Below are 143,503 nucleotides of genomic sequence, written 5' to 3'. Positions count from 1 at the left end.
TTTGTCCTTTTTTTTTGCATGCTACTTCTCACAGTGTAGATGTAATTCCTGTTTACCTCTTTCAGAGATACAGCAGTTCAAAAAAATTAAGTAAAAATAGCTTGTGCTAAATAGGAACTGAGTTGCACAAATATGCATTCAAAAGCAGAGGAAAGACAAGGAGGTGATTCTGTGATTCTGTGAGGTGTAGTGCTTTCAGAATGCCATAATACTGCATACTCTGCACACTACTGTATCTTATTTAATGCACAGGTTTTGAAGAAAATATCTGACATTTTTGGCTATAAGAATATAGAAGATTTCATGACATCACACTTGGACTATCTGGTGGTGGAGTGGCTGAAAATAAAGGACAGTGGATATAGCCTGTCTGCCTTTCCTTATGTTCTTCTGAACTGTACTGGTCTTGAGGAATTTTACAGGTAAATTTTCTGTACAAAAACGATTTATCTAGATTACAACAGAGGTCTTTGTATATCTAAATGTATTTACATTTATTGTTGGAAAAGGTACTGGCAGCTTGTATTCCAAGTATGCTGGATACCAAAGTTACGCTGCAAAGATTTTTTTTTATAGCAATAGCAAGACATTTATTGCAGGTTTAATTATAGAAGGATCAAGTAGAGCAATTATAGCTGCTATATTGTGCTTGAGATGTTTTCAGAAGTTTTATTGAAGGAGATTTTAAAAATGTATTTGCTGCTTGTAGGTCTTGTTATAAAGTTTTGGTTCCACACCTGGTGATTAGAAGTCAGTTTGAAGATGTGAAATCACTTGGTAGCAAGATTGGAAAAGACTGGAGGCAAGTTCTGGCAGACTGTTTTCCCAGGATACTTGTGAATATCCTCCCACATTTTGCCAATCAAAGCCATGGTCAGAGGGAAGTTGCAGAGCAAAGAGAGACAGCTTCTAAAGTCTATGATGTGCTCAAGGATGAAAACTGCTTAGGGAAACAGGTATCTGTTTTGAATGTGTAAATTGAGTTGCATGACTTTGAACAGGCCTGAAATATAACAGATGAATTCAGGGTGGTTTAGTATTTAATTACATATATGTATATATACATATATATAATCTAATAATCTAATATATATATTATATATATATAGTAATTATACATACATACATATATATATATATATATATATATATATATATATATATAATAAAAGCTGACTGTTGTGCTTGACTGTCATAAAACAGACCTGAGCAATAGTTGTTTCTGAATAAATTGTATGTCTTTGATGTTTTAGTAAATTGAGAATCCAGACAAAAAGATATTTCCTCTGATGGTAAAGAAAATTTAAATTACTTTGACTGCATTTTTTTTCATACTAAAACACTGTTTTTCCCCTCTAGCAAATCGACAATTTATCTCATAATAATTTATCAGAGATTGTGGTTGAACTGCTCATGACCTTACATGATCCACCAAACACTAAGGCAGAAGAGGGGTCTCATCTAAGTAAATACATAAGGTATGTATTTGTTGATTTTCAAAATGCTGTACATTTGTATAGCATCATGCATTAAAATCTGCCCTTCAGGCATTTTGAGTTCAGGAAACATTTAGTTGTTGTATTGAGAGACATGAGTTAGTGAGGGATTATCTATAGATCATAGCGGATGGTTGGATTGGATGATCTTGGATGATCTTTTCCAACCTCAGTGATTCTATGATTCTCTGGTAACTTTGAATTTGAGAATTAAAGGACTTTATTTTCAGTTGTAATGATATGCTGTGTGCATAATTTCCAAATAGTTATTCCCCAACAGCAGTAAGGAGAATTTCTGTGTAATAGTTCAGTTAATTGAAAGAATGAATAAGCAGGCAAGAGAAGTTCATTGTATGTTAGATCAGTTTAATCTTGGACCCTGTGGAATTTTACTGTCTGTAAAATCAGTCAGGTTTTAATGTCCTTCCTGTAAAGGTCTAAATGTTTAGTAGCCAGTGAAAAGTGAAAGCAGATTTTGTCTTAGGAGCTCCCTCAAAGGCTGCGGCTGCTCTTGCCTTTGGTAAAGAAATTGCTTAAGCTATGCCAAATAAATTCATTCCTAGCTAATAGCAATAATCAAATGTCAAAAATGTCTTAATTTTTATGAGCCTTTAATGGTTTGGTTTTTGTGGTTGTTTTTTTTTTTGTTTGTTTCAGGCAAATTGTTCCCAGAACTAGAAATGCAGAAGCTTCACCACATGACTTGCAATTAGATTTTCCTACAAAGTACCATAGATAAGAATAATGATTGGTTTCTTAGCAGTATAATCTTTAATAATAAGGGAGCATTGAAAAAAAAAAAAAAAAAAAAAAAAAAAGAAGAAGAAGAGATCTAGAATGCTGCCATACAGGAGCAACGGGCAGTTCGAAATAAGATGTTTTTGGAGCTTCTGACTTACTGAAAGCAGAGCAAGTCTTCTAGGAGTTACGCATCTATTCCATGAGATTTATTTAACAAATGAGGTTTGATTCTTGGTAAAAAACCAAACACCTCTTGTTTATTCACTCAGGGAACTGGATCCTGCTCCTAATCCTCCTCATTTTCCTTCTTACGTAATTAAGGCAACCCTGGACCACATTAGCAACTGTCATAAAAGCAAACTAAAAAGTCTCGTTGCAGTTCTTTCTAAAAGCCCTGTAAGTATGTCACAATGTCTAATTTTTCCTTTACAATATAAAGTTCTTCTTCTGGAAACTTTTTAGTTTAGCTAGACACTTTCACTGTGTATAGTTGAGGAAAAATCCAATCTTAGGAACTTCTCTGTTCATCTACTGCAAAGGAACCAGTTCTGAGTACAGGGATGTGATAACCATACTGAAATTCCAGGGTTGAAGTATAGGTGTACTGTATAGTACATATACAGTAGTGAATAACTGGAGTTATTTTGGAGGTTGGGGAAATTCATGCCTATCAGACACTATTTAGATGCAAATTATTTCTTTGACACATGTCTGAAGAACATTCTAAAGTAATTATTTTTAGAGAGTTGTATCTAATTGTTATCTACAATTGAAATATTAAAATTATCTTCCCTTAATGGTAATGAAATAATCGTATTTTTAGACATTTTATTTAATTATGAACAGTGCATAGGAAGGTATATAAAATTACATATCCCTTGTAATAAATCTTAAAAATCTTCCTGTCTTCTAGCACAGTTCCTCAGAAATGTATCTTTTCGGAGACTGTGCTGTTTTACTGCACATGTTGTAAAAGCTCAACTTACTTTGCCAGTCCATAAACAATCTAAAGATAAGATAAAGAAAACAACTTTCTGAAGTGTGTTTGTCTAAGTATGAGCAGAGAAATTAGTATTGCCAACCAGTGGAATTTGTTGTGTATATATATTTATATCCCTATCACTTAGATTTTTTTCTTGCTATGAAGTATGATTCTATTGACATTATGAAAAATGATTCATAATAGTTCTATTTATTTCTAGGATTCATTCCAGAAAATTCTGCTAGCCCTTTGTAAGCATGCGTCGGATACAAACAATATATACAAGAAGCACAGAGTTCTTGTAATTTATCACTTCTTTGTTAGTCTGTTACTCAAAGAAATAAAAGATGGTTTAGGAGGAGCGTGGGCTTTTGTCCTCCGAGATGTGATTTATACCCTGATTCACCACATCAGCAGCAGGTAAGTGTGGTAATCACACCTTTGTTGTCTGTGCTCCCTTGTTCTTGTAACCTTTCATATCTATATTGCTCTTAGTTGTTAATTCATTTATAGAAAGAAATGAAATCTGAACTTACACTGCTTATTTTTGACAATTTGGGATTTTAAGACTAAAACTCTTAATAAAATGTGGACTAAGTTGTGCTATCCTTGTATTTAAACGTTCACTATACTGCAGAATTTCTGAACTATAATTGGCTGTCAAACTGTAGAAATCAAAGCTGTTAAGAGATTCTGGTGGTGAAAAGAGTGTTTGGGAATTTAAAGGATGTAGGAGAAAAATTCAAATTCTGGAGTGAAATGCAAAGAAAACACATTTCAAATGTCTTTTCTGGATTTCTAAAGAATATTAACATTTATATTCTCACTTATAAGTGAGTGAATGTCAGCATATGTTGTTTTAGCTTGTCTTCAGATAGAGAGAACCTATTCTTCGTCAGCCTTAGGGTTTGAACAAGGATTCTTGTTTTTCAAGAGAGAGATTTTATAGATAATATCAGTGTTCTGCTTCTGTCAGAATGGTTCGGGCAAATAATTGAAAGCCTTTTTGATTATTTATTTTTTTTCCTATTGATTGTGTATTTTCCTTCATGCACTGTACTCCATTTACTACAGTGAGTCGGTCAATTTCTGACTTGGTTAGAGCTGGTTGAATTGTTAAGTTTTAAGTTTAGAATCGGTTGCTCTCCTAAAGATTATTTGTATTGCTCCTTTTCCTCTCTTCCTCCCTATTGCATAATGGATCAATACTTGAGACAGTGACTATTTTGTTTCTTTGATTTCACTTTTTGTTTCCTGTGGCAGACCCCTTATCTTCAGAGATGTATCCATGCGCAGCTTTTCACTCTGTTGTGATCTTCTTCAGCGTGTTTGCCACACTGCAGTTACATGTTGCAATGACGCTCTGGAGAGCCACCTTCATGCTATTGTAGGAACGCTAATACCTCTTGCTGTGGACCAGCCTAAGATTCAGCCGCAGGTAAGTTCGAGTTGCTGTTGTTTGTATTTATCCCTTGTCCATTATCATTTCGGCTGGTAGTGAGTATTTAGTGAGTAAAGCAGAAAATAGCATTTTCGCAAAGGATTATATGGTCCATCATACAAGTATTTATTTAAATTATCAACCTATTATGAAACATTCTGCCAGAATTCAATGGTTTGGGGATTAAATCATTATTTTAGGTGTTTCTCAAGATTTCAGGTTACCGATTCTGTGACCCAGTAAGATCAGAATGACTGGATGCAGCGTGTTGCTGAATCACAACCAATATTGTGATGATTGTGCTGAACAATAGTTGAAATCAGCATCATCAAAAGGCAGGATAAAACTGCAGGCTGTGGTAATAAGTTCTTTAGTGTCAGTTAGGCAGTAGCAAAAGCTCCTTTTCAGAATATGTGTGATTTCCTCATGCCTCTGAAAATTTTACAGATTTTAATAATGTAAATAGATGATCTTAGCAGTTTTTTGTACAGTTTGCAGTTTATTGGATCTGCAGGAAATGCAGACTTTGTAACGTAGGTAAGAAATATGGCTCAAATTTGTTTATCTTTTTTTTGTTTTGCTTTTCATTTGCTTTTTATGTTCAGGTCTTAGGCTTGTTGAAGTACCTGGTGATAGACAATAAGGATAATGAATATCTCTACCAAGCAATCAAACGCTTAGATCCTTTTCCTGAACATCCTGCTTTTGAAGAGTTGCGAACAACTCAACTGAAGATAAAATACAGTAAAGGACCATATTCTCTTTTGGAGGTAACTACATTTTAAATTATATCTCATCACATAGTGGCTTTTCAATACAAACTTTTCTTCTTAAAGTGGTTTTTGACCTGTATGTACAGTTGAGACAGATGTAAAGTAGATGAGTAATTTTTCTATTGCCTGTTTCAGAAACTGTAAGAGACTGTGGGTCTCCATTCTTATCTTGCATGCATTAATTAATATATTGTGCACTGCTGAGAAACATTCCTTTACTTAAAGCTTTTATTTCTGTGTTTAATGAACTTAAACAAAATGTTGTTTTTCAGGAAATTAATCGGTTTCTCTCAGTTAGTGTTTGTGATTCACTGCCCCTAACACGACTTGAAGGACTGTATGATTTACGCAAACAATTGGAGCAATATAAGGATCAGATGAAGGACCTCCTGAAGATTTTTCAGGGTACAGATATTTGGTTATGGGTTTTATTTCTTTTTTGTCAGGTTTTAGATGTGTAGTAACAGAACTATTCTAATTTGACAGTGAATTATTTGTCCTAGTTTTTGTATGTTCAACAATGTAACTTCATTATCATTTCACATGTAAAATAGAATATAATTGATCATTGATACAGGATCTGAAACACCTCTTGCAGAGTGTATTATTAAATTAAGTATTATGAAACTAACAGGGTAGAATGCCCATCCAGCTTTTGGGGTGGGATCACATATGATTGTGAATGACTGGGGTAGTGTATAGCGTAGATACATTGTTTTATGGCTGCTCAACTTAGTTATATATAAATCTCCCTGCTCCTTTAAATGTAATGAAGCTAGATTTTGGAAAGACACAGTGTGTTAGATAGTAAATCTCACAGAAGTTTAAAAATGATTGGATTTAGTTTAGTTGAACCTTGCTGTATCCCAGTGTTCTGTTTCAGCTCTTAGTCCATTCCCGATTCTTTTCTGTTTTGGATTTCACATGTTTGTAACAAAGTCATTTTGTTTTTCTTCTCTACATCAAATCTGCATCTGCTAGTTTTATTTACTCACTGGAAAACAAACCAAAAAAAAGCAGATGTAATTCACTGTAGATAAAGGCAGAGTAAAATTTGAGGAAGAACAGTATTCTGACCTAATGTTGTTATGTATCTACATCTTGAATATCGTTTACTGTTTCAGTCTCAAAATTCTGCTTGAAAAGGCAGTAACAGGACAACAACCTTTCATGGAACTACTTGCATGAGAGCAGAGCCTGAGTAATCTAGGATCTAGGCCTTGTAAGCTTGGAAAGTGATTGAGTAGTAACAGGTCTTTGAAATTCTGAATAGGGAGCAGCCATTAACACTCCAGTACAAGACCAGTTTAAGTTACATGTCAGCAGTTAAAGAACTAGAAAAATGACATTTTGATGTTTTTGTTGTCTTATTTTTCCGTATGAATGATAGAAAAACCAGAAGATTCTGTAATGGTGAAGCTTGTGGTGAGCTTACTGCAGCTGTCCAAGATGGCAGTTAATCATGCAGGTGAAAAAGCAGTTCTGGGTAAGTTCATTAGTCCCACAGATCTCCTAGTGCTGTCATTGCAAGCCTATTTGAAACAGTAGTAGTTCTCAACATTTCTTCCCACTGCTGTTTTGCCTTAGCTGTTAGAAGTCACCCTTGTTAGAATGGTGTGTCTTATTTTCGGTCACTGTATGTAACAGCTTTGACAAATAATGTAAACTGTCATCAGTTTTGATCTTAGTTTGATCTATATTCAGTAGAGACTTCTGCATGGATATGGGTTAATTAATAGACTGAAAAACAGCAAGAAGGATGGAAGAGAACTGAAAATATGGAAGGCATATTTTAGAGAAAATTAAAATAGTTGTCCTTTTAAAGCCTCTTGTGAATCACTAAAATGATCCTCGCCATTTACATTGAGCACCAAAAGTGTTTTGACTGCAGCTAAAATCCAAATCCCCTCTTCTTCCAGTGGGACTTACCTCCATGAAAGGGGTGTTTTGATGCATAGAACATCTGTGTACACACATAATGAGAACTTTTGTCTTGAGGTATATTTTAGCCCAAAAGACTAACAAGTGACGAATGCTGAGTAATTTCAGCTCACATTTACTTCAGTATCATACAGCATTCTTCTAGCTGTATATATACAGCATTCTTCTAGCCTCTGCTAGCTGTATCTTTCAGTCTTTCCTGTGCCATCTTTCCGTAGATGATTTGTTAAATGCAACCCTATACCTTCAGTTTTTTCTTTATGTGTTCTGGTTGTTAAAAGCAGGGTTGTAGAAGATGGAAGTGTTTTCAGGAAGCATGATGAGTATGAAAGAAAGAGCAGGAAATACATTTTTGTTCCCTTCTGATGGAAATTAGTATCCATTTTTATTTTGTCAAAGATTTTAGGGTCATTTTTTTTCCTTGTATGCAGTCATGTGTTTCTATAAATTGACAAACACATTGAGGCATCATTTTAAAGTACAATACAGGTAGTAATTCTTATTGTGATTGCAGGCGATTGTTTATCATCCTCTTTGTGGATGAAAATTGGGTTCTCCTGGTGGCTGCGATTGTGACCTTTTGCTTTTAGTAATTTGGGCACAAGCAAAAATAAAGTCTGTGCCTTATTTAAACCAAATCCAGAATTATGGAAAATTCAGAGTCATATGTAGTATCCAAAAACTGACTTAGAAAAGACAGCTGTGTTACTGATGAGTCTTAAGCTGTGAAACTTGTATACGTGTGATTTTAATAATACAGCTCCTCAAGTGTCTATTTATAAATGTAGCTTTTATCCCATGGTAATCTCAGTTGTGGAAATGGTTTATACTGATTGAGTTGTCTCAACTTTTTAGGACAAATCTTTGTGTTAGTGTTATGTAAGAATGCAAAATTGCCTTCATTGCAGAGGCTGTTGGAGGTTGCTTGGGAGAAATAGGTCCCATGGATTTCTCCACCATAGCTCTCCAGCATGCTGAAAGTGCACTGGATTCTAAAGTGGTGGACTTGCTTGAAGACAGAAAGCTTCAGTGGGTCTTCGTAATGTTAACGCAAATAAATACTGCTTTAACAGATAATTGGTGAGTGTATTTATTTCTTTAGTTTCTTTAGTTCAAAGTTTAGTAGGGGCTGTTAAGTTACATATTATTTGCATCTGCAAACGTGTTTGGATCATGCCTGTTAATACCCAATCACGTGCTTCCCCAAGGCTTACATTACATACTCAGTTAAGTCAGAAATTCTCTACTTAGGATTCTTTAGTTAGATTTTCTTCTGTGCAGAAGAGGTTAGTTATGTTGTAGTGTTTATCCTGAGGCTTTTCTTTAAAGCAAAATATGGGATGGCATATCACATTCACAAACATTGTCTCATTAGACACACGTTGTTAGATTATGGAATTCTTTGACTTGCACATTTACAAAGGTGACTTTGAAAGTAAAACAGCTAAAAGAAGTTATTAATCATAATACTCTCTGCTATTCTTTCAGTATTGGTGTTAGAGCTGCTGCTGTTTCCTGTTTGAAAAACATATTAGCTACCAATTCTGGCATTGACTTTTGGGAAGTTTACAAAAATAAAGGTGATCCCATGCTAATCTATCTACAGCCTTTCAGAATGCCTAAGAAGAAGGTACTTTATTTGATAAACCTTATTTATATGTCATAAGGGTAGAGAAAGCATAGAAATAAATATAAAAAAGAGCAAATGTGAAAATATTTTTTGAAATTGACTTTACTGAATCCAAGGCCTGGTCTTTTCATCTGCTGATTGCAAATGCTGTTGCTTTTGGGCATCTCCTATTTTTCATTTCTATTTTAGCATTTGGGGTTTCTTTATGTAGGAAATTACCAATATGATATTAGAAAGCTGTATGCTTTCGTTACTAGACAAACATTTTCTGATTACCTACTTTGTAATCTAATACATTCTTTCTCAGGATTCCACTGCTGAACACAGAAACTTGGTGGAAAGTAGGTCAGAAAAAAGGTTGTGTAATTGTAGCTGTGTAAATGTAGCATCTAGCATGGCCTTGTTGGTGATATCGTTTTATTTTTAGTACTTTCAGATTTCCTTGTGTAATTTTACACTTGCATGCGCAAACTTGATCAAAGTAATTCATGCACAGTCCATATTTAATATGTTTTAACCTCTGCAGATTGCAGAATATATATGTATATATGTAGTTTTAATGGTGCATTTATTTATATTTGCAGTATATATTTTTCCTTACAGGTTTTAGCAATGCCAGCTAATGATTCAGAAGCTTCTTCAGAAGCTTTGGATGACACAAACCTGTGGATTCCTCTGGGGGAAAGTCATGAAACCTGGATCAAGAATTTAACTCGTTCAATACTGGACAGTGGAGGTGTACAAAATGAAGTTCTCCAGTTAATGAAGCCACTGTGTGAGGTGAGCTGAATGATACACAGACCTTTGTGGGTGGTGATGCACAAAATCATGTGATTACTCAACTAGATATCAAATAGTAATGTCTACTATTGTGTTGCTACTTTTCCTTAACGGTAAACTGGATATTAGATGGTGAGATACTGCACATACTCATTAAATACATTCTTAAAATATGAGATTTGGGTGAGAATCGTAATCAGATCGTCTCTACATGATTATATTAACAGAAGGGTAGTGTAGCCCTATTGAGGGTTACACATTTTTTGTGTACTTCCTATTCTTTCTTAAGCATTTTGTGTTTGTTTTGAATAGTTTTCAGTCTTGTGTCTGAGTCAGTACATTTCAGTTTTCAGTAAGAAAGTAGAATGGCCATTAGGCTCTTGAGTTTGGTTATAACCTGAGAAAAAAAGGGCTTATGGTTCCTTCTCTTAGCAACTGCTGTGCATAATTCTATTCTAGGTGAAAACAGACTTGAGCCAAACTTTGCTTCCATACCTGATTCACGATATCCTTCTTCATGATTCAAATGAATCTTGGCGAAATATTTTGTCAGTTCATGTACGGAAGTTTTTTACTGCCTGTTGCAGATTTGCCTCATCTAGTAGGTCTGCTACACCACCAAGTTCTGACTCAGGTAATGTCACAATGTTTTTCTTTCATCTGAGAGAGGCATTCTAGTCTTGAAAAAGTTACTGTCTTCTGACTTCAAATATGTGATGCACACTTGTAGGCAGACAGAATTCTAAGTTATTTCCAGTTATTTGATCAGTAGAGATATCTGTGATTTTGAATCTTTTTCATTGGCAGGACTCAAGTTTTTTTTCTCTATAGCTTCTTCCCTTATTCTCAGTTGAGTAATGTTTGTTACTTGCTGAATCCAGATGGGATGAGCTGCTAGACTGAAACTTGAACTGTCTTAAAATCACTGGGTGGCAGTTCATTTTCTGCCTTCCTCAAAAAAAAAAAAAAAAAAAAAGAATAAAGGCAATTTTCTCACAGATTTTCCCCTTAAAAAAAAATTAACTCTTGCTTGAACATCTGCCTGATCTTGCTGTTGGCCTCCCTATACTTTAAAGGGGCCTTTTCCATTCCAGCAGATAGAAAGGAAGCTGTAATCCAAAAGAACTGTAGCTGAGTTTGAGTAAGGCAGTAAGTTTTAATTGAAAGAAAGTACGATTCTGAGATTTATTGGTCTTTCTTTTAGCCTGAGGATATAACTTTGAATTGCTTTGTCTCACTGTGATGTACCTTCTAATCAAGCCAGCGACTGTCCTTTCAAATTAGATTGTTATTGCATTGAGAAGAAATCTGTCTAAAGAGATCTCCATTTTTGGACTGTGGGAATGGTCTAATATGACTGAACTGATTTTCAGGATCTGAAGTCATGTGTTTCTTTTAGCTAAGCCTAGCCCTTACTTGACACAAACACAGTAATTTCATGTTAATGTTCTTTTTTTTTTGTTCAGTAGCTACTCTGCCATATCTTTCAACTTCCTCCTTCATTAAAGAAATGAGTCTGTACAATATCTTTACAGGCAAGTCATACAAGCTTCAGGTTGCTGGAGAGGTGAAGGGAAGGCTTCAGTTTACACTAAGATTTCTGTAAATGAGCTTAATGGTAGTATATATATTTAAGGTTCTTTTTAAAGATTCTGCCTAGCGTGGCCATAAAGACTAGATCAGTATCCTTACTTGTTTTTGAAGACAGGCAATAAGTTTTTATAAACTTCCAGTTAGTTCAGGGACAGGAGTGAAAAAATGGTAGAGGTCTTTTTAAATGTGATTCTGTGCAAATGATCTTAGACAACAAATGCAATGTGAAGGATACTTAAGAAACAAGTTAATTATTTTCTCTCTTTTGGAATATATATCCTAGAGCAAGAAACCCATGTTCCTAGAAGTTTGGATAAAGTATCTCGACGAACCATGCTTGCTGTTGTTGATTACTTAAGGAGGCAAAAAAGGTGACTTATGGCTTTCCAAAATGTTGCTTGGCTTTAATTATGTGTTGAGATCTGTTGATGGTCTAGATTAAGAAAGAAACACATTGACTCTTGCAATAGTGCTGAAGTCTTTTCTTAAAATCAGGTACAGTTTTTGATGACAGCTTCTGGCTAGATCTGAATTATCTTGAGGTTGCTGTAGCAGCACAGTCTTGTGCTGCTCACTTCACAGCCCTGCTCTATGCAGAAATCTACGCAGACAAGATAAATATAGACAAACAGCAAGAAAGGTAAGCCCTGAGAAAAGCAGTTTCTTGAAATGTCCGTAAGATTGATCATGCTTTGTGTGTTCCAGTATTGTTTTATTACATGAAAAGTCACTGAAGCTTTAAAATAAATGTTCAGTCTTTTGTACTGACTTTTAAAATATCTCTGCCAGTGCTTTGAAGTGATCCCAACCTTGCAAGTTTGTTACATGTGGCACACTCAAAATCACTGTGATTGTAATTACTAAGCAGGAAGTGTTTATGTGTGTTCTGGAGGAAGCTGGCTAAAGCTAGTACTTGATTTAGTCTTGCTTTTTAAATAGAGCACTATTCAGGTTTTCTTTCTAGTAATGAATAGTGTCCCAGTGGTTAAATTATGTTCAAAATTGAAGCAAGAGAAAAAAGAAACTACAGTATTCTGACCAGAATTATGTAGTTTTAACTTCGTTCATAATTTCTAGTGTAGAACTGATCCTTTACTGATCTCCATAGAGGGAACTTTCTTACATAATGCACAATTATCTTTGACTTCTGCTATAGCAAGATCAAATACGGAACTAATTTGCTAGCTTGATTCTGCCCACAGATAACTCTTAAGTCAGAGAACATATAACGAGAGTATGGTATTAAGATGTTCTATGGTTGTTTTTCACAGAAGAGAGCGTTCTTGCTTCAGGCAGTCACAAAAGCAAATTAGCAGTTTGATTTAATAAAAATTAGACATTACGTGCTTCTGAAAAACAAAAACAAACCAGCCAACTAAGCAAAAAAAAACACCCTTGATGCTGATATTCACAATTCAGTTGATTTGTTTTCTATTCTGGTAAGAGCTGTTTTGAATAACCTAGAAAGATAACAGAAGTGGTCTTGCATTTGGTATATGTACCTTAATTCTGACATGTTTTTTTAATCATTTCTTTAATTCTTTGTGTGAAAATTCATTTGTCTTCACCAGTTCAAACATTTCTTCTAGGTCTTCTTGTAAAGCAGCTAAAAGTTTGACATTTGAAGACGAAAGTGAAAAATCAACTATTGCTATTTTGAATGAAAAGAGTAAAGAAACTGGCATAAGTTTACAGGTATTTGTCTGTGCTTAAATAATCTTTGAGCCTTTTTGTATAAATATTAAGTCTCATCCGAGCTAAAAACTAGTCCAGTTGAACTTGAAAAACTATGTTTGAAAGTTCTACCTGTGCTCAGAGTGAACTCAATGGCCTCGGCCTGTCTTTATGAAAGTACATGGTATGTATAAAGTTCACCTGAACTAGTTCCAAAAAAAGTACCTCTTTATTTTATGGTGTACTTTTTAGGACCTTCTCATGGACATATATAAAAGTATTGGAGAGCCTGACAGTCTCTATGGTTGTGGTGGAGGAAGAATGTTACAGCCCTTAGCACGGTATTATTTTTAATAATCTTTTATTCCTTAAAGTAATTGGTTTCATTTCTCAGTAAGGAACTTAAATTTAAATCTTTAACTTACAATAGGATAAGAACATATGAGCATGAAGCAGTATGGGATAAAGCTCTTCTGACATATGACCTCGAGGCCACCCTCTCTCCATCTGTTCGCCAAGCAGGGATAATAGAGGTAATATTATTTTTTAATGGGAAATGAATGTAGGAATTGATATCTACTGTACTCAGCCATTCATACTAAAAATAAGGTTTTTTTAGGACTTAAAGAGGCCTCCTTGGTTATCAAGATCCTCTGTTGTTGTAGGTAGCCAAACTATATAAAGTAAGACAAATTAACTTTGTTAATTGCAGGCTTTGCAGAATTTTGGGCTTTGCCACACTCTTTCCATGTATTTAAAAGGACTGGAACATGAAAACACTGAGTGGTGTGCAGAGCTACAGGAAATACGCTACCAGGCAGCATGGAGGAATATGCAGTGGGACAACATCTCATCTGTCAAGTAAATCAACTTACTTTTTCAGTTTCTTGACTGGAAGACAGTAGTTTCATTTCCAAGCAAACAGAAGATTTTAGAATATAATTAGCCTAATTAGGCTAATTGCATCCTGGCTTGTATCAGAAATAGTGTGGCCAGTAAAACTGGGGAAGTGATTGTCCTTTTCATAGAATCATAGAATGGCCTGGGTTGAAAAGGATCATCTAGTTTCAACCCCCCTGCTATGTGCAGGGTCACCAACCACCAGACCAGGCTGCCCAGTCAATCAGGCATTCCCAGTTTTGTATAGTGCTGTGAATATAATATGAACTCCGCTGTTTTTGAGAATTGAGAAGGTTACATTATAATTTTTTGTAATGTGAAACAGCAGTTCACCCAGCCACAGATAATGTTCTCACAGAATATTCATCCTAAAGACAAAGTTGACTCCTTTGCAGAGTTTTCCCTTAATTTTATGTTATTTTTGTTTTGTATTTTTAAAGGAATGAGACAGGCGGATCAGGGTACCATGAATCATTGTACGATGCTCTTCAGTCTTTACGAGATAAAGAATTTTCTACCTTTTATGACACTCTTAAGGTTGCCAGGTAAAAACAAAAGAAAAAAAAAAAGATGGAGAGAATATATGTGCGTGTGTCTGTGTTTGTAGCCACAGGTTCTTTGTAAAAACTATCACAGGGTTCTGTGGCTTTAAATTAATACTCATTCATAGAATAGAATTAGTTCTTCTGGACTGTAAATTTCTGTGTTTTTAACTTGTGCGTATGTAATTTGAGTGTTAATTAGAGATATTTTTCCTGTAGCATGCATCCTTTATTTAGCAGTCCTCTGAAATAGATTTAGATTCTGACTGTTTTTTTGGGGTCATCTATTTCATATGCTTTGTTTATATTTTTCATATTTTATTTATTGTCAAACTTCTTTGTTTTTTTCTTAACTTAGATGGTACTGCAAAATTATACTTGCTGTTTAATTTCTGTTCACTGCATTGAAATGTCATGGGTTATTTGGAATTCTTTGTAGATATTTAAAACTGTTACAAAAAATATATATTTATATATGTATATTGGTATTTCTCTGTTACATCCACAGGGTGAATGAAGTAGAAGAGCTGTGCAAAGGCAGTCTCGAGTCTGTGTATACATTATATCCAAGTCTTTGCAGATTGCAGCTCATTGGAGAGCTGGAAAATATAGGTCTTCTATTTTCCAGGTACCTTTAAAGCTTTGTTTTGTTCTGCTTTTTCAATTTTCTGAAATTTGATAATCAGGTTTGGTACACAAATAAAATGACCTCACCAAATTTTATTCCTTAACTTTTCACATTCCACCTTAATAAGTTATGGATGTTAGCTTTAGAATGGGAACACAAATGCAGATACTTTCTGTTTCCAGTTTTCTGGTCTAGTTTTAACTATTTGGTACTGTGCCCATATTGTATTTTAATGTAACTATTTTCTTTCCTCTGTTTTGCGTTCCGTGGTGCACCTCAGGGCAGCAGCAGTGCCTCCCAGCTTCTGGTCTGCTGAAATAACCGAGTATTCTCTCCCTGTGATTCTATTGAAATTTGCTTCAATTCGAACCACTTTTGTCATGGTCCAGTATTGCCATCAGCATTCCAGATAAATTGTTAAAATTGCTTTTTAATAGTGCCATTAATATCACACTTTTTTCTGCCGTAGTTGTATCAGTTTGGTTGTTTACAGACATTCTACTGTGACTTGGTGTGCTGGGATTACTAAGAACCTTTGTATTCACACTTAATGAACTTAGAAAATCATACATGCAGTGAAAACCTATACTGCTGCAATGTCACAGAATTTGAATTTATTCTTATTTTAATCTGTGTGTGACCTGTGGAGCAAAATGGGAGTTCTTCAAGTAGTCCAGTGACTGTGTGCATGTGATTGCCTTTGCTGATAGTTTTCAAAACAACTTAATCAACAGTATTTACAGTGGGGTTTTATGGGCCGTTTCTTGGTTTTGAACTGTAGATTGTGAACTTTGCAGTTGTTACTCATTTTGCATTTCAGAAGTATTTAGAACAAGAATTAACAACAGGTCTTTTCCATTTTGGTAATGACTGCAGACCTGCTACAACTCAACAACTGAATGATATTTATTTGAAATGGCAGAGACAGTCCCAGCTTCTTGAGGACAGTGACTTCCATTTCCAGGAACCCATCATGGCTCTGCGCACTGTAATTTTGGAGATCTTGCTTGAAAAGGAGAATGAAAGTACCAAAAGAGAATGTATTAAAGACATTCTCACCAGACATCTCGTGGAGCTCTCTAAATTGGCGAGAACTGCTAATAATACCCAGGTAAAGTTAGTGATGAGTGGGTTGTTTTTCAGTTTGTAAAATAAGCTGATTTTTCAACAGCTCTAAACTGTATTCTAAGTTCATTCAATGAGTTGATTTTTTGGTGGCTTAAAATTTGTATAACTTACTCAGTGTATTTATTGGCATATTTTCTAATTTTTGCTCACAGCCATAAGCCACTTCCTGAAGAAGATAATACTAAAATGATTTTTTTATTAAGGAATTCTCTTCTGTCTCCTTTTCTTTTGTAGAGTTTTATATATCCATTTTCACTTGCACAATATTGTTCTGGTTTTCCAGATTAAGGCCGCTGAAAGAACACTATTGCATCTGTTTATTTAGTGCTATCTTTGAGGATTTATATCCTGGCAGCACCATTGTACTGTGTGAAATATCTCTGTGAATGGTTTAATGGGATTTGCAGTAATGGTGGTTTCTGTAGCTGCTCATGCTGAAAACATTTAAGATCCAGAGTCAACTGTGGCTCATTGTAGCCACCGCATCTGGAATAGTAACTCAGCCATAATTTATAGAGCATCTGTATCCTTGAATGTAGGACATTTCTGTAGGAAGTAGTTCCTGCTAAATACGTAACCTGTGAAAGTGACTAACTGGTATGGGGAAGTACATTAAAATTTGCCTTCAGAATGTTTCTAACTCTGTCAGTGAATAGTGTTTAACTAGTAGAAGTCTTCGACTTCATAAAATAGAGCTGTTTACTCGGAGCCTCTAGAACTGTTTGAGAAATTATCTTCTTAATGTTTTTTTTTTTAAATCTTTTACCTACCCAGCTTCTTACACTTTGCTGAGGAGTGTCCTGTATGAGCCTAAATAGAAGTGCCTGTTTTTTACTTCCATTTTGAGTTATAGGGAAAAAAAAGATTAAAATTGAGATGTTATGCCTGGGAGGGTTTAAAAGCTCCTGACATACCGAGCCAATGTGTTCCTGAAAACACTGTCATTCCAGTCTTTTCAGTGTTGTAGGTCATGTACAACTTTGGGGCCTTTCAGACTGTGTGACACGTAAAACATTCATGTTGTTTTTTAATTTGGGAGTTTGTGAAGTTCAATTCTGTATTTGTTTTTGTTGCAAGTTGGGATTTTGTTCAAGTTTGTGGAAAGATTGCTTTGTTGCTTTGTCTCTTCCCTCAATATATATATATACTTAGCATTAGATAGAATATGCTGCACATTGAGAACAAATTAAGATGAAGCATAGAAACAAAACTTGCTATAAGATCCATGTATTTGGCCTAAAGAATTGATGATTAACTCTTTTTTTTTTTCCCCAGCTTCCAGAAAGAGCTATGTTTCAGATCAAACAACACAACCCAACACAATATGGGGTTTCTGAATGGCAACTAGAAGAAGCTCAGGTTTTCTGGGCAAAAAAGGAAGAGAGCCTTGCACTGAACATTCTGAAAGAGTTGATAAAAAAATTAGATGCAAATTGGTTTCAGGTACGTGCTATATAATGTGAGATCTAATGGAAATTAACTTATTTAAAATCAGATCTGTGCTTTTCTCTCAGAATAAAAAAAAAGAAGGCTGTCTGCAATATTACAAAATCGACTTTTCAGTTTCTAGATGTGGGAAGGAAGAAAAAGATCTGTACTAGCAAATTGTAACGAGGGATTTCAAAGGGAATCCACAGGAGTGGCAAGTGTCAGAATTCATTATTCAGCTTCCAGTGCCACCACTGTGCGATTTATAGCTATTTAAATTCAGGCATCAATTAATATAAATTTCCCATCATTAAAGGAAGCGAACGTTTTGTACAATGTAGTCTGATAGAAGTATATCTTCTTGTTCTGCGCCAGTTATTAAATGGAATAATATGCAAGCAGAACTATTTAAGTATATTATGTTGGGAATACTGTACATCTTTTGTTACAAGATAAAGATTTTATCCTTTGTTTTATCCTTTGTTTTATCCTTTGTCCTTATTGTGTAGTGATATACACAGTCTGTGATACTCATCAGCTTGTTACAGTCAGTGTTGTCATCTCAGTCAGGTGGTCCTTAATATGTATCCTATACTATTGTGGAAACTTGTCCTGCCACATATAGTTATCACAACACCTGATCTTCCCTACATTGTGCACAGTGGTCATTCAAATTAAATGGGTATATTAGAAGAATTATATATTATCACAATCTGAATTCATTTCATTTTTATTCATTTTTGTTATTATTTTATTGTGCTTTGCATTGTTCGATCAGTCAGATACTTTAAAGTATGTACTGTTCTGATGTGATTTAAGTCATTGACTGCTATATATATGGAGAGTAAATGACAGTGTAGATGCATTGCATGTAATAGGCTTAAGTGACTGAATTATGTTTAGAGGAGTTAAAAACTTTTTAAATTGTCTACCTAATATGTCTGTGTTTTTTTTCATTCAATGCCTTCTTTTTTTCTTCTTTTTTCTCCCCAAATTTGCTTTCATAAAGGTAGAGAATGATCCTCGCCTAAAATTGATGTATACAGAGTGTCTGAGGCTATGCGGAACCTGGTTAGCAGAAACATGTTTGGAAAACCCTACGGTCATCATGCAGAAATACTTAGAGAAGGTGCGTTCAGTCTTTGCAATGCTCAGTCTTTGAGATAATGCTGTTGTAAAGTATTTTGTAACTTCATGCATAGTTACACTAAAAATAGATTGTGTTGCAGAAGTATCCTGATAGATTTTATTTTGTATGTATATATATTCAATCAGAGGCATCCTTAACTAACACCGTTAGTTCAGACAGGCACATGGCCCTGCTTGAACCCTGATTGAAGGGTTTGGATAAGACAACCTCCAGGAGTCCTTTCCATTCTGTTATAGTAGTTTGGTCAGGTACTGTGCAGTAGCCAACTATGTATCTCATTAACTTTGCTTTTAGGCTGTGGAAATTGCTGCAAGCCACCGTGGAGAGAACAGTGATGAACTGAAGAAAGGAAAGACAAAGGCTTTCCTGTCTTTGGCTCGTTTCTCTGATAATCAGTACCAGCGAATTGAGAATTACATGAAATCCTCAGAGTTTGAAAATAAGCAGGCATTACTGAAGAAGGCCAAGGAGGAGGTTGGCCTCCTGAGGGAGCGTAGAGTTCAGACCAATAGGTGAGCATTCAAACTGAGAGGTGGTTACTTCAGAGCCATTAAAGGTTTCATATTTTCTAATTCTCTATCCATCTGGGCAAGTGGTACAGCATGGCTCTCATCTCTACAGCAGTGGCTGAATCTGTAATCCTCACTACCTGTAAAAAAAAAGTTGAATTGGTAAGCAGCAGACCTAGGGGCAGCCCAGTCAGTTAATTGAGAATTAATTTCTTGTTTAAAAACAATGTTTGTTCACATAGATATACAGTGAAGGTTCAGCGAGAGCTTGAGCTGGATGAATGTGCCATCCATGCTCTAACTGAGGATCGCCAGCGTTTCTTGTGCAAAGCAGTGGAGAACTATATCAGCTGTCTGCTAAGTGGAGAGGAACATGATATGTGGATCTTCCGACTCTGTTCCCTGTGGCTTGAAAATTCTGGAGTTGACAGAGTCAATGAGATGATGAAGGTACGTCTCCCACTGTTTTTCCTTATTATGCTTCAAAGTTCATTATCCATCTTTCTTCTGTTCCTGTTTCTAGAAGATGAATCATGCTGTGCTGTGTGCTTCTCTTTGTATTTCCTTAACTTTTCCATCAAAACTTGCCTTTTCTGGTCATTATTGCTCATCAGTGAGTTGCTTATCAGTGACAGCTGTCATTCTCACTGCATTTTAATTTTATTTCAACTTAATGAAGCATTTTAATTTGACAAGTCTGTAGGATGAAACATATCCAATGATCCTTCACTGTTGCCAATGTTGCTTCTTGCATATCTTGTGTACTACTTATGTCTTTCTTTCTTCAACATCTGTGAGTATGTTGTTCTAGAGATATGTACTGTACATACTTCGGGATGAAAGGATGTTCATTTAGGCTATCTGTAAAACACAGCAACCAAGGACTGCTAAGGTTGTTTTCTGGTTGGTTCTGTAATTTCTGCAGTGATGCAGGTTATCTCTTCATTCTTACATGAATGATCTCAATCTATACCTGCAGAATTTGTTGCTTCATGTTGTCTTACAGATAACTTTGAAGAACAGTAAGTTTTCCTTTAATTGTATTTTTAACACCCAATTATTTATTGTTTTAAGCTAGATTGTAAGTTTTAAGTTTTTTTTTAATTAGTAAATCTAGATTTGGGGGTATTCTGAACTAATGTGTCTAAGCTCTACTCTAATAGAACAGCAAATACTGTTTGTCACCAAGGAACATGAACCAAGGTGCTGTGGTACTCACTGGATTGCCATATCATCATACAGCAATAATTACTCTATTTAAATATAACAAGCAAAACCAAGATGTCTCCCTCTTCCCTGGTATTTGATGATTACAATACTTCATGTTGTTTAATGCAACTTTTTAACTGCATTTTCTCCACTACAGAAAAATGCAGAGAAAATCCCTTCTTACAAGTTTTTGCCACTGATGTACCAGCTGGCTGCTCGAATGGGAACCAAGATGATGGGTGGTCTAGGATTTCACGAAGTTCTGAATAATGTAATTCATCTTTTTTGTTTCTCAAGATATTTTGATTGGCGTCATGGTAAATTCTCCTCAACAATATGCATCTTCCTTTGTGCAGTCGTAGCCCAGTGAGTTATGGACGTGATAAGTGCTGACTGAAATGAGTGATGCAAACTCAGTATGGGGAGGGATCTACAAGGGAGAAGATTGGGGATTCTTACATCACTACGCTGTTGGTTTTGTTGTTGTATAAAACTAGTCTTATGCAGATATAGAAATGCATTATGAATTCATTACAATTGTGGAGGTAATGTCTTCCTATCCCTATTCTTTATTTCTCATGGAGAGTTTTAGAAGCTTAAAAAACTAATGCTGTTAATTAATTTTCTTTCTTCTGTATGCTTTTCAGTAATGGAATCTTTCTGTTTTTCCCTGACAGCTGATGTCTAGGATTTCATTGGATCACCCACATCACTCTTTGTTTATCATACTGGCCTTGGCAAATGCTAACAAAGATGAGCTCCTGACAAAAACAGATGCAAAAAGAATAAATAAGTTAATAAAAAATGCACCAAAAGAAATTTCACAGCTTGATGTGGTAAGTATGAAAAATTCAATTAGTCACATTCAGTCCTGTAATAAATATTCTATCTCTGTTATTTGTTTTAAGGAATATTTTATTGTAGAACTCAGCAGCTGACTTTTGTTAAGAAAAACTGAGAGGAAAAAGGTACTTTTTTGTGACAGTACAACTTCGTGTGTGAATTGATAATTCATGTTGAAATAGGTTCTTATTAAGGCTGAATAAAGCAAGGTTAACATTTCCTGCAACAAATACCCCCCAGTTATTGCATAGCATTTTGTGATAGATGTCCTTTATGTTATTTAGGTAGGTGCTTGAGTACATCTGTTGTTGTAAGTATATGCAGAATGGAGCATCTTTCTGCTTTAAGTGGTAACATCTGTTCGAAGTGTTTAGCCTTACATAGTGTACTTTTGTTTCTTTCTATGACGTCAGTGTTAAAAGTCATGATGATTTGTAATACAGAACTGCAGCTTCATACTAATCTTGTGATTACTTAATTTTAGCTGGTACCGGCCTATGGAATCAACTCATGTCTGGATTAATGGCCCTTCTTTCCCCCTTCACTATAATCTGGCATGATTGTTTGTCATTACCCACTTACCCCTTGCCTGATAGAAATTTTCACCACATTTGTATGTGTCTTTCTTTTCTTTTGTCATCCCACCTGTAGGAGTAGGCATAACTAAGTCGTGACAGCGTTAGGTACAGGAGGGAGGACACGTGGTCATATTTCTTCCCTTGTATTCAGGCTTCTGCTTCATTTGGGAGTAAGCAATGGAAGCAGGAAGATGAGGAAAGAACATCCGAAACCACCTGTCCCTTTTTTTTTTTGATGAATTTTTGCAGTTTTCTTGCACTTTGACTGGACAGATTTGCTCCATTTCTGCCCTCAATAATATTCAGTTTTTCTCTTTATCTGAGAGATAAAAAGCTCATATCAAACGAGCTGTCAGTTACTGCAATTTTCTGTGTTTTCGTACAATTTATCTCAGTTGTACATAAGTAGCTGCATGATATTGTGCATCTTTAATTGAACAAAGTGCCATTTGCAATACCTGATTTTTATATTTAAGGACAGAATGGAGGCTGCTAGAAATATAATCAACATCATAAGAAAGAGGAGAGCTCACATGGTTAGAGATGTAGAAGCGCTTTGTGATGCTTACATCACATTAGCAAATGTTGATGCTACTCCCTGGAAAAACCAAAGAGGTAAGTCTTGAAAAAATGATTTCATGATTTTCATTTTCAGTAGTGAATATATATGGTTATACATGTTCTTCAATAAATAAAAATCTAAATACTGATATTTTGTTAGAGGAGGTAGTGTGCTAACATGTGGAAGTTTGGTGGCCCTGCCAGGCAGGGGGGTTGGAACTTCATGATCCTTGAGGTCTCATCCAACCTGGGTCATTCTGTGATTCTATGATCTTGCCCTGCTTTTTCTAAATGTAGAATTTAGTTTGGATTAAAAGTTGTAGGAATTGTTCACATGGTAAGATTTGGACTTCGTGAGTATTAAACTCCAGAAAGCTCCAGTTGTCCTCTGGTCATCTTCATCAGCTCAGAACAGAAGAATGCAGTGAGATTTTGGATCCCAAAAGCAGTGTAGGCTACTTTTTGTGAACTTAAATGTATGTTTATAATTCCAAATGTAAAGGTATGAATTCCATTTAATTACAGGAGGAATAAGTATTCCAGCTGACCAGCCAATTATTAAACTGAAGAACCTGCAGGATGTTGTTGTTCCTACCATGGAAATTAAGGTGACTGAAATTGAAATAATTATACGTTATAATATTACATCTTAGGATTACCTTCAAGTTTTTATGACAGTCTGACTGTGTATCTCTTTACCAAATTTTTGAGTTCTTTACAAGTCAGTTTATGTGGGATAGTTCCCTGTGAGGTGGGAGATGCCAGCTGAGATACTTCTCATTAGAAGGCCTATAGAAGACCCTGACCCAAAGTCTTAGCTTTACTAGATAGGGGCTTCTTTTATGAACGTGATTTTGCCACTGTTAGCACTGGTTTTTCTTTGATCATCAAAAAGGGTGATGAGATCCCTAAACCACAGTTAAGACGTGGGAATCTGAATCTCAGTATTCTGTAGGAGCTAGCTCAGAGTTCTAGGGCAGCATTCAGTGTTCAGAAAGTGTGAGGTGTAATAGGTCTGCCTCTTCTACTGTTCCTGATGGACTAGTTTATATGCTTTAGCATTCAGTAGTGGTGAATGATCCATTCTCATTGGCATAAATTGATGGTTGTACTGGCATGTATCCTTAGATACCAAACATGTGGGCATAATTCCTCTGCCTAGGAAACCTGGCAGTTTCAGGAGTATGGAACTGCTTTTTGAGCCAATCATCTGAAATTTGAAGCTAAGCTTCCCTGTGTTAAAGTCCCCCTGGCTGCGTCTATGAAGCTGAACAGACAGACCAGGGAACTGTTTGAGGTTGTTTGATTTCAGAGGTCCAAAACTGCCACTCACACTAAATCACATGTGTCTGTAGAGCCCTCTTGGTCTCAGGTGTTGCTCATCCGTAAGGTGAAATTGTTATTTTCTTTGTTTTTATTCCTCCCCTGTTAAAATGATTTGAAATAATAGGAGATCTGTAATGTAACCAACTTTCCTTACAGGTAACTGAGTAGGGTTGCTTTGTGGCACAAGGATATTCAGGGTGGTTGAAGATACAGATCATACAGATAGGGACAGTGTGAGAATCATAGATGGGATCTGTTTGCAGCTTAGTGTAAGCTTGATGTCCTCCAACCAAACATGAATATTTTCTGGGAGAATGCTAGCTGGCACAAGATGAAGTTGTGTCATTGTTCGTTCCAGTGAGGCAAACAAGCAGGAATCACTCTCATGCCTCTGCTCAGCATATTTTTGTAGCTTTTAGGGGTATTTTCCTTGTACACGACAGAACACTTATAATAATACTTAAAATGTGGTTTGCAAATGTCTCGTTAATATTTTCTCTAAGACAAATGCAGGTATTGCTTCTATTAATGTTAAACCCCTTTATAATTTCAGGTGGATCCTACAGGAAGATACGAAGATTTGGTGACAGTAAGGTCTTTTAAGCCAGAATTTCACTTAGCAGGAGGTCTGAATCTGCCAAAAATAATAAATTGTGTAGGATCCGATGGTAAAGAAAGGAGGCAGCTGGTGAAGGTAGGCTCTGTCTGTTGTTGTGGCAATATTTAAATCACTGTGTCATTTTTCTCTAGTATCACTTGTGTGCCAAAAGCTAACTTTACATGGTTCAGTTTTCCCTCTTTAGTGATGCTTTAGTAAAGGAAATCACAGAACATCTTGTAACATTCAATATTTTTGTAAATATCCTTCAAAAAATGCATGTAATATACAGTAGCACAAAATAGACTTCCCAACTGTTACCAGGCCTGCTGACTCACACAGCCATGTGTGAATTACTGGCCTGGAGCACACATCGAATAAAAACCATCAACATTTTGTGTACTCCATCTCTTGTTTTTTTTTTAAACACCCATCTAAAAATAATTAGGATTCAGAGACAACATGAAACATGTGGGGACACCCACATATCTGAACAATTTCTCAGTGAACTCAGAATCATAGAACCACAAGGTTGGAAAGGACCTACGAGATCATCCAGTCCAACCGTCCTCCCATTACCATTACTACCACAGGCCACTAAACCATATCTCATAGTTCCTCATCCAGGCGCCTCTTGAACGCTGCCAGGGACGGTGACTTCATCATCTCCCTGGGCAGCCATTCCAGTGCCTGACAACTCTCTGAGAGAAAAAGTTCCTTCTTATGCACAATCTGAACCTCTTCTGGTACAACTTGCGGCTATTTCCTTGGTTTCACTCTGCCTGGCCCTGATGCCCTTGTAAACATTCAGGAGCTGCTGTGAGAATTCTGATTGGTGATTCAGAGTTGGATAATTATAAAAGTTTTAAGGAGAAATGGGAGTCCCCAGCCATACACTGTCTACTCAGAAGGGCAGTACCAACTGATGGTACCCATCTGCATGTCAGGTTGCTACATATAGAGAAGCAGCTTCTGTAAAAAAGGGTACCTTAAGGTACACATGTTGTTTGAAACCTTAATTGAATAGCATTTGTGAAAAGGAAAAGGCAGCTCATTGAGTTAATGATGTTTCTGAGTGGCAGAACGAGAAGTTGGATGCTGAAAAAAGTGCTCTTTAACTCTTTTTTCCTTATTTATTTAAAGGGCCGTGATGATCTGAGACAAGACGCTGTTATGCAGCAGGTTTTCCAGATGTGTAATATGTTGCTCCAGCAGAACACAGAAACGAGGAAGAGAAAATTAACCATCCGAAGATACAAGGTAACCCTGGGCAACTGCTGTAGCAGAGGAAGAAATACTGCTGATAAATGATAAAGCATATTTTCCTTCTCTTTTTGACCTTTTTACTATTTTTGATAATATAAACCATATTTATATATATGTATATGTTATTGTATAGTTATACAGTCACTAGATAAGCAGAGGTTATACGGATGTTTTGTATGAAAGATTATCATAATAGAAAGATAATTATGATAAATGGAAAATGCTCACCAATGCTGAAAGGTCACAGTAAACTCCACAAAGGAGCAATCTCCAGAGAAAGAGATCCTGCTTTAGTGCTGGTCAGCCCATAAATGAGATCTGGAAGAGGTGGAGCCTCGGTGGAGCTTGGCTCCACCCTTTCCAGTAGCACAGCTGAATTACCTTCACCTGTGTTCCTGCAGCTGACTCATTGCTTGCCTCAGATGGTTAATCAGAGGTTCAGGCTGTGATCAAGTTTCCCAGACAGCTGTTAAAACTGTCCCTGTGCCTTAAAGTGTGAAATAAATTCATTATCACACACCATTTTATTTCCAACCCTTAGAAAGCTGCTGTTCATTGTATGTAGCGTTACTGTTCAAAGCTTTCTTTATCTGAACTCATAACTGAAATTAAGTCATTCGCAGCCTTTGAATTGTAAGCTATTAAACTTGAGCAAACAAGTTTGTTCACAAATTCTTGTTAATTTTAGCCACTTAGTTCCTTGCAGTAGAATCAAGAAGTTCCTGTGGGATTGGAATTGAGGATCTGTTTCTGTTGGAACTGAGAATACGACAATAAATTCAAAGTGTAAATGCAGAAAGAGCATTTCATCAGAAATTTTCTCCTCCATTTCCTTTTTTTATATGTTAGGGATTATAGCGGTAGCTGTGGAGGTGAACCCTGAATAAGTACACTAGAAGTCTAAGTTCTTGTCTTTGACAAGTGAGAATCGTGCGTCCCAGAATTTCTCAGGGAAGGTATCTGAAGTGCCAGAGTAGTCCAGGAGTTCACAGGTGGTGTTTGATTCGCATTTGTAAAATAATTTTCAATACACATGCATGGTTTTACATGTTTAAAAAGGAACAGAAACAAAGAGGAAGAAAGAGAGGGTTGTATAATTAGATAAGGAGACTTCCATAAGGAAAGAAATTGAAGGGAACAGGCTGGGACTGTTTCTCTGAGGCCAGCAGACTGATCCAAACGTAGAAACTGCGCAGAGTAGTTAAGTTGTATTGAAGTATGTAGTGGAGGGTTCTCTGGGCTAAGGAGAAAAACGTGCAGGTATTTGCTAGAAAAGCTTGGTGTTCATTTTATTATGTGTTTACTTCTGTATGAAGATCATATGTTGTGGTCAGCTGTATGTTTGTTTTTGTGTCTCTTTAAACAAATACCAGAGTCCATCCACTTTGCTCTACAGGATGGATAGTTGTGGTGTGTGTGTGTGTGTGTGTGTGTATCTCTCCCCCATGCAGCGCTGGTTTTGTTTGTGCAGGTCGTTCCCCTTTCTCAGAGGAGTGGCGTGCTCGAGTGGTGCTCAGGAACGACCCCCATTGGGGAGTTCCTTGTGAACACTGACAAGGGAGCCCACAAGAGATACAGGCCTCATGATTACTCCGGTTTACAGTGCCAGAAGATAATGATGGTGAGTCAAAATAGTTAAAGAAAAATATTCTGCCACACAGAGAATATGATGTTAGAATGCAGTGGAGGTGAATTACTATCTTTATTGCCAGAAGACAACATGAAGTGGTCCAGCTCCTTAAGTGCTTGGTAAAGCAGACAGCTGGGTGTATTAATGCATGCTGTTAAAAGAGATTCATTCATAGCTCAGAGAAGGGGGTGGGAACAGCATTGGAGGGGTAGGGTAGGGGAAAGAGTAAAAAAGAGGAATGTATCTCCTTCCAAAGCAATCAATAACACAGATAACATTTCTTTATGCTTAAAGGATGCACAAAAGAAACATTCTGAAGAGAAATATAACATCTTCATGAAGGTCTGTGACAATTTTCAACCCGTGTTTCGTTATTTCTGCATGGAAAAGTTCCGGGATCCAGCTGTGTGGTTTGAGAAACGATTGGCGTACACTCGCAGCGTGGCTACATCTTCTATAGGTATCACACTGATCTGTTAACATGGCTTTTTAGATTATGTAAGGAGAAGGTTTTACCATTTTGGAGGTAATGGCATTTCTGGTTTAGTCACGTGTCAGAAAAGGGGGGTTGGAGGGGGCAAAAAATGCCAGCAAGAGCACCAGCACTATTTTTCTAAGTAAAACTGCTGGTTCTTCCCCTTCCCCTCTTTCTTTATTTGTATTGTAGAGTATTTGTGTGTTCAGGTTCAGGTGGTCTTTAAACAACAATTCTGTTGTGCTTTAGGAGTTTTTTCATTTCGTCTGTACCTTGAAATGTTTTAATCTTTTACTTTCCTTACACTGTTAAATTTGTCATTTTTCTTTGAGTTCCCTGCCTCAGTAAGGAAGCGTATGTACAGAGGTTCTGCATTACTTCTGGGTGACTCAGTTCTGTACTGAATCTCTGGAAGATATCGGTTAGCATATTGTATACATTACAATATACTTTGTTTTAGATATTAGCATATTGCTTATACACTTAAGGGAGATTGAAATTAGCTGCCAGGGGAACATTTTTCACTGAGAGGGCAATGAGGCACTGACACAGCTGCGCAGAGAGTTGCGGGTGCCCCATCCTTGGAGCTGCTCAAGGCCAGGTAGGATGGGGCCCTGGGCCACCTCAGCTGGTGCCTGATTTAGTGGTTGACAAACCTGCCTGCAGGAAGAGATTGGACCTAGATGCTCTCTGAGGTCCCTTCCGGCCCAAAGCATTCTGTGATTCTATGATACACTCCCTTTTTTGCTGAAAAATCAAGTGAATCTACAGTTTAGCAGAATTTAAATGACAGAGTATTATAGGAAATCTATGAAGTGGCTTTTGCTATTTAGTGGAATCATATGTTTACATGGGGGAAGAATTAACCTCACTTAATTTGTTGATGTGTGTTAAAGCAATTCTTATAGTGTGTTGTAAAGTTTTCCTTGGTTTTCGTGGCATGTACTTATGGTTTCAAGACTTGCCTTTTTCTTTCAGTGGGCTACATCCTTGGACTTGGAGACAGACACGTTCAGAATATCCTGATAGATGAACAAACTGCAGAACTGGTGCATATAGATCTGGGTAAGTGGAAAGTTAAGAGAACCTTAGTTTTTCTTTACTTATTTATTTATTTTTTAATTTTAAATATGTTTTTAATCTTTTAATTTAGGAGTTGCTTTTGAGCAAGGTAAAATCCTTCCCACACCAGAGACTGTTCCATTTAGATTAACTAGGGACATTGTGGATGGAATGGGCATTACTGGAGTCGAAGGAGTTTTCAGGAGGTGAGTGGTCCTGTATTGCATCACTGTGTGGGGCAAGAAGGCAGCAGAGCAGATCTGGCACTGTGGTTGTCTTAAGTTTAATAGTCCAAGTGCTTGAGGGGAGACCTAGATTTCTGTTGATAATATCCAAATGTAAGTGCTGCTCTCTAAATCACACACTGTTATTCATATGACTGCTTAATAATACGGTAAAGTATTTTCTAGATGCTGTGAGAAAACAATGGCTGTGATGAGAAATTCTCAGGAAGCTTTGCTGACTATCGTAGAGGTAACTGTTTTTTCATTCTTTCCAAGAGCAAGCTGCCACAGTATCTTCAATTTCTGGTCAATTACAGGTTACTTTCTGGTACTTTCTGGTTACTTTCTGGTCAATTACAGGTTAATTTCTGGTTCAATTACAGGTTACTTTACCAAACACTTGTGTGGTTTTCGTTTGCTTTCTTGAATTTGCATTCAGTATAGTTGATCAGATTTGATAATTCATGCTAATTCAGTAAAATCAAGCCCAGTCTGCATTTTCTCTGGGTACTACTTGTTACAGACAAACAGATTCCCCTCTTCTGTATCTAAAATACCTGTGACTGTTTTCTAGTCACAGAGCTGTGTCCTTTGCATGAGTGCTGCCAATTGAAGTAAATACTCTTAGCATAAGTCAAAAAGAAAAGAATTCGACTCTTAAGCAGCCTATACTGTGCATCAAAAATTAATAATGATATTTAGTGCCTAGAAATGTATGAAAAAAGAAGACCTCTGTTGCTACGATGGGACTGAATGTCAAAACTGAGTCAAGCATGAAGAACAGATGCTTGGCATGATCAGATGTGGTTTTATTGTTGCACTTAAGCAATTTTTCCCCTCCCCCCCCAATAAGTCATGATATTATGGATATTATAGTTAGCATGAGCATCAAGTGAGCATTTCCTTTGCTGTTAGGGCACTGAACTAGATGTAATTAACAGCTGAAATTAAATGGATGCTTATTTATGTTGTAGGTGCTACTCTATGACCCCCTTTTTGACTGGACCATGAACCCCTTGAAAGCTTTATATCTGCAGCAGAGACCAGAGGATGAGACTGACATGAGCTCTACTCTTGGTGCTGATGCACGAGCGTGTAAAAGGAAAGCCAGGTGCCAGATTTACCTTTGTTTTTGATCTGCCAACTGCACTGTTGCTGTGCTTTGCAGTTTTATAGATGAGCATTACTTGTTCTGTTCAGGATCTGTATCTAGTGCTGCTGTTTCCCTTTTTTCTGCCTGCAGTGATGACCAGAGCTTTAACAAGGTGGCTGAGCGTGTTCTGATGAGACTTCAGGAGAAGCTGAAGGGCGTTGAGGAGGGAACGGTGCTCAGCGTGGGAGGGCAGGTGAATCTGCTCATACAGCAGGCCATGGACCCTAAAAACCTGAGCCGCCTCTTTCCTGGCTGGAAACCTTGGGTGTGAATTGGAAGGATCCGATGTGTTTTGGGAAGGAGTTCTTTTTCAGCAGCAAGTGTCTTCGCATTTCAGATCTGTATTTCCGTATTAAACATTGATCAGGTCAACTGTAAATGTATCAGTATTAGGTGGATGGTTCTGGGTGGTATATTTTTCATTAACTTGTTTGCAAGAAATCATTATTTTCTTCCTCCACATATCTTTGCAATACAGCCTAAAAGCAAGCAGTGCTTTGCTGTTCTCTGTGGCTTGCAGGGACATTGCTCATATGTAATGTTCTTAAAGCGTGAAGATCGTCACTTGTCTAACTGATCAGTATCAAGTTTTGCAGGTAATAATTTGGCCTAGTAACATGGCTGTACAAAATGGACAATCTGAAAAGCAGGCATGATGAAATAAGTGAGTGGAGTGCATTTCAGAGGTGAGGGGAAGGGGACATACATTAAAGATAACGCCACAGTAATAGTTGGTGGAAGTGTGACAGAAAACAAGAGAACTTCCTGTTTAATGAGCTGGAAATTCTGACTGTTAAATGGGATGTGACCCTTGAGCCAAGTGTAATATTGCTGCTTTTTTCCTGGTGAAATTACGATTGTATTTTGTTTTTATAAATCAATTTTCTATTTTTCTATAGCGTTACTGTAAAACTGTAAAATACATGTACATATATTTGGATTTGTAATTAACTCCTGTGGTAAAATGGGCTGACTCTATGCTGGCATACAAAGTGTCCCTCTAAGACAGTCATTCTGTACCTGGAGTACCTTCAGGAGCACGGGTGTAGTGTTTTGAGTACAGAAAGCAGCCGTAGCTGCACTTATTGTTACAAATGTCATCGCTGCTTCTGAAATAGAAAGAAATGAAAAGGCTCATCAGCGCATACTGGCAACAGAAAAGTCTCCTCAAACAACAGTCTCATTGGTACGTCTGATAAACCTTTACGAATCATCCCTATGTTTAGAATTGAGAACGAAGTTTTGTGTTCTCTCACGTCATCCTACTTTCCACCTGGTGTGTTTGTACAGCAGCCTGGGTGAAGACTTTCTGGTCTCATCTACATTTCACTTATAATATTTTCTCGAGTTTTTTACGCCATCTCTTTGTTTTTCTGTGTTAATGTTAACGTGGTGAGAAGAATCGTTTGTTTTCATGATGCTGACATAAAGTCCTGTTGATCCTTGGAACCAGAAGTGCCCTGTGCCTTTTCACTGGGGAGTTACGGAGCGCCGCCGTTTGGTCTCTGGAAATGGAACTTAGGAAAGGGCTGAATAGCAAACACTTGGACAGGTCTTACTGTTAAGCAGGGATTAAAGGAGATCCAGACACGTTTCCTGAAGTTTCTTTCTCATGTTTCTGGCAGCAGAAGTTCTTTGGGCTTTTTTATTTTTTAATGTTAAAGCTCTCACGAATCACGTGAATGAATGTTGCATTAAATCATTTGGCAGATCCTGTCCTTCCTTCAGGGGTTACGGATGCTCCACTTGAAAGAGAATACTTTCATCTTGCTGGGCTGCAATTTAGCCTCAGTGTTTGAAACAAACACTGAAACCATTAATATTAATTCAATTGTTTGTGGAAAGTTTAACTTCAGAGGAAACAATGCAATTACTCCACTGCAGTGCTGTTAGCTTGCTGTTTAGTGTCTAGATTGTCATGTGAATTGTGCAAAACCTCGTGTAGCCAAATGGTAACTGACAAAAGACTGCGCTTTCTAATTATTTTTGTTCCAGTAATTCCTTAATTTTTAAACATCAAAAGTAGTGAATAGACAAATATCCTCAGCAGTGCACGGTGTAACACTGGGTGTCAGCAGGTAATGCAGGTTGGAAGATACAACCGGGCTGAAATTTTCCACGGTCAGTGTTCCATGGATAGGAATTACGTCAAACTGGTTGCCTGGGGAGCTGCTTCCTATTTAGGTAAAACCAGGATGTCCGTCTGTGTGAGTGCACACCTGAAAATATCACTTGTTCTTATGGATGACAACTGAAAGTAGTTTTCGCGATACCTGGATGAGTTGGGTCACTGCTGTTCGCTGCTATGAGAGTCTGAATTTATAAAATGCACTCATTACATCACTGCTACTTCTTGAGCACACTAAAATGTTGGGCTTCATCTTTTCAGGAACTAAGGAAATGCAAATTCCCATAAAAGATCCCCCTTTTGGATCAGTTCGTCTGTTTGGATTGAGCTGCGAAGAAGTCTTGTGCTGTTGTGTGGGCTCGTTGGCGATGATGCACTGCCTTCCTGCCACTTTGAGGCTGGAGCAGGGTTAGGGTGCTCAGTAGTGCCTGTTTCTAGATGGTTAACTTTCAGAACTTGACTGTGTTTGTCACAGACAGGCAGTTGTTTGGGGCTTTTCTTTGTGTCATTTTGTGTGCGCAATTAAAAAGGAGCGAACGTTATGCTGGGTGTATTCCTCTGGGAGAAGGAAGGGGTGGAGGGAGAGGCTGTGTGCTTTTCTAATAGCTGCAGAAGAAAGTCTTCCAGTCCCCAGTGATGGGTTCTATGCAGTCTGACCGTCCTTCTAGACTACATATCCTGAGTGGTAGTTATCGAGAAGCCAACTCCCTGTTGCCAAAGTACACTTCTACAGACCAGTACGGGGAAATTCTGCCATAGAGAGCGAGGATTTGCCTTGTAGAAATTTCTCAGTATCTTCATTTGTTGACACAAAGCTCCTGTTTTACATTCCCACTCTATCCCCAATGTTTCCTTTCTGTTGCAAAACGGCGGGAGAAAAGCAGACGACCACACCTGTCATTGACATATGATCAGCTATTCTCGTTTATTCCTTGGCTGCGTGTACCTTTATAATATGGATAATTAGCTCATACATATTGCAAAAGTGGAGCTCATCATTGGTTCCCAATTACATACCATCCCCAAGTTATCTTTGCAGCTTCGTTGTTATCATCCTGAACATGACTTCCCTTGCCGAGTTCAACAAAACCATGGTTAGTTTTCTCCACCATTCCCAGGGCATCCTGTGGGTATCTCACTGTCCTTGCAGGTGGCATGGCTGCTTGATTAACTGCACCGTGTTTACGACCCTTCTCAGCTAGCTGTAAAAAACACTCTCTACATTTCCCCCGTTTTCTTTTAGGATGAAAAAGGGTTTGATTTAACGACCGATTAATCATATTTAACAAGCAGTTCAGTTCATTTGTTCAATCAGTTCTCATGTAGTTTTATCCTGCTTCGTAGCTGCTGTTCTGTGAACTTCTCATCTGGATCCATGACGGACGCTCTGTAGAATTCTTCTTACAATACTGCCAGCAATAGCAAACACTACTTTAAATAATTAACCTAACATTAATAACGTCAATCAGGCCTCGATGACAATACTCTAAAAAATGAAAAAGAGACAAGTCAAATACAACATAAACAACATAAATATTGACCACTGGAAAAAGAACAAACTGTTTGTACTGCAACCTGAAGTTTCATGAACCTTGAAAATAAATCCGTGAGGGTCCCATTGTCGTTAACGTAACTGATTCAAGGAAAAGTCTTCAATGTTTCATATACTCTAATATAGTTGATTTATCAATGACCACTAAATTTGTGCTAAAATGCTTTTAGGATTGCTCATAACATGCTCTACCAACTGAGTTCATCCGTGCTAATCAATTGATAATTTGATCGCACAAATTTAAATGGAATTAGCATGTCAAATAGAACCAATTTTAGAAGAGGCACAATGTACTAGAGTATCCTAGGGCATTTAATACTTATTGACCCTGAGAAACAGCAAGCCATGTTTGGTGGTGGATGTGACAGTAGTGCCAAGCAGGGCGTCCCCTGCTTCAGGTGCAATTTCCTCTCTCACCCATCACAGATTCTCTCCTGCATTCAGGGAATCTGAAGGATTTCTTCCAGTTGTACACCCAATCCGCTGCCACGTGCGTAGTGATATAGAGCCCAAGTGGAACCCACCTGCTTGAAAACAAAATAAACTTCAAATTTAGTTCTATTACATGCACTTTTGTCTAAATGATGCCAGTATATATTTTCAGATCCCCAATTAAGTGATGTAAAGAGGTATCCGTTCTATGATACAGGGGCATCTCTTTGCCTGGGATTCCTTTCCAGGTTGTCTTTTGGCAAATTAAGAAAAGCTAACTAATAGGCTAATAACAATCATAAACCAAAACAGTACAAACATTTAAAAGAAAACTATTCCTGAGATTCTGAGCATTGATTAGATCAAAATCTGTTTTAACTACACATCTGAATTTATTTACTAAATAGAAGAAGCACACAACATCCTAGCTAATGTTTTAAACTCTAAATCTTGAGACTGCATTGGTAAAACAGAAAATCACAGAATCACAGAATTATCAAGGTTGGAAAAGACCTAGAAGATCATCCGAGATCCACCAATCAGCAATACTTCCTGGCTAAATCATATTCCTCCAGTGCCACTCCAAGCGTTTCTTGAACCTCCCAATGGTCGGTTGGACTCCACCACCTCCCTGGGGCAGTGCATTCCAATGCACTTGACGTACTGCTTCTCGAAAAGTAATTTACTTCCTAATGTCCAGCCTGAATCTCCGGGCGGCCTAGATGCAGCTTAAAACCAGTTCCCTCTATTTCTATCACTATCACACACTTATGTCAAACTATTCAATATTATCTATAAACACAGCAAGTACAAAGCAAGTACCACTAAGTCAAGAAACACACCAATTACAATTACTATAAGGCTGAGATGTTATTTCTGCCTTCAGATGAGACCGAAGATATCATGCGGAACCCACATAGGGCCAGCTCCCTGTGGAAATACGAGCATATTCACGACCCCAAATTTCAGTGTAGGAACAGTCCCCAAAGTTCCTGTGCCATATTCCAAACACTTAGAGTTCCATGGCTGTTCCTTTTGCACTGGTGAAGCCTCAAAAGGATGATCCACATAAGCGTGTTCTGTAATGACACGATTCAAAACTTCAGCACAAGCAAACAGCAAAACCTTGCATAATATTTCTTGTAGATGTGTCTCCCAATTCCCCTTTTTTGTTTAATAATAAGAATGGATTCATGTGTTTGATAAATGTGTCAGTGATAGCTTGTTCAGTGGAAGAATGGAGAAATGCTGTAGTAATGTTCTAAACCCCCTTCTTGGAGGAAAGTTTGAGTGGCCTTAAGTAGTATGCCGAGGCCCTTTATTCTGTTTTTTTGTTAGTTGTTGGATTCCCATAGCAGCATAAGCAAGATAACCAGTGTTTTACGGGGTTCATGACTGTGTTCACCTGTATGTGCTGTGCAAATACGTAAGAAGAATGAGTATCTATTAGTTACACTGTGCATATTTAGACAGCCAAAGATTTCAGGAACGTGTAGTACATTTGTCCTGACACATGATGATCGTGTGCCACGTCATGGATGTGTCACCAATTTGAAAGGCAAAAGGATATCAGTCAAAATGTATGTAGCCAGTATGCATCTTTGAACACAGCGTAATTGCATACGCAAAAGAGGATCATTCTGAACACAAGTTTTTCCCAATCGTGAGGGGTCATTACGCGCAACTGTACACTGTTTTGCAAGCCCAAAGATGTATGTAAAGGCTGACTGAACTTCCGTTATGTTCTCACTGGAACTCCTTAGCTCGTCACTGCCTCACAAGCAGGGATTCCAAATGGGGAAGCCTGATTATTATATGTGTTGCAACGTGGTCAGCCATCAACCTTTAATATTGTTTCTTTCTGCCTTGCTTCTAAGACATCCCACAGACGCTGTAGGAAATTGTCATGTCCTGGCTCCAAACAAGTATCAAGAGAAAATGCGTCCGATTTCGCGTTTCTGGATCATACAGGACCTGGGTCACAACATCCTCGTGTTTCGGTCCATCCGTGTCTTTAACCACGTATACACGGGCTGCTACAGACGCAGCCGCGACGACGAGGGGCGATCGGCGAGGCGCAGAAACTCGTGGGCTGACTAGCTGAGGGCGGTGGCTGTAGAGACGAAACGCGGCGAGAGACGTTGGTGGGGCGGCAGGACGGCGCTGGCTGGGAACGGCGCTTGTATCGGCGTCGCGGCCGCTTTCTTTCTATGCCCTGGGCTGGAGGTTTCACTTCACCGGCGACGGCAGGTGACGGTGTTGTGGTTGTCCGAGCGGCAGTTCTGGCACCACACACCGACAGCTTGGCAATTCCGTCGCAAATGTCCCTTAACGCCGCACCGGAAACATTTAAAAGAGGTGCTTGGGCCTGCACTGGTTACCGCAGACGCTTGTAAGGGTGCAAGAGCTGCAACACTTCGATTCTGGAGCTCAGCCTGTGCCGATTTATCCTGCCCTAGCTCTTAATAGCCTCAACTATGAAAGCTGAGCTCCCCGTGGCCACACTCGATAATCTGTCTAACGCCTCCTTCTATTGTCCAGTACTCCTCCAAAGTACTCTTAGAATTGCCACGAGCCTGTAGCATTACAATTCTGAAAGTGCACAATGTTTTAGCATTTTTCTCTCAGTGTACTCTGGTATCCAGCCTGTCTCTTATGGCTTCCAGCTACCTTTCAGAGAAACGTTCCAATAACTGCCCTCATTTCTCGCCTGCTGGATTCCCATTATAAGAACGCAAGCCCACCTGGCACCTTGAATCTATCCATAAGCCTGCCTGGCCAGATACATGACTCTCTACATTTAGCCTGTCCTAATAAGAGCAGGGGCCTCCGTCCGATGAAAGGACCCACCCTAAAGTTCTTCAATGTGACATCTTCAGACAAGGATCTCCGGGACTGTCCTAACTATCACAATGCTCGCTTGGCACATCTCTTCCCAATAGCATTAAATAGCCAATTGGTTCGCTGCTGCGACAAAAATCAACCTAAGCTATAGCCCGACAATTCAGACTGGCAACAAAACCTGGATACTCCAGAATTATAATTCCAGTATCTGTCTCGCTGGCTCTAGCTTTGTACTCAAAAGTTGAACTGTACCGTAGCACCGCACTGTGTGACTATACAACTTCCAATCTAACAGCATGATAGTAGCCGTGTGTCCTACCGCCTGCACATTTAGGCGAGATACCCCCCCGGCACACCACCTTGCTCCGCACCCGCTTTCGCTATACGCCTCAACGTCTCCCGCCTTCTAAACAAGCCCGCAGCACAGCGCAGCCAAGCCCCCCCGCCCGTCCCGCGCGACTGCCTGCCGCCAGGGTGGTCCTCTGTGCTTTTGGAACCCAGGGAGCAAGCGTAACTCATATGGTTATAAGGGGGGTTCGATGGGCCGCTGTTTTAGCGCCATGGTCGATGCAGGCGGCTGTCTTGATACGGACGTGCAGGGAGACGGAGCGGGGCACTCGGCTCCGCAGCCACCGGCAATGTCAGGCTCGGCGGCCGACGGCAACTTTACGGTGACAAAGTCGAGAGGGACACCGGGCAATCTCGCCAATTCATTTTAATTTCTGATTTCCTCCCCTGCACAGCACTCGCTTGTTTTCTGCCGCTTTCCTTTATCTGCATGTAGCAACAAATCATTTAAAACCATACGCACCACTTCCCGCCATTTTTTAGCATGTTTTATCCCCATCTAATATTCCCTGAAAAATTGCATCTCCAAATTTAGCACCACTCAGCAAGATCATACACTAAATAGCGGATTGCTGAAATAACCCTTAGCATTACCCTACGCTAAATAACTCAGGGAGTTCCTTTTGCAAGTCTGTCCCCTTAACCTGACACTTTCTTTTCAAAAAGCAAGAAAATACCTGACACCTTTTTCTTAAACAAAAAGCAAGAAAATAATTCATAGACTGCTTTGCGTTTCCCATACCTATTTGTCAGCACGGCCTGTTGCAGCCTTTAAAGGACGTCGGTCGGCCCGTATCGGCTTAGCGCCACTCTGGTAAGCGTCAGTAGAGCACCTGACCTTCTTTTCCTGGGCGGCCTGCATATCCCCACTGCTAAGGATCCGAACACCTTCGCCGCTGCGATGCCTTTCCTGGTAGGCCATGTCGGGGTCACAATTGTTGCAAAAACGGCGGGAGAAAAGCAGGACGACCACACCTGTCATTTGACATAATGATTCAGCATTCTCGTTATATTCCTTGCTGCGTTGTACCTTTATAATTAACGGATATAGCTCATACATTATGCAAAAGTGGAGCTCATTCATATTGGTTTCCCAATTACTAACCATCCCCAAGGTATCTTTTGCAGCTTGTTGTTATCAAGTCTCTGAATTACGTCCGTTGCCGAGTTCACAAAACCATGGTTAGTTTCTCACCATCCCAGGGCATCCTGTTGATCTCACTGTCCTTGCAGGTGGCATGGCTGCTTGATTAACTGCACCGTGTTTACGACCCTTCTCAGCTAGCTGTAAAAAACACTCTCTACACCTTTCCTAAAAACAGAGGAAACTGAATTTAAAGACTGTAAATCATGTGCTCTGGAAGTGAAGTAAGTGGTGTCAAAGGGGTGAAGCTGTCTCCCAAAATGTAGCTGTGTTTCTGCATCGCAGCTGGAACTTGTTTTATGGAAGGCTGGACAGAACATAAAAAGTTCTTCAGCCTGTGATGCCGTCAGCAATGTGATGGAGTGGATTTTTCTTTCAGGTGAGATTAATTTCTTAGTATTCGGAGGAAATTCTGTGATGCTGTGTGAGATGTCAACACCTGGAGTGCCAAAATGGCCGCTCCCCAAGGTGTGTGAAAACCACACCGTTGTGATTTTGGTGCATTGTTGGGCAGTGTGAGGTTACCTGGTTTTCCCATGTCCCGTGTGTAAGCAGACCGAGGAAATGGCCACAAGTTGTAACAAATGAGGTCTAGACTGGATATAAGAAGGAACTTTTTCTCTCGAAGAGTAATCAGGCACTGGAATGGCTGCACAGAGAGATGGTGGAGTCACCATCCCTGGCAGTGTTCAAGAGGCATCTGGATAGGGAGCTAAAAGATATGGTTTAGTGGTTTGTTGTAGCTACAGTAATGGGAGGACCATTGGACTGGATGATCTTGTAGGTCCATTCCAACCTTGTGATTCTATGATTCTGTGATTCAATTTTGTATTACTGATGTACCTACTTTCAATGTTTCCATCTTTAAAAAACCATACTAAGAGATTTTGCTCTTTTCAATTCTCACCTGTCCCTTGTACAAGCCCACAGACTTAGGATTCCCAGTTTGTTTTAATGATTATATCATTTTTACAGCATGTGTGAAATCAATAGAGGGAGAGCAGATTAATTATTTTATGTGATTTTGTTTTTCACCTGGACAAGAGTCTTTTAGGTTCTCCCCAAAGGTGTTAAGCCTTCCATAAGAACAGTTTTGTTTCTACTTACTGTGTCCTAAGTCTACTTGTATCTGTGATAGCATTCATCAGATTTCCCACAGAGATGGATTTTCATTTACAGAAGACAAGGAATGTATTTGTAGGGGTTTCTCAGGTCTGTGGGGCGACTGCAGAATGACATTGCTCTCCTTTTTTCCTAATATTGCTCAGATGTTAAATAATTCCTCATAAGATGAGACTACGTTTGGCTTTTAAGCACAGTTTGTTGGGCTTTTGTTTTCCCAGACAGCAGCATGAATCCTAAATTACATCACTTTCAATTATGTAAGTGTCAACGAGAACAGAATCCAACTCTTTGATTTTGTTGTGTTGTATTGACTCACTCCTCCAATCAGTCGGTAACGCGTGTGAACGCACCTACACGTTGCTCAATTCCTATTACATCAGGCACATGAAGAGCCCCTTGGCTATGCCAAACACAGAAAGAGAGCTGACTGATGCCCTATCAGCACAGAGCGGCCCTGCCAGCATAATTAAACCAGTTCTAAACCTTTTTATTTAGGTCTGTGAAATCCACTGCGGGTGCAAACCACCATGTGACACACCAGCTGTTCATAACCATCTCTTATCTGTTCATCTGAATTCTGTCATTTACGTGCAAGGTCTCACAAGGCAATGGCAATAAGTGAGGTATTGTGTGAAGGTAGATCTTCCATATGGAAAGATAACAAGGACCTTTGAGTTTGCGGCTCTCCTCAGGATATACCATGATAACATAAAACAACAGTGTTCCATCATCATTCAGTTCCAAATTAGCAAGGGTTGCATTGGAACATGGAAGTCAGCTTGTGGGCTCCCTGTTTGCACCATTCCTTCAGTCCTTGTCAACTCTTTCCTTCAGTCCTTGTCCTGATGGTGTCAGAGCTGCATTACGGACGTAGCTGAGGGGACTTTTTATATTCTTCTGCTGTAAAAGAGTTGCTTGTTGCTTAACTGAAGGCACACTTGAAGCTGCTTTAAATTAAGCAGTGCTTAAAAAAGGTATGTATGTAAAATCATGCTAATAATTTAATCTGATGGCTTAAAAAGATAAGATAAAATCTGCGTCTCTGCTCTGTTGTGTTGTCCAACTAATCTTTAGAGGTACGAATCTCTCTGTAACCAAGTGATCTGTACACCGAGGAATTTAATGGATTTCTTAGCTGGAAGAAGAGGCTGTCACAGCATGCCCAGTGTATAGTGTAAGTCATTTACTTTGAACACTGGCTGCTGCAATGCATTTAACAGATCCCATTAATGAAGAACTCATAAATGAGTTCTGCCTTAAAACCATGAGATGTTTATAAAGGGTTATGTGACTTCAAGTTAGTTAGAAGTCAAATACCACATGGCAAGTATTTTATGCCTAAGTCTAAGCAGATGTGTGTACCAAGACTTCTGAAGTTAACAAATGTTTAAGCATTTACATATTATTTCTCAAACCTCTCTGAACACAGAAGTCTGTACCATTAGCTCACTCTGTAGCTAACAGAGCCAGATGTGGATTTGGGAATCTAGTTCTATCCACCTTGACTTGTTCAGCTGAAAGCAGTTAATTCATGCAAAAAAAATATCTTTTGTTTTCATTCTGTAGCTATTTTGTGCATCCAGAATGAAAATGCCATGAATACCAAGTACTGCAAAACGATGCTTCAAGTACCTTGTCTGAATTTGAGGAAAGCACCTGCTGCAACACCTGACAAAGCCGCCCACCAGTTGAAAACTACTGACCTGCAGTGCTTCCATCCTACTGAGAAACGAATGCTACTGTGGATACTCTGTTTCAATTGCAGGGTAGAACTTACAAAAACAGGCTCTTAATCAGGTTTGGGTCCTTTACTAGGGACACTAGAGAATATGCAACACATAATGAGGTTCCTAGGAAGCAGAGAAAGCTGCTTAAAGAATATATATTTATTGTCTCTCAGGAAAAAGCAAAGGAAGTCAACCTGACCCATAAATATTCTTATAATTCTCTAACAGCTTTCAAGTGGCTCACAAAAAACGAGTTCCAACCTGTTATACTTCTAAGACAGCTCTTCATGTTTTCACTTTGATGCTCAGCTTTGTTTTCCTGTGGATCATAGTTCCAGTTGCTTTCATCTCCACAACACATCCATAACTGTATGACTTTGAGAAGACTGGGGGCACTCAAAAACACCGTTTAATTTATATTACTGTAATGAGCCTTGTTTTACAACGCCATATAGCAACAGAGGTGCCCAGCTCTGCACTGTACTGAGCAACTTGAGCAGTTCCCAGTTGAGACAGTTCTCACCAGGACACAGGTTCAATGTATTCTGTCCCACAACTACCAACAATTCAATAAGTTGTTCTAATACCTGCTGTACTTGTTAGAAGCTGGCACAAAGTGAAATGAAAGACCAACTTTTTAAAGGTTGTTCCTAACTGCAAGCAAGTCATTACCATGGGCTTCCACCACAACAACACGTACAACCTAACTAGTTTGGATAGATACATGACTTGCAGTTCCAAGTGTCTTTGTAAACCACTTCTTTAGTGTGTTTGAACTGTTAATGGGAAACAGGACAGTAAATAAACATGAATAAACAAACTAATAACTGGAACAATCACATCCAGTAAGAGATGATGAAGACTTTGTAAGCACTCCATTGACTTCATTTTATCTGAAAAACTGAGACAATCATTGTAATTAGGACACGTAAAAGCACACACACTTGGGAACCTGCTCTTCCATGAACAGAAGGGACACTGTCAATAGGCAGCTGATTCCAGGAATTCATCCTTCATCAAGACTGGGACAGTCGAGCCTTACTCACGAAGCAGGACAGTGCTCAAAAACTTTTCTCACCCAAGCTGTATCATCAGCTTAGACTACCTGGACGTATGAGTTATTTTTCGGAGCTTAAGCTGATAGCCAATAGTCCTGCAAGTAAAAAGCGATAGAACATGGATAACCTACCCATAAAAGAACATAAAGGTACCATAAAGGTACTTTCTAATCCAATCTGACTTGTGGTTAACGGAGCTGGATGTGGTGCTGATCCTGTCTGCAGTCACACCTGATGGCTGAGGTTTATAGCACTCAAACTAGTCACAGCAGGAGTGCCTCTTCTGAACAGCAGCAGAAGGGCTGAAATAGAAATATGAAAATAATATACAGATTTATTGATAGCATAATTGGGATACATCTTCCTTAGTGTAGTGCACAGAAGGGCTACGGAAAAATAAAAAATCTTATTAAAATCAGCAATAAAGCTAAGCAACAACAAAAAGTGCTTAAATTGAAAATGAAGAAATTTTCTGATGGATAAAACCTGGGTTGAAAAGGTACCCAATAATGAGCAAATCTGCATTATCAGTGGCACAATATCCGTGGGTTGGATGGACTTCTGGGAGAATAAATATTGCAGTTACGAGTCTCATAAAAATAGAAAGTACTTTTATTACCTCTGTAGAAACTCAATGAACAGCCTCTGGTTAAAAGAAAAAGCCATCATCATTTCTGCCTCTACAGAATTAATAACAGGCTATAATTAAATTTCTTATGGTCTCTTCCTTTTTTGACGCATGAACTCAATTTCCATTATTGTGAATGAGATTACACATTTTGATGAGTGAAGAACAAGCTTGTAAGTGGTGATATTTACATAGCCCTCATTTTGTGAGGGAAAAGCAACCAACAGATCAAGACATTTATGCGAGGAAAAGTGGTTGTTTTCTAGGTGTGAACATTTCTGTAAAAAAAGGTGAAAAATTAACTACAGAAAACAATTCCCAAATGCTAATTGCATTGTGTCCATGCTGAGTATTCCTTATTGGTGACTGACCGAGCTGAGGCCTGGGGCACTGCCTGTCACCATCCATCAACATATCCGCCTCTCAGGCAAAATCCCAGTCAACACGTATTTTATCTTCACATTCACTTTGCTCCCTTAATAAGACGTGATTGTAATTCTTCTGTATACAAAAACAGAAACAACAAATCCATTTTAAAAAGCCCTTCAGAGGGAAAGCTGGAATTTAAACCTGGGGCTTCCACCTTTCATCTTTATCTGTTGTTTTGAATGTACAAAGGATGGTTCTTTTAAAGAAGTTTGTTCTGTTCTGAACTATTAAAAGTTCAAAATTTACAGAGAAATCACAGGATTATCCCTCAACTCACCCATCAGACTTGTGAGAGCAGAACTGGGATTGTTCAGTCTGAAGAGGAGACTCAGGGGAGACTTCCTCACTCTCTACAACTGCTTGAAAGGAGGGTGTGATGAGGTGACAGTCAACCTCCCAGGTAACATTGATAGGATGAGAAGTAATGGCCTTAAGTTGCACCAGAGCAGGTTCAGGTTGGGTATTAAGAAAAAATTCTTCTCAGAAAGAATGCTAAGGCATTGGCACAGGCTGCCCAGTGAGGTGATGGAGTCACCTTCCTTGGAGGCATTAAGGAACATGTGGATGTGGCACTGAAAGACATGGTCAAAAGCTGTAACTACAGGCATGGGTTGATGGCTGAGAAGCCCTCATTCCAGGGTTAGGGGCTGAAAACCCCGAGGCCTTATGTTTGCCTACTTCAGTTCCCTGTCATTGGGTAAAGCTTCCCTCTGGACACTAAGCCTGTAAGAACCGTGGTTTCCGGCAGGGGAATTAAGAGCTTTATTACTTCATTTCAAACTAAAGGTCCAGCTCACAGTAGTACCAATTTCTCTTATAGGTGGAGAATGAGAGAGCTTTGTTTCCTTGCCAGGAAGGTGGTGCAGTCACTGTCCCTGGAGGGGTTCAATAAATATGGAGATGTGGCTCTGAGGGAGGTGGTCAGTGGGCGTGGTGGGTTTAGGCTGATGGCTGGAAATGGTCTTTTCCAATCTTAATGAATCTGTGATTCTATGAAGCGTGTACTTACTGCTCTTCAAAAGACAGACTACAAAGAAATGGGTGGAATGCTGAGCAGTGTTGGGTAACGTGGAGGGCAGAACTGCCATTTCTCCTTCCCTCTTTAAGCATGTACCAAAGCGAGATGACAGTGCTTAGGGCTTTTGCCTACTTTCCTGTTGACTCTTTGTCAACAGAAGAAGTAAAAAGGCATTATTTTTTCTTCTTTGTTTTTTTTTCCTGCCAATTTGATACTTACTGTGCTGCTTTTAATACCATATAACCTAATGACTCAAACTATCATGAAATAATAAACATTCAAGATGCAAAACACTGGTTGGAATCCTCCCTCTCATTTTGAGTAAATCACAGATTTTTAGATCAGCTCATCAGTCCCTTTATTTCTGAATAGCACAGTCCATCTCATGATCCATTATGTATTGTAACAGCTTACATACTACTTTGACTTTTTTTGTCAATAACATGAAGACCTGAAAGATTACCTCTGTATTCACACTGTCCCAGGTAATAGAGATTTTAAAATTAGTCAGATAATCTGGAGACTATTTAATTTTGATTTGTTAATTGTTCTGATCATGAAGCGTATTAACCTACATTATTCACCAAGTGTAAAATTTAACTATTCAAAAACAAATCTGTAAAATATAGTGAGTGCTGTCACAATCAGACTCAAAAGAAGGAATGAATACATTCCCTGGTTAAGCCAGGAGATTCCCAGCTAAATTAATGCCTTTTACTTAATAAGCTTCAAAATACTTGGGTGAAGAAGACATAAAGGACTGGAGAACCCACCCTAGATTTACTGATGTCATTATGACTTGGCTTCAAGACCAAGACTTTGAAACAGTGATCAAAAAGCTGTGCCAGGTATAGAATTCCTTTTGAAAGAAGACCCACGTTTGCAGCCTCACAAGATAGTGTTCAAAAAGTGCTCAGGCCAGTCTGAAGAGCCAGGTCTTGCCAGAGGCCTTCATCAGCACTCCAGAAAGTAATTATTTGTAATTTCGTATTAAATTAAAATGCAAAGCTGAATCCAGACAAGTATTAATTTGATGATATAGGAAGAATATAAACACACGTACATTATTATACAAATGTATTGCTATAGATGTATTATAAGCATGCGACATTCATTCAAAGAACGGAGAGGACCCATACTGGGTGCTAACATAGCTGAAAGTGCAGGAGCTGGTTTTTCTTCTGTGAGTGAATTCCACCTGGGAACAGTGAAATGCCAGGGGAGTTGCCATGGCTGTTAGGCCTTGAGATGCTAACAGAGCGTTTGTGAAGCCCATGCCAGGAGTAAGTGCTCCTCTGATGTCAGAATGTAATTTGACGACTTGCCACTCAGGATTTCTTTCTTTGCTCATAATTTCAAATGAAAGCCTGTTTCAGCAGTCAGTGGAGAAATTATTCTTCATGAACTGATTATTTTTTCAAGCTAGAGATAAAAAAAAATCTTCATAAGTTTTGAATTAATTGAATTACAGTCTTTCTTATGCGAACAACAGCCTTTATTTGTTCAGTCCTCTCTCTTAGGCAGCCCACTTTAAGTCTTTAAGCCCTAACAGTATATATTTATTTTATCAGAAAATATTTATGGTGAAACTGCTGAGTTGCAGGAAAGAAAATTTAATCCTTTATTAGCTTGTATATCACTTCTTACTTCTTTAGGCTGTTGTCTACTCTTGACAAATGATGTTGTGATTCAAGGGTATTGGTTTGGGGATGACTTTACAAGGTACTAAGTCACTGGAGATAGCTTGCTGCATAGCCAGAAGATGTCCTGCATCTCAAATGCAAAGATATCAGTGCCTCTTTTTTCACTTCTTTATTAACAACAAATTCTTTTCCCTCTGAGTTTTCATTGGAGCACGTAACCTTGCAGACCTTATCTTTGTTTTTACAAATATAAATGCACAGAGCAAAAGTTCTATGTTATTTACTCGAATGGGACCGCAAATTGACCTTCCTATGTGAATGCTGTTTGCACTCCCAATTTGATTTTATAATGGCTTCCTTAACAAGATAATCCATCAAGGAACTATGTCAACTGCACCTAGTAACCTACTTAACAGATCCAGTTTGGCAGCTATTACACATTAGTGCGTGTCATCAAAGCTGGGTGTAATTTATATTAAAACACTGTAAGAAACACACCTGACAGTGGGTCACAGTTCCTAGAGAAGGCTGAAGATGTTTGCTTATGATATATATAATTTTTTGGTTTTGGAGTAATTTATCTTGCGACTGGACAGGAGAAAGCACCCACAGCTCATCAAATTCAAGTATATGGTTGATTTTGGCAACAGAATATACAGCTGTGCCTTCGTGTAGGACTTCAGAAAGATCTCATTTCTCTTTGTTGTGTGAATTGTCATAAGATAGTAACTCTCCCTAGAGTAGACTTTCTTCAAATTGGGATCTTCAGCAGACATTGCCTGTCTGAGTTGATTATTCGGAGTTTTACAGGGAAAAGGCAAATTTCCTGCGGATCTGTTCATGTTGGAATAAGAGATCCAATTGCTACTATGTGTTTCTGTGACTAGAATGGAACAATGCTGAGTGAAATGTACAGTAACAGCCACTGTCTTCACTTCAATGAATGATTCACTACATAAATAATACTGCTAATAGTCAGAAAAAAAAACCAACAAAACAAAACAAAACAAAAAACCACATGTTTTTTGGATCCTTTGGAAGGTCTTTTTCATTTCTTTCATATAAACATTTCCTTACTTGTAGATGATCAGAATTTAGATACTATTCCATAAGAAATACTTCAAGTTATTCTACATCTTACATACGTAGTACACACATTTAAGTATTGCCAAACATTTACTGTACATTACAAAGCCATAGAATCATAGAACCATTAAGGATGTAAAAGACCTCTAAGATCATCTAGTCCAACTTATCACCACCACACCCACTAAACCACATCCCTCAGTGCCACATCCCCACATTTCTTGAACACCTCCATGGGCAGTGACTCCATCACCTCACTGGACAGCCTGTTTCAACACCTCTCAGCTCTTTCTGAGAAGTAATTTTTCTTAATATCCAACCTGAATCTCCCGTGGTGGAACTTAAAGCCATTACCTCTTGTCCTGTTACTGTTATGTGGGAGAAGAGATCACCTTCACAGCTTTCTTGCCCTTCTCTGGACGAACTCTGACACCTCAGTGTCTTTCTTGTAGTGAGGGGCCCAAAACTGAACACAGTACTCAAGGTGCAGCCTCATCAGAGCTGAGTACAGAGGAACAATCACCTCCCTGCTCCTGCTGGCTGCACTATTGTGTCAGCAATAATAAGCCAGGATGCCGTCAGCCTTCTTGACCACCTGGACACACTAGTGGCTCATATTCAGATGGCTTTCAACTAATACCCCTGGATCTTTATCTGCCATGCAGCCTGCTAGCCACTCAACTCCAAGACTGTAGAGCTGCATGGGGTTCTTGTGACTAAAGTGCAGGACCTGGCACTTGTTCTCACTGTACTTCATACAATCAGCCTCAGCCCATCAATCCAGCCTGTCCAGATGTGGTGCCTTCTTATCTCAGGCAGGTTGACACTTCCTGCACACTTGGTGCTATCTGTGAACTAGAAAACACTACTCATCACCTTTCCCTCATCCACCAGACGGGTCACTTAGTCATAGGAGATGAGGTTGGTCAGGCAAAACCTACTACTTGTGAACCCATGTGGGCTGGGCCTCATCCCTTGGTTGTCCTGCACATATCTGACATATCTGCATGGTCTGTACTGCCTTTAATTGACTTCTTATTTATTTTATTATTATTTTTATTATTTTTTAAGAATGAAAAATAATTGTTGTAGAGAACAGCTGAGGTATTTCAAATTTGCACCTGCTCATCAGATACAGTTACAGGAACTTTTGAGTCAGTATGGCTGTTGATTGCCTGATATGAGGGTAATGTAAAGGAAAAAGAGAAAATGTCAGAGTATGTAAACAAGATGAAATAACTGTCATGTGAGAAGGCATGCTGGATTTGTTTGGTGGGTCCACATTGAAGTAGCTACATTCATTGGGCAGAGAAAAGCAGAATTTATTGATAGATGTAGCTTGTATCTGCAACATAAGTTCTTGTCATTTTTTAGATACACCACTTTAATAAATATCAGAAGTAAACCATTTTATGGGTACCTGATGGAATCAGTTAAATCTTTTTTTGGATCTCTCTTTGGATTTTGCTTGAATGGTTATGTCAGAAGAAAGATGTTTTCTTGACTCTTGTTTATATTATAAGTTAGATGATGAAATTTTAATGTGTAAGTCTGACTCTTAATTTCATTGTTGTGAGTTAACTGGTTTTGGAGTTCATTATTAGGTGCAGAGTAACATAGAACAGATTATCCCTGTAGGAACCATTTGAACTTATTTCACTTCAGTTCATGTCTTCAGTACAAAGTATGCACCACAGTATCTGTATCACTTATCTTTCTTTAAAAGAGTAACAACTTTTACCATCAGAGCTTTTGCTTAGTTTTGTTTTCTTTGATTTGGGGTTTTATTGGTGTTATTAAGCATTTATCTAGACATAATTCATTCAGTGAGATAAGCAATACTGATAAAATTAATGTTTTCCTGAAGTAACAGCTCAAGATTTTGACAGTAGGAGCAAAACCATCATCACTTGGGAGCAAACCCAGCTTTCAGCTTAACCCGTTTTCTCTCTGTCAGCAGATTGCCATGTTAATACAACACCCAAATCTCCTTCTGTTGCAACAGTGAGGACTTTGGTGTGGATAGCACAGAAGATGAAATACTGGCCTTGAAGTGTGCTAACTCTGTGTAGCCATTTTGGTTTATCCTGGCTGTACAATACTATTTCTCAGCAGTGAAGAGAGGTGTGACAGATTGGCTGGACATCTTGGGAGAGAAAGAGAGTAGCTGGAAGTGTGGTTATTGTTGACCTGAAGGTAAGCAATAATGTCCTCTCATGCTAAGCAAATCTCTAAGTGGCATTCGCTATAGTAGAGATAGTAGTAGGTCTTTCCTGTAGAGCTTGAATTGATCGGCTTTTACCCAACTTCCATCCAGAATAATCAATTCTGCTGGTTTATAGCAGGAAGGTGACCACCTGATGGTTTATCCTACTTTGCATAGGCCTGCTGGGGTGCTAAGTTGTCTTTGCAAGGATTCATGAGTGCATACAGTAGTTCTGAGTAGATGGAGTGTTCTAGAATAGCTGAGTTAGGCCTGTAGGTTAAGAGTTAGTGGGCAGAGGGTTTAAGTAGGTGTGTGTACAGGTACTCTCACATGCATTGGGTTTTGCATAGCGTGTGTACGCATCTGCGCGGGATTTAGGATGATATATAAGGAGTGTGACGCAGCAATAAATTGAGAGAAGACATCATGGCATCCATGTTTGTGTCTCTCTCCCCCGGACAGTTGAGGTCCCGGGATAAGTCGGGTTAATTGGTGAATACGTCATAGGCCCCTCTGGGATTCCGGGCTGTCTCGAGTATCTCTGTGCTGCATCGTGAATATGTGATACAGATGGATCCTGATGGAATTTTCTTAGCACTGAGAGTAGGATGGTGGTAGATCATTCTCACTCAGCAGTGACCTACACTGAGTACGCTGGCATTTAAGTATTCACCTAACTTAAAAGGACCTTAACATTTCCTTTCCTTAAATTAATTACTTTGAGCACTCATAACCGCGCTCAAAGCTTTTGTCATTGTCTCCTATGTGTAAAGTCTATACTCAGCTTCTCAAAAAGTCATGTGCTGTGATTTCAGACAGTAATGTAATGCCAACTAGGTGTATTGTTTTTGTCAAATCCTCTGTGTAACTCATGAATACGGTATAGGATGATATATGGTAATAATGTAAACATACGACTTATAGTCTTGTAAGCCAGTATTAAAATGTTTACACAACTTAAACAATATTACCAAAGGAGACATAAACATGAGTAGTGTCCAAAGGCTCAGCAGAAGAAGGCTACGTTGCCTCTTGGAGACACTCGGGACACTGGCCACGTTTTGCTAATACATCTCTTGCTTATCATTAGTCACATAATGGGACTGGATTAAGGCATGTGCTACGAATGTCCCCATTGTCATCAAAAAGATACACAAAACAATCCCATTATCAACCACTTGTAACACAAACATCATTAAAATGCTAAAAAATACATCCACATACATACTCTAGTGTTTAAACCTGGTATTCATACAACCTCTTGTACTTCATCACTGCCCTTTCAGAACACTTTTGAAAACCTGAAGCTGCAAAGGAGCTGATAATATCCTGGGTTTATGTAACGCTTCTTTTCCTTATTGCCATTTCTTTGCAGGCTCCTCAAACATGCTCAAACAGGTGATGGATGTTTTCCCTATCAGCTCTCCTCCCTAACTAAATAATTTACTTTCTAATGTAATAAATGTCAGGCGTCAGCTTGGGTGCTTGAATCTAACATTCCATCAGGCAGCCTTTGATTGTAGGGCTTTTTAATTATGAATCTACAAGGCAGATCTGGAACAATACTGTCATGAAACAAATATATTAGTTATCTCGAGGGAAATCTTAAAAAACAGTCTAAAAATGTGCTGAATTCATATTTCTGCTTTGGTCAACAGATCGTGATTTACTGGTTCTCATTTCAAGATGAAACTGATGTTGGGTATTTCCAAATGTGGGTGTTTAGATATATTAGGACAATATAAAGGGATGAATTTTCTGGAATATTCACTGTATGAAGATACTGTTAGGTGCAGTAGGTATTTACTTTCTGCTGTTCAAGAACTACTAGAGAATAACAGAAATCTCGCATATATATGCAGCTCAAAATACCGTGCAACATCTGCGTTACGCTTTACTTGCGTGAACAGGTTTTACTGAATATTTAGCAATTCCTGTGACACCAGGCCAGTAAATATCATCCTGTCATCAAACTAAAATAGATCTGACATCTTTCTGGCCCCAAGGGGCAATTGGTGTGATTGCTCATCATTACAGTCTAAACTGCATATGGTACCAACAATGAAAACAAGTGAGGCCATACCTTCATCTTTGCAAGATCAGTAGTTATAAATTAAACCAGACTTTCTCAAATGACAAAGCACATTTAATGGAAGTTCTACCCTACTGTCTCTACTGTGTTTAATTTTGATAAGATGAATGTATTCCTATTCATCAGGGTATTGCTTGCCTCTAAGCTATAAAACATCTTTAAGTCATTCTGTCAAAAACTTGGCTTGTCTTGGCAGGGAGCTCTTGGTAGAGAATTTAGAAGATTTATTTCCCCCCTGTCTTTAAGGGGGGGGAAAAAAAAGAGGACAAAATATTCACCTTTTTTTTCAATATATTCATGCCTATATAGGTTTTATCTGCTTCTTCTTCCAGTCTGAAACACTCATGTTTCAAGCCAGGCAAGCTTTTCTACACAGGTGTTTGCAAAGAACCCTCATGTATGTAACATGACTCCTTCCATTCCCTCCTGCTTTTAACATATAAACAGATCATTTGGGGATTTTTGCTTTGAAATATGTGTGCAAGGGGAAACTTTTCTTGCTTCAGCTGTCTGGTATGCATAATGGCCTTTCCTGAGCACAACACTTCATAAATTATGATGAATAAAAAGTGCAGATAATGGATCATCTCAGATCAGATAGTACAATCAAAATGACCGTAAGAAAAGAAGGAAGGAGGAGCACATACCCAGTTTTGAGTGTCCCCTTAGCTGTGGAGCTGTGTTTCTGAATTCTGATGCAGAAGTTTTCCAACAGATAAAATAAGCATATATTTATACTATGAAGTCCAAGAGCCGATTGCCATACCAAATGAAAATGCAACTGCTATTTTTGTGCTAGAGCTACAACAGTATCTCAGTGGGTAGAACAAGATGTTTCAGGTCTTTTGTCTTAACCAGAATAGTGCAATAAATAACCGAGGAACAGTTTTAGAAACCTGAGATTCTTTCCACATTTAGCATGCAGAAAATCTTGTTTTTCTTCCTGTTCTAAAACAGATCTTTTTTCATGTGTTTTATGAGATAACTTGTAGTGTTGCAGTGTCATATGCAAGAATGAAACCCGTATGAAGCACACAACACTGAACTCTGGACATCTCAGCGAGTAGATAAGTCCACAATCATGTTTCCACTCGTTTTTTCACAAAGAGAACTAGGTATTCAAATAAGGCCTTATCTGAATGTAGCTGAGTAGGAAGAACACAGATGCCACAGAGTTAAAAGCCAAGGCATTCTGAAAACTTGTGTTTTCTTACTGCAGTTTTGTCACTGTGCAAACACCAAATATCTTTGTGTTTTCCTCCTGGAAGAAAACTCACGAGTGAGGTGAGAGGTATTGGGCTTGGTGATGCAGGTGGCTTTCAGCACTTACCTTGCTTGGATGATTTCAGCCCAGTTGAACTCATATGTATTTGTTTTCTGCTTTTCACAGCTCTGCATTTCAAAAGTAATCTGAATTTAATTGAATTACCAACTTTTTGTGGTTTTTTACCAGAAATCTACAAGCTGACTTTGAGTCTGGAAGCCAGATGTTACTTGTTGGTCAGTGAACTCCACAGTGGGAGTGGGAAGGTTTGCCATAGGTCTTTCCTTCCAAGACAGTTTATATTCATTTTGAAATACACAGTTTCTTGGGTAAATATCAGCAGAGCCACTGGGAGCAGCATCCAGGACAAAGATCCTTTCTTCATCCCACCTGAAGGTACATTTTATCTCTGCAGTATGGCCAGCTCCTTCAGGCCCTATGAATTTTCTATCATTAGGTTTCTGGCTTCACAGTTTCAGTGGAAGATTTGATGAACTCGTCTCCTGTCTGGACCTAAGGCACTTTGGAAATTCATCACTGAATTAAATAAAGGCGAACAAAGTTATCTTCCCCACTGCTTAAAATGGGCTCTAACCCCTCAGCTGTTACATAGAAATTGCAGCACAGGTTTTTCTACCAAAACAATGGTAGCTTATCTGCTGTTCACTGCATTCAGTGCTCTCCGTATTAGATTAAGTAGGTTTTATCTAAATTCAGAAAAATGGGTAAGCTCCATTTGAGGACTTAAGCACAGGCCCTACAGCAAAGTAAAACCTAAGTAAGTAGTCTAAAACTTTACTAACAAATTTCAGATGCATGAATACTCAAGTAGCTTAGAATAGCGTAGATTGTAACTGTACTAATATTTCACCTGTCCCTGAAGTTGCTAAGTCCTTCTATGGGTCTGTACCTATATTCAGAGACATGGTCAATAGCAAGGAATAGGACTTCAGAGTGGTGTGCCACTCTGCACCATGACTGTGATGGCTTTGATAGCTACACAGACTAAAAAAGAATTTAATTTTGGTGATTCAGAGCAACTATGTGCAGTCAACTCTAGGGAACCTGGTCTGGTAGAGGTGCTGAACTAGATGATCCTCAGAGGTCCCTTCTAACCCCTTTGGTTCCATTATTCCATGATTACAAAAACACTACTCTGATCTTTCCGCCTCCTCTGAGTTTTCCATTGAAACTGATAAAGTTGTGTTCTCTATTCTGTGACACCATATACCACAAAATGATCTCAAAGCAACACCAGATTTGAATCTGTAAATCTCAAATATTACTTTTTCTGTGTCCAGTTAGAAAATTGTTCTGTATACAAGAAATAATCTAAAATTGAGGTAAACTTTATGAAAAATCATAATACTGCTTCAGAATGTTGCAAATGCTCCTTTAGATTAACTTGCCCTGACTCATGGGAGATCTCTTTTGGATGACCAGTTCCTCACAAAACTTTGGTATCTGGATCCCATCTGGATCACGAGCAGCACTCCACTCTTCTTCCATGACAATGCAGTACAGAAACCAAGTCCCCTGAATGCTCCCCATTACAGGCTCAGTATCTGCCCGCTGGTGGTCATGGAGGCAAAGCTGTGGGAACCAACACTGCAGACCAGAGTCAGTGTGAAAAAGGATATGTAAATACAATAAGAATATGTAACTAAGACTGTCTGCTAGTGTGGAAGTGTCTTGGATTTCACAGCTTAAATCCTATTTAAATTCTTGCATTGTAAGTGGGTGATTTTTTCCATCCGGTACAGTTATAGATCTTCCCTTAAAGGCTTTTTCCTGTGGCAACTGCATACTGAGTCTCTGTCATCGGGCTGAGGTACAAGTTCCATTCCATCCCGTATTTCAGGTTCGCTGGCTTGGCGTTCGGCATATTTCTGAAATATGTAAACAACATTTAAGAATGCTGAAAGCACCAACGTATAATTCATGAGACAGAATTTCCTTCCTCCCTTCCACTGACAATCCTGCCCTAATCCACAGTCCCTATGTCATTGTTTACAATCTGTTTACAAGGTGTCTTTTTAACACACCTACTAATAGGCTACATTGCCTCTGAAAACCTCTTTTAATGTTTCCCCATATCCTATGATTAATGTCAATTTGAATACTGTCATCCAACCACTTCAAGCAGATAACACTGAAAAATGCCAAACGTTGTGTCAACCTGTGACCACTGAAACTGAGCTCCAACTCTATACAGCAAAGGAGGAAAAAGCAATTAGTATTTCCAATGAACAGAAACTGAAGTTTCACTGGAGATTTGCATCTTCTAGGAAACCAGTGACTCTACACTCACACCTCACCACTCCACAAGCTGTATTTCCAGAATTTCTTTTCCATGTATTCACTGTTAAATAATTCAGCAGAGAAGCAAGTGAGGGGACAAACACAAAAGAAAATAAGAAGGAAAGATATGTCCTACCTCTATTATTATGTCCTATTGATTATGTCCTATATATTATGTCCTGCCTCTATTACAAACCATATACCAAGTGACTCTGAAAACAGATCTGATTGGGAGGATGGGGGCAAAGAATTAAATCTCTCATTGTGCAAAACAACCATTATGTCAGGTTGCCTCGTTAATGACAGGTTTGAGCAAAGTTCTTCACACTGATCTGCTGTGAATAATATAAACAATGTCTGCTCCTGATGTAACGACTGAATGCGTAGCATCAGTAGCGGTAGCAGTTGAGAAAGTTAATAAAGCAACCTACTGTACTAACCTGGAGCACTTTGTAGTAGTAGCAGTAAAGTCTGTGAGGCTGAAGTAATTCTCTTGCCATCGACTGTCCTTCTTTAGCAATTTTTTGTGCTTCTTCATCATTTTCCTGGAAAATTGAGAAGAAACAGCAACACACACCAGAACAATCAGTGTTACTTGAAGCCTTACCAGCATAAGTAATTTTATCAAAGGGGCTATTCAAACCTGATTATTTACATTTGCTCGTACACCACAAAGTGACACTGTTTAAATTTGGTTGGTTTTTTTGCTTTTTGTTTGAATCCTGAATGGCTTTTATGGCTCCCGTTTGTAGCTCAGGGCTATCGGTGACACCTTTCATGTCTAATTGTACAGTTTCGAAAACGAAGTTGACTATTGCTCCACTGTTCTGCTGAAGCCACAAACCTCTTCAAAAGCAGCTCCGACATCTTCCACATGTATTAGTTACACAGAAGACAAACAGCTGGAGCCTCCTCTAAGCAGTGCAATCTGAAGTTTTCCTTTTGGAAATGTCTGCTTGGCTTACATTTAAAAGCGATGTATGTAATGCCAGTATAAGCATTTCAGTTTATGTACTTGTTCTCAAGTCTTTGAGGCATGCATTTCAAAACTTACAGTATTCTCATCTGATTCTTTACAAAGGACTACAGTACTGTCAGAAAAGATTTTTTGCCATGTCTTTAACCTAAGAGTTAAGCTTAGAATACAAACGGTATTTTCAGTCACACAGAATGCCAGCCTTTCATTCTGAGCAGTGATTATATAGAGCAGAGACTCTCCTGTACATTCAAACGAACATGCAGTAACTTCTATTCTAGTCAGAACCTGAAAAAAGGGATAGAACTAATTAAGTAGTAACTACAATTCTGGGCGTTTCTTATTAATTACTCACATTAGTCACTATACAAAGGCTCCGACTCACAAAAACCCTTCTATACATACCTAAAATTAACCTGCAAGTGTATCCCTGAATAGAGATAGTTACTTGACTTACGGCCTTCACCTCCTCTAATAACAACAAAATGTACTTTTATCCCAGGATATCAGCAGAAATGCAAATAGCTTATGCAAAATATATACATGGAGAAGAGTACTAAGATAAAAAAGAGAAATAAGATAAAGAGTAACACATTCATTTATTGAATTTGTAATGAAAATTACCTTAGCCCATTTTATTTTCTCTAGCAAGTCCTCCAAGCTTCTCTTAACTGGAACATAATGTTTCCATGGTTTCAATACAGTATAAAAATGTTCATAGTATTGGGAATCTTGCTTCAGTACTAGGCTGTCACCCAGCAAGAGGTATGGAAACCTGTAAGCAGCTACAGTCCCATCAACATTCACCTGGTATTTGTACTGCAACATGAAGAGAGAGGGAAACAAAAAGTGAAACATTTTGCAACAGAACAGAAACACTGGCTAAACAAAAGTTTCTCCTCTAGGTAAGACACAGTTGTGTTTGCTAGTTTTCATCTTAAACCTGCTTTAGTGTAATGCAGGTGTAGTTTCATGGTATTCTGGTAACATAATGGTAAAAAGATTTGTTTCCAGCCCAAGACTTATAGCCAGGAACCTTGGTGTCACATGGACCTCATGATGTGCATTCTATTCAAGTATCCTTTGGCAGAACAAGGGGTAGAGCTGTAAGTGAATTAACATTAACCTACACTTCAAAACAGTTTATTTATTCTCATTACTTTAAGAGCAACCACAAACACAGTGCTTGGCCAGATACTCTTGGCTGCTCCAGCACTTCTGATATGCTGATCTCTGGAACACAATCTCTGTTGCCATGTGTTGTAATTACTTTTCACAGAACTGTCCCCTATACTTCTTATACATAAGTTGTGCCCATTGTTTTCATATTTACTCCAACTAAAAAAACCTGATGGTGAGCAATAAAATTTCTCAATTTATGCAAAAAATAATCTTGAAGAATTCTATCAAGGAAACTCCATGAAGAAAAGGCAGTGGCAATGACCTTGACTATGGGTGATATGGCTACCCTGCAAGGACCAATGTTCCCAGTGCAGCACAATTGTTTTGTATACTGAATAGAATTAGCCAAAGTAAGCCTTGCTGTATTACTCAGCAAGAACCTGAGAGCAAAGTTAATCTGAGACAATAATTTGCTTACTACCTTGAAGAAGTCAAAGAAGCCCATCAGCGGAACCTTTCCCAACTCCTTTTCTTTTTCTCTGAAGAAGAAATACCCTGTTATTCCAGCATCCAGTAGTTCTGGATTTTCCTTGGATAACTTGACAAGATAGAGACGTTCTTCCCGGCTGTCTCGACCTCTAAATAAAGCTTGTTCAGTTTTGCTGTCCCAGAATGGGCCTATGAGCATTGAGTGATAAGATGAAAGTGAACAGTAATGAGATAGTTACGAAATGGTTAGTGCTATGAATAGGAACTTGTTATACAAATTCTATACAGTAGGTTTCATAGAATCATAGAATGGCCTGGGTTGAAAAAGACTACAATGCTCATCTAGTTTCAACTTCCCTGCTATGTGCAGGGTTGCCAACCACCAGACCAGGCTGCCCAGAGCCACTTCCAGCCTGGCCTTGAATGCCTCCAGGGATGGGGCATCCACAGCCTCCTTGGGCAACCTGTTCTAGTGCGTCACCACCCTCTGTGAAAAACTTCCTCCTAATACCCAATCTAAACGTTCCCTGGCTCAGTTTAAAACCATTCCCCCTTGTTCTGTCACTATCCACGCTCATAAACAATCATTCCACCTCCTGTTTATACACTCCCTTCAAGTATTGGAAGGCCACAATGTGGTCACATTTTTTTTTAAGTTGAAAGAGGTTGCAGCATAGCACTAGTTTGCCACTTTCAGTAGCTGCCTTCTGGATACTGCTAAGTTAAAATTCACCATTACCATGAACTAGACTTCTTACATTTTGGCTCTAAATCCATATTAATCACCTGCTTTGTAGCAGTGTTGGAAGTGTACAGACTCTGTGAAAACTATATTGCTTCTATTAAGAGACCTCCCAAGACAATTGAGTACTAAAGATTGTAACAAGCATTATTTAAATGCAGCTTGCTTCTTTGATGGAATTAGAGCTCTCTTTTTAAATCCAATCTCTAACTTACCCGTATTTCCTTGAATAGAAAGGAGATCATTTGTGACACCACGCAGGGTTTCAAGAGTCGAATGGGTTACATCATACGTTGGAAGGACGATATCTCTTGAATCCACAGAGCCACACCATGAGATGATGGGAATAGGCCCAGGTGTATCATTGGCTTTTCGGTACTCAACTGGCCAATCTCCAACATTTAGATAAAACTCCACGTTGGGGAGATGAACCTAAATGTATAGCCCAGAAAGTATAAAAACACAGGTACAATTACACTGCTATTTGCCACTCTTAAGTAGAACCCTCAGCTCTCATGTGATGAAGAAACAATACACAAAGATTTTACAGATTTAGATGATCTTATGATTCTATTTTCAAATTTCTGCATGTAAGTATGAATGGAACACTTTCAGAGGTCAGGAAGCCTATGGGGTTGGGTCTTAGCACCTACAGATTTTCTATCAATTTAATTAACATCAAACTCTGACCCCACACATTAGTTCTAGTATGATTCCTACAGAGATACTGTCAGCTTGACGAAAAAAATTAAAGTCTCACTACACCACTGACAAATCTGAAGTTATAACAATACAGTGCTGTTACATCACAGTATGATTTATAGTTTCGCATAAGTGATCAAAATTGATACCTTTCTTGCCAGTGACAGTAACATTTCATCAGAGAACATTTTGAAGTCTGTGTATTTCCCTAAGGAACGGCGGTAGATGTGATTATTGAGAATAGTGTAATGAACAATAGCACCTCTTGTTTGACTGAACTTTGACGGGATTTCTTTAAACATTCGCTGAAGGTCAATGGTGGGAAAGGAAATGAAGTCCTTTGTAATCTGAGGCTCTTGGGATGGGCAAGAGAAAACATTCTGCCAGATCTCAGGGTCTTCTTCGGGGCAGTCGCAATATTCATGATAAACAGGTCCTGAAGAAAAGTGGTAAGAGTGGTAAGTTAAAGAAGCAGATCTGGAATGAGAGAAATTTGCCATATCTTCCCTGCTTTTAAATACTTATTACGTAATTGTACAGACCTACATTGAATTAAACTGGCCTATGGGAATAAAGTTAAATATTAGCCAAGTTAGAGAAATATTATCTTTATTTTTATGAAGGATTACAGCATTTAGAAATCACAGAGAGACATATACATTACAAAGTATTGGGAACAACACAAAATCCTTACTTTTGCGAGTATTAATTTCTATTTCAGATAAAAATCACAAAATGTTTAAGTGAAGTGCTGATTGGAAGAAGGTAGAAGTACCATTCCTCCCTTATTCCTCTTAAAAATCTGGAGAGATCCATTTCTGGTTGCAAGAGTGAAGATGAAGTGTCTGGACACAGAGTCTTAACATCAGAAGCCGAAATCTACATCTGCGTACATCCCGTAACCCGGCAGTGAATAGATTGTCACTGCTTGTTCTCTGTACGAGGGGAACATTTGTGATGACACTATATGAGTATGAGCAACCGAACCTCTAATCTCTCACTTCCAGCAGTAAATGAGCCCATAGCATTTCTGCGGCTATGTTACATTACATAAAAAAACCCCTTACCTTTCAAAATGTAGGGAGATTGAGCTACATGTTTATCACCATAAAGTATCTCAATCTTGAGCCCTTTCCTGACACTCCCATACATCCGATACCGCATAAGAAACGTGCCATCATTTCTATCCAGAGGGTGAGGAGTGTAAATTCTGGTGATCTCTTTTGGAGAAAGTGCTTTAATTACCACCTTAAATTGTGTTCTTCCTGAAAATAGGACAATAAAAACAGATAGAAGCACTTTAAGCTACTACATTCCCACATATGAAATAAAGGCGAGAGCAAATCCATAGCATTTAATTAAACCCTGCACTAGAAAGTTTTTGATTATATCAAGTTGGTAAAGTTCATCTCCAGTGACAGAATGCCATTCTAGCCATCTAAAATCTGAATATGTCCCAACAGCATCCAAAGACTGAGATGTTACATTTATTTCTGTACATTCCTTATCTGAATGCAATTTACATCCACATATAGTGCACTGATGTAGGATGTAAGTACAGCAGTCACTTAATGATCAGTCATGTCCTTCTTAGAACATTAGATCTTGAAACTGCATGAAACCAATTCACATGCAAGAGTCTCCACATTAAATTAGGCTGAATCTCTGTGATTTCAGCTGTGTGTCTCCTGCCAACAGATGTCATGGTTCCCCACTGCAGTTACCCTGAGTAACCCAGATTCTTCCAGATACAGCTGTCGGAGTGGATCCCTCTATAAATTAGCATGTGGTCAGTGTTTCCCAGCAGAAGAATCTCTTGAGACTGAACACACTCCTCAGCTTCGCATTCAAATGGAAGAATATAAGATAGAAATTATTTGTAATCATCCTCAGTTTTCTTACTATTCAAAGTCCGTGTCAGCTAAACATACCAAAAACCAAGTCAGGAAATCTTCATCCAACAACACACTGAGGAAATAAAATCATTATGAAGTAAGCACCCAGTCTTTCTTGGAATATCAGTGTGGTGAGCAGCACTACCACCGAGCAGGGAATGCTGAATCTTGTGGTGCCTCAAGTTGCACCAGGGCAAGTTTAGGTTGGATATTAGGAAGAACTTTCTTACAGAAAGGGTAGTTAGGTACTGGAATAGGCTGCCCAGGGAGGTGGTTGAATCGCCATCCCTGGTTGTGTTTAAGAGCCGTTTCGATGTGGTGCTCAGGGATATGATTTAGTGGAGGGTTTTTAGAGACAGGGTACTGGTTAGGCTGCGGTTGGACTTGATGATCTTACAAGGTCTTTTCCAACCTGGGTAATTCTACGATTCTGTGATTCTATGATTGTGTCTTTGGTAGCTAGCAGCTCCATCACAGAATAAGCCCTCATTTATCCACCCAGAATGGCTTCCAAAAGTGCATTTGTCTCTTCTCTGAAACATACACACAGTAGGGTTGCTCCAGATATTCTGTCCACCCTTTTTGGAGGAAGCACCAGAGGCCAACTCCCTGCTTGCTTAAGTGGCAAGCTGGAAATAAACTTGCAGTGAAGTCACACAGTGTGAAATTTCCTTGAGCTCTAACAGACTTAAACTCCAGAACAATTCCTATGGATGTTATACTGGTTTAGATCTGCTCATCTGTCACAGCCTTGGATCCCTACAGCTTGTAGCTATGTGAGCAGAACTCATACAGACTGACTCACTATTTGGGAGCACCACAGTCTGATTCAGTGCCTCATTATCAGAGAAAAAGCATCCTCTTGCTGTGACTATCAGCAAGTATTATTTGGATGAAGCACCCTTGAAATCCAGAGTGTGTCATTTAGTAAGATCACAGAAGAAGAAAAAAAAAGGTTTTCTGTTGGTTTAATGTCTTTGCCTCTTTTCTGCCCTCTTTATAAAGCATTATAACTGAGTATAGAGAGTTCCTACCAGAGAAAACAAAGTTTGCAGTTATCATAAAAATGAGTCAATACTGAGAAATCATGAGTGGAATACTACGTGGCTCATCTCCTCATCCCCGTGAACAGGAAATGTCAATGAGTGTCTTTGTTCCGTGCTGGTTATATACCAAATGGTCAAGAGACATGAGCAAGCACGGATCTACCTTTAGGAACTGCTGCTCGAGTCCTGCACGGCTGAGGTCAGCCCTGCTCTGGCAGTCAGTGTGCGGCCCTGGGGCACTGCTACAGAGCCACACTGCAGCCCAGCACCCTGCTGCTACAGGGGCCACAGAGGGGCCAGAGCCAGGGGCCTGTGCTGCTGCTAGGCTGATGGCACAGCCCCGTGCTGTGTGTTATCCACCATGTGAGAAAACTTCGAGTAAGTACTGGCTGTATTCAATTGCTTGGCCTATTCCTTGACCTTCCAAGCAGCAGCATTCTGACACTGTAACCAAGGGCAGGAACTAGGCTCCAAGAGGCCACAAATGGCAATTAGCTCTGCCCTGTACAGATCAGCACCTTGACCCTCTGCTTGCTCATCACCTCAGGTATCTTTACTACAAAAGCCCAGATGAAAAAGTCCTTTTTCCCGTAACTGTCAGCCCTCAGGAGGAGGTGAACCTGAAGCACCGAGCATTTGGCCAGCAAAGCTCCCAACCCGCTCAGCGCCGGGCTGAACGGCTGGGAAGATGAGAAGCGCTGCTTGCTAACGGAGCAGCGCTGGGACAGCGGAGCAGAAAGCCGAAGCGAGCTCAGCGTGGGCAGGGGCGAGGAGAATGCTTTAGCACTGGTGCACGGGGCAATGCCATCCCCGTGCTCGGCTCCGGGACCGCTGCGGGTCCCGGCACAGCGAGGCGGGGAGGAGACGGGACGGCGGGCGGCTCCAGGCGGCTCCGAGCGCTTCATCGCGGCCGAGCGGATTATAGGGCGGGCAGCCCCGAGCACACGCACGGTACCTGGGGGAGAGCGGGAGAAGTTGCGTCCGGTCTCGCTGACCGCCTGGATGTAGAAGTAGCGCACGGGCAGGGCGAGCCCCGCTTCCAGCCCGGGGCCCCACACCACGCTCCGCTCGGGGCTGACGGCGGCCGAGCCCAGCAGCGGCAGAGCGGCGCCCAGCAGCAGCAGCGCGCAGCACCGGCTGCCCATGGCCGAGCCGCGATGGAGCGGGGCCGGGGCCGGGGCCGGGGCCGGGGCCTCCTCCGGGCCTGCGCGGCCGGGCGGGCCCCGCACCCGCTCCCCGCGGGACACCGCCGCCCGCTGCCCCCGCCCGCTCCCCGCCCTGCGGGGCGGCCCGAGGGCGCCGGGGCCGGGCGAGCCCCGAGGCTGAGTGGCAGCGCAGCCCCTCCCTGAGGAAGAAGTAGCTGCCTGCTTTGCTCCATCTCCGCCGTTCCTTTCAGTCAGCCGCAGGGCACAGCCGGAGCGTCACCTGGGCTCCTGCCCTTCTGCGTGCTGCGGTTGGGTCCCGTCTGCGCTGGAAGTGGCAATTGCTGCCTAGAAAATTAGAAGTTTTGCAAAACAAAGCAATTCTGTAACTTTAACATAGTGGAAACGGGAAACACCCCTGATGGTCTGTCCCCTAAAGTTGCATGTTTGTTTGTTTTTTCACCAGAAGCATCTTTGCTTCCCTGGAAGCATTCAAGGCCAGGCTGGATGGGGCTGTGAGCAACCTGGTCTACAGGGAGGTGTTCCTGCCTATAGTAAGGGGTTGGAACTGCATGATCTTAAAGGTCCCTTCCAACCCAAACCATTCTGTGATTCTGTGAGGAAGTGAAGGTACCAGTGGATGTGGGGCTCATAAGACTGTAAGGGAGGTAAGTGAAGCTTTTGTAGCAGCCTGGATTTTTCAGATGCAAAACAGTGAGAGCATGAATGAATGCTGCTTGTTTTTTAATATAATGAACCTCAAGTCTCCATGCATACAGACCGTGACAAACAGGTTCTTTGAAAGTGCAGTTATTGAGTCTGGTTTCCTCCTTGCTTTTGTCTCTGGTCTCCCAAGCTCCCTCAGCCCAGGTAACCGCAGACCTCCAGCAGCATAACAAATACGACGATCCCAGTGGGCAGGAGAAAACACGCATAGTGTTTTCTTGGAGTTATTTGCTTATTGGCCAACCAGTCCCTCCCTGCTTGCTGCTTTCCTTTCCCTCCCCACCACATTTCTGGGCAGAGGTGGTGGCTGGAAGCAGTCAGTGCACACTGACCGAGGGCTAACCATTATGGCCTGACCCAACCACCTCTGCAATGGAATGGCTGGGGCTGAGGGTGAGGACGCAGCAGCACATGCCATTTACCTTGAATTTCATAGAATCATTAAGGTTGGGAAGACCATTAAGATCATCTATCCAACCATCAACCCATCCCCTTGGTGCCCACTAACCACATCCCTCAGTGCCTCATCTCCATGTGTCTTGAACACCTTGACTCTCCCACCTCCCTGGGCAGCCTGTGTCAGTGCCTCAACACTCTTCCTGAGAAGAAATTTTCCCTCATATCCATCCTGAACCTTCCCTGGGGCAACTTGAGGCCCTCAGTTTAGTAGACTTTACTGGCTAACATAATGGTCTTGTATCCAAGATAGGATGTTATGGTCTGGATGGTTAAAAATTTGTCCAGATGCTTGTTTGGGCTGATGAGTCATCTCTACCTGGGAGCTGGTAACGAGTAGTCCTGCAGGGACCTGGCTGGGGATGGGATGGTGGCATGCCCTGTTAGTGAGTGTGCAGGTGACACCAAACCCTGGGACCAGCTGGCATGTTCAGGGACAGGGCTGCTGTCCCAAGGAACCTATGCAGGCTGGAGGTACCAGCTGGGACATCCGACAGAGTCCTGCAACTGGGTGTCAGGGAGTGGCAAGAGCAGGCTGCTTCCTGGGGATGACAGCAATTGTGTGGCATCCCTCCCTGGTGCTCATCCCCAGCATCAGGCCTGGTAACTAGGGCAGGCTCCTCATAGGGACATCAATCTGTAGATCAAGATCAGGCCTGGTGGGGTGAACTGGAGTCAGATCCAGCCTTGTGACACAGCAGGGCCATAGGAGCAGGGCTGGGCCAAGGCTGGGCCACATCAGCCTGCAGGTGGGACTTGACTTGGCTGGGTACATGGCCAAGCAGAGCAAGGCATTGGAGAGTTGGAAATCAACATTCTGTGGTGTCCCTGTCTCAGGAGCCCTAGGTGGGGGCTTGTTGGTAAGTTCACAGGTCTTCTGGCGATATGAGTGATGTAAAGGGTGTAGCAAGATAAAGACATAAACACAACTGTAGCACAGAAGCTGTGATTCTTTACGAAACCAGGCTGAGGGATGGTGTCACTGAGCTTGGGTACCACACGGGCTGGCTGTAGTAATTAAGGTCAACAGTCAGCAGTGAGTCTCACACACCATCACGCTGCACGTGGCAGGAAGTCTCCAGTAAGGTCTAATTCTGGCTGGCGTGTTTTTCACGTGGATCTCATTGCCTTGTAAAACTACTCATCAAGCACCACTCCTGGCTCCACATGGAGTATCATCTCCTCAAGGTAAGCTATAGGCACACATATAGCCTTCCCCAGGCTGAACAAGCTCAAATCCCTCTACCTTTCTTCACAGGAGAGGTGCTTCTCTCATCATCTTTGTGGCCCTCTGGACCTGCTCCAACAGCTCCACATCCTTTCAGTGCTGGGGGGCCCAAGGCCTGGACACAGAATGAATAAATAGCCCATAGTGTTCCCTGTAAGTGACAGAATAAGCACAGTACTGATATATTCATTCATTTGAATAAAGTTTATTGCAAACAAGTTTTTTGAGATATGAAAATCCTATAAATTATGTGCATGTATAGAATATATACTTTTGCCAAAGAAAAAGCTTGGAAGAGTGAAGGTATCAAAATCTGGTTCTGCCGAACTGAATGGAACTAATGGCTACTCAAAGGATTTCTCTCCCTCTTCTCACACAACTGCTTGACAGAATACCATCATTCGCTGTCAATATTCAATTACAGCTCCTTGACAGGATGCATTATTGCACAACTGATTTATTACCAGAAGCCACTTTTCTATATTTACTTACATTAAATTAAGCCACCTCATTTCCTGTACACGAACAGCAAAGCAAATGAAAAATACATCTTTTATGCCAACAAGGTGAGAACTTAATCCAGCTTCTACCGAAGAAGTGGGAAATATTTACAAAGCAAAATGTTCTAAGCCATCCATTCCCAGTCAAGTAAAACTGTACGACTATTCTCTTGTAAGAAGATGTGTTATTATCCTCTAACTTAATGTAGGTTGGTCTTCCCAGTTGTAAGATCAACATTTTGCAGCAAGGTACCATCTGGCACTCAGCTGGATTCACTGTCTTAATCTACAGGATCCTGAACACATAGAACTTACAGAGAAACATAATTCCTCTTCAGAATAGGGCATTTCACAAGATTACAGTGACACAGTAGTTACTGCCTTCCAATACTGCATATGTCAGCATATGCTTGCATTCTTTCAAGACAGACATATCATAGATAAATTCCAACTATAAATACACAATTTATATTAGTCCTTTTATGTACAACTAAAGACAAATTATCCCAGTATAAAGCAATAATACTTAGGTGTCAGTACACATTTGAGTTAGAGACCCACTTCTTCAACGAAGTTTACATATAAAAAAATAAGGATACCAATTACTTTTCATAATATTTTCATCCTTTAGTTTCTCGTAGAGCATTAAGCGAGACAAGCACTGCTTGTTTATCATATATTACATCAGGATATTGTCCTTCCAGTTACAAAAATATAATTAAGACCTGCTGAAGTTTTATCGAATTAAAAAGCGTATCAAAAATACAGATCAGCATTTTAGACCACACGCAAAATTATTAAAGTAGTAACAAATGTAGAAGTATTTAAAAATACTATTTGCTGGCTCAGCGAGCTGCTGTGATCTCACACAGAAACAGACCAAAGCTCAGTGAGAACGGAACGGCCACGGCTGCACTGTGGCTCTGAGCTGTATCACCACGTCTCTCAGTGTGGCTGAACAACAGCCACAGGGAACCACCTGCAGCTTTTTGGTTCCAAGGACAGAAAGCACCGTGGTGGCAGTGGGAATTTTGGGAAACTACCAGGAAGAGGTATTCATTGCGCAAAGGGTAAAGGGCATTTTTCACCCATTTTATTTACTTGGTAGGAAAACCAGGCCAGTGCATGCCATGCATCAGTGGCACCGGCTCACCAGGCCTAGCCTGGCTTGGTGCAGCCCCAGGGCCATCCATTGAGTTTGTTCTCTCAGTGCTAGGACAGCTTCAGATTCAAACCATCAGGTTAGTATGGGAAATAAACAGGGTCAATCTTTTTACATTTTGTATGGTTTGAAGTGCCTGATCGTTAATCCAAATTAACGTGTTCCTGAGTCGAAGGCAGAAGCCTGGCAATGCATCTGAACTGCAGCCAAAGCTGTGTCAGCTGCACGTCTCCCAGCATGCGCATCTGAAAGGCATCTCCATGCTCATCTGTGTCAGCAGTTTCACAGTTTTCCAGCAGTGAAATCTGCTGTGAAGTTACTCACTTCTAGAGCATTTTGTGTGGGTGCTGGCAAGGTGGAATGGATCAGCACTATTATGTTTGGTTGGATAAACAAGGAGAGCTGGAAAACTGCTTATCAGCAACGTAGCCTGTTGTTTTCCTCTTAAAACTTGTGAGAAAATGTAGCTAGAATATGAATTTATCTGTTTTGGTGCTGTTCTATAGCAGCACTAGAACTGGCTCAAAGTATTCTACATGTTTCGGCCTGCCCAGGAACTCTTTTGCCATCTACGTACCACAGGTAGTCACAGTTCTGATTCTTTATCTATCTCATCCAGGTAATATTCATCATCTGTGGTGGTATCAGAGTCTGAATCTGTGTATGCAGCTGGGTCATCCTGGTAGATGTCGGGCAGCTCCTGGGGCGATGAAGCAGCAGAAGACACCTTGCTTCCAGCAGAACTCGAGCTAAAAAGCTTTGTTCTGGATATAGAAGGGGTCTCTCCATCTCGGAAAGCACTTGGGTTGTTAAGAAGACAAGGTCTCCACAGTCGTCCTTCTGTGAGTGACCTCTTGATATTTTCCAGGAAAGCCAATTGCTGTTCTTTGCCAAATATACCAAATTCAACAGAAGGATACATCAGATTCCTTGTACTGTAGCACCTTTCCTCATCCAATGCCCAGTTTTCATTTTCATCACAGGACAACACCTCTGAGTAAAATTTGCATCTCTTCCCATGAACGCCGTCTTTTGGCAGGATATTGCTTCCAGAGGCAAAGGTCTCGTGGGAATCTTGAGCACAAATACTCTCCGAAAAGTGACGTTCATGCTGATTTTTCGCACGAGCCTTGTGCAACAGCTGGCTATGCAAGTTCGCATTTCTTAAGCTGCTGGATCCAGAGGTTTTCTGACGCTCAGTAAGCACTGCCTGAGAAGTCAAGTTCTGCTTTGAACATATGTCTGCCTGCAAGCAATTACTTATAAATGTGTTTGAGTTTTTGTCAGTTAAAAGAGGCAAAGGAGGAGTGCAAGCACTGCTGCTAGCTCTCTTATCATCTGTTGTGTCCAATGCAGTAGTGCTGGGTGAGATGGACTGGCTTGTATTTTCTAACCTGAGACTGGGTGTTTGGGAATTCTTATTTCTTGTAGCTAACGCTTTATCTGGAGATAGGGTTGTAAGACCTGGGCTATTTTCCATGTTTGCTGCATGTTTTTTGGAACTGGTGGCCTCCTTCTGGGTGTATGAGCTTTTAAGTGACCTCCAATTTAAGTTGTTAACAGGTAAGGAAAGATCATTCACATTTTCATTCTTACTAACCTCAGCTGTTTTTGGTGTTTGTGAATTCTTGGCAGAGTCCAGACTGTCATTCTGATTTTTGGCTTCAGACTGTAGAAGTGACTGATGGCAACCTGCTGAACTCAGTGACTCAGGGGACACGCTCACCTCTAAACAGGTGGCATTTCCATCATTCTGAGAAAAAATATTACTTATGTGTGGTTTGGGAGGTAAATTTTTACTTGAAAATTTTCGACTTGTTTTGCAAACAGCTGCCAGCTTATTTTTAATTGAAGGCCTGTTTTTCCTCTTTTCTATATCTTTGATTTTGTCTCTTGTGCAATTGGAGAGAAGCTTGTTCTCATTTTCTACATTCTGTGTTAATTTTTGGTCTTGTGTAACCCTGAAGACTTTGTCTCTACTGTTAATGTCCAGACTGCCCTCACTGTGCTTCCCCAGTGCCTGCAAACCACTGCAGCCTTTATCCGTTTGAGTACTCTGCAGGTTTTGCTCTTTTTTAACCTCAGAATTCTTTAACTCACCTGTATCTGCGCTAACCTCTTCATCCGGCTGAAGAAGTGCATCAGAACTTGAAGCTGTGCTTACCTCAAACTCTTTCTTATGAGTTTCTGAAAGCATTTTGCTATAAGAGCTTACGTTGTTTGCGTTATTTCTTGAACTGCCAGCTCTTAACTGCAGTCTGCTGCTTTTGTTATTGCACAGAGGGGTGGTTTGGGGTGGGAAATTTACTCCCTGTTTCACTTTGGTGCTACCCCTGCCTTTGTCTTCCCGGGGCGGTAGTGACACATTAGCACACTCTGTATGGATCCTTCCACGAGAAGCTTTCTCTCTTGTGCGGAGAAGCGAACTGTTCTGATTTTTATTTGCACTTACCGCAGCAGGCTGAGAACAGTTTGCAGAATTTCGCTTCTGTATGCTATTCTTGCTTGTTGAAGCAGAATAAAAGGAATTCTCTAAAGGTCTGCCTGGTTTGGGAGGGGTTGGTAGAGTGGATGTTAGTGGTGAGGCTGTTTGAGCAATTTTCTTCTTTTCTTTTGGGCATGTTTCTGTATTTTGGTTGTTTGACACATCAGAAAGGCCATTATCTGAGTTAGCCACTACTGCAATGGATTGTGGACCACCTAAACAAATGTCTTTCGCTGCCATGTCAGAAAGTACATGATCTGCTGATGGAAGATCTGTTGAGCTGTCATTCCTACTATTTACTGTGCTCACTGTCTTGGAAGTACAAGCCTTTTCAGAACCAGGAGATAAGTGGGAATTCTCTTCTTCACAGTGAGCTACAGATTCTACATTCTGAGGTGTGACCGGAGCTGAAGGTGCTTGGTCAGAAGAACAGGAGGGCACCTCTTTTTCCAAAGTACTGGGGAAAAAAACATTTGTTAAACTCACATGACCTTCACTCTTCTTTTTTCGTATTCTTGGAGACTGAGAATTTTCGCTGGGAAGAGATAAATCTGCATCCTCTGCATTATCCCTAAAGAGGTTACAAAACGTTTTGGAATGCCTCCGTGGCAACGTGTAATAAATTGAAACTAGCTCATGGTACTTGACATGATCTTCATCAACACATACTGTAAACGTGCTTGTAGTTTTATATTTCTGCAAACAGTTTCCCCTTTCCTTACAATCTGAAAACACAGAGGATTCTCTTTTGCTTAGTTGTTCGCATCTGTCTGTCAGCTCAGCTGATGCGCTGCTGCTTGAGGAATCATTAGGACTTCTGGTTAAAGGATTGGAGTAATATTTCTGTTTGTTACTTGTAGCAACACTTAATGGTGCTGACCTTAAGAAGGAATGTTTTGAATCTAAACAAGACACATCTCTTTGACAAGAGGGATATGCACCACTTGGAGTTTCAGATCTTAAACAATCATACATGCTTCTATTTTCTCTAGGGAAAGAGATGGGTGTATCTGACATAATACTACCAGCAATGCTAGCTGATTTTCTCGGTAAAGTGTAATAAATAACAAGTGGATCAGAGGATTTGAGGCTGCTTCTCCTTGGGGAACCAGTGATGCTGCAGCTACTGGTATGTCTGAGCAAGCCATCTTGCTTGTGAAGCCTTTCAGTACAAGGTGAATGATTCCCTATCTTTCCATTTTCTTTTTCAAGGCAAAAATAATTTAAATTATGTTCAGGGCTCTTGGGATCTCCATCAAAACTGCATGTAGAAGTATTTCCAGAATTTCCCTGTTGTGGAGAACTAGCATTGAATAGTTCACTACAGTTCTTAGTAACTAAAGTGCTTGTATTTTGTGGTGTTTTCTGTGAAGTCTTTTTGGTAACGCCCCTTCTGCTCACTTGAGCTGTTTTTCCAACTCCGTGATAAAGTGCTGGTGGTGAACTTTGTGAGGAACCAGATGAACGGTCAGGAGGCCAGGACAGGCCATGACAGATTGCTCGCTGTTCAGGGGATGGAGCAGAAGCAGCATTCAGCTGTGCAGACTGTCCCTCTGGAGCAGCTTGGTTAACTGCTTCTGCACTCTGATTATCCTGTTTAGCACTTTCTCCTCTTCTCACATAGTGCAGATTATGTTCCCATTCTTTCTGGCTTGGAAGAAAAGATTCCTTTTTGCTCTTGTTAGCTGGCAAAGTACAGGGAGACTGACTGAATACACTGCTGGGTGCACAACTAGTTTCCTTCATTTGAACATTTCTTGTATTGCTGCTCAATGCATTCATTTTTGCAGTGTCTGTTCTGGCACTTACTTGGGTTTGTCTCTTTGATCTCAGTGTGTTAAAGAGGGAAAAACTCTGGGTATTGATGTAGTTTGCATCTGCTTGTTGAGAAACAGACTGTAAAGGAATGTCTGTGGCATCCACTTCATCGGGCAGTTTCCTACATTCAGCCTTTTCTAGTGGTGTAACACCTGCCTTAGTGCCTCTTTGGGTAACAACTGTATTCCTGTTCAGTCCTACAGGTTTTGTTTGGTCCTTCAAATTCGGTGAGACAGATTCATCACTTCTGACGATAGAAGAAGAAACTACAGAGTTACAGCTCAGCCAAGGCTGATGGCCTTCAGCGAATTCTGAAAAAGCTCTACTTGCACTTCTTGTTAATGTTTTAATATTCATATTTTCTGGAGAATACATGTGAAAATCATTCTGCAGGTGCTGGGAAGCAAACTTGGCATTTCTTGTATATGCCAACTGCTGGTCATTCAAATTAGCCATCATCACTTCAAAACTGGTATCGGGAGAAATAAACACATTATCATTGTAGTATTGAGGAATATCGGTCCAAGAAAGATAGCTCTCTGTCTTTCCATAAGGAGAATTTTTGTGGTTTGCATACAACTTGCCATGAGAAGAAATATCTCTACAGTAAGATCTAGAGAGATTACTTTCTGATTGGTAGAATGGATAATTTTCCCAGTTATCAAAGGACGATGGAGAAGTTGCTTTGTCAGGGCAACTAATTCTACTGAAGCAATTACTGCTTGAAATAGATCTCCTGTAGTGGTGTTTTGAGTGGTAACAGGTGTATTTCTCATTTTCTTGCAAAGAGCTAGGATATCTGCCATGGTCTGTAGCATGAAATTCCATCAGTGACTGGGTTCTAAACATCTTTTCTTGAGTTGATCTTTGCCCAGGAGAGTCTGGTGTATTGTTCCATACAATAGAAGACAATGGAATTCTCTTTGGGTTTTGTCGACCAAACCTTGGTACAAAGCCATTGCTGTTCTCCCTTGCAAATGGATACTGTAAACTAGATGCAGATAGTTGGTCAGAAGATACTGATGATGGGCATCTCCGAAGGGAACATACTGAGTAACTTCTGCCAGCTGTACGCCTGTCCATGTAACTCTTGTGCCTAAATCCGCTGTTCTGTGTTATGGAAGGAGGATACAAGCTGCCTTCTGAAGACCGCCCAAAAGAAAAGGAAGGCTGCCTGCTGCTTCGCAGATGAGAATTTCCATCAGCTGGATCACTGTATTTAAAATCATCTTGAAAGGCTGTCTGCTGCCAGTTTATATATGCACTATGCAATTTCCTTGGTCTGATGACGATCTTGTGCTCATCTTTGGCTCTTATCGTTCTCAGTCCATCTGGGAAAAACGTGCTGGGTATGTCATTCCAGTCATTTCTGAGTTGCCCTCGATTAGCAGTGTTCCTCTTCAGAGTAGGGAAGGCATCTTGATTGTACTGCACATTTGACGCACTGCTAGAAGAAACTGTCCTGTCCAATGGATCTTGGGATTGCTCCTGGGCCAGCTGGTCATCTAGATCACTAAGAACTGCATGAGAGAAAAAAATACTTAGTTTTGCTTTCTGCAATAATCTTCTGAGTATTTATGTTCAAAAGGCACTACATAAAACTGGTTTTATGTAAATGTTAGGCTTTATGCTATTGAGAAGAAAACTGAAACTATTTTAAGTTCTTTCTCACTAGCTAAATGTTTGTGTATGGGCAAACTTCCCAAATCCAGTCTGTAAGCAAATAACCCTGAAAAGATTTCACAATGCTTGTAAGCAAGCAGGGAGCCCTCTGTGATCACAACGTACAGTTATGACCTTAGTGGAAGAGAACACAATATTCTGCAAGCCATGTAACAAGCATATTCTGTAGTCTTGCAAGACCAGTTTGTTTCATTTGGAGAAGTTCTTCAATAAATCGTTGCTTATTAATTACTTCAGAATAAACATTGAAAATGGCATTTTCCAGATAATGTAAGGAAACGTGCCTCACTTCTCAGCAGAAAAAAAAAAAAAAAAAAAAAAAAAGAACTAGAAAGAAATGATAATTCTGTGAGAGCTCCCAGAAAGGCAACTGAAGGCCTTAGTGCCTCTTGCTTCTGTGGCTTGAGGCTTCAAATGCATAAATGCGCACTCAGTGGTTCATCAACAAAATCAAACGTGCAGGAAACCGGGATGAAACTCTTCCCCCATAACTATGTCTACATCTAAAGAAAGAAACAAATACTTCAGTCAGACTAAGCAGAGAGAAACGTATACAATCAGATGTGATTCTTCTGAACTGAATCCATACAGGATGACACACAGCCTAAGGGAGAAAGGTGGCCCATCCTGATGTTTATGTCAGAGTAGATAAAGTCAGCAAAAAGTAGCCACTGCACTAGAAAGTAATGAGCCATATCTTTGCAGCCTATGCATCTGCAGAAAGTCTCAGGAACAAGTCGCCGGTCACATCTGGCAACAGTAATACTAGAACAAATTTAGCATTAGGTTAGTACACTTACCACTGAAAAACTCCTTCTCTAGCTGTTCATTCCACTCCTGGTTGCTCTCTTCCACTACTTGATCTTGTTTTACATCAAAAGAATGACCACTTGTATCAGCCAACATTGGGGCATTACACATTTCAGCCTGTTAAAAAGTGTAAGGCAACGTGATTTTAGTTCTAAGTGTGTGTTCAAATCCCAAGCATCCTGCCACATCACAAAGCACATCACAAAGCACAGAGGTCAGTAAATTCTTTGTAGGTCCAAAATCTTTTTTAAGATCAAGTGCTGTGTTATTAAAATACACAACCAAGGTTCTGTAAAATTACATCCATTTTTGAGTGACTTACTCTTACTCACGCAGAAGGAGATTTTCTCATCTGGTCCTCATATTGTATTATGTTATAGATACACCAGCTATGAATAGTTAGGGGTGCTGTTTACTTATTTTTTTCCACATGCATCCTTTCTGCATCTTATCTCTTTGCTCAAGACTTCCTAAGTAGGTTTTTCTTGACCAACACATTGTAAAATTTGCAAGTTGATCTCCCTAAATAAATTTAATTATTAATTACCAGAGTCAATTTTCAGATTGCCGATATCCTCTTTCCACATCTGATCTATTGCACTAAGTCCTGCACCAAAGCCATTTTGAAAGGCTGTGATAAGTGACCTTAGAAGCAGGAAAACTGTTCCCCATGGGTCTGAGTCCAGCTGTTGTGCCAAGCTGGAGAGGCTCATGCCCCATCCACAGTTCTCTCAGCTCGTGTTCTCAGGTAAGAATAGCACAGACAGCTGCTGAACTGCTGCTTTATCTTAGCTGAGGTTCTTCCCCATTTTTTAAACTAAACCCCTTACTACTTTTTAGCTTTCAATACTTGTATTATTTCAGCCGTAAGAAACTATTTATACAATAGTCAGGATTCTATGAATCTTTATGAGATCTGTCTCCATCACATATTACTAAAGAATATCTCTTTGTTTTTGAAGTCTGAGAGAAGGGTGGTGGCTAATTTACCTCCTCTATACCTTTGATTATACACTGTACACATTCTTAGTCCCCTCCGTGGTTTTAGTATACAACTGAGGAGGAGGAAAGACATGTTAGTAATAAAGGACAATAAAGTAATTAAAATAACAAATATCATCCTTGGAGGAAATCTGTTTATTTCAACGTAAATTACATCACATATAATTTTTTTTTCCTTTTTTTTTTTTTTTTCCATGCTTGACAGTTGTGTTTATAACATGGAACATTCAGACAAAAGGGTAAGTTTCATTTCAATGCCACCGACAGATTCACAGCACGGTTTACTCACTGTTAAAACAAGAACTGGTAGAACGCTACTTAAACAGGTATTATCCCAAAAGCCCAAACAAAGGGCATTAGCATTTAAAAAGCCTGGGACTGAAATACTGCTGGGAATAAAGTCAACCTGCTACTCACCATTGCCATTTCTTCCACCTTTGGAGCTGTGTTTGCAGAGTCGTCATATCTGTAGGCAGAAGAATTTAGTTGGCTTGGGAAAGGAAAATGGTACCATTTTAACTGGTAGTAAATAAGCAGCAGTTTTCTTTTAGCAACTACCAAGAGGCCCTGGTAAGAAAGGCTGCTTCATGAAGAACCCGGCCTCTGCCAAAAAATGCTGCTGACAAAGAAAGGCTGAGGAAATTTACCATTTGGTTTGGCCTTGTCAGTTTGCAAATGTTCTGGTTGTGAGGCCAAGAATGAACTCAACCTGCTGATAGCTCAGTGCTTCCAACAGCCGCACTCATGGTTCATATCCAGCATTACAATGGGATATTGCTACTTCCTTCTCCAAACAACAGTAAAGTAGTAGGTACCACAAGCAGCTGGGGTTGACTAAATATAAATCGGTAACAGGTTTGCATCTAGATTTGTATTGTTTTTTCCCGTCCATATTTCCCCACGTAATGAATCACAAAATCTCAGGGGTTAGAAGGGTCCTCTGGGGATCAACATGTCCAACCCACCACTACAGCAGCTCTGCCCTGCCAAGGAGGGCACACAGCAGCGCATTGGTTTTGGTGTGAACTTGGAACTTGCTCATCCAGAACAGCCTTCATATACCCATTTTAAATACATTCCCTGAGGACGGTGAGGGAACTGACTGCTCAGTGCACAGTGCGGGTAGCAGAGCACACCCAGCAGCACCCACTGCACACTGTGGGCATGCAGCTCCGCAGGCATACCAGCACAGAAAGAACCAAAGAAACAAGAACACTCAACCTCACTGAGTCTGTTCCCGTCTTCAAATCCTTCCTTTATGAACAAGCACACCCAGACCCTACAAAAGCCCCAAGGGAAATGGGGCTCAGCTTCTGCTCACTGCCCGCCCCTCCTGTTCACAGAAACTTTTTCCCAGGGAGTTCTCGAGAGAAAGTGAAGGAGGGAAAGAAGATTCTGCTCATTCCTGTTTGCCTCAAAGCCTTTTTTGAACAGCCTTGTTCTGAGGCTTTTAAAACCTCCTTGTGCTCGGGCAGACTGTTTTATTGTGCCTCAGCAGCAAGTAGGAACCGGCTTGTTGGCAGGCTCGCTGTGGCCAAGCCTTCCTCCCCAAGTGCTTTGTCATTTGTTTGCAATGTGCTTGCGGGCAGGGAAGAACAGTTGAAAGGTGTAATTTGTTTTTGCTTCTGTAATTGTGAACTTTAAAACCAAGATTCCTCTCTGCCATGGGGTTCAACTGAAACCAATGGAAACAAGGCCGGTGATCTCAGAGGGTTTGGGACCAGGCAATCCCAATCTGAGAGTCCTCCATTTTTTCCTGGAACCCTGAACATGAACAGCCATTTGTCCAATGGGGACCTCTCCCTGTGAATTCACAGAATCAGGACTCAGAGCTTTATGTAACTCTCCCTTTAAAGTAAAACAACATCAAATGTGTTTTAATGCTTCTACTACAAATCCTGACCTAAACGTATTCCAGAATTTTTACAATGATTTCCTGTAAACCAAGCTCAGTGAAAACCTCTGTCTTGACAATTCACCTTCATTTTAATCCTACATGTAACAAAAATGTAAAGGCTTGGCCAGCAGCTCCATCCTTCAGCTTTGCTGTGCAGAGCTGCTCCCTGCTCACTCCCCTCCCGTGTGCTGGGCACAAAGTGACTGCTCAGTGCAAGGAAGCTCACACGAAGCAGGCCCTGCAGTGAGAAACCTCTGCAGGTATCCTAGGCAAAAACCTAATTGTCATGTGCATGTCCAGCATTATTCTAAACCCCTCCACATCTTTGTTGTTGCTGTTCCTTGAGAAATAACTGGTCAGTGCATCCTGCCTTGTGCTCCTTCCCGCCAAGCAACACAGACAAGGTGCTTTAATCTCTTCCCCGTGTCAACCTCTCCACCTCCTAAACCACCTCTTCTTTTTTTCTTTACTTTCAGCCTTCCAAAAATTACGAGTTCTGTTTCTTTCCAGAGAATCACTGTTTAATTTTAGGAAAAGGTAATTGAGTCTCTCTCCTTATTAAGGCTATTAAGCAATGTTTACATTATTTCTCACACGCAGACGCACACGCACACTTGTAAACATTATTCACGATCAGAAAACGAGTTAAATTCTGCTCAAGCTCAAAAATATTTACTATCAAAATAACCCAACTTGTGACTTTGGAAAAGCAAAGTTGTTAAACATTCTCACTTACATGTATGTATATACATATGTTATGATAACAGAATGTAAGATTCAATGTAGGACTCTAAACTGCCACTACTGATAACAGTAATATAAATCCATGAACTGAAATCTCCTGCAAATTGCTGTTTTCACTGTGGCACCTGTCTTCCCCAGGCCATGCCCAAGTTAGCAACGTCAGACTGTAATCCATTTTCTTCTGTACTCTTCTTATCAGTGTTACCTGAGAGGCCAGCCACGCAACACACACAACTCCAAACTGCTGAAAACACAATTAAATAGCATTTCTATCCAGCATGAATAACACCTAATAGAAGAAAGTAAGAATGAATTCAAGAACAATGAGAACCCTTGAACCAAATACAATCAAACATTTTGCGCCTTCAAACTACAGCCACAAACCTTTTTTAAGCATCTTCTGTGTCTCCACATAAGCACAGTCTTTTCCACAGCATCCATAACCATTTTCAGACCAAAACACCACCACGGCTGATGAAACTGTCTCTCTCTCCAGCACAAAAAGGACCCTCTGAACAGCACTAAGTTATCTCAAGCTTCTGCCAGGCAGACTTCTCCACAGGACTGACCCTGCTGCCTACTGCTGTATTTCTCTGACTCCCTGGAATAAGTCTACCTGGCAAGAGGCAGATTATTTCAGCGCTCTGCCTATGCATCAAGCAAACCACATGCCACGGCAACACCTAGAAGAGGGTGGGGGAAGTTTTCGACAGAGAGGCGTGGCTTGAAAATGTGGCAATCGGCTCAGCTACACGTCAGGACTGACTTGTTTATTTTTCAAGCCGTGCGCAGCAAGAGACCAAAGGCATCCGAATCTAAGATAGGATAGATTTTCTGTAGAATAGCGAGATAAGTATATATTAGAGGAGATGATGCAATGAGTGGGCGTGACTTATATTTTTAAGAAACAGTTCCAGTGCTTAGCTCCAGCCAAACCCTTTTGCATCAGCACGCTGGCACAGAGCTCCAGCTCCCTGAGCCAGGAGCTTGCTGGCACAGCAGGAGGGACTGTGGGCACCCGCAGCCTCGCACCAAGTCCCAGCACACGGGGCGGTCCCTGCCACGGGAAGGAGGAGGGAGCAGGTGACACGTACAGGTGTCTGCTATAAAACTCTACCAATGTTTTGCGTTTTTTTTCCTACGCTGTGTTGCTATGTAGGAGAATTGTTACCAGTAAACATCCACAAAGCTAACCTTGTTGCCTTTACTCAACCTCTCTTTATTTGCTTTGATCCAAACACCCCACCTTGGCATGCAACTGTGCTACAAAGCCTGTGCATCCCACTGATCACCATTTCCTGATGCTCTCCTTCCTTGTTTACCAGAGCAGTTCCTTGTCCCAGTGCTGTGCCACCGAGGGACCAGTCCAACACCCTCAATGACAATCAGCTCTAGGCGCCAAAGATCTCACAGTTCATACTTGGATATGAAAGCACTGCATGAAGCCTGTTCACCTACTTTTCCCTGTCCTGAACTTAAATTAACTAAGATGTACAGAAAAAGAGTAATATTTCATTCGGCTCGTGGTGGCCCCTGGAGAAAGGGACCACGTGGGACAAAATAAGGAGAAAACAGTCTAGCAGTTCTGAGTGTAGCCCCCATATCCTCTAAGCAGTAGCTTTAGCTCTGTGAATGTGAGGGGGAAGGATGCTCCTCCCAACCCTGCATCACCAGCACTGCTGATGTGCCCATCCTACATCCAGCTCCAGCTGAATCCAAAGCTCTGATGAAGCACCAGAGACAAAAGAACCAGGAGCTGCCTTATTAGTCTGGATGGAGCTCCAGGCCCAGCTCTAAGCTGCCTCTGGGCTACAAACAGTGAGAATTGCTTCGGGCACCAGGTCCCTGTGCACCATACACCCTGTCCTGCAGAGGAATTAAACAGAACCCAGCCACTATGTCCACAGACTGCACTACACCCACAACCTCTATGGCAAAGCCTGAACAAAACAAATTCAGCCAAGAGACTTTAGCTATTACTTGCCACTTAATCCTTAATTCTTCCAACACATAACAGACAATTGCTTGTTACATGACCAAGAAACATGTCAGCCTTCCTGCAGGAGATAGGAAAATTACCTCTAACCAAGTTTCCTAGGCAAAACACAGAACAATTCACAGACTCCTAAGACATTTAAAAGTCAGAAGTAAAGTATGTTTTTATTATAGCTCACCGTGGTTGCTTCTGAGTCTGGTTTTTCCTTGATTTTCTGAAGGAGAAAAGCCAAGCGAAAGGTGATCTGAACCCCAGGAAGGAAGTGGACGTGTTCTTCTGTGCTTGAGGATTTGCGGAAGATGACATTTTGAATTCCTTATGATCTAAAAAATATTATAAAAATCAGAGTGGTCGCAAATCCTTATAAGCAGTACTAAAATGCACATTAAAAGTTAGGTTTTCTGAATTTTCTTTTGCTTACCTCTTTTACCAGAAAAATCCAATTTTACTGACATTTATGAATGGGACATGCTGGTTTCTAATGACTAACTAGAAGGCCAAGGGAAAGATAAGCAGGTCTAAAGTTTCAAAAAGTACAGTTGTTTCTGGGTGATACATGTGAGATAAACAAGGCTGATTTTCAGGAAGCAAACAGCACTCAACCACTTGGAAAGCAGAAACATTTGAAAATAAAAGCAAATGAGACATTTGAAAATGGAAGCACCCACAATCATTAGTCACTTTCTTTTCACTTGTGTAAGAAATGCTAGAGCCCTGAATGTACAATGAATTCATTGACTGCAATGCAACTACTTATGGGGAATTCAGTACTGTGTATTATACACTGCATTCCAATAGGATTCCCTGGGCCACTCCAAGGCTCTGGAGTGTGTATTTTCTGCTGTAAATCGCCTACGAGAAACTGCTTTTAAATGCAAAATACCACAGATGGTTTCTTCAGAAAATGTTACAGTCTGATTTCTTCAACTGCAACAAGCCATTGCTGATAAACCCACTGTGCCTGGAGAACCCGTCCATGGCAAGAAGTATCACTCACGGGTTAGGGAAAGGAACCACAGTGTCTGCTGCTGAAATGAGCCAAAAGAATCTAAAGGATATAAGGAAATAATGCACCACCTCTCTTTCTTTTCCCCATTTACAACATCATTTCTTTCAGAAAATAAAACAGTCTGAAAATGGCTTATCCAATGACATTGAATTCAATCCAATGAAAGCAAAAACAGAAACGGGAGCAAAGTGTCACCAATAAAAACAGCAAGAGGCAGTGATTTGGACTTAGTTCAAAATGATGCAAATAATGCATATCACGTGATTTAAATCCTGTGTGTAAGCCTTCACTTCAGTGACAATCCCCGCGTACTCTGGGGATTCCTTTACCCCTTCAGAGCCTAATCCTGTGGTGGCGGCGCTGTACTTGTCACTGAAAGCAACATCAGGAGAGTAACACCAGCGCTCTGCTGCATGCAGACTGGCCTAGGGATGTGGGCAGAGCAAGACTGTTCCTCAGGTCTGAAATAGAAACAGCAGCTTCCAAAGTCGAATATCAGGGGAGAACAATCATGCATTGCTTGGTTAGCCAATGCAAGGATCAGACCACCTTTGAAAGTGCAGACCTCATAGCTGTGGGCTAAGGGAGATGCTGAGAAGTCAACAAGCAGGTAAGAGAGAGAGGTCTGTCCAGTGGAGGGCTGTAGTTTCAGCAAAATGTTTAGAACTCCACCTTTCATTTGAAATATTTTTCTTCACATGATTCTACTTCTACTTGCTATGAGGATCAGTGCAGAATGTGCAAAAAGGTGAATTCAGTAAAAACATATATTATGCATGAAAACTATCTGGGAGGAAGATGAAAAAGATGGTACAGATGCCACAGTTGGTAAAGATACCATGAGTTTTGTGCATGTCCATTCTGGATGGGCGACAGCAGCTGCAAAATGAGATCTACGGCCATTACTTCCCAGTAATATCTGTCCAAGCTGTGCCACCCAACCTGGTAACCAACATGGCATGTTCTGAGCCCAGTGCTACCAGAAGAGTCCCTGCTGGTACAGCCAAACCTCCCAACCCAACCTGGATTACCTACTTATTCCACATGTCATTTAGGGGTTTCTGGTTTCTTTAAGAAAACCAGGGAAGGCTGAAACAAATTTTGTATGAAGCAAATATTACTACTTCAATTGGGAAACTACCACTAAATTTACTGTAATAACAGCAACTCTGGGATGAGACTATCAGGGATTTGCTGTTGTGACTCACAGCTCTGCCTTAGACTCTCTAAGAATCTGCTTACAGAAACATTCATTTTGGAAAATGTATTTTTGGCAAAACTTTGATGTGAAAAGGAAATCAGTGCAACATTAGAAACTCCTTAACTACTACATTCTGAAATGCCTAAGACATCAGTCTGATGCCCGTTGTGATACAGGTAAAGAACAGGGAAAATGCAGCTTACTACTCTTTTTGCTGTTCCTTATTTGATGCTCTAGTGGTGGTTTTAGCATTGTATTGACATCAATGTTATTCTGGAATTTTTTTCTTTGTATTTCTTCAAACCATTCTCCAGTCACTCCTTGCAGCCCTGCTTCAGATTTCTTTTTCTCCAGGAGTTTTCTAGAAAAGAAAAACAAAATAAAACAATTTATTTTAAATCCATTTTAGACACTGCAGATGCATGATTAAGAATTCTTCCCGCAGTTCATTTCTGTACTTGCCGCGTATTTCTCCTTATAACATGTCTGAAAACAGACACAGAAGGACAAAATGCATTCACAACAACTACATGGAAGACTTCAGTGGGAGCAGAGTGTTCCTGCTTACCAATGAGACCGTGACTGGCTAAACTGGACTACTCATATGCCTGCATTATTCTCTGCCTCCAAGTGCATCCTTCTTCCTTGTAAAACGGGGTAATAATTCATAAGCATTACAAAACTAATTGAAAGTAAGATTAGATCCAGGCAATAATTGAATTAAAATGAATAACACCGTAACGAATCAATTCTTACAACGTTTATTCGGTCATTTAAGCAAAAGGATTAAGGAGACTATTCTGATTTTCCCAAGGAAGCTCGATGAGGCCCTGGCAGTGGGTGCATACCATGTGCTTTTTCTGTAAAGGAGAACAGCGAATACTGAATTCAGCTAATAGGTATTCATGCAACATGTCCAACGAGTTTGTCCCATTTCCCCCTTCCCTTGCTGCACAGTGACTCTCTCTGTGTTGTGTATGCATGCAAGCAGCTAATGACGGCTATGGATGCTCTACAAGCAGTCAGAACTGAAGGAGCTATACACACGTGGCTACAAATGAAGAAGCGGCTCAGGAGCAGGCTCAGTTCTTATACCAGGAGATCACAGGATTGCACTGCTTATCTGGACATAAAAGAATAACGCATGCTTGCAAAGAAGTCTGGATAGTGCAACTTACTTGTTTTCAAATTGCATAACACAAGTGCCTAAGGTACCAATGCAAATGTGGCAAATCTATACCCAATGTTTTCTGATGGCAGCAGAGCAGAACGCTGTGCACAGCCCATTAATACAGCAGATGTAATGCCAATGTTCTCCTGCAGTGCTCATGTCAATTCTCATGGGTAAAGCCCGTGTTCAGGAATGTATGTTATTCCGGATATCAATTAACATAAAAACCCTCATTCTCTCCTGGAGACAAGACTGCTTCAAGAAACAAACTGAAAATTAAAGGTCTCGTCTGGAAGCGGATGTGCATCCATCTGGAGCTGATACAGAGCACTGTCCATTCCAGCACCTACTGCTCATCCACTGGCCTCTGAAGGATAGGCGTGCAGGACAGAGACATTTTTGCTAAATGAGTATTTCCCCTGAAGAAGACCAACAGGCACAGGCACAAGTGCTTGACATTTCAAATAAACTTATTACAGAGGCAAAGATGTTAATCATCACCGACACTGCTGCACTGTGGGAATGATTCAGCGCGGTGAACGCCATCTGCAGCATGGAAAACAGCTCGCACTAATAGGAACCAGGAGGAGGAGATGAACAAAGTGCTCTCCTGTGCCAACTGCATGACATCACCCACGCAGCCTTAGCAAAGGGGATTCGGGACCTCAGGAGGAGCAGAAGCACTTGGAGCCAGGCATGAGGTATGCAGGGAGCGGCCACAGCCGGAGCAAGTGCCTGGAGAGTGTGCGGGGCTGATCTGCTGAGGTCCCAAAGGTGGAGACCATCTCCTACATCCAACCCCTCCTTACAGCTCTTTGCAACAGCCAGAACACACTGTTCCCCTCTCCAAGGGAAAAGGCTACAAAGTGATCTACAGAGGGCACTAAGTGCACCTCTGTGCAGGCAGTAGAGTGACAAGGTGCTTAGCAGTGACACCTGACAGCAGCAGCTCCAAGTACACCCAGCTCCCTGCATCACTATCCTTCCTACACCATCATCCCAGGAGAGCTCTCCAGCTCTTACGTCATTTCTATACGTATGCATTACAGACAGTAGGAAAAACATTAAAAAACTCACTTACTCTAGCATCCATCATGCCAGGCACTGACTGAACCTACTGCCAAAAAACATATTAGAAGCTTTGCACCAAGTCTGACATTAACATTTAAACACTGTAAAATCTTTACTGGCACAGGCTTGGCACTATCTGTACTCATCACCTCTGCACGTGCTGCTTTTGAACGCTGCTGTCATCACAAGCTCATGAAATAAACCCTTGGGATTGCCTGTGCAATTTTATTTACACACAGATGCACACCCACATATGGAACCCTATATATATATATATATATATATATACAGTTATGAGAGTACAGAATAGTATTAACGTATGTGTAATTGTAGTTTCGTGTGACTATTAAACACTTCTCGTTTTCACTGACTCCCAGCCAAACCGCACCGTTGCACCCTGTACCTGCTCTGCCAGGTCTGCACGCCCCTCGTGGCCACGAACTACCAGGGAAGCCCGTCTGGAGGAACAATTATAGCAGGAGATGGTATCTGCATTCAAAATTGCAATGAACTTGCCTGTGAGGCAGTGCTATTGTTACTTGGATTGCAAATTACATATTGAGACGCTGTGCTGTAGGAGTGCCAGAACACCTAAGCACCCTCTGCACCAAATGCATTAACCCTACTTCTGTCTGCTCTGTCCGTCCTTCTCCTTTCACACAGAGCCATGTCCTCTGATAGAGGGCAGCCTGCAGGGCTGGCAGCACCACCAGAAAGCTGCCACAGGATTAAAGGCAGCTCCCGTCCCAGGTGACATCCAGGAACCCGTGCCACAAACCACAGCAGGCAGCAATCCAGTGTGAGCTCAGCGGCTGCGCCTCTCTAACTTTTCCCATCAGTGAGCCTACGCAACAACTAAACCAACGAGACACTTGAGAGCAATTCCTCCACAGTGTTTTTCAAAACATCTCTTCCTTCTTGGCTCAAGTGTGTCCCAGTATTTCTTATGCAGACTTCTCTAGGGAATAGTTAACCTACATGGGTGCATGCATCAGACTTCCATGTGAGTTATCATGAACACTGTCAAACGAGCCACAGCCGTCCCGCCACTCCCTGTTAAGATAATAAGGAGCCGTCATTGCTGCTGTAAGAGGAAAAGTTCTTTCTCTACCATCCTCATGTTGGACACAGAGTAAAAGACAAATGTGTAAGGCAGTGAAATAGTGTCAAGCAGGACATTTGCAGACATTTCTGCTGTTTGCAGTGGGAATTCCATGCCACTTCTGTCAAAGCAGAAGTTGTTAATTTCAGCAGAAGCAAGATTTGTCCCCAGTGACTCTTCCCATACACTCCAGGAGAGGGCAGAGCCAGGGCGGTCACCAAACCAGGACTGCAAACACACCAGGGTTTGGTCCCCGATCCAAGTCCTCAGTCTGGGAAGACAAAGCTGAAAGGGCTGAGGGCCAAAAGCACAAGCTAGCACTACAGCAGGACAGCCCATCTGCAAACCAGTCACCTAAAATAAGCTTGTGTCTTTACTTTGTCTATATTCTTCACTTTGCCAGTGAGAAAAGGCTAAGATGCTAAAGAACAGGGACAGAGGAAACAGTTACTTCCTAGAGTTTCACTTCAACTTCCCACTGCTGTAAGCATTAAAGCCATACAGCTGAGCTCACATCTCTACCATTTATATGGCCACTCAATGCTATGGACATCTATGGCTGTTATCACAGCCCTGGATAGCTGTAAGAATATTTGCTTATTTACAGCTCCTTTTAATGTTCTAAAGATATCATTTAAAGACATACCTTAAAGCTGCTGTCTTATTTAAAAAAAAAAGAAAGAAAGAAAAAAGATAGAAATATTACTGACATCAAAGACCACCAGAGCTGAAATAACTACAAGAAACAAAACAACTATCCACCATTTCACATGGCATAGCAAAGGCCCCCAGCATGCTCATGCTGTTTCCAAGGTGCCAAAGAAGCTTCTGTATCAGGTTAATCCTGCCAGGAAGAGAAACAAGCACAGGGAGTCCAGATACTCTTTCCTAATGCGTCAGACAGACAGTAGGCCTATTCTCTAAAGCAGACTGCTTTCTCTGTAGTGTGTGCGTTTCTTTTACTCTCATCAAAGCAATCTTTTGTTTATTTTTCTTTCTTACTGCTACTTGGCTAATGTCTATAAAGCAAACAGTCTTTATTATTATATGTAAAACAGTACAAAGAAGTACATGAATCAGAGAGGAAAACTGACTCCAATGTTTTGGTTGCACACATGACAAGATGGTGGAGAAAGATCTAACTGAAGAGCCACTTGTTCTTTCCAGTGCCCTTTACGTGTGCAGAATTAGGCATTCTCTGGAAAATCAAGGCCTCCTCTGTCTGGATTAACAAAACGCTGCATTGGCAGTAACATCTGAATCCAACTGAGGCTGATGGAAATCAACCAGACAGGTTGTATCTTCTCTTCCCACAAATACTTGCTTTCTTCATGCTTTTCATTTTCATTACTGCTGCTGTTACTTACTATGCATTGATTTCACAACACCTATGAACACACTAAGTTGCCTTCAGAAGTCACATCTGCCTGAGTATCCAACCAATAAAAGTGATCATATGGAAGGGTAAAGAGTAGTAGCCACAACAAGGAAGACTGAAGAGTGTCAGTCCATCCCTAACCCAAATACCACCAAATGCAACAGAGCGACTTTCACTGCCTTCAGCAGCTGCTGGGGAGTCACCTAGTGGTGACACTGCAGGATGGAGAGGAGGAACTGCAAATACCCAGCAAGGTTCACCCTTAGGACAGGGGAAAGCTTTCACAGCCCATCACTGAACTATGCGGGTATGTTCTCAATCCCAGTTTGACTGATGGCAGCTTATAATTATCCCTAAATATTTAGGTGCTGAAAATGTGCAAAACCAAGAGAAGGAAGTGGGGAGAGAGAAAAAAGGGAATTAATCTTCATAGTTTTTCTTCCCAGGCTGTGCATTTTATGAAGGAGAAGTTCCATAGCCACAAACACCACTTGCGCACACAGCCTGGATACCCACACTCTACAGTACCTTTTCAAGCTGCAAGTAGGGTTAGCTAAGCAGACAGATGCAAACAGCAGATGTCATTTTGTCCCCAGAGCAATTCACTGACAATAGATATCATAGCCATACGTTATTCTGGTTATATGTGTCAGGGATGCAGACAGAAATATGTGCATTAAAGGCAGGGAACTTTCTGTGCCCTTACTGAAGCCCCAGACAAACCCACAAAACCTGTACAGGTGCTGCAGTTACAAGGTTCCCATGCTGACCACAAACCTCCTTCCCTCTGCTCTGGCAGCTCAGCAATCAGTAGTTCTCAACCAACGCTTCAAAATTAGGAGCTCAATGACTGTCTTAGTAACATGAAGTTTCCAAAGCACAGAGCACTGCTAATAGAGATCACAGGAGCTGTGGGCGTAACAAGCTGTAACAAAGCTTCAAAACATTGCTTTTAACAATAAACCATTATTTCAGGAGCTGCCCTGTTCATAGTGAAAATATTATTTCGTCCCTATTGGAACAAACAGAAAAGGCTGTAAGTTTATGTATTTTCATTGAGTTTATAAATACTTAGAATATAAAAGCTTTTAGTTCTTTAGGCAGCTGGTCAACAAGAGTGAATGAGGTCAAATACCGCCGTAGTGCCACAGCCCTTAACAAGGCCCCATTCTCTGCTGGGCTGATTCTCTGCTGTTTCCTCTATGTGAAGTGCAGAACAGTGGGAAGCTCCAAGCTGAGAACATTTTACAGGTGACTTATAGTGTCTGTGAATGACAGGGCCAGATCAGATGGGCAAGGTAAAGAGCATTTCTTTATTATGTTGCCAACACTCAGAAGCTACCTGCCAATATTATGCGGTAATAGCAAAACAAATTAATGATGCAACGGAAAGGAAGGCTACCCATCATCCTTTAAAGCGTGTCACATAGCTTCTGAATTGCAGTAATTAATATCTCTAACAAGATGACTTCATTAATAGGAATTTCCATTAGCATTAATAGACGCTAATATGTGCAGTGGGTATAATTCTCCATGCAAAGTTTCTGATTTGATAGTAGGGATAGAAGTCGTCTCAAAGACATTATATGACAGGAGTATATTTTGGGCTCCTGAATTTCTGTCCTGACATCCTTACACAGGCTGTGTAATATCACGTGTCCCACATGTGCAGTGAATCTTAGATCTTTGAACTGTTTAACTACATTTATCAATGTACTTCATCACACAGTCAGATTAGTGGGACTCATCCACGTCTGGAAATCCAAGACAAATCTGCTTGAAGAGACAGCACCAAGACTGGAAGGGTAGTCGGGGTAGGAGGCTGGGAATCAGGTTTTCTTAGGTGTCCCAATTTAATTTGAAGGTAATGATTAACAGACAACCTATTTACTCTTCCAGGGCAGAGCTGCTTGTTGATTGTGGGACCTTTTACAAATATTGATAGCATGCTTAGAGACAGCCATCTCTGCAAGTAAATTTACAGCTCAGCTATAAATTCAAACTGCCTTACAAAGGCACACAATGTAGATGCCGTTCCTTGTGTTACTGCATTACTTTCTTCATTCAAAACTTTTCCTTGTTAACAATACAAGAGTAAATAAGGCAAAAGTAACAGGCCAGATGAGAATGCTGAATAATGGAATTTGGTTCCGAACAAAGACAAAGGTTCCACCTCTACAAACAAATTTCTGGACAATGGACCTGGGCAGGTCTCTAAAATTTGGAGATCTAATCAAAGAATCACCAGGGTTGGAAAAGCCCTCTAAGATCATCCAGTCCGACTGTCCACCTAACACCAATGTTTTCCACTAAACCATGTCCCTCAGTAGAACATCTAAATGTTTCTTGAACACCTCCAGGGACAGTGACAACACCACCCCCAGCAGCCCATTCCAGCACCTGACCTCTCTCAGAGAAGTATTTCCTAGGCTTAGATGTCTGCTGGCACAGGGATAATCTTGAAGCCTAAGGATCTGAAAAGTCACCTTTGCAACCTTAGGCAATTGTGCAGAGTCTCACAGACCTGAAGCAAGAGTCTGGTCAACAAAAGTAATACAGAAGGTTACGATGTGGACATATCTTGTTTATGTGTTACTGTGACACAACAAAAGCCTTGTTTACACTGCTTTAAGTTAACGGTCATAAGAATGGATGGAAACTCTAAAATTTCACAGAACAGACATTTTCATCTGGATATATAACACTGATATATGTATTACATGCTTACACAGCCCTTGCTACGAATGCTTAGAATCTCCTTATTTATCACATCTCAGGAAACATATAATTCTTTTAGTAATTTAACCATACATACATAGATCATATAAATATTTAAGTAGATACAAATATATATTTAAGCTCATTCAAAGCTACAATAAAGGAAGGAGCAGAACACCAAGACCTCCAGCCACGCTGCTGCAGCTCTAAGATCTCGGCCCCCCTTCACTAGGAATCCACAGATAAAGCCATCAGAAGTAATACAGTTGGGTGATTATTCCAAGCACAAACTAAATTGTGTGCAATTTATGTAAGATAAAGTAAAAATAGACTGGACTTTTCATCATTTACTCTTAGCTTTTATTTGTTTGTTTGTTTGTGTTTTTATTTATTTATGTGTTTGGCAACTGTGGTACCAATACACACATCTAATTATTTTTAAGGTGAGAATGACGAAAAGAGTACAGGTCCAAGTAGGAATTTAAAATGCAGGCATTTAAGTAGAGCTTATTACATGTAACAGTGTTAACAGAATGGTCTAGCCACAACTAAGAATTAGAAACGCTTCTAATATGAACATATAGATGCACAAATCTCTTCCTAATGTTCCCAGTTTTCCCCTGCTTTATTTACTACATTTCATACATGAAATTTGTGTATTGCAAAAAGTTGCAGACTGTCAGCACCAGGAAATTAAATCATTTTTAATCATAAAGACCAGAACAGAAAAAGTCTGAACTGAGGTCAGTCCATAGACTGTGAAGCCCTGCCAAGGTTATAGAAGACAGAAGAAAACGAAGTATCTGTGCCAAAGGCTCAAACTCCACTTGGTGAAACTCCTCTTGATTTGAAAATTAGGTTCAGAGAGCAAAATGATTGTAAAGAATGATTAAACTTGTTGCACATAAATTACTAACAAAAGTGAAAAGGAGACAGATGCATGCAACATCCTACAAATGTCCAAACAGTATCTATGATGATTCTGTGATCTGACACAAACTGCTGAATGTCAGTTCAAGTCTTGACATTCAGCCCAATGGACTTTGCTCCCAACTGTCAGTCAGGTTTCTCCAAATGACACAACCACAAGAGATGCAAGTGCTGCATGTCTAGATATGCCCAAGACTTCACTTTACATACATCAGGAACCCATCAAACTAAGCACCTTAGGCTTCACCATGGACAGCACAACCCCACTGAGACCCTTAGGTGTGTATTCCAGCACATCTTGTCATCTTACATGGGACACACATAACCTGCCTGTACTGGGGGAGATACCCAGCAACTAAGAACCTGGTTATTTGTGCAATACTTGGCCCTGTTCCTTTTTCCACTGTCTGGTGTATCCAATTTAATATTTCTAAAACATATGCAAGGACCTGAAGCTGTTCAGGGCACTGAGAATGTACAAACTGTCAGAACCTGAAAACATTTCTGAGGTCCTTCCAGGGCTGCTCACCACAGACTGATATTCATCCCCTTCTTTAAGGCAACAACAGGCAGCACAGGTTACACGTCACAGGCATTACCTTTAGGAGTACCAGTGACTTGAACTGCAACAGAGACAGAGGCTGCTGAGGACATGGAAAAATTACTATAACAGAACTCTAACCTAGGAAGCAACAGCTTTCCTACAAGGTGCATGAGTCCTTAACTGCTTCACAGCTCCATGGAAAAACTAACCAAATCAGACTATTCTGCACTAGCATGCACTGCTGTCACTTACATGATCTACTTATCCTTGTGACCTAATCATTTTATCCAGGTGGACAAAACCAAATTAATTCTACTTTCTTAATTAAGCTTGGACTTAGAAGTTACCTACCCACAAGCTTAAATGTGACCCCAGGCTTAAGTCTCATCCATCCTAACAAATGCCTTCTTCCTGGCATTCCAACTGACATCAGCAAGTGGTCTATATAGTAATAATCATAATTGCCATCATTTTGTTTTTCGTTTTTACACTTTACCACTTGAAAATGCATACTTCTTGACACTACACATACCCTGGCACAATGCACATTCTGGCACAAGGCCTCTGTGTGAATGAGCCTGGATGGAAGAGCCCATAGCATGTCCTGCCCACTCCTGTGGGTTTGGCCGCCTGAATGCCAGGAAGGGCAGAGCTGGTGGCCTAGGCAAAAGCTCCTGTGAAGCGAGCCAGAGGCCTCAGCCAGGGCTGTCCCTCCTTCCCCTGGGAGCTGCTTTTAAGTGGAGGCTGTCCCACTGTGCTGTGCCTGAGCCACAGACCAGGCATGTCACAGCTGTGCAAGGCCATGGCCCTGCTGATCCTAGCCTGGACCCCAGGCTGACATCACTGTGTAGCCCCTGCTGGACACGTCAGCCTCAGCCTGCCTGGCCATAGCCAACCCCAACCAGCATCACCAGGCCTGATCCTGACCCTGCTGTGTCATGGTGGCCCTACCTGGCAACAGGCTGGGGTTGCCCCAGCTTCGGGCTGGGAAAGGTCCTGGTGGCGAGGCTCCGTCCTGATGGCCCCATGGGGACACCCATGGATCCTGCAACCCTGGCTTCCAGGGAGCATCACCTGGACAGCACAAGGAAGGCAGACACACATAGATGCCCAACCAGAAAGGTTCCTCCAAAGGTAACACACCTTTTTATGGTCATTCTGGGCCCAATTCTGCCACCACGCACACTGTAAAAACCTCCTGCCCAACAACACAAACAAGTGCACAGCTCTGGAGGAAAGGATCAACCTGACACAATGATGAAGTAAGTTCCCTATGAACAGAGGGGACCAGAGACTTGGCAACACTAAACCCTCCTCTTTAAACATGAAACAAATTATCAGGCACTGGGTTAAATAGAGCAGATCTATAATACTAAAAGTGCAACAGTAAATGGCGGCTGTTCCCCTGCCACTCCACCACAGCCAGCAATACACCTGCCCTTCCTCGTCTCATGTCAAGTTACCTTCCTCTTCTTCCAGTCTCTCTGCAACATATTATTATCACTCAAAAACAGCCATAAGGAAAAAATTTAGCAGTATTTTGATAAACAATTTAACCACGTGTCTTTGTTTATGGCAATCAACCCCTTCTTAAACAAGAGAAGTCCCTAAGTGGGATTATTTATGACACTTTTTTATTAACAAACTGAGAAAGCATTTTAAAATTGCAGTGTTTCCTGCCACTTTTGCTTCTATTTACACTCATAGAGTATTCTCCCTTCGGGGCTTCAAGGACCTGTTTTCATAAGTGTTTACAAACCACTAACCACGCCAGCGGCACATTATCGGGAGTAAATAATAATAGCATCTCTTTCACAAACAGGACACAATAGGGCAATCATGCCCCGGAACAACAAGGGCGGAGTATCTCTTATGAAAGAATTTCTTTATTAATGCCTTGTTCAGGGAGGGAGCGCCAATGAAGCCACAGTATTCCTAAGTGCTGGTGCCCTGGTATCCTGCTCTTCCCACCCATGCTGATTATGGGTACTTCGGGGTTGATTCTAAAAGCTATTTTTAAGTTTAAGGAATTGAGGCCCTAATCTAAATGTTTCACCAAGTAATTCTGGCTCTCTGGGAGGCTACCTCTGTGAATATGCCAAAATTACCCTTGGGATAAAGCACGAACTTGCCATGGCCTCAAGTTGCGCTAGGGCAAGTTTAGGTTGGATATTAGGAAGAACTTCTTTACAGAAAGGGTAGTTAGGTACTGGAATAGGCTGCCCAGGGAGGTGGTTGAATCGCCATCCCTGGTTGTGTTTAAGAGCTGTTTGGATGTGGTGCTCAGGGATATGATTTAGTGTAGGGTTTTTAGAGTTAGGGTACTGGTTAGGCTGCGGTTGGACTTGATGATCTTTGAGGTCTTTTCCAACCTGGGTGATTCTATGAAGTGTTAGACCTCTCCAAATGTAAGCAAGACAGAACAAATTCTGTGCAGAATAACTGAAGCTGAGTACAGCTGCACCTTTGCAATCAAAGCCTTCTGAGGTTACGAGTATGGCAAAAACAAACAAACAAAAACAAAAGGAAAAATACATTTCCTATGCAGTGTTTTATTGCCATCTTCTATCATCAGACCCATGAGAGAAAACATCAGCTGGGAGAATACAATGAAGAATTAACTGCAGCAAAGGATGGATGCTGTAAATGATGCGCTGTAAGGCAACGAGAACAGCTGTGCTCTTGTAAAAATATCTGCATCCAAGTAATTTGTTGTACAGCCCATCTAGAGCAAAGTAAGGAGGGGAATCAACATTCCCCCAACTATATATGCTGTCGATGGGTCACCAAGAGAGGAGCAATGAGTAATGCTGAATGTTTCTCTCAATTAATTTCTTTTGCTTTCATCTTTAAATGGGAGGATAAAATGAAAACAAGCCTCTCCTGTGCTACACATGCAAATTAAAAATCATATAAACCAACCTGGAAATAAGCAAAACAAATTAAAGCAAAAGGACTGAGAGCTGTTCTCAACCAAAAGCTCAATTTCCTTTTCCTTTTTTTTTTTCTCTATTCCATTTGAATTCATTAATAGTGGCTGATGCCTGAAATATGCTCTGGGGTTATTTTTTTTCCCATTCCTTCTGAAAAACAACCCAACCCAACACACACAGAACCACTTCTCACACAATACATGCACAGTTTGTTCAAGAAATACAATCTAGCCAGGAAGCTGCTCACTGGGGAGCTGGGTTCAGTTCCCTGCTCAGTTGCCTGTTATTTTCAATGTCTCATTTGAAAGTGAAGATAATGGCATTTCCCTTTTGCTCAGATTCATAAATTAAAGTTACAGAAAACTGTATGTAGTCATACTAGAGTGTATTACACGATAGAGAAGAATCTCCTAAAAGTTAGCAATTAAACAATACAGAGCAATTCTGCCTGCTCAAATCCATCCTCAACCCATATCCCATGTGCTATAACTCCCAACTAGTCATCTATATATTTTTTTCCTAATACAAGTAAACCAGCTACCACCACACCATGCCATGGTCCCCTACCTGCTGCCTCTTCTAAGCAGTTAGCTCCATATCTCCTTGCTCCTCTCGTCCCAGCTGTTGCTCTCCTGGATCTCTGTGCTGTTTCAGTGGTAGCACTGGAGCATTTCCATGCCAACCCTGAGCACCTGCTCAGGCAGCCGGAGATAGCAGCAACCCCATGACTAGCTGGGAGGACACCTACTCGAGCACTGCTTGCTGCTTGCTTCTCCACAAGCTGCAGAGGGAGGAGCTCCCCAGGGATTAAAGGCAGCAGCTCCACCTCTGTATTCCATAGCTTGATGCCCTACTGCTACAGAGTCTTTACGAGTGGATCACCTGCCAGTCCCTTCACAAGTTCCTAGTGAGTGCTGTCCTGAAGGGACTGGAAACAGCCTCCCTGGTTACCCTGCCATTGGCTTCTTGGAGAAAGGACAGAAAAGAGAAACACCTGCAGGTTCGTTAAGCCTTTTGGGACCTGGGGCTCCGCATGCAAATATCAGCTGTCAAATCTTCTTCAATTTCTGTCCCCAGCAGCTGGAAAACAAAGCTTGAGAACGCTGTCAGGGTGTACCCTCAAGCCTTGAAACCAGAAGTCAAAAGAGATCTGGAGTGCTTTTATATCATAACTTTCAAGCCTATTCCACTGTGTGTGGAAAACTGATCCGTGGTATCATTACCTGCATCTGCTGCAAGCATTTGGTGTGTACTTATGGAAACGGAACTACCAGGGACCCAACTGAACATAATGCCATCCCATGGAGAAGCTGGATGTCTCCCTGCCTCCTTGTAGGCATCTGGCTGTGATTGGAGTATGTAGGTGAAGGAACCTGCTTCCACAGGCAGCAGTTTCACTAACCACGTTAACCAAAACAGTCTTTTGTGACAGAGTTAGTTTTCTGTTTTTAATACTGCAATTAGATCACATATTCCATTCATTTTTTCCTCCACCACTAATGCTTATGATACATGAATTTTCCTCCAAAGGAGCATTGTGAATAAGACTGGATTTGATGAACAATAATACTGAAGTTGGGCGTTTCCCAAGCCCAAAACTAATAGTTTTTGTTTGCTTGTTTTGAATTATGCAATAAGTACTTACTACTAAGCTTCTGTACTAATTTCAGAGTGCATGGCAGTGTGTGTATAGTCACATGAGTTACACCTACGCTGGCTGCTGCAGCCTCTCAGCCTGTTTCATGGGAGAAGCTCAGCTACATCTGTTTGCAGTAGCTACTCGAAGGTATCATTGTTCACCATGGCCACGGGAGGGCACTAGAAAGGAGAAAACAGGCGAGAAAAAAAGGCAGTCGTGGGAACCCACGGCTCAGAACACAGCAGGAACCCTGCTAGACATCAGGAACAAGGACAAATAGTGACTGACAGGTTACAGTGGCCAGGTGACATCTTTTTAACTTAGAATTTATTTCTTGCAGCAAAAGCAGCTGACAAAAAGACAAAAGCCTGCTTTTTTTTTTCTTTTAAATCTGGAGTGAGTTGTATTTGGGAATGGATTTCAGTGTTTCATTGATCCTTCAAGAGATCTGCAGACAGCTGTGTGCTCACTTGTCTGACATCACCCAGCATGCATAAGGGCAGTACAGTTGTTGGAATCTGATTTGTGGCCCATGAGGAAACTCTTCATTCCTTCTATCTGTCAGACAGATTAGTCTACAGAGGAATATGCAATACTGTAGGAGGTCACTGAGCAGACTTGAGCCCGCTGCTTGTTGTTAATGCTCTCCCTGGCTCAGTCCAGCCCCTGGTTGCTCTTTCAGAAAGCATGACCGAGAGCAGAGTGGGGCACACCTCTCCTTGGTGCCTCCATGCATGGAAATCGTATTGATGAAACTGCTCCTCTCAATGCACGTCACCTCCAATGAATTCATGGCATAAATCAACCCTTGAGAATTACACATCACAGGAGCGAGCTGAAGCAGTGCCCAGGCATTATTTTAACATCTTAGAACTTAAAGAGATGTGTACAAAGGGAATTATCAGACTAGTAATAAGAATGAATTGGAGCCAAGGGGGCAGGCATATGAGATAGAGAGGAGCAAATGTGATTTTATCTGGAGTCTCTGAAGCTCACTGTGGCCATATAAGAGCAGCAGGACTAGGCCCTCCAGGGCCACTGCTGTTATTACTTAGATTATAGTGGCAGCACCACAAAGTCTGCTCATGATGGGTCTCCCCTGGCCTGAAGAGCTTAAAGGCTACGTGAGACCAGGTAGACAAGTGGAGTGAGGAAGAAAGTACTTTTATTAGGATAGAGCGATTAAGAGCTTGCCCAAAGACACTTACGAAGCCTTTGGCAGATCCAGGACTTTAACCCAGATTTCGGTATGGCGCCTTAACCATAAATGCTTCGTGTACCTTTCCCAATGTCTCTTCAACAGTGATTTAAAGTAGGCTCCATCTCAGTACAGCATCACCAGAAACGTCTTCTTATGCCACATGCTGATTTAAACAGCCTTTGCATGAAGAGAGATCACTTTTTGTCAATAGTGTCCTGGTTTCAGCTGGAATAGAGTTGATTTTCTTCCTGGTGTGGTGCTGTGCTTTGGATCTATGATGACAGTAATGATGCTAACACAGTGATGTTTCAGTTGTTACTGAGCAGTGCTCACACTGAGTCAGACTCTGCTTCTCCCCCCTCTGAGAGGGGCTGGGGTTGCCCAAAGAGCTGGAAGGAGACAAAACCAGGGCACCAGATCCAAACTGGACCAAGGGATACCCCATAGCAGCAGACTGAGCAGTGTCTGGAGGTGTAGGGCAGCTGCTGCTCAGGGACTGGCTGAGCATCATCAGTCAGTGGGTAGGGAGCAACTGCACTGTGCATCATTTGTGGCTTTTAGAATTGTTTTTCTTTTCAGTTTTCCCTCTCTTATTAAACTGTCCTTATCTCAAGCTGTGAATTCTTGCACTTTTTCCTGGTTCTGATTCTCTCCCCATCCTGCTGTGGGGCTGAGCCATGACACACAGCCAGCAACCGACAGAGGCACAAACACAGAGCTGGCAGCAGATGGAAGCCCTCAATGCAAGAGTTTGCTATTCCTTCTTGAGCCTTCAAACAGCCAAAAACACCCTACTGGACAGAAACATTACCCATCAATGCTCCTTCTATAGCTACCATGAGTGTGCTGTTAGTGAGAATGCCTACATGTGCAGCTACTACAGTGTCCCTGTTCACTACAAGAGAGTTGGGCCAGGCAGCCTTCACAGGGCCCTTCCAGCTCCAACTATTCCATGACTGCAAGGCGACAGGACGATGCCTTTCACCTGCACACTGTCTGCGAGGCGCCGGGAGCTTCAGACGGAGTAGGAAATGATAACGTCAAACGCTAAGAGATAAGCCTATCTTTTATTTGTTCCTTGACCCTTGCTTTTACTGTCAACAGAGACCGCCAGTGATGGCATGCGGCTGTTGTACACAGCTCGTCCAAGGACCTGTGCACCTGAAAGCACCTGAGCGCACCCTCGGTCCCTCATTGACCGTCCCGTCTCGGCGCACGGCGTTCCCCCAGCAGAGGGAAGGAACACGAGGGAACCAAAGGCAGAACCCGCCGCCCGCTGCCTCCCAGCCGCGCCTTCCACCACACGCGGGGCCCCGAGGCCCCGTTCCCCGGGACCGCGCCGCCGCCCTCCCGCCCCGCAGTACCTCACTCTGTCCTTCTCCGCCCGCCGCAGCTCCGAGTCCCTCTGCAGCACCTGAAAAATCGTCCTGGCTTCCTCCTCGCTTAAAAAACTCAGGTCCGGCCGCTGTGGAGCCGCGCTCATGGTTTGGCTTATCTCCCTGCGGGCGGCCGGAGGACGGCGGGCGGCGCGGAGCCCCTCGCAGCGGGGAGCGACTCCCGCATGGCCGAGCCCAGCGGGACGGCTGCAGCCCCGCGCCCGCACCGCGGCCCTGTGCCGCACCGCACCGCACCGCACTGCACCGCCCCGCCGCGCCCTGAGCGCCTCCCTCCCTCCCGGCCCGGCCCGGCGAGGCGGGGACGAGGCGGCTCTGCAGCCCGAGGTGCTGCTCGGTGCCCGCGGGCGGGACGGCGTGGAGCTGTGCGCCAGGATCCTCTTATCCCGGCTACAACGTGCCGCCCCGGGCACTCGCTCCGGCCGGAGCCGGTGGTTTGTGTTAACAGTGCTGGAAGTTTGCAGGCCAAGTTCTTAACCTGTGTGTTATGGGCATCTCTCGGAAGTAGAATCAGTGGAATTATTGAGGTTGGAAAAGACCATTAAGATCTTATGGAAAAGACCATTAAGATTTCAGTAGTGTGTGGGGATAGGACTAGGGGTAATGGGATGAAACTACAGCATAGGAAGTTCCGCACGAATGTGTGGAAGAACTTCTTTACGGTGAGGGTGACGGAGCACTGGAACAGGCTGCACAGGGAGGTGGTGGAGTCTCCTTCTCTGGAGATATTTAAGACCCGCCTGGACACCTACCTGTGTGACGTGGTGTAGGGAGCCTGCTTTGGCAGGGGGGTTGGACTCGATCTCTAGAGGTCCCTTCCAACACCTACAATTCTGTGATTCTGTGATTCTGTGATCTTCTGCCTAACCATCAACCCATCCCCTCCAAAACCTTGCCTCACAGATACAAAACAATACTACTAAAATGACCTTGAAACACATTAGTTGAAGAAGGGCTGCGTTCAGGATCAAAATGTTGATGTGATCACAGGAATAAGGAAAGCTGGCACACCTGCTGCTATGGCAAACAGGCAGTAGGAACATCAGCACAGCGTGATGCATGCAGCTGCCTTCCCACCCTGTACAATGGGCTGATGTGGGGCCACAGAGGAACACTTCCCCCCTGGGAAGACATGCTGTGCAAGTGGAAATAAGGTCCTCAGAGCACAACAGGGATAGTAGGTTCCAGAAGGCTCCTTGTTTTGGGGTAGCTTCTGGTATCATTTGTCAGCCCAAAGAGGAACTTTCCAAATCCTGGTGACAAAACAACAAAAATCAGGCTATCAGACAATGGAATCTGTTGAGAGTTATGCTGTTTAGAAGATGCAGAGAGAAAACATCTCCCACAGAGAAAAGACACAGTGGGTTTCTACTAGGGTATAGAATGTGCTCCTTGGTAAGGACCAAACCTGTTATTTCAGCAGATGCAAGAGCCACAGTCATCACTGGTGCATTAACACAGTGCAGACCTCTCTTCTAGGGAAAGCATCCTGCCCTCCCTGTTCTGTTGTGCTGAGTATAGAGTGATTGTTTCATTACTCAGTCATCGTACCAGCCATCTTGGCCTTTCTTTTCCGCTTTCAAAGGGCAGGTAGCTGCACAGAAGGAATGCCAAGCCACAGCCTTTTTCGTCTGAGCCTCCTTAGTGGCTCTGATCCATCAGAAGAGGCCAAGCTCAGTTTCCCCCAGGACTCTCCCAGGCAGAGGGTTGGGCAGCACTCTCCCTTTCCACCTGGCACCTGCAGGGAATGGGAAGCAGCTGCTCATGGTGCTTCATTCTCTATGGTCACAACACAGGGTGTCATCAATGCCCACTTTTGCCTGAAGAGTGAGCTTTTATTGGTTATATTGTGGGCTTTTTTTTCTTCATGAGTACCTACATTCAGAGTGCATAGGAAGTATATGGGTGTTCTTAAGGGTTTACTTAGAAAGTATTCACTATAGTCTTCATAAGAAAGTCTAACATCCCCCATGAATATGTCTGTTTTGTAATTGTATATATCCTGCGTGTAAGTCAAGAATGAATTCCATATTAATAAGTTTTTGTAACCCTCTTTTCTTCTTTTCTACAGTCTAATTAACTGCCTTTTTTCCTTTTTTAACACCAAGATGTGTTAATACACATACAGTATTTTAAGTACAGAGAGGAACAGGGCAAAGGTTTTGCTGACATCATCTACCTAAACTTCAGCAAAGCCACTGACACTGTCTCCCATAGCATTTTCCTGGACAAGCTGGCAGCCAATGGCTCGGACTCTTTGCTGGGTAAAGAACTGGCTGGATGACCAGGCTCATAGAATGGTGGCAAAGGGAGTTAAATCCAGCTCGTGACTGGTTATAAGTGTTGCTCCACAGGGGTTGGTATCGGGGCCTGTCCTGTTCAGTATCTTTATTACTGATGAGGGCATTCAGTGCACCCTCAGTAAGTTTGCAGATGACACCAAGTTGGCAGGAAGTGTCAATCTGCCTGGGGTTAGCAAGGCCCTATAGAATGATAGCTGGGCTGAGGCCAGTGGGATGAAATTCAACAACACCAAGTGCTGGATCCTGCACTTTGGGCACAACTCCAGAGAACGCTACAGGCTTGGGAGGTGGGTAATTGAACTGGATGATCTTGGAGGTCTTTTCCAACCTTGGTGAGACTATGATTTTATAATTCTATGTTCATTTCATATATAAGCAAGTGATGGGGTTATTTAGACGAATGCTGAGCAAGCACACTAGAGCTTCTGGAAAGATGCTGCCACACAGCATGGTGGTTAGCAACCTGGAACAGAGGGTCAAATAGCACAGGAGAAGCTGCAGATATCAGGCATGTCTGTTAGTAATGTTAATTGCTAGTGACACTAAAGGGGATGCTGACATACATACCTTAATTATAGGCCAAATTCTTCAAAAACTCCATTTTACAAATACTGTTGTACTAATGGGTGATGTTAACTCCACTTAATCTCAGTGAAGGATTTCAAAGTGTGGGACTCCATAGAGCCAGAAGGGCTGTTTCTATATGCTGATCTGTAGTTGAGAATACAGGGGAATGTGCAGCAGGGCTGATTGCATCTCATCACAATTGGCCTTGAGCCTTGGAAGAACTGTAAGGTCTTGTCTAATCCTGTTGAACTAATAACCGTGTAAATTGTCATGCAGATTAGTGAAGGCTTGTTTAATTAACTCCTTGCATTAAGTGAAAGAGGCTTCATGGCAATGTGGAGACTAAATATGAAGCGTCTGTCATTTAAAGTGTATTAAATCTGCTTATTGTATTTGAATTAATTATTTCCAGCACCAACCTAGGTCCAAAGTAGTTTGATAAAAAGAATACTCTGAAAATCAAAAGCAGTGCCTCTCACTCTGTTTAATTAATAAGCCCATTATTTATATTTCAGTAGTGGTAATTGAGGTTTTCATATTAAGTTAACAATGAGAGGTCCCACTGAGTTCCAAGGACAAAGTGGGTTGGTTGCACTGCATGGTTTCTACACATGAGGAGTGTCCTTCAGGATCTACAACTGGGCCCTCAGCTCCCACTTCAAAAGCACTTTGGACTTTCATTTAGGCATTTCAGCTGTGAAGTGCTATGCTTTGAAGATTGCCTGGATGTCAACATCCAAATGCTGTTCATGCTATTACAGCTGTTTGTGCACTACACAAGCTCCTGTGAGGCAAGCAGGGAGCCAGGGCTGGGCTGAGCAGGTTGTGGAGCGTAGGCCATTTTGTTCGCCCTGAAACTGCCACAGGCAGTAGGCCTGCTCCTACAGGGAAAGCTGATCTTCCAGGCACACCACACTCACAAGTCACCTCTTGCAGCTTGTGTGGCTGAACATTGCTCTGTTTCACAATTTCCTCAAGCACTTCCTCTCACAGATTTTCTCATTCATCTTCTTTTCCACCAGTACATATAGCACAGGCCTCTTCCTCCTCCATTTTAGACTTCAGCCTACTGTTCTCAACATTCAAGTACTCCTGGCTTCTGTTGCCTCTCATGCTAATGCCATCTTACCTCATATATATGCCTCATATATACCTACTATTTGAGTTTATGAGATCCTCATTTTTTTTTTCAATACAGATTTATTCCTGCTGAAATAGAATTGATGATCCCTTATGATGGTGAAAAGGGCAACAAAGAATCATAGAATCTGTGGTAAAGACATTTAAAGGCTGTCTTGTCCAACTCACCTGCCATGAGCAGTGACACCTATGGCTCAGAGCCTCATCCATCCTGACCTTGAATATCTCCAGGAATGGGACATCTACCACTTCCCCTGGGCAACCTGTGCCAGTGCTTCACTGAATGTGTGAGAACATCGTGAGAGAGATTTGTGAAATAGTGGCTGATCCTTGCACTTCATTATGCTCCTTTCCTAGTATTTTCTGCAGCTTTGGACAATGACTCCCTGGCACCTTTCCTATTTGCTTTTTGCTTATGCTTGGGTGTCTGTCCTTCTTCCTCCCTCCCTTACTTCTAGGATTCAATTAATGACTAGTTCCACTGTGATACCCTTTGGAGTGCACTTTCTCTGGGATGGAGGCAAGAGAAGATTGTGAATAGGATCCTTCTGTTTCATAAGGGGTACATAAGTATCTGGTGTCCCCACTGAAAGAGCCGTCAGTTGTCTGGTGTTGTAGATAACATCTGCTCTCATGGAAGAAACTCTAACCTTCTCCTCCTCTTTTAATATGTACATAAATATAATCACCAGAGGCCAATACCTGGGACACGACAAAATTATGCTTTTAATATATTAAGGGTATATGCTAGTGCATGCAGCCCATTAAGACAGGCTTAAGTAAAGGTAAAGGGAATGACTGAACAATAAAGAAGAATTGCTAGAAACAAGAAGGTAACCTTCAAAACACTGAAGTCATATTCAAATGAAGAAACTAGAAAAATTCATAATACTTGGCTGATGACATATGAAAATAAAACTAAACACACCAAAAAAGAGTGGGGAACATCAACTCTAAACCAGTACGACATGCTTCCTCAAACACATTGTGAAGCTCTTCAGAGAATCTATAGGGCTTGTTTGATGAAGAAGATATAAAAGGAGAACTACAGGGAGCAAAACCAATGATTCTAAGAAAACTTACTGTAGTCTATAACTGCTCACTGTAATCCTTGATACCTGAGGACTAGAGTGGAGCAAATAGTGATCAGCCATAAACAGTTTTCAGAGAACTGAAGGAACTACAGGGTTATGCATCAGATCTCTGGGTAAATTTGTGGAAACTGTAGTAATGGGCAGAATAAGCGGTTACCTGGGTTAATACAGGTTACTTTGGGAGAGTCAATGTGGCTACAAAAAAAGGGATGTCCTACTTGGCAATCTTCTTGGACCTTTTGAAGGGTGTCAGCAGATGTCCCAAATGAAGAAATGCTGGGTCTGTTCATCCTGGGAAAAAGAAGACTGAGAGGGGATCTGATAAATATTTATAAATACAATGAAGGGAGGTGGGAGGCAAATGGATGAGACCAGGCTTTTGTCAGTGGTGCATAATGATAGGACAAGTATTAATAGCCTAAAACTTAAACATAGGGAGTTCCACACTAACATGCAGAACTTCTTTATGGTAAGGGTAACAGAGCACTGAAACAAGTTGTCCAGAGAGGTTGTGGAGTCTCCTTCTATGGAGATATTCAAGACCTGTCTGGATGCCTACCTGTGCAACCTATTGTAGGGCACCTGCTTTAGCAGGGGATTGGACTTGATGATCTTTGAGGTCTTTTCCAACCTGAGCAATTCTATGATTCTACGATCTTTTGAGGTGTACTCCAGTCCCTGTTTTGGTGAATCTAAGTTGTTTATAGCAAATATGTCACATTTAAGTCTGCAAAATAATTTTGTAGTTCACTGGATCGTAAGAGAGATAAACTATTAGCAGCTTTGGTTGGTTTCCTTAGTATTTCAGAATATCCGATACATGGTGAAGAAGAAAGGTAATGAATCAAAACAATCGCTTTAATTTCAGTTTCATTAAGGAAATTAAAATAAGTAATATGGCATTAAAATCTCACCACCTAAAATAAAGTTGCATAAACCAAAAAACTTAGTGATATCTTTAATTAAATTGTTTGAGCTAAATGCACATCATACTTTGTCTAAACCCTGAAGCAAGTACAGTTATTAATACTCCAGAGAAAGCTCTGGTTTTACTCACTTGCTCTGTTTCAGAGGATGAGATACACCAGCTGTGTTATAGAGAAATCAGAACGCCTCTGAGAACATACCAGGGAAAATGAGTATCAATTGTGGAGTGAAAGTGCCTTCTGTTCCAGCTAAGAAGCAGACTGTCTGTGTTCTGTGATCCTCATTAGTGCAGAACTCCAGGAGTGCTGTTATTGCAGGAGGATTAATAGGAGAAAGCAAAATTCTTTGTGTAGGATAATACTGTCTAGTTCTAACTCAACTGGCTTTGCATAAATATCTTTAGCAGTGATAGTTGGAGGAGTAGCACATTTACATCCTTTTTTTAAAATACCAGTGGATATTGATTTAGTCATCTACAATTACATAATGTCAGAGAAATATAAATAGTATTATTCCTTTAAAAGACTTTTTCTGCTCTTGCTTTTTTTACAGCAGGTGAGTTCCACCTGGAAGATCAGGTAAAAGACACATCTGGGCTTCAGTTCAGCTCTGGGTATGTAGTTCTCTCCTACATACTCTGACAAGAAATTTAAATGACTTCATTTGCTGAGGAAAGTATTTATTTATGAAATGCAAACACGTGTAATGTAGACAGCTCTCTTTAAATGATTTTGCCTAGTTACCTTTATTTTTAGTGAAGAAAGCACGCACTTGTGAACACAATTTATCTAATTCTAAAGTAGACATTTAAAATAGGTCAGATGAATCATGCCTTAAAAGAGACTGTTTCTCTGCACTGAATATGAAGGGAGACGGGCACAGCTGGCTCAGAATTGTATGTTACGAATGTCTAAAGTTAGATGAGAGGAATCCCATCCCACCTGTTTGTACACATAATAAAAGAATACCAATATGGTGTAAAAATGAAAAATGAATGAGCTGTCCCCAGGCTTTGAAACAAGTTATTTTAATCTTGAGCAATTCAGCTCTTAATTTAGGGTTAGATTCAGCTCTCATTGAAGTCAATAGCTGTATGTTTTGAGAGGAATTTAATGAGGCTTGTCACTTAGTTTTGTTTAGTCTCTCATCAAGGATACTTAAATAAATTCAATTAGAAATGGATACTCAGTGCTTAATGAGAAAGGATATTTTATAAATGTGGATTATACTTTGAATAGGACTTCTTGTACCTTTTTTTTTTTTTATCCAAGTTTTAAATTAAATATATGAGCAGTACTGATAAATCCTTACTTAATAATTGTAATTAGAAAAACATCAAAGAAGAAGGTTTATTTTCTTCTTCCACAGAATGAAGTTCCTTTTAATTAATATGTGTAATAGATTTAAAACTTCAGCAGGGTGTAAAGTGACAGCTCTGGAACTTGCTTTGCTCTATTGGTTTTGCAGAGACCCTCAATGATGGACCCCAGATGCTAAGAGGTCCATAGTACAGTGCAAGTTGATTTGGAAAGTCTGATCAAAACATCAGAGACCTAGTAAAGGTGATTAAAATGAACATCTATCCGAATGAATCCACTGAAGATTTACTGTGTAGCTCTGGTGTAATCCATTCCTGATCTCAGTGTGAGGAACTGAAGGAATGGGGCATGCACTTGCATGACTGTGACCATGACATATAGCACAGAACCTTTGCTAGCACTAAATGAAGCCCTGTGATTTGTGCTATTTTCCCTTCTTGCTCAATTAACCCTAAATCTGGCTTTACAGTTAACTGATTTGCATGGGCAACTAGTACAGAGACCTTGAAAAACAGGAGAACGGGAATTCCGTCAAGCAGCGGAAAACAGCCACCCTCTGTTTGACAACTCTAGTGCAAAAGCAAAAGAGGTCAATGTGGAGGCTTCTTTTAAACACATTAAGAATGAAAGTAGCAATTCTGCATATTAATAACAGAACTGAATTAAAAGAACTGGGTTTTATGGGAGTGGCTGAAGGGACTCTCAGGGCACCTGGCAGTAAAAGAAAAGGACTTAACTAGATGGAGAAAAACAGGCAGTATAGAAAGAAACTGTGAACCCTGTTCTTGTGGAATGAGGTTTCCACTTAACAAGCAGTTCTCGTGGAGAGCAATTCTGTTTGCTGTCCCATTGCTAGCTTTCATCTACCCAACACCTTGTCTGCTTATATGGCAGGAGCAAATCCAGCCACCTGTGGATAGTCTGTGTAAGCATGTGAAGGAGAACTGTGTTCTCTGCTGAGCTTTTTAATGGCAAGTCCTGAAGATATTAACCTGTAATGCTGCTACGGGTACTTCAGCTTCTCTGCTCTTCACCTCTCCATGCTGGCATTTTTCTAATTGAGTCAACCTGTATATAAGACAGTTTAGTACAGACTTATAAAAACACTGGGTCCTGAAGGGATGTAGGATCAAGTCCTGTTCCAATTGAATCAGTTACATTAGTATCTTTCCTGTTATCACTTCATTAATTAAACTTGCAGACTTTGCATTTCATACTGAAAGAAACATCAAGTTTGTGTGTATTAGAAGTGAAAGTGGTTTGTAATCCATTGCTGAGTTAGAAAGGAATAATTAAAAAAGAGAAATGATATCAATAATCCACAGGGAAGGTATGAGAGGCTGCATGTATATTAATTCATATAACTGCAGTGATTTCTGCTAACTTCTGGTATGGTTATATGCTGAATAATTTACATATGATCTTGTTTGCTTGAAGCAGCAGCCATAAATTCTGTATTACACTGATGTGTTTCATCAGAAGGAAGAAAAAATTGCACAGGTTTTATCATGCTGTGAGAGTAGGTTCAGTTTCAGCTTCTTAATTGCCATCAGCATAATGCTAGTAAAAGCACTTCAGAGGCACAAGAGCTTTCAAAATAACTTATTCAGTTTTAGCTTCTTGTTTTATTTACAAGATCATGTAACAGTATGTAAGTCTCTTCCTCAAAAACAAATGAAAAATACAGAAATAAGAAGGCAAAGCCTTAATAATACCTGACTTTAAAGGCAAGGAGATTTATCTGAGAATAGCATGCTCACAAAACAAATACGTTCATCTCCTTGGCTGGATTTGATGGTGGATCATTGCCACATGATCAGGATGACAACCGTCATTAACAAATTAGTAAAATTGCACAATACTGATTTTGCATCACATTTAGCATGGTTATTTTGTCTAACATAATTTGCAAGGACTTGTCTACCCTTCAGGTGTTTTGATGCCAGTCCTATGCATCATAGGTATTCTTATGTACAAGTGCTGGAGTACCTGACAGTCTGTTTTTGAGATGACTTGCTGCCCAGGAAATGGAAAATGGCACTGGTAGGATTGAGGATCCTAATCTGGTAGGATGGCTGTCCTAAATGTCATTGCACTTTGAGAAGAATTACTTGAGTAACGCACTTTTGTTGAGCACTGGCAACAGCTCACAGCACCAGTATGGCTCCCAGTGGGAAAATAATCTGGGAGTATGGAGCTGCCTTAATTTATACTCCCCATGGGGGTGATCTCTGCTCATGCTAGACACTTCTTGTTTGATCTTAAAAAAGCCAACACATCATTAGCAGTTGGACATGATGTCCTGCGGATGGGGAAAAGAAGAAATATATGGAAAAAAAGGTCATATATTTCTAAAGAATATAGAGCAGCAAGGCTTTTCCCCGTCTCCTTTATATCGGCAATGTGAGGCCCAGCCAAGGGATGCTCAAAGAGAAGGCAGAAATAACTCTGTTATGTGCAGTTTAACAGATGAAGCAAAGCTGTCAAAGCTGTGCAAGGAAAGCAAAATAATATGACTTCTTGTGTGCCCTCAGCCCAACTGCTGGAGGGACAGAGCAGCTCTGGGTGTCTCTTCTTGAACCTGGGTTGGACCAGATGGACCCAGGTTCCCTCAAACCTCAACCACTGAGTGACTCTGAATGTCGTCACAGCCAGAGTAGTGCTGACCATAGAACCATAGAATGTTTTGGACTAAAAGAGATATTAAATATCATCCAGTTCCAACCCCCTTCCATGGTCTGGTTGCCCTCCACTAGCCGAGGCTGCCCAGGTCCCCATCCAGCCTGGCCTTGATCGGTTCCATGGATAGGGCACCCAAAGCTTCTCTGGGCAGCCTGTGCCAGTGCTTCACTGTGCTGAGTAAAGTATTTCTCCCTAACATCTATCTCTGCTAGTTTAAAAACATATAAAAAGTTGGTCTCCCTCCTGTTTATAAGCTCCTTTCATGTACTGAAAGGCTCCAATGATGTTTCCCCAGAACTTTCTCCTCTCCAGGCTGAACAAGCCCGTCTGCACAGGAGAGATGCTCCAGCCCTCTGATCACCTTTGTGGTCTTTCTCTGGGCCTGCTCCAACAGCTCCACATCCCTTCTGTACTGGGGGCCCCAACATCTGCACAGTAATCCAGATGGGGCCTCATGAAGGTAGAACAGAGGGGGACAATCCCCTCCTTCTCCCTGCTGCTCCTCTCTTGATGCAGGCCAGGATGCTGTTGGTTCATGTTCTGCTGCTGCCGAAGCAAAAGTCATCCAGGAGATGGGGAATATCAGTTCTGGAGAAGTTTCCTGGAGAGGAGCCTATTGTCTTGGTGGAAGTATCTGAGAATACTAAATCTCTACATCAAACTACAGATGAATTAGATATACATAACGTAGATGTCTGACTGATGCTTATCTGGGAGACAAGCATACTGTTACAGCCAATGTTCTTACATTTTCTGAAGTGGAATATGTTGTAATTGTACCCATGCACATGTCTTGTCTGTAGCTCCAACTCAAGCCACCAGGCACTGCAACCCCAAGCAGTGGAACCAGCCCTGGCTGCATGCATGGAGGAGGTTGGCAGGGAAGCACCAGGCCTGGGATGCGGGGAGGAGCCCAGCCCAGATACGGCTCCCCAGGTGGAGCAGAGGCAAAGGGGTTGGACCTGGGTCAGGAGTGGTTGCACAGAAGGGTGCGGCCCTGGCACAGCTCTAGAAGTGAGGTAGGCACCAAGACAGAGGCCTGGGGTGGAGTAGGAGAGTAGTTTCTGTGCTGGCAGGTTGCCCGGCTCCTGGCTCTGGGCCCAACAAAAACAGGAAAGGACCTACCAAATGACCTTACTTGGGAAACCTAAGTTTTGCTGCACTGTGGGCTATGCCTTGCTGGTACACTGGGTGATGGAGGTGAAAGCAAGAGTTGAGGGGTAAACAGCACAGACTTGGAGGAAGACAAATGTTCAGTTGAGAGATTGAATTAGCTCTCGATTAGAACTGTTTAGCCCAAGTCTGACTGAGGTGAGAGCCTCAAGAGAGAAAAAAATGCCACGCTGGAACCTGTGGCACCCAGACCTGACAATATCTGTCACTGATGAGCAGAAGGAAGGTGAAAAGGATGGTGAGACATCTATGGAGTCTAGCAGATCACTTGTACAGAGATGTTAGCCTAATCTGGCAAGCTCTGCTAGGGCATGGATGCCCCAGCAACATGTTTGGAATAACTTGCAGCTGGCAGAATATTTTGACTCTGTTGTTGTTTTGTGTCATTGAGGCAAAGCATTGCTGATCTAGTCATAGGAAGCAGCAGCTCCACCCTAGCAGATGGTCAAACCATCTTCTGGGCAGGGGAAGGGATGCTGATTTGGTTGCATGAGAATCAGACTCTATGAGTGTGCATGAAAGCAACTGAAGAGTTACAAAGAGCATAGGAAGCACTATTAAAACAAGAAGGAGTATTTCTTGGTCACTGTCTTATAGCCTTCTTTGAATCTTGTATTAGATTTTAAACTCGCATTATTTAATGACAAGTATTTCTCTATTATCACCGTGACAGAATTATGTAACTCTCATTTAACAGAAAACAATGGTCCATTCTTCTATTCCTCTACAAGCAATACAACTTGGCACAAGTAATCCTACGTGAGCAGTGAATTCTGAACACAGACAAATCTGGAAATAGATGTCAGCTTCTGGTTGTGGAAGTCAGTTGCCCTTCCACTTGTGTGCACTGTCAACTGCAGCAAGGAGCAGACTTTGGACAGATGATGTTCAGAATCAGGATGTGCAGAGAGGTAATGGCAATTTTTCTTCCAGTGAAACGGATCTCAAAACAAATAGTCCTGTATACTATCTAGCTGCATGGCTTAAGGGCAAACACAGCCTATATGTGCTGGAGTGTTTGCAAACTGGCTAAGTAACTCTGATAAAAGGTGATCCACGTAACCATACATGTGATGTTAACAATTCATTGGTATCTTCATGAAATAAGATCTTGCTTCACTGCAAAGTGACTATAAGTCGGAGGTACTGTTAATGAAAACACTATCACATTCTGTTCAATTGGTGATGATGTAAACAGTTGTTCAAAGCACAAAGCAGTGCAGCCATTGAAGAGTTCCTTATCTTCTGTCTATGCATCCGTGCCCAAAATATTATTGTTATTTTTCACTCATTCAGTTTTTTTTTAAACTGAAGTTCGAACCTATTATCATCAATTCACCTTTGTGAATCACAGTATATCCTCAGAGTCTTTATCTGACACAGCACAAGCTTTCTGTCCATGCTGGCCAACAACTGGCACCTGACTGGTTTACCTGCACAAGGATTTTGGGGCCTAAATGTGGAGTTATCTGTTCCAACCTGTAGCAGCTGCCTTGTGTGCCTTGCCATGTTTCATGCCTTGTGATGTTGAGGACTGTGAGCAGCTTTCAAACAGATTCATCCGTGACACCGATCTGCACTTCTGGTTGCATTTGATGCCCATTGAACCCCTCCCTGGAGCCACGATAATTGGATTCATTGCAGAAGCACATCCACAAACAGGAAGTTTCCTGTTAATAGCACTGCAAGGAATGGGGTGGAGTGATTTGAACTAATATGCAAAATAGCTGCTATCAAGAGAGAGGATCAAGCAGGCCGTGATGAGCAGGTGGTTTTGATTGTTGGCACTTTTGAAAGGTGACTGAAGAGAAAACAAAGCAAAACACACACAAAACAAAACACACACACAACACTGTTGTAACTTAAATGGAACTTGTCTTCGTGTCTTTGTGTAATAGCATAATTTGCAATATTATGCTGCTGCATATTATGCCCATTTTTATGCCGCAATGAACACAGTAAGCACAGATTTATAATGAAATGCAATAACAGTAATAGACCCTAAATTTGCATTCACATTTGTTTTTCTCTGAGCCCATGGATAACATCCTCAGCACAGAGGCAATGCTTGACGACAGGACATGTTCTTGCCATGATATGCTTCTGCAAACTCTCTGCAGAGTTCCTATAAGAAACTTCTTATAGAATTCTACAGATCTTTTCATTCACTTTTTATTTTCCACATTTGAAATACCACAGAGTGAAAACTAGTTGTCCTTGTGGACATCTACAGCAAAAATCCATCAAGGACTGCATTTCAAGTCTTAGCAATACATGAATTGCTTTGTTTAAAAGGAAAGCAACTGTTGTAGGTGCTCTTCCAGGGGAAGTTCAGTTGCTTTATTTGCTTTCTGGGCAGTTTAGGTGCTGCTGTTTCCTGATGTCACATGACTGCTAAGGGATGGGATGGGATAGAGAATCCAGACTGGAGGATACTGATTGCTATGAATGCACATGTGCAGTTTTCACCTGTGCTGGATGAGGGAAGCCATAGCATAGCTGTGTTCCCTGTGCACTTTACTGAGTTACACAGCAGTATAAACTCTTCATTGACTGTTTACAATATGGGGTTGAAAGCTGAGTACTACTACTGCCATTGAACCCTACATGCAGGCATCCAGCTGGGTAGAACACACATATAGAGCCTGATGGTATTCAGTAATAGCATGGGTCTTTTTGCTAGTTTTGCTTTCAGTTGCTCCTGTTTGTGCCTCATGGAGTAACTGCTAGCTTACATACAGATTGTGAAGGGCCACGTAAGAATCTTAGAATAGAAGCAACACCTACATTTTATGGGTTGTAAAACTCAACTCTGAGCTTGGTATGTTTAAAGGTGGGAGTATTTTTCCCCAAGTACATGATTTCACCTTTATTTACACTGGACTTTAATTGCTTTATTGTTACCTAGTCAATTATTCTACAGCCTTCGTAAGAAGCTCTCTATTTCACTAGGTAACATGATGTTGGGAGCAGCAGGGCTATGCTGTTTGGGGAGGTGAGCTGGGAATGCAGCACAGAGCAAAGCAAGCAGGACCAGTGTCTCTGTAAGACATGAATCTGAGGTCTGCAGTGGGAAGTTTGTGCTGCCAAGTTCTTCTGAAGGACAGAACCTATTAGCTCAGACTGACTGGCTGCAGCTGCCCAGCTCCTGAATTTGGCAGGAACCAATGCACTGTAGAGCTATGTAGAGCTCATCTGTTTGTTTGTATGCTTTTTTTTATGAGTTATTAAACCTGTGCAACTTAAATCAGAAGTAGAGATCCTCATCTGATTAAAGAGGGCTCTGAACAGACACTAAATTCAACTGAAAGATTTGTTTAGGCATTAACTTTGCCCACGAATCAACCACAGTCTCTGAAACAACATGTTCCTTAAAGTTCTTGTTGATGCTAAAATGATTTAAGGGATTTTTAAATGATGTGAAACTGGAATAACAACCTGCCGAGAGGGTCAGGTAAGAATTTAAGGTCCATGTCCCATTCCTGGAAATGTTCAAGGCCAGGCTGGATGGACCTTTGAGCAACATGATCCAGTGGAAGGGGTCTGAGGGCTGAACCAGCTGATCTTTACGATCCTTTCCATACCAAACCATTCTATGATGCTATGATCCTATGTTTTCACATGCCTCTGACTTTGTGTCCTCACATTTAATTAAAATTGCTTTATTTGGGGAGGAAATAGGACAGTCAGTTCCAGCTTGTAAGCATTTGATTGTTGTGCCTGCATGTCATGCAACCATTACAGTCAGTGGAGATCTAGTCAATACTGCTAATGGATTCTAGAGTAGGAATCAGATGGCCAAATGAGATGTCTCTTTCAAAATGAGTCAGATAGTTCCACAGTTTCCAGTGGGCTTACACATAACCATCTAGCCCCTAGGGAAGATAAACAGTGCACGAGGCTGCCAGATGAGACACGTGGCATATGGGAGACCTGTGCCCTTCTTGAAAAGCTCAGGCAGGATGCCCTTTTTAGATGGCAGCAGACACAAATGTGAGAGCAATTGAACCAAGCCCCTCCACTTAGATGCTTGCCTTTATGTACTTATAATGTGAAGCTGAACATTTTTTTTCTTAACAATACTTCAATTTTAACATTTTCTTGTTTTCTTAAAGTCAACAGTAGTGCAGAAATTTTATCATTGTTAGCTGCAGAAACCTATTTTTGCACATGGCTCTACTGCATTCAACACAGAGTTGGTCCAACGGCTCCCCTTATGGAAAATCAGATAATCTTGTATGCTGTCCTTGTGTTAGTGTGTGTGTAGATGAGCAGCCACTGATGTGAAACAGCATCACCCCTCTAAAGTCTGTGATGGCAGAGTTTTATGAGAATCCTTAAGAATGCTGCTATCATTCTGATTTTTGGGGGTCACATTTGACAAGTCATGACACATGGTGTATGGACAGTTTAATTCTCACCTGAGTTTTGACAAGACCTTCTACTGGTGTGACTGAAATAAGAAAGCATGAAGATATATATATATTTAGCAAAGCTTTGCTTTTATATATGGGATGAATTTCATTTGATAACCTTACAGTTGATGCAGCTGTTTCTCATATGGGCCCATGCCAATTTCCTGCCAGAAGATGGTTAGTAGGATTGATTTAGTGGTACGGACACGGGCATGAGTCCAGCTTCACCTCCATCCATGTAAGCCCATATTACCAAGGTAGTTTAGCTTCAGTTCTCTTTTGCCTTCCCAACCTGCTTTTCTGTGATTGACTCGCAGCTCATGTCTCCTCTTTAAAACTGGCTTCTTGGCCCATTGCTATCAAATATGGCTCTAATGGTTACAAACATTTAAACCAAATTTAATTGCTACAGCCAGTAATATGCAGATAGATAGAACAGGTTGGGTGGATTACACCTCACAGCCACACAAAGAGGTAAATACTTATAAACAGGAGAGAAATAAGCACCTAAGAGTTGAGCAATAGGCCTGGTGAATAAACTGCAGAATCAAAATAATAAATTATGACTCTTTCTTCAAATATAAGAATAATTATGCATACAAACAAAAGGATAATGAGGCATAAATGCCTGCTGCATATGAGCACAGCACCATTTTTGCATATCTGACAAGAACTAAATATATTATGCTATGGTAATAAGCTGGGAAAGCAATACATTAACTGTCTCCTTGAATGACTCTGACATGCAAATAACCCAAGAACTGTCCTTTTTCTTTCTTTCTCCCTCCCTCCCTCCCTCCTCCCTCCCTCCCTCCCTCCCTCCCTCCCTCCCCCTTCCTTCCTTCCTTCCTTCCTTCTTCCTTCCTTCCTTTCCTTCCTTCCTTTCCTTCCTTCCTTCCTTCCTTCCTTCCTTCCTTCCTCCTTCTTCCTTCCTTCCTTCCTTCCTTCCTTCCTTCCTTCCTTTCCTTCTCCTTCCTTCCTTCCTTCCTTCCTTCCTTCCTTCCTTCCTTCCTTCCTTTCCTTTCCTTTCCTTCCTTCCTTCCTTTCCTTCCTCCTTCCTTCCTTCCTTCCTCCTTCCTTCCTTCCTTCCTTCCTTCCTTCCTTCCTTCTTCCTTCCTCCCTTCCTCCCTTCCCTCCCTTCCTCCCTTCCTTCCCTTCCTCCTTCCTCCCTCCCTTCCTCTCTGTCCCTTCCCTCCCTTCCTCCCTCCCTCCCTCCCTCCCTCCCTGTCTCATTCTCTCCCTCTCTCATTCTCTCTTTCTTTTCCATAAAGTTCTTTTTTAATTAAAGGGCAGCTTTTAATTGTGTTATTCTTCTGTTAAGCGCCGGTAGCAACGTAGTTTATACCATTTTGTTTTGGAAATGGTGTTCTTCCAAAATGTGTAATTACCTGAGTGGTTAGGTAACCTTTCATAATTCGATTTGTCAACTCTTTCTCTGAGTCAGAAAATCACCTCAGTTTGCGAAAGAACTGCCAAACATATTCAAAATCAATCAAGTATTTACGGAGATCCATGAACTGGAATGACAGTCTGTGCCGTGGGACAGCGTACAGATCCTGACCAGCAGCCAACGACCATCTTGTTTATTTAATGCTTCTTGTTAGCACGTATCTATTACGACCATAATTTATTAGTCATTTTTATTTTTACAGGTCTGTTACGGCCTCTAGTGGCTTAGATTTGCATAAACACCATCTCGGTCCTCTGCCAAAAGCTCTGAGAAGTGGAAAGAGCTGCAGGGCAAATTGCAGGAAGCGGTGAAGTGATGGGGCTTGCAGACCCTGGGCGTGCTCAGCATTTCTGTGAGGGAAAACATGTTTCAGCAAACTCCCATCGGATGCTTCTTACAAGGTCTGTCACACTCATAATTCTCAACAAACCCACCCTTGTCGGCTTAAGGGAAAAACATTCTAGTTTTGTATTTGTGTCTTTAAAAACAAAACGAAACAAAAAGACACAAGAAACAAACCCATCTGCATATGTACCATAACATTTTGAAGAGACAGATGGTATTATCTGAAGACTAGATGTATGACATAGTCAGTCATTCATTTTAAAATTACTTCTCACTTTATAAACGGTCATACTGTTGTCTGGCAGTCTGAGTGAATGCCCCTGCCTTGACTGTGTTCTCCTTGTCCAGGAACCAACATTCTGGTTGCTTTTCACTGGCAAAACATTCACTTGGAGGGCCCTGCTGAGTAAATCATGAATAGTAGAAGCACCAACAGCAGACCCAAGAACACAGGAAGCCCTTTGTTTTTCCCAGAAGAAATGTATACATGACATTCTCTTTAGCAATTTTTTTTTTGCTAAAACACTTCATTCAATACATCCGGTCAATGTAGTTGCACAGTACTTAGTCAAAATCCTGCTCATGACGACAACAGGGAAACATAAGCCCCTTTTTCTCTCTACTTTTTCCAGTCTGTTAAAGCTAAGTTTTAGGAGATGCATAAACCGTATCTCCTAAAAGAATCCCCATTTGGCAACAGGTTGAAGGACATCTTTAAGAACCTGTAGTGGTGGCCAATAAATAGTTTATAGCCAAAGAGGATGAGTGAAGGGCTTAATAAAGACGGCCATATTTCTTTCCACAAGGACATCATTTGTCTTCTGTCAAGTTCAGGCTTGAAAAATAAGTATTTACTTTTGAATATTATTTTATATAAGGCATTCAATTTTTTCAAATATAAATCTCTTTAGCATTGTGTAAGGAAAAGATTTAACTCCAAAATTTTCTGTGGCAGAAACATTTTAACCCAGATTCTTCTGACAATTTACTCTGTGTTGTCTCTTTATCTTTGTTGCTGAAGCTGCAACTGTTAGTTTCTTCCGAGAGATTTTAAGCCAGACCAAGCTTTCATGTTATCACTCCTGTTACGTTATGTTATGTTATGTTATGTTATGTATATGCTTTGGAGTCTCCACATAAAAAGAAATTCCTGTACTGTACATAGTTGGTACAAGCTTACAAGCTTTTCCATTTTATCACTTCCACAAGAGGAAGCTAAATTGCCATCTGCAAAACTCTATTTATTTTATTATTGGAAAACAGCTGCTCATTACTAAAAGGAAAGGACAAGTCCTCAATTACACCACACAATATGCTTGTCCATAATTAACATCGTTTATTAATCACAGTTTACCAATTTACTCCGACCGGGAACGACTTTTAAGTGTTTCTAATGTGTTTTTGAAAATCAAGCTAATGGAAGTTCGGGGAGTGATGTGTGTACAGCAAGCCATGAGACTATGAGCAATGAGGTACTGCAAGGAAGAATATAGGTAAGCATAAGAAACAGGCAGAAGTTGGATGTAGGGCCAACTCTGCCATGGCCATGCCAGGGAGAAGGCTCCACAACACAGATAGGGAGCAACTGCAGTATGACGCAACTCAGTTTTGTGTTGTGGTTTTGTAAAGGATGCCATAGATCATGCACCATCGTCACCGCTCCAGATGGACTTGGAAGAAGTGATGAGGGCTAGACAGTCAGGGCACAGTGAAGGTAACAGCTCCTTTAGAGCTGGGACCTAAGTATGACAATATGGCAGGCAAGGCAAAAGCCTCACTAGCTCCAAGCAAGGAAACAGGGCAAGTCTGTGGATGGCAACAAGGGTTAACCAAGAGTCCAGCTTAGCAGACAATTCTTTGGTTATGATGAAGATCCAAAGTGAAGCTGGGACACAAGTTGCCATGTTAAGGACAGGATTATAGGTCTGGTGATAACAACCAGGGTCAGATATAGCCCCTTGATGACCAGGTTGGGCTCAGTGACGAGGAAGGTCCAAGGTCAAGCCAGTAACTCAGTCTTCAGCTCAGAGACACAACCAATGACTCCATGGCCAATCATGTGGCTGAGCTGCAGACTGACATTCTTCTGGCATAACTCAGTGAGGAATGAAGCCCCGGGGTGGAGCCAAGCCAGAGCTCCAGGGCCTGAGGGCAGGGTGTGTGGGCAGGCGGCGGCTGAGGCTGGCCTGCACCATTAGGCCCATGAGTACCCCCAGGGCTCTCACCTTGCTACTGGATGCCCCTTGTTCTTGTCACCACAGATAACCCTGGCCAGACACATGGAGCCTCGTTATGTTTATCGCTATACTCATACTTCCCTCCATCACTCCTCCAAATTGCAAGTAAACAACAGTGCTTGAACACTTTATTTCTCAGCTTGCGAAGGCATTTTTTCCCTTTCTCTCTCCCTCTCCAGCTCTTTATACAACTACTAGATATCATTTTCCATGTAAACTTTATGACTGAGGATTTATGTCTGGAGCAAATCACAAGGTGTTGCTGCCACTCTTCTGCTATTAGATGAGCTGGTAGGTAAAATGTATACCACGGTGAGCAAAGATGGCATGTCCAAACAAAATGCATGCATTTACTTACAGAAAGGTTAAACTTTGGTGCTACAACAGCAGGAAGATCAATAAAGGAGCACTTTGGCTTGTTTTTATATTACAGGCAGTCAGAAAAGTTTAAAGTGGCACTTAAGTCCCACAACGGTCTGAATGCTTTAGACTGGGTTCTTGTCTTATAGGTTAAACTAATGGTCTGTAATCATGGGAAAGTCGTGCAGTGTATCCCTGGGAGCAGAACAGTTTTCATACATCTTTAATATTCTCAATGCATTTATAGCAAAAGTGGAGAGAATGCATTGACACTCCCTTTTCCCTTGGGTTCCTGGAATTCCAAACCCTCATCAGAGACAGCAATTACTTTGGGAATAGTCTTTCACTATTCCCATAATTGTCGTGTTTACTTCCTCCTTATGACAGCCTGTTGTCATTTGCTTTTCCTGATGCAGCCTGAAGATCGCAGCCTGCTTTTGTTTTCAGCGCTGATGTGATACAACTTGGGCCCTCCCCCGGCGGCGCGGCTGTGACGCGCTCCAGCGGCGACGAGCTCCTCCCCGTCCGGCTGTGTGCGACCCACGCGGATCAACGCGGAGCATGGGCCGGGTGGGAGGAGGTAGCGGGGATGGCGGCGGGGAGCAGGGAGCGATGGAGGCGGTGCGCAGCTTCGAGCGCTGGAAGAAGAAGTACAGCCGGCGAACCAAGAAGCTGCGGCTGCAGCGCAAGGAGAGGGAGCGGCCCGAGTGGCAGAAGGAGCGGGAGGGCATCGGGCGGCTGGTGCAGCGATACCCGCAGGTACGGCCGGGCCGGCAGCGAGGAATGGAGGGAGGGAGGGAGCGGCACCACCGTCAACAGGGAGTGGGAACTTTCCGTGTCTGCTGGCGGTATTGGGTTGGTGTGTGGTGGCGGAATGGAGGGCTTCACCTCTGAGGCAACTCTGCCTTCCCGTGGGTGGAGGCGAGAAGGGGCAGGGGAGACAAGTAGTAAGTAGCAAGAGCCTGATCCTGTGTCTGGGATGGGGCAGCCCTGGATCTATGGGGACAAAAGGCTGGGGGATGGGAAGCTGGGAACAGCCCTGTGAAAAGGGGTTTGGAAGTTCTGGTCCATAGAAAGTAGATTGTTAGTCAGCAGTGTGCACAGGCAGCCTAAACGGACAAGCATCTCTGGGAAATGGCCATCTCTTAAACTATGCCGAACCATCAAGCAGTTCTGTAGTTATGGATAACGACTTTGGGCAACAGTGCATGCCGAGCATGTATCCTAGAACTTCTGCTGAATTTGGTGGATAAAGAATTTGTTGGAAGGTCACAGCCTGAGGATTGTGGTTAGTGGCTCTGTGTCCAGATGGAGGCTGGTAGTGAGCGGTGTCCCCTACGGGTTTGTCTTGGGTCTGGTACTCTTTGACGTCTTTATCAGTGACAGAGATGATGGGATCAAGTGCACCCTCAGCAGGTTTGTCACCAAACTGAGTGCTGCTGTTGATACAGCAGAAGATGCCATTCAGAGAGACCTCGCCTTCACAGGGACCCCATCCCTGAAAGTGTTTAAAGCCAGGTTGGATGAGGTCTTGAGCAATCTGATCTAGTACTTCATCTAGTGGCTGGCAGCCCTGCCTGTGGCGGGGGGTTTGGAACTTGATAATTCTTGGGGTCCCTTCTAACCCAAGCCATTCTGTGATTCCATGAATGTGCAGCCACGTGTGAGTAACTTGTCTGTGAACATACAAGTAGATGGTTGCTTAGGTTCCTGTCTTCAGTTCTTGTCTCCTTTTCCTTTACCTGAAGGGGTTTTTATCTTGGTCACCTGCATTCCTTCCCAGCTATGGCTGGATTGGGTCTTTTACATGCCTTAAGATGCTGGTAGTTGCAGCATGGAGTAAGGGTAGCACTGCTGTTGGACTCAATACCACGTACCTCCTTGTCTCTCTTGTAATGTCTTCAACTTCCAACTTGAGAACCACTTCAATCAATAATAAAACAAGATTAAACAAAACTAAACATACTGGAAACACATTATGTAAACATTTGTTATGGTCACTGTTGATATGGAGAATGTCTGTCAGTAGCCAAAATCATGGAAGTTTCAATGTGTCCAAGTCTTGGGACTGCTATTTGTGATGTGCCTCGAGATTATCTGTTATCGTTTGAGCCATTGAATATGTTGCCTGACTGGATAAAGCTGTTGATGGGCATTGTCTTCTTCATTCAGTTGTGCTAACAAAACATTAACATCCTAATTAACATGCTGGGAAATGGTTGTGTGAGCTCTTTCTAGTTTGCTTTGTCAAATTAGTTTAGATCAGACCACCATCCAAAGTGTTTGAAATGAGCGGGCTCTTTTCATCTGGAGCAGATCAGAGAACTCACATGGGCACATTTCCAGCAGATTAAAGCAGGTAATCACTTCTGACAGAGAAACAGGCTGAGAAGCAGGAATTGTTAGTGTCTTCTGCTGGTGCAGGTACGGATGGAAAAGACTATCAGTGGATCGGCCTCTTTAGCAGCTGTCCCTCTTGCTTCTGCCACCCTGATTTGATTTAACGAGGAACCAATCACCTCAGAACTTTAAGGAACTTAAGCAGATGGTTTTTGTGTGCCTGAAAGATAGCGGGACCAAGAAATAAACTGGGAAGCTTTACAGTATGGCTGTTCCTGTGCATGGTCTTCTCATATTTTTATCACTTTTTCTTTCAAGTCTTTGAAAGAGCTTTAGAGGAGATCAATGTAGAAAAGCACAATAATATTTGTGTCCACTGTGATTAACATGTCAGTTCTTTTTAACTCTAGGTGACCCAGCAATAAGCTGTACACTGAAATCCTTCAAGCAGCCTCTAATTATTTAAACAATTTTGCACTGTTACGGTAGTCTGTTCTGTATGTCAAAACCTATTACAATTTACTCCTTTATTTGCGCACGGCGGATTGCTTTGATGTTAGTGAAATAGTTTCACCTCCTGTGGGCATACTGTTTTCTGACATAGCGTCTTGATTGGAATGAAATGGAGCCTCTGTTTATCAATGAGTTGTGATCCCTTTAGCATGCAAAGTAATAGGACTGGGAATTGGTGCGACTTGCAGTATTGCGTGAAGCAAAATATCTTCAGAATTACCAATGGAATTTGGGAAGTATCGGTCCAGAATTCCAACATGTGAAGCTTGGACTCTTACAGTGATTCCATATGGGAGTTTTCGCCGTTTGGATTGCTTTAAGCAGGTATGGATGCTCATAAGAAGTACAGTGCCCAGTTTTTATAATAGACAGGGCTAGCAGAGCACGTGGTGCTCCAAGTGCATATAAGCATGATTTGACAGCTCAGTAACTCTTCATTTGAGGCCTTCTGTAAGAATTGCTATCATAAGTTGTCAAAGACATCTGAGGACCATTTTGCTTGGCTCCTTTGCTGGGAGGCTGCTGCTCAGCAATCCGTTAAACGATGGCCATTAGAAATGCACGAGTTGTGTAAGCACAGAGATTGACGTTTGGAAATCTCAGTTTGTGGCTGCTAGTCAGTGTGCGCTCAGAGCTGTGTGATCTGTCTCGCTGCTCACCTGCTCAGGCTTCACAGCTACAGGAGTCTCTTTATATTTATTTCCCCCCCGAGTTCTCTGCTTCTTTTTCTTCCTTACTGCTATCGATTGTTGTGAACTTTGCCAGGAGAAGCTGCCTGCTTCTTTTGATCAGCTGTTGGTTAGAGCAGGCTTGAAAGCGTTACATTTTCCTTAAGATCTCTACTTGACTTCTCTACATTTTTATAAATGATTCAGCCAACTGGTGTGATCAAACATACTCTTGTATGTTGGTGTATGTAGAGTTAGCATCCCTCAGGTATGCTCAGGTAGATTTATACAGAGAAGTAAGTTAGTAGGTGTCAGGACACCAAGCTATGTCCTTATGTTCAGGTAGGCAGTATCCACTGCTCTCCCCACATCAGTGAGGCCAGTTACTTTGTGTAGAAGATTAGCATGGTGTCTCCTTTGTGATTCCTTGCTGAGAACACCAGTTATGCAGCAGCAGCGTAGAGATGCCCATCTTTATAGCAGGGATGGTGCCTGGGACATAAGTGTTGCAAAAGGTTTAGCTTCCTTTTCCAAGTGATGGAGGAGGCAGTGAGGAGGCTAGACCTCAATCTTAACAGGGAAAGGCATCAATATACTGGAGGGCCACTAAAGTAGTAAGAGTTGGAACACTTTCCATGTGAGGTGGGGCTGAGTAGCTGGGCTTGTTTAGTCTGGAATGGAGATGGTGCTGGAGGAACCTTATGGGATCCCCCAGTGCCTATGGGACATCATCAAGGAGATACTGTGTCATGTAAGGACAAGAGGAAACAGACATAGAATCACAGAATCATTAAGGTTGGAAAAGACCTCAGAGATCATCTAGTCACACCATCAACTCATCCCCACTATGCCCCACTAACCCATGTCTCTCAGTGCCAGATCACTGAGAAAATAAGGTGGAAGTAGAGGCTCAGTGTGGTTATATGGAAGCAGTTCTTAATGAAGCCCTGAGCAGCCTGGGCTGACCTCACAGCTCAGCCTGCTGTGAGCAGGCGGCTGCACCAGAGACACCCAAGTCCCTTCCATTCACAGTTGTTTTAGTTTTCATGATGATATAAGCTTTAAATTGCGCTCTTTGTCCATATTATTAACATATGTCTTATTGCTTGCTGAACAGTTTGGTAGAAGAGTAGTTTGCTGTGGGTCAAGCTAGTATAGATTGTGACCAGCTGTCTTGGATTACGTCACACTGAACTATTACATACTTACTTTAGCAGCTACTTAAAATACTGTTTAATTTCCCTTTTATGATTAATTTTAACACTGACTAATCTTATTTTGTTTCAGATAAATGCAAATGAAATAGAAAGATTTTCAGATTTTCCATTATCAAAGAAAACCCTGAAAGGTGAGTGTAAAAATTCTCTTTGGAAAGTAATTATATTATAAATGAATGCATTTTTTACTTCCGTATGAATAAATTTTTGCCTTAAATGAACCTTTAAATGAGTATTGCCATATACATTGCTTTCCAAATGGAAAAATATATCTCTGGGCAAGACAAAAATGATTTTTTTTTCTCTCTTCCTTTGCATTCCCTTCCTACACCCCAAATACTAGGACTGCAGGAAGCTCAGTATCGCATGGTGACTGAGATACAGAGGCAAACCATAGGTTTGGCTTTACAAGGTAAAGATGTACTTGGAGCTGCGAAGACTGGATCGGGGAAAACTTTGGCTTTTATTGTCCCGGTAAGTAAAGACATAGTTTGCACTTAAGCCTAGGAAGTTACCTAGGAAGAAGAGGATGTTAAATACTTATGACTAGTGATCTTGGAAGAAAGATTGTAGCTCAAGTGATGTAAGCATTCTTAGAAAGCCAAGGCAGACTAAGGTAAGGAAACGCCTTAAGGTTCTAGAAAAGGTATATCTTTGTCCTTAGGAATATTCTGATGCTTAGAAACCTCATTTTGATCCTTGCATCAGTGGAACCTGTGTGAATTAGGAGGACCTTTGTTATTTGTTTTTGTTCAGGAATGTGTTTTCCTTGTGCAGCTCCAGTTGTCAGATTCTTTCAAAAACTCTGTCTGGATTAGAACTGTGGATTAGACTTTTTGGATGCATGGTTTTCATACAGCTAAAGTTTTAAGATTTGGCCTTTATTTGACAAAATAAAGCATAGCAGAGATTGTGAACTTCCTCTTCTTGACTGTGTCTTTGGACTCCTCAGAAATCACTTCCAGGTCCAAGCAGGAAATAAGTAAATTCCCCACTGGGAGTGGTGCTCTTTGGCTCTGTAACTCAAAACATCACACGCTGCATTTAATTTCTTGAAAATTTAAATTTAAATAAATTAAAACTTAAATTGTTCTTGAAGACCTCCTCTGTCTTAGTTTAATCCTATCACTATCCACCCTTGTAAATAGCCATTCCCCCTCCAGTTTTCGCTCCCTTCAAGTACTAGAAGGCCACAATGCAATCCCCTTGGAGCCTTCTCTTCTCCAGGCTAAACAAGCCCAGTTCCCTCAACCTTTCTTCCCAGGAGAGGTGCTCCAGCCCTCTGATCATCTTAGTGGTTGCCAGCTCTGTTCTGTACTCATGCCCTTAAGGACAGTTTCTTGTAGGTTCCCATCCAGCAATTCCTTGAGCAGTTGGAAGTTTGGTCTCTTGAAGCATGGGGTCCTGATTCTGCTTTTTGGCAGGCCTGCATTCTTCAAGATCACAAACTCCACCAGGTCACTACAGCACAGGCTGCCTCCAGTGTTAACCTCTCTAATGCTCTCCTCTGCAATTGGTGAGCACCAGGTGCAGAAGGGCTTCACCTGGGAAATCTAGAAGCAAAAGTAATTTTACAAACTAAATTTTAAAATAGTTTTAGGGATAAGATGTGGAGGTATTTAGACAGATAAAGAGTAGGAAAAATGGTAAGAGTGTGTTAAACAACCTTTAATATTTTAAAAATGTTTCAGATATTTCTATCTCTGAAATCTTTGTGTTAAGATTAGCTAGGACTGTGAAATTATTAAGAGGGGGAACAAGAGATATGTGATAACACTGGGTGGAATGCTCTGTGTGCACCATGTGTGTATGATATTACTCTAAGTCTAAAACCTAGATTAACGTCACGCTAATTGTCTTCCTTCTAGTTGTACTGTCTGGCTTTCATTGAATCCTATGACTGGGGAACATTTACTCAACAAGTATCAGTACCATCAGAATTCATGTGTAATCAAACCATGTGAAACGCATGCAGATATTTCTTCATTATTTGAATTGGCAATACTTCATCTTTTTCTATGGCACTCTTGGCTGTTACATATTTTTGTTCTCAATTTTTTTTTTTTTAATGTGAAAGTTTTTCATATATTTTTTACTTTTTTTTTCCAGGCTTTGGAACTCCTCTACCGTCTTCAGTGGACTTCAGCAGATGGATTGGGAGTTTTGATCATATCGCCCACCCGAGAACTGGCGTTTCAGACTTTTAAGGTTCTGCGTAGAGTGGGAAAGAATCACGACTTCTCAGCTGGCCTTATCATCGGAGGAAAAGTGAGTCCTCTGTTGGAGCCTACTGCAAGGGAGCGTAAATAAGTGCTGTAGTAAGGACTAGTTTAAGAAGGAAACTCTGGAAAACAGAAGTCATGGAAGTAAGGAGTTGGTAGGAAGCTATTGGAGACACAATAATTTTCCTCTACTGTGTCTTTTAAAGCTCTTGTATGTTTACCCTCTCTACAGGTTATGTGACTGGGTCAAACTTTCTCCCAACCCTTCTTGTCCTATTAAATCAGATTGCTCTGAAAAACATTTGTGCAAGCCGCTAGTAAGCATGCTGATAAAATGTGGTGTTTGTTTCAAAAGAGGAAAAGCTTCATTCTTTCCATGAACTGTCAGTAGGTTGAGCTGGGCTGAGGTCTCTGCCACTGGGCTTCTAGCATGACCAACCAGAGCTCAGCTGGTTTAACATATTTTCAGGATCTGAAAGAAGAGTCTGAGAGAATCCACCACATAAATATGCTCATTTGCACTCCAGGACGGCTTCTGCAGCACATGGATGAAACCTCTTATTTCTATGCATCTGATCTGCAAATGTTGAGTAAGTGTTTTAGTGCATCACAAAGCATAGAAATATTTTGTAGTAGCTCATAATTCAGAGGGGGATTTCCTTGGTTGAAAGGTTTATTCTGGTTTTTGTACGTAGATGAAAGAACATTAATATTTGCACACACACACATTAAATGGCAAACAGCAAAACTCCTTTCTTTTCTGTACTTAATCTCAAAGCAATTACTAAGAGTTGCCTTCCTTGGGATGATAAGAATGTGTAGGTGGGTTAAGTAAAGAATTCAAAACCACATGTGGTATCCTATGTAGTCAGGTATATTTTAGCTACAAGATGGTATCCTATATAGTCATGTATGTTTTAGCTATAAGACAATAAGACTTTTTGCTTCCAGCCCCGGCTCTCGTTTTTCATGACACGATGGTGAGCGTTTCTTATAGTTGATTACAGCATATGTATTGTGGGCCAATTCTAGAAAACATGTTTCTTTTTGAATTTTAAGCCAGATTAATGCTCCTTCCAACTGGAATACAGATTTCAGCTTAATGGGAGGCCTCTAAGAACTGTGCATAATCTTTAGAAAAGCTTGAGGAACTTTGAAGCAATTAGCAAGCTAATGAAGCTGATAAATTGCAAAACCAGGCTTGTTATACTCAGTGCTGTTCATGGCAGTTAGACTAGATTTGCATTAAATGTAGACTCTTTTCTTCAAGTTTTGTTGCCTTATGATGTAATGGCAAATTGAGCTTAGGCACAGAAGAACCTGTTTTTCTCTGTTTTTAATGGCACAGTACTGTTATATATTGCATGCTTTTGTTTTAGCAGTAGGATATGGAGTTTGTGATTTACAGGCTGTCTGCAAATTGCTGAACTTTTTATTTGGAATACGTATCTTTCTATGCTTCAGCATGTGGAATGGAGGGACGTAATGCAAAGGCTATGCAAACTGCTGAGAGTTACACTGCAGCTTTTTAAACCTATTTTATGGAGTGTGTGCATATCTAAAGCAAATCCTGTCATATATGGTAACTAATCTCCGTAGTCTAAGTAGGCATGGATTTTTGTGCTTTATGGATTTAAAGTCTTTAATCACAAAAGGGAAGCTAAAAACAGGTTTTCTCAAATCTGTTTCTCGATTCAGTTCTTGACGAAGCGGATAGGATTCTCGACATGGGTTTTGCCGATACAATGAACGCAATCATAGAAAATCTGCCTAAGAAGCGCCAGACCTTGCTTTTTTCTGCAACACAAACCAAATCAGTGAAGGATCTCGCACGGTTGAGTTTAAAGGATCCAGAATATGTTTGGGTTCATGAGAAAGCCAAATTCAGGTATGTTGATCATTTATTTTTTTGTGGGAAGGTTAAACAGATTGAGATCGTACTTCACTTGCTTCCCTAACTCATTTTCCTGAATCTGAAGTCATCCTTCTCCTTCCATTAGTGTCAAGTCTTGCTGTGTGCCATCCTGAAAGCAGGGTGTTTCAGAAGAGAGGTTACTAGTTCTGATTCATTTGCTATGGGGAGACTGAGCATTGCACTTTGCTTGTGGCTCCTCAGGCTCCTTTTCTGTCTGCAAGTTTATTTCCCTTGGCAATAAGCTCCAGATTGGACTATGTCCTGGATGAAGTGGTGTCCTGGATGAAGTGGCGTCCTGGCTGTGGCAGGTGTCATTTCCGAATTGCTACTTGTTGTGTTTTCTTCCTTCGCGTATGTGTGTGCATACTTACTGTGTAGGAGCACCACATTCGTTGAATGAATATGGTTCTTCAGAATGTTGTTAATGAATCCGATGTTCTGAAAAAAACTGTTCTATTGGGAACGTACAGAATGACAGTCTTGTTTGCATACGCAGTATTGGTGCCCAGCAGAAAGCATCTGGCATATGTCTGTGTGCATCAAGACCTGTTGCTTCCAGAAGTAATGAGTTTACTGTGCACAATCAGGACTGCAGCTCTGTGCACACCTGAAGTAAATCTTTCACACTGTGCAATTTGGCTTTGTTTCCAATTAGGAAAAAAAAGTACACGTTCATTTTTTGGCAGATAGATTTTGGAAAGAGGGAAAAAATGAGAAGAATGCTGCTTACAGCCCACAGAAAAGCCAAATCTTATCCTCTCGGTATCAGAAGGCTTATGAACATCTATGACTTTTTTTTCCTCCTGTCTTAAGGAGTGTGTAAATATTTCTATACATAAAATGAAGGTGGAGAAAGGTGAAGCACACTGATAAAAATGGCTTATCCAAGACAAATGAGAAATCATTGCCAAAATGAACAGCAGAAAGAGGTTGAATCCTGAGGCAGTGTTTTAATGAACTACTTGTCTAGATGCTCTTTATTGCTCTGCTGATGCCTTTGATAGTATGTTCTTTCCCTTCCAGTCAGTATATTAAATAAACACGATTGCTGGAAAAAAATGTGGTTACTCTCCTTGTGTCAGAAGAGGTTGAAGAGCTCAGCATGGAGTCTTCAGTTTGAGGACTGTCTATTTCACAAATGATGTTTTTTGTGAAGTCTACTTAAAGTACACTTGAGCTTTTGAAATATTGGGGGAAATACAGTTCAATAATAGACTGAATCAAAAAAAAGGAAACTTTCATTTGTTTTAGAGTTTATGGCTTTGGTACAGAGTGTATCATTGTATTATAGGGACAGTTTCCCCTGAAAGATCTACGGGGCAAAAATACTGTGATGTAATTCAAATTGAGCAGTAGAATAAAAACTGGAGCAGCATCTTGTAATTTCATATTTCTGAGTGGCACTTTTAATACAATAAAGTAATTTTAAATACCCTTGGTCTGTCCATGGAGAAGCAGAGGGACTGTGAGATGAGTATTTAAATATATTTCTATGGCAAAGATGCCTTTTTAAAAAAAATAACTTTTTTTTTTTTTAACTGCAAGGTGACTTAAGATGTCAGTTCAGTGCTTTACAAAGTCACTTTACATGTCAGGGTGTAATCAGTAAAAATACATCAATGCTTTTTTTTTTGTCTGCAAGTTTAGGCTGTGCTTTGACATTGCCTGGAGCACAAATGATGCTTTAATAGCACCAATAGACAAAATTGCATTTTAAGTCAAGGCAATTTGAATGTCGCTTCTTAGATATGGAGGGAGTTGGTTGTGCTGCTAGTAGATGAATTTAGAAGTAATGCCAAGAGTTGCCTCCTGCCCTTCTTCTCTCCCCTGACATTTACTCAGGAGATCGAAACCTGTTTCTCAAAGTGGGGTAACGTTCCAGCCTGACTTTTTTTTTCCTTGCTGTCGGTAGTTGTCAGGCAATTGGTTTAGAAGTAAAGAAAAGACAGGCAGCTCTGTCGATTATATATACACTTGTACTCACTCTTTTTTCCTTTGCTCTAATGTTATGATTACTGTGGTACCTAATTTTTTTCTTCTGATATTTTTTTTAAGTACCCCGGCAACTTTGGATCAGAACTACATCGTTTGTGAGCTTCAACACAAAATAAATGTGTTATACTCTTTCCTGAAAAGTCACTTGAAGAAGAAGAGCATTGTGTTTTTTGCAAGCTGTAAAGAGGTATGACTTCTGTTTTATTGTATTTTTCATTTTCTCTGTAGGGTTACAGAGTTTAGTAGTTTGCAGCTGCTTTCTTTCAAAGGCTTTAAAGGTGCTTATACAAGAAAGTTTAATTGTGAAATAGTATGGGAAAGAATCATAGAATCATCAAGATTGGAAAAGACCTCTGGGATCATCTAGCCCAGCCATCTCCCCACCGTCACTATTTATCCACTGAACCGTGGATAAATACTGTTTTGTTCAGAAGAAGGCAGCAGTACTTTTTGCTACGGACATTGCAGCACGTGGCCTGGGTATGTACCCACAAAAGTAGTCATTATTGTTTTTGTCCTAGAAAGACCTAAACTGTCACTAGTCTTATTACGATATTTATTAATAAAATAGTCAGTGGAAGCAATTCTTCTTTCCTGTCCAGTACCCTCAGTACAACATCTAGTTTTTTCTTGAACATCTCCAGGGATGGTGACTCCTCCTCTTCCATGAGCAGCCCATTCCAGTACCTGACCACTTTTTCATGAAAGAAATTCTTCCTGACATCCAACTAGAACCTTCTCTGGTCCAACTTGAGGCCTTTCTCTCTCATCCTATCACTGGTTATGCTGGAGAAGAGGTTGACACCCACCTCAGCACAACCTCCTTTCAAACACTTGTAGAGAGTGAAAATGCCTCCTTTGAGCCTCCATTTCCCTCAGCTACTTTTTGTTAGACTTGTGCTCAAGGTTTTTATTCTGGTTACTTAGGAAGTAATCCTTCAGATGTCTGCTTATAGCACTGCCTTGGGATCGCTCTGTTGAAGTTATCAGTATGTGGTTGTATGGCACAGGTTTTCCTAAGGCTTCTGTGTTTATCTGATATTTTACCATGTGTTTTCCACATACAATTGTAAAGTAAGTATTTATCATGGTTCGTCCAGTGCAAGAGGTTACAGTATGTTTTGTACTTTGGTTGGCTACTGAGTGTGGTGAAGTTGTAGGTTTACTTGTATGGAAGTTCTCTGAGTTGCAGTTGTTACTGAACAATTTCTGTAACCATCTTTAAAATTATTAGGTATGTCTACTATAAAGTAAGCAGAAGATACTGTATTCCTCCAGTAATGTCTAAAAGCAGCTCTTCAGATGGGTTTTTGATACTTTGGTCCCTTGCGTATGGCATCACTAGTTATGTCCTACATCATTCCTGCTGCTACATGCTTCTGTGTCTATTGGGAAATGCTGTCAGTAGGATTAGCAGACCTTTACCGCAGTTCATGTCCTATTATTGTGCCCTGAGTGCATGACAGCATTTCAGAATTGCATGTCTTATCTCTATGTGGAGAAAAGTGTTTTTTACTCAAAGTGTTAAATCTGTTGTGATTTACTGGATATTGTTTTCACTGTGCAATGTTAAATCTGATTTTATGGTTTTTTTTTCCCCCCTAATTTGTTGGATAGGTCCAGTATCTATTCAGAGTGTTCTGTAAGCTTCAACCTGGTCTTCCTGTACTGGCATTGCATGGCAAACAGCAACAGATGAAGAGAATGGAAGTCTACACATGTTTTGTTCGGAAGAAGGCAGCAGTACTTTTTGCTACGGATATTGCAGCACGTGGCCTGGGTATGTGCCCACAAAAGTAGTCATTACTGTTTTTGTCCTAGAAAGACCTAAGCTGTCACTAGTCTTATTATGATGTTTATTAATAAAATAGTCAGTGGAAGCAGTTCTTCTTTCCTGTCCAGTCTGTGGACAATGTAGTTTTCCCAGCTGGAAGGCAATCTGCTTTTCCAGCCATCTTGCATGATGAATATCCAAATGAGAGAAGATGGAAATAGTGATGTATTTGCTTACTACATGCCTTAAGGCAAGATTTCAGCAGCTTTAAATATTTCTGATATGCCTGTATCCTGTGGGTTATGCCAAAGGATATAGAAATTACTAACCCAGCAGTATGTGCAGACATATGTTGTGTATGTTGAAGAAATACTGGTGAGGGGTCTGGAGCACAAGTCTTATGAGAAGCGTCTCAGGGAGCTGGGATTGTTTAGTCTGGAGAAGAGGAGGCTCAGGGGAGACCTTATTGCACTCTACAACTGCTGAAGGGAGGTTGTGATGAGGAGGGGTTTGGCCTCTTCTCCCAGGCAACAAACAGGACTTGAGGAAATGGTCACAAATTGTACCAGAGGAGGTTTAGATTGGACATAAGAAGAACTCTTTCTCTTGGAGAGTGGTCAGGCACTGGAATGGCTGCCCAGGGAGGTGGTGGAGTTGCCGTCCCTGGCAGTGTTCAAGAGGCATCTGGATAATGAGCTCTGAGATATGGTTTAGTGGCTTGTGGTAGCAATGGTGATGGGAGTATGGTTGGACTGGATGATCTTGTAGGTCCTTTCCAGCCTTGTGATTCTATGAGTAGGACTATAGCACTGTATTCTTAAAGAGGTAGAATAATAAATGAAGAGCAGGAATATTTTATACGCCCTGTTTTAGCTTGTGTTTCTTTTCTTTTGTCATTACTTGCTTAATTATGACTTCTTTATATATTTTGTAGATATTTGGACTTTATTTTTTTGTACTTGGCTAATTTTGTGTATGACAGGAGAACATTTTTAGGACAACCTATTCTATTTCAGATAGGAAACTCATTGTCCAAAATCCAAGATTTTGTCAGTATGTTACAAGAGGAAGGTACTCAGAAAATAGAAAACAGAAGTACAAATGGCTTATCATACCTTCTTTGCTGCTGACGTTTCGCTAGTGAGGTGCTAATGTGGGTATGGTTGGTTAGGTTTCTTGAGAGTATGTTTAACTGTCCTATGGCATAACTACAGGCTTGGTCAGGGTTTAACACTGTTTACTGCAAGGCAAAGCATGCTGCTTCTGGATGAAGTACAACAGTTGGAAAGTGCTCCTAAATACTGTAATTCAAATAGCGTGATGACTCCTTTGGCAGGCCTGGCCACCCCCTCAGTGTTGCTGAGAGTGTGTGATATTTCTGTATGTGAATAGCTGAAGTAGTGCAGTGTCACCACAGCTAACTTCAGCTCACAAGGGCATAGGTGAAAAGTGGGTTGGATCTTGTTATTTATTAATTGTAGTGGTGTTTTATCATCTGTGTGACACAAAGCTTGTCAGCTCCTTTCAAGTTTGAAATTATGTTCCATTCAGTGCACGGTCATAATTTGGAGAATGAAGACACCATTAATTTTAGCTTTCTTTGATGAAGAGGATGACTGTTTATGATATGCTAGTACATGCAATTAATTTTATTTTTATTTCAGAGGTTGCACTCAATATCTATAAATTGGGGTAAATGATGGTTTCTGCAGAAATTAATGCTCCAAAATATGATGTTGCCCTTGATTAGGAGGGGTTGGAGTCAAATGAGCTTAAATTTTGGCATCTTTTTTTTTCTTTGCAGATTTTCCAGCAGTGAACTGGGTCATTCAGTTTGATTGTCCAGAAGATGCAAACACGTACATCCATCGAGTGGGAAGAACAGCCAGGTTCATATTCACTTCTCATTCTTTTTCATTTAATGTTTAAAATTCAATAGCTATCAGGACAGATAATTGGCTGGATGCACACTCGCTTCAAAAAATCAGGACACAAATTGGAAAGAAAAGGAAGACTGTTGTCACCAAAAGACAGTTTCGATCATCTAGAAATAATGGTCTAAATTAATCTTTTCTTTGTGAGAGACTCCTTACAGCACGAAGAAAGACCGTGTCTAATTGTTTAATCTGATCAGGGAAGACTAAGAGTGAGGAAGTAAAAGTCTTCTTTTGTACTTGGCAAGATTACCTCGCTAGCTGAGCTGAGCACATTCGTGAGCAGAAGTGCTTGTTTTGTCAATACAGCATATAGATAAATACAACTTACAGGTACATTGCTGACTGTTTAAAAGAAAGGAAGTATTTTTTTCTTATTTTGATTTGAAGAGGAAGGAATTGAACGTTATCTACTGGTTAAATTTTTAGTTTTCTAAGTCACTGGTAGAATTATATTTGTAAGGCTAGTCTTAGTTAAAGTACTTGCGGCTGAGTCCTTCTGAAGGAAGGGAGATACCTTAGTATGCTTATGAGAACCTGGTCCTTGGTTTCTGAAGTAGGTTTTAAAGAGAAAGTGAAGTTATTACTGCACAGTTTGATAGATTAAAAACTTTACTCAGTTATCTGAAGGATGACATGCAAGACCTGGCATTATGTCTTGTACATCATTGAACTTCTTTGTAGTAGGCTTTTATCATATGTGTTGCAATGTAAGTGGAAGTCAAACAGCGACAGAACTGTTTCCTAGAGCAGGATTTAGTAGTCAGCACTACCGAATCTGTGTTTCTGGATCAGATTGAATTAAATTTTGTACTTCCAGAAAATTTCAGAACCTGGAATTTTTAGTCAACGCTTTCCAATCTGATTGGTCATTTTTCTGCTCTACTCATTCCTGTGCACTGTATTCTCCTATCTACTTTTTTGTTGTAGAAGGGAACAATGAATTTTTAAATGCTTTTGGAAACATGTTCTCTATGAGCACAATCAGTGAATGTTAATTAGATAAAAATATAGTTAATTTCATGGGTCCCAATTTAGGGGAAAAAACGTAGATGTAGAGGTCTGTGAAGTGGTGATTTTTGTTTTGTTTGTATTCCCTGTGCCTTCCTATGAAGGCTTGTAATTCTGTCTTTATGGCACAGTGTCAGAGAGGAAAGGAAAACAATGCATTTGGCACCGTTTAATTGGAAACTTATAAAAGGCTTATTGAGATGTTTTGGAGCTACATCCATGCTTTAACACTACCCCAAAGTGACAACCATTGCGCCTTCTCCCATTCTTTTGCGGTGCCAAGAATCGTTATCAGTAGTTTTAGAAGGCAGGAGCTACTATGTAAAGACTAAGCTAATGACCACCCATTTTTCCCAAGGCTTTCAGTGAAGCACCACTGACTGGATCCTCATTCTTGCAGCTCTAACGGTAGCCAGACCTTACCTAATTGTATCTAATTACAATTACCTAATTGTATTGTACCTAATCTGGGCAAGCTATTTGGCTTTGGGCAGCCTGGTCTGGTGGGTGGCGACCCTGCGCATAACAGGGGTGTTGAAATTATATGATCATTGTGGTCCTTTTCAACCATGGTCATTCTATGATTCTGTGATTTGAACTGGCAGAATTGTCTAATACTGAAAGCAAATTCCTTCTGTAGGGAAAGTTTAAAGGTATTTTCTGTCTCATAATCTTGTGCAAAGATCAGATAAGGTTCTGCCCTACGCTGGGCTTTTATTTTGGACAAATGTTAGACTCTTCTTTTCTTGAAGTAAAGCATTTCTGGAAACATAATGTAAAGATCACTGAATGAATCTGAAATAAACCGTTGAGGATGGAAGATGTCTACTACCTTTAGGTAAATACTGTGTACTAAGTAAATGGTAAAGTTTTGGACATGGGTAGTTGGGAATGTGTTTCTTGGTAAACTGTGTACCGAGTAGGAAACTTCTCGCTGCAGTCAGGATGAGAGAAGCTCTTGGTTGTTGTTGTTTTTTTTTCTTCTAGAAATGTGATAAAAGTTAACTGTAGTTTAGTTGTCCTCATTAATGAAGTTAGATTGAATTACAAATTTTCATGGGTTACAAGAGTGTATAATTGCATGGAGTGAAAGCTTAATTAAATATCTCAGCTAATTAGGAGACTGTGTGAAGCTGTAATTTAAATTGGGGTGCCAAATACTGTTTACTTCTGAAATCAAATTATTTTGTGATACAAAAGTAAATATGAAAGTCAAGAGAGAAATTATTTTTGCAATGGGGTTGAAAAATGTTTGACTAACACTTGTGGCTGTGCTCCCACCTCTGTTTTATGGCAATATGCTAAGCAATATCTAAAATGAAAGATAAAGATTGTTTTATTTTGTTTTTTAATGAAAAGGCCCAGCACGTTCTGTAAGTAGCATTTCACTTGCATTGCATTCTGCCGAAGAGCATAAATCGTGGCTTTAGCTTTTGTGATTTATGGTACAGTAAGATCAAGAAAATCTGGATGTTGGCCAGTAATGCTTTTACTTCATAGTAGAATTGCCTTATTTAGATTCTAATTTTATTTTTTTTAAATTTGAAAAGTATGCTGCTATTGGAATAATCAAAGCTATTTCTTCCAGCTGCGTTTTAAAGTATTTTTGTAAAGTCTGAACTAGTTCAGTGACAGAGTTTCTAAACAGCTGACAGTATCACAGCTGTGCCCAGCAGTATTTGTCAGCTTGATGTTTGTCATACGGTCTCTTAGTGAAATCTGTTATTTAAAATATCAAAGTATTTTCCTGTGGGTTTTAGTTGCAAAAATTCTTAATAAATAAGAGAGATCTGTAGTGATGATCTGCAAAACTCTGTTCTGATTCCTAATTGCAGTTGATGGCTGCCTTTCCTGTGGTCTGTGAAGGCCAGACTTGAAAATATTCCTTGATCACTTTTGTGAAACAAGTTGCAGTGCCACTAGGGGACAGCAGGAGATAATAGTATATGAAGCACACCCATAACCATTGTTTTTTTCCCCCAAATTGTTTTTCTAAATCTAACTAATAAGTTGTATAGCATGAACGTAGCAGATACAGGGAAGTTTGTCTTTCAGTCATGTTTACACTGATGAGTTGAAAAGATGTTGAAATGTCTATTCTGCCTTTCCATTGGTGTGTAAGTATCTTGTATTTTGGCTGTACTCATCCTGGCATGTCTCGGTAATTAATTACCTTCTCCCCTCTGTTTCTTTCCTTCAGAGGAGACTATAGAATCTGTTTCTTGAGTATAATGATTCTCTCTGTCGGGAGCCTTTTTTATAATGACATGAATGCTGGAATGTAAAACTGAGTAAATCTTTGCTCTACATTTTTAATCTCTTTTATATCTAGAGCTTTATACGAGTCTCACCCAAGCTCTGATTTCTCACGGTTGTGGTATTTAATCCAGGTAAGGGGGTAGGTTTGTTAGGTGCTTAAACTGATTTAGGGAAGTCTCTGTGGGTTGTAATGTTTTTTTGTTGTTGTTAAGCATAATATGTGGATGCATATGGGCACATATATTTTGTCTAGCCATACATATGCTGTTTGCCTTTTGATAAACAATATTTTGAAAATTGGAAAGTAAAAAGTCTCACTTCCCAAAGTGAGATACTCTGTTACCTGCTGTTGTGTGCTGACTGGTATTATGATCAAAGCCAAGAAGTATCTGAAGTCTTAGAGAGGTAGCCTCTCACGTGCTGTGTGTATACTCAAGAATGCATGCCAGCCTCATATTCAACAAGGCTGAGGGCAAATTCCTGCCCCTGAGTGGAGACAATCCCAAGCACAGATACAGGTTGGGTAGAGAATGGCTTGAGAGCTGCCCTGAGGAGAAAAAGGTGGGGATATCAGTTGATGAAATACTCAGCATAGCCATCAGTGTGTGCTTGCAGCCCAGTAGGCCGACTGTATCCTGGGCTGCATCAAGAGAAGTGTGACCTGCAGATTGAGGGAGGTGATTCTGCCCCTCTACTCTGCTCTTGTGAGACCCCACCTGGAGTACTGCATCCAGTTCTGGAGCCCACAACACAAAAAGGACATGGAGCTGTTGGAAAGGGTCCAGAGGAGGGCCACAAAGGTGATCAGAGGGCTGAAGCACCTCCCCTATGAGGACAGGCTGAGGGAGCTGGGGCTGTTCAGCCTTCAGAAGAGAAGGATCTGAGGATATCTTATAGCAGCCTTCCAGTAACTGAAGGTGGCCTAAGGAAAGCTGAGGAGGGACTTTTTGTAAGGGCAGGTAGAAACATGATGAGGGGAAATGGTTTTTAACTGGAAGAGGGTAGATTTAGACTAGATGTTAGGAAAAGATTCTTTACTGTGAGGGTGGTGATGCACTGGAATGAGTTGTCCAGAGAAGTGAATGCCTCTTCCCTGGAAGCATTTAAGGCCAGGCTGGATGGGGCTATGGGCAACCTGCTCTGGAGAGAGTTGCCCCTGTATATAGTAGGAGGGGTTTTGTAACTAGATGATCTTAAAGGTCCCTTCCAACCCCAATCCTTCTGTGAATTCAATTTATGATAACATCAGCATAGTACAGCTGGGACAGACTGACAAAATGGTGTCTGACAAGAAACTGCATATGAAGCAAAGGTGTGGAATTGAATTACTCCCTGTGTAAAAAATGACACCCATTGACATTCATCAATGCTTGCTTTATGTTTATGGAGACCAAACAGAGGCTGTGAGCACAGTGTGGCAGTAGGTGGTGTGTTTCAGCAGTGGTGATGGTGGCAGCGAGGTCACCTCTGTTGGTGCAAATTTTGATGAGTGCAGCATTCAGGCTCTTATTCAGTTGAGCTCTTATGCTCAATTAAAGAAAAATACCTATTTTGAAAAGAGACTGTCGGTCATGTGGACAGGACAGAAATTCTGATATTAGTGTATTTGTTTATAACGCTGTTTTCTCTCTTGGAAAAAAACCTGAATAACATTACCACAATAGGGTAGAAATTCATTGTATGGAAGATATGATGAACATTAGATAAAACTCTTCTTGCTCTTGGGCCTGGAGAATAAAGTTTGATTTTTTTTGTTCTGAAGCTTAAAGATTTCACCAATTCTCTTTGTGTGAGAAGGCCCGGAAGGTAGCATAGAAAGTTTTACCTTCACTGAGCCCATTACAAGACCTAAAGCTGTTATTTTGTTTGAGAAATGTTTTAAAATGGCAGCTTATATAATCAGATTTAATAGTTGAATTTTAAAACACAACTATGAATTACTGTGTTTCTGTGGAAGGCCTTAGGGGATAAATATGGATATTAGTTCCTCTTTGTTGAAGAGCGGCATGTGGGTTAGCAGTTTTATTCATATGAGTATCGGGTTGAAATAGGTTTTCTCAGAATAAAACTCTGTTTTGACATTTTTTGTAATTTTTTGGTAGATGTCTTATATTGTTGCAGTGCAGATGAACGTTTATGCTTGTGAAATGCTCTTTCCTTCACTGCTGCAGCTATTTTATCAAGGAACTTGGAATAACTTAAGAACAAATTCTGTGGGAGAAATAGTAGAACTTGACTCATGTCACTTTTTTTGTGTAGTCCTTATTATGTGAAGTGTGATTGTTCGGCTTTTTGCTAACCTACTGAAAATGAGGTTAGGAATAGGCATGGTGATTTTCTCCAGGTCTGTCAGCGTGCTGGTCTCCTTACTGCCATGAGTTTTACTGTTACTGCTCTTGGGTTTTGTTGGAGTTTGGAAAAAAAAAGATATTCTCAGCACTAAATTATTAAATAAGTAAGATTAAACTCATAAATTTACTTAATGTCTTTGCAGATTTAGATTTCAATCGTCAAACTAATACTAGGCTGTTAAGTCCTGTATAAATACTAACAAGATACTGCCTGGTTATAAAGCCCAGCTGGAAAATCCTTTTGAAATCAGTCAAATATAGAATTGCAGTCTGTTAATGTGATTCAAATGTGAAGCTTTTTTTCTGAGGGCCTGGCCACAAGCTCAGAACCTACTGACAAACCCTTTGGATTTCAAACCATACACATTAGTTTCCTCCCCGAGATGGCACAGTGGTACAATAGGAAACGTTATTGAAAACCACCTTGAACGCATTAATGCTTGTTAGGTATGGATCATATATTGTTATGAAAACTGTAGTTATGCTTCACTTGGATCCTTACCAGATAATATGCAGCAACGTTTTAATTGTTCCCAAAGTAGGTAAGGGAAAGGATTATACTGCATTGATAGTTACTGGAAGTCTTCAAGTCCCCTTAAATCCTTGAAGTCATCTTTGAAAAATTATTTAATTTTCCTTTTTTATTGGTTCTTCTCAGTAGTTGCTAAAAGATGGAATAGTATCAGTTTGGAAACCTCTGTTCTTTGTCTCTTTTTGTGTGATGGTACTACAGCAAAGAAAAGAAACAATTTTCTTGACATAAAGGCTACACAAAACTTAGCATTAAACATTGAAATTACCATTGTCCATAGATTCAGATTTAATGTATGTTTTCTTGTTCTGAATGATGTAAATGTGCCTTAAGAATTACGTCTCCTGATCTTGCGCTTCTGAAAGGATAGCTGACACAGCATTTAAAATGTTTAGCACTAACAACACAAGAAGTCAGCTTGAAGGTCCATGTGATCCTGTTTGACGTTTTGAGAATGATCTCAGGGGTACTGAGAAAAAGGTTTAGAAGAAAAATTGAGATAGAATAACATTTCCTGGTCTGTATCCTTCTAGAGTTTGGGTCGGTGGCTTTCAGAGAGGGTATCTGCTTTCATTGGTCTGTGATGGGTATTTCTTACCTGATTTATATGACATTGGTATTTCATAGTGTGTTGTACTAAAGCAGAAATTTTAGAATGTTACAAGATAAGAAATACAAGAAACAAGGAACTGTACAAGCTACTTCTTTCCATTCACTATATTGGAGTACTCTACAAAGACTGTCCTACCTAGGTGTATACATGCAGTAACATTAAGACTTCTTGTTGATTTGATGGAAGTGTTCCTTATATATCAAGAGATTAGACAGGTATCCTGGTCATTCTCATAGGTCTTTTGTGAATCCTTTCATGTCATAGCATCTGTTTTGATGGAACTGGCAAAAGGGTGAGTGTTGCTCTGTATTCTGAGTTGATGACACTAGTACTGGTAGCGATATCATTGTGTCTTTCTGTCTAATACAAGCTTTGGGTAGATAAAAGTGACTGTTTTTCTCATATTTTTAACGGCTTAAAGTTCTTTGTGATGAATAATAAGCTTGCCTTGGAATTGCAACTATCAATTTTTACCATAAAATGCAAAGTATTCTGAGGTTCAATAGCTTTCCAGGTTCTGTAGCTTGTTCAGACAGGGACAGCATCTGATTTGTGCCCGCATTGTTGATATATTGTCTGGAATTTGGTTGGGTTAAAATAAATAGAGCTTTCTTACAAAGTGGACTTGGTCTAGACATGCAGGTTGTTCCCAGCCATAATTACTCATTATATAAAGGACCTAAGACTTCATGGAAAGTTTTGTCAGTAGTCTTCTGTGCTATTGGTAAAGACAGTTATTTTCCTTAGGGCAAACGTATTTGTTGCTTTGAACTCTTGGAAAAGACTGCAAGCAGATAAATTTACATTAGATTTTTTAAGTCTATTAAAAGAAAAAAATAATTTAAGAATATATATTATCTGTATTATATTTTATATTTTATGAGAATTTATATATAAATATAAAAATTGTATATTATATATTATTTATTTATTTCTTTTACAGTATCTCTGCCTTATTCTTGATACCAAAAAAGCATCATTTTGGTGATGAAGTCCAAATGTCTTAGTGTTTGTTACCGGTATCCTTGGTTATTCTTACTTTTCAAAACAAACAAACAAAACCCCATGAATTGTTACTGTGTCGGCCTGTGGCAGAGGCCCCTCATTTTGTGTCAGTTTGATTTCCATATCAAATATCAAAACCTAGAACACATGGGTTAAATTTTCATGATGAAAAATCTTTATAAAAACTTGTTAAAGGCAGGATATTGTTTAAAAATCATCTTCAGTTCCCAAACCCATCATGTGTTGTAGCACTGAGCAGGAAAAAAAAAAAAGTCACCCAAGAACATCTTGTTGTGATGTTTCAAATTCATCAAATGAAAGCAGAGCTGTAATAAAAGCTGTCAGACTGTTTTAACTGCAGATTTTGTTGCTGCTTGCATTGCTTACTATACTGTGACAGATAGTGTTTATAGTTTCCAAACAGTTTTGTAGATCTGTTTTTGCCAAGTGATAACTGTTTATGCTTTTGGAGAAACATGGGCTCCATATATTCCATCTGAAATGATTTTTCAGCTAATGCTGTCACTGTCGTTTGTTTGATGTTAGGATGTTTTTTTGCACTCTTTGGCCTCCAATAAGCTGTCTGAATCCATCACTCCCTTACATAGCTTTTCTTTTCCCTTTTCTATGCACAAGGACTGGGCTGGTGATTCCTTCTGTCACTGGAATTTTTCTTGGAAAGTTATGTGACCCACCCTGTCACAGTCTTGTTCCCTGTGCTTTCTGACTCAAAGACAGACTAGTAACATCTCCCACTCTTCTGCTGACAGTTGGCATGTTCTGTATAATATCCTTTTCCTTGATGGTATTGGTGGTAGGTGTGTGGCTGGAATAGATGATTTTGGAGGCTGTTTCCAACCTTGGTGATTCTATGATTTTCTTGATGGAGAATACAGCTGGACTTGAGACCAAATAGGAAAAGTCAATGGAGTAAGAGCAGCCAAAGATTAATGTAATGGCAAAACAGGACTGGATGGATAGGGAAGGGAGAAGAGAGAGAGGTGTTGGTGCGGACAGTCCTGGAATAAAGGTAGAGAAAAAAGCTGACTTTCCATCCAGAAAACAGAAAAGATGAACTGGTTATGTTCAAGCTGGCTAAAAAATTTAATCAGCAAGACAAATAGAAACGGAGTGGGCACCAAACTTCTGTTTAGTTAGTAAACAGACTATGACATTAAAAAGGAATTGAAAAATATTACTATAATTTGTTTCATATAAACGCACCCCTGATAGTTGTAGCCATTTGCAGGCTTATCATCTGTTTCTGCATAGGGACTTGCCTCTCAGTACCTCTGTCTGTTTAGAACTGTTCTACACAGTAACAGGCTGTGGCTCATAAGTGGGTCCGTTTCTGTGCTTTTATAACAGTAATTCCTCTGTGATCTTTTAGAAAAGTAATCTTTATTCAACATGCAAATAGAAGTTGCTGTCTGAGTTCAAAGCACTTAATGCTTTTCTGATGTTTACATTCTTACAGTTACAGTTGTGCAAAGGAGAATTGAGTGGTACCGAGGGTTAATATTTTCCTGTTGGTACAGGATGAATGCAAGTAGCAGATCTTGTAATATTTGATCAAGTGTTGTTTAATTACAACGGAAATAGTTCCAGTCTGGGAAAAAACAGGATCCTCTGCTCCTAATCCGTGTCTTAGACCCAGACATATGGAACTCAAGGTGTAATTTTGAAACCACTTGGAGATAGTGACAAGTCACTTAACTAGTTTGGCTTTTCCCTTTTTGGAGTGAAGGTGATTGTCTGCTCTTTGGGCTACTAATAAGGAAGCAAATGTAATTCCGATAAGTTGAAAATAATATATATATTTTTTTCTTCCTTTGGATTAGATACAAAGAAGGTGGCGAAGCTTTGTTGTTCCTGCTGCCCTCAGAAGAAAAAGGCATGGTAGAACAGCTGGAGCAGAGGAAAGTACCTGTCAATGAAATAAAGTAAGTGACTGATGGCTCGTCTGTTAGCCTTTCCCCAGGTATGTTGTGTTATAAGTATGGCAAAAGTGATGAAATCAAATGCTAGATTTGCTTGGGATTGGACAAACTTGCTTTTGATACTGTTGAAGAAGAAAATACCTTGAGAGGTTACCGATTCCACCCATTTTGCTGAAGATGGGATCAGCCACACAAATTACTTACAGTGAATGCCTGTCTAATTTGCCAGCGAATATCTTCACAGTTTCCCAAAGTGATCTCATCTATACTCAGCAGTTCCTGTCAGTAAGGCTTTTTCCTCAAGTATCTGATAAGTCTTACAGTAAACGTATATGAAATATTTCTTTAATCCTTTGCCAAGAACTTATGGAAAATGACATTTTCATACTCTCTGCAGCTACTTTTCACGTAACTGAGCATTATCGCACTATCTCTCTCCTTTTCTTTTGCAGATTAAATAATTACAATTTCTTTAATCTTGCCTTGATGTTTTTCAGACCATTTATCATTCTTATTTCTCTTAGCCGGTGCTTCTTTACTGCTGGCTATTTCTCCAGTTGGTCATGGCCTTTCTCAGTCAGTTACCTGATGAACAGGATTTTTATTTTTTTTTTAAAGCATTACTAAATGGTCATTTCAGAGTATTATTATATTTCAGAGAATATACTACTGAGGACCTGTAGGGATCTATGCTCTGTGCTTTCTGTGCCAATGAAAACTGACTTTGAAAGAGCTGGAGGGGGGGGAGAAGGGGAAAGCAAGACAAACAAACAAGCTTATTTCCAATATCTATTAAATACAATGTAATGCACTTGTAGGAAAGGCAAAAGCCAAATCTGTAAAAATAATAAATAAAACACACCAAGAAATAAATGATTTCTTCCTTAGCAGTGCTGTGTTCTTTGTGGCTGTCAGCCCACTGATAAGTCAGAAGGCAAAACAAAATGAGAAGGAAATGTAGGAGAAGTGAAATAAAACCAGCAAATACACCCTGAGCTGGACTC

At 40.8% G+C, this 143,503-nt stretch overlaps 4 protein-coding genes across 8 annotated transcripts in view; 2 read left to right on the top strand and 2 right to left on the bottom strand.

The window, feature by feature from the left end:
- Positions 1-32,241, top strand: part of ATM (ATM serine/threonine kinase) — a 49,957-nt gene extending 17,716 nt beyond the window's left edge. Inside the window, exons 24-63 of the mRNA XM_015852238.2 lie at positions 253-422; positions 710-956; positions 1,360-1,478; positions 2,507-2,633; positions 3,440-3,639; positions 4,483-4,657; positions 5,266-5,430; positions 5,706-5,838; positions 6,824-6,919; positions 8,283-8,454; positions 8,863-9,004; positions 9,608-9,784; positions 10,244-10,418; positions 11,661-11,748; positions 11,798-11,804; positions 11,869-12,017; positions 12,967-13,072; positions 13,304-13,392; positions 13,482-13,584; positions 13,764-13,912; positions 14,392-14,496; positions 15,002-15,121; positions 15,998-16,232; positions 17,525-17,692; positions 18,687-18,806; positions 19,122-19,339; positions 19,579-19,786; positions 20,703-20,816; positions 21,223-21,381; positions 22,443-22,581; positions 23,053-23,135; positions 24,407-24,547; positions 25,595-25,711; positions 27,189-27,338; positions 27,642-27,807; positions 28,801-28,887; positions 28,976-29,090; positions 29,295-29,358; positions 30,083-30,219; positions 30,352-32,241. Of these exons, the coding sequence (XP_015707724.1) occupies positions 253-422; positions 710-956; positions 1,360-1,478; positions 2,507-2,633; positions 3,440-3,639; positions 4,483-4,657; positions 5,266-5,430; positions 5,706-5,838; positions 6,824-6,919; positions 8,283-8,454; positions 8,863-9,004; positions 9,608-9,784; positions 10,244-10,418; positions 11,661-11,748; positions 11,798-11,804; positions 11,869-12,017; positions 12,967-13,072; positions 13,304-13,392; positions 13,482-13,584; positions 13,764-13,912; positions 14,392-14,496; positions 15,002-15,121; positions 15,998-16,232; positions 17,525-17,692; positions 18,687-18,806; positions 19,122-19,339; positions 19,579-19,786; positions 20,703-20,816; positions 21,223-21,381; positions 22,443-22,581; positions 23,053-23,135; positions 24,407-24,547; positions 25,595-25,711; positions 27,189-27,338; positions 27,642-27,807; positions 28,801-28,887; positions 28,976-29,090; positions 29,295-29,358; positions 30,083-30,219; positions 30,352-30,532 (5,616 nt within the window). The 3' untranslated portion in view covers positions 30,533-32,241. The remainder of the gene's footprint in view (positions 1-252; positions 423-709; positions 957-1,359; positions 1,479-2,506; positions 2,634-3,439; positions 3,640-4,482; positions 4,658-5,265; positions 5,431-5,705; positions 5,839-6,823; positions 6,920-8,282; positions 8,455-8,862; positions 9,005-9,607; positions 9,785-10,243; positions 10,419-11,660; positions 11,749-11,797; positions 11,805-11,868; positions 12,018-12,966; positions 13,073-13,303; positions 13,393-13,481; positions 13,585-13,763; positions 13,913-14,391; positions 14,497-15,001; positions 15,122-15,997; positions 16,233-17,524; positions 17,693-18,686; positions 18,807-19,121; positions 19,340-19,578; positions 19,787-20,702; positions 20,817-21,222; positions 21,382-22,442; positions 22,582-23,052; positions 23,136-24,406; positions 24,548-25,594; positions 25,712-27,188; positions 27,339-27,641; positions 27,808-28,800; positions 28,888-28,975; positions 29,091-29,294; positions 29,359-30,082; positions 30,220-30,351) is intronic.
- Positions 32,242-49,183: 16,942 nt separating this feature from the next.
- On the bottom strand, positions 49,184-63,403 carry POGLUT3 (protein O-glucosyltransferase 3). Its single transcript, XM_015852239.2, has 8 exons — positions 63,214-63,403; positions 60,385-60,582; positions 59,467-59,753; positions 58,831-59,047; positions 57,866-58,062; positions 56,887-57,081; positions 55,727-55,831; positions 49,184-54,874 (listed from the first exon to the last, which is right to left on the bottom strand). The coding sequence occupies exons 1-8, from the start codon at positions 63,401-63,403 to the stop codon at positions 54,749-54,751; spliced, it is 1,515 nt and encodes a 504-aa protein (XP_015707725.1). The 3' UTR covers positions 49,184-54,748.
- Positions 63,404-65,995: 2,592 nt separating this feature from the next.
- EXPH5 (exophilin 5) lies at positions 65,996-98,376 on the bottom strand. 4 transcript variants are annotated; one of them, XM_015852240.2, is made up of 6 exons: positions 98,169-98,376; positions 82,321-82,478; positions 80,086-80,230; positions 75,688-75,736; positions 74,259-74,385; positions 65,996-73,295 (listed from the first exon to the last, which is right to left on the bottom strand). In XM_015852240.2, the coding sequence occupies exons 1-6, from the start codon at positions 98,285-98,287 to the stop codon at positions 68,059-68,061; spliced, it is 5,835 nt and encodes a 1,944-aa protein (XP_015707726.1). In that variant the 5' UTR covers positions 98,288-98,376; the 3' UTR covers positions 65,996-68,058. The 4 variants fall into 4 exon arrangements, with proteins under 4 accessions (XP_015707726.1, XP_032298064.1, XP_032298065.1 ...); XM_032442173.1 differs by lacking the exon at positions 98,169-98,376 and adding an exon at positions 94,532-94,716; XM_032442174.1 differs by lacking the exons at positions 82,321-82,478; positions 98,169-98,376 and adding an exon at positions 80,329-81,145.
- Positions 98,377-118,705: 20,329 nt separating this feature from the next.
- Positions 118,706-143,503, top strand: part of DDX10 (DEAD-box helicase 10) — a 137,544-nt gene continuing 112,746 nt past the window's right edge. For both annotated transcript variants that reach the window (XM_032442171.1, XM_032442172.1), the window contains exons 1-10: positions 118,706-118,969; positions 123,019-123,079; positions 123,292-123,422; positions 125,058-125,216; positions 125,640-125,760; positions 126,869-127,058; positions 129,141-129,267; positions 130,698-130,860; positions 132,659-132,743; positions 142,401-142,502. In XM_032442171.1, the coding sequence (XP_032298062.1) occupies positions 118,772-118,969; positions 123,019-123,079; positions 123,292-123,422; positions 125,058-125,216; positions 125,640-125,760; positions 126,869-127,058; positions 129,141-129,267; positions 130,698-130,860; positions 132,659-132,743; positions 142,401-142,502 (1,337 nt within the window). In that variant the 5' untranslated portion in view covers positions 118,706-118,771. The remainder of the gene's footprint in view (positions 118,970-123,018; positions 123,080-123,291; positions 123,423-125,057; positions 125,217-125,639; positions 125,761-126,868; positions 127,059-129,140; positions 129,268-130,697; positions 130,861-132,658; positions 132,744-142,400; positions 142,503-143,503) is intronic.

Source organism: Coturnix japonica, chromosome 1 (genome assembly GCF_001577835.2).
Source record: "Coturnix japonica isolate 7356 chromosome 1, Coturnix japonica 2.1, whole genome shotgun sequence".
NCBI classification, from domain to species: domain Eukaryota; kingdom Metazoa; phylum Chordata; class Aves; order Galliformes; family Phasianidae; genus Coturnix; species Coturnix japonica.
Note: the sequence above shows the minus strand (reverse complement) of the source record. Positions and strands in the feature narration are given on the sequence as shown.

What these genes read in the sequence shown, in the direction of transcription:
- POGLUT3 (XM_015852239.2), bottom strand. Translation starts at nt 63,403, where the DNA reads ATGGGCAGCCGGTGCTGCGCGCTGCTGCTGCTGGGCGCCGCTCTGCCG. An exon ending in GCTTCTTTGACTTCTTCAAG is followed by an intron (nt 57,082 to 57,865) that starts GTAGTAAGCAAA and finishes TTCATGTTGCAG; the next exon opens with TACAAATACCAGGTGAATGT. An exon ending in AGAAAATAAAATGGGCTAAG is followed by an intron (nt 55,832 to 56,886) that starts GTAATTTTCATT and finishes TCAATTTTCCAG; the next exon opens with GAAAATGATGAAGAAGCACA.
- EXPH5 (XM_015852240.2), bottom strand. Translation starts at nt 98,287, where the DNA reads ATGAGCGCGGCTCCACAGCGGCCGGACCTGAGTTTTTTAAGCGAGGAG. An exon ending in AAGGAACAGCAAAAAGAGTA is followed by an intron (nt 80,231 to 82,320) that starts GTAAGCTGCATT and finishes AATATTTTTTAG; the next exon opens with ATCATAAGGAATTCAAAATG. An exon ending in AGGTGGAAGAAATGGCAATG is followed by an intron (nt 74,386 to 75,687) that starts GTGAGTAGCAGG and finishes ACTTTTTAACAG; the next exon opens with GCTGAAATGTGTAATGCCCC.